The sequence below is a fragment of the Bubalus kerabau genome, chromosome 1 (assembly GCF_029407905.1).
Source record: "Bubalus kerabau isolate K-KA32 ecotype Philippines breed swamp buffalo chromosome 1, PCC_UOA_SB_1v2, whole genome shotgun sequence".
NCBI classification, from domain to species: domain Eukaryota; kingdom Metazoa; phylum Chordata; class Mammalia; order Artiodactyla; family Bovidae; genus Bubalus; species Bubalus kerabau.
Window position 1 is genome coordinate 94,931,292 of NC_073624.1, and position 139,459 is coordinate 95,070,750.

At 48.0% G+C, this 139,459-nt stretch overlaps 9 protein-coding genes across 9 annotated transcripts in view; 1 reads left to right on the forward strand and 8 right to left on the reverse strand.

Annotated features, from left to right (window-relative positions):
* LOC129641720 (keratin, type II cuticular Hb5-like) overlaps positions 1-4,931 on the forward strand; it is a 17,264-nt gene extending 12,333 nt beyond the window's left edge. The window contains exons 7-9 of the mRNA XM_055566353.1: positions 771-991; positions 4,035-4,066; positions 4,780-4,931. Of these exons, the coding sequence (XP_055422328.1) occupies positions 771-991; positions 4,035-4,066; positions 4,780-4,931 (405 nt within the window). The remainder of the gene's footprint in view (positions 1-770; positions 992-4,034; positions 4,067-4,779) is intronic.
* Positions 4,932-11,344: 6,413 nt separating this feature from the next.
* On the reverse strand, positions 11,345-18,029 carry LOC129641721 (keratin, type II microfibrillar, component 5). The gene is made up of 9 exons (XM_055566354.1): positions 17,610-18,029; positions 15,676-15,884; positions 15,042-15,102; positions 14,803-14,898; positions 13,979-14,143; positions 13,591-13,716; positions 12,979-13,199; positions 12,219-12,250; positions 11,345-11,538 (listed from the first exon to the last, which is right to left on the reverse strand). The coding sequence occupies exons 1-9, from the start codon at positions 18,027-18,029 to the stop codon at positions 11,345-11,347; spliced, it is 1,524 nt and encodes a 507-aa protein (XP_055422329.1).
* Positions 18,030-29,602: 11,573 nt separating this feature from the next.
* On the reverse strand, positions 29,603-36,400 carry KRT84 (keratin 84). Its single transcript, XM_055566355.1, has 9 exons — positions 35,879-36,400; positions 34,460-34,668; positions 33,797-33,857; positions 33,239-33,334; positions 32,164-32,328; positions 31,921-32,046; positions 31,201-31,421; positions 30,741-30,772; positions 29,603-29,952 (listed from the first exon to the last, which is right to left on the reverse strand). The coding sequence occupies exons 1-9, from the start codon at positions 36,398-36,400 to the stop codon at positions 29,603-29,605; spliced, it is 1,782 nt and encodes a 593-aa protein (XP_055422330.1).
* An 8,510-nt stretch (positions 36,401-44,910) lies between these two features.
* KRT82 (keratin 82) lies at positions 44,911-57,028 on the reverse strand. The gene is made up of 9 exons (XM_055566356.1): positions 56,624-57,028; positions 54,778-54,986; positions 52,162-52,222; positions 51,504-51,599; positions 50,974-51,138; positions 48,321-48,446; positions 46,329-46,549; positions 46,089-46,120; positions 44,911-45,140 (listed from the first exon to the last, which is right to left on the reverse strand). Exons 1-9 carry the CDS (start codon positions 57,026-57,028, stop codon positions 44,911-44,913), a joined length of 1,545 nt encoding a protein of 514 aa, XP_055422331.1.
* A 4,586-nt stretch (positions 57,029-61,614) lies between these two features.
* LOC129641724 (keratin, type II cytoskeletal 5-like) lies at positions 61,615-74,469 on the reverse strand. The gene is made up of 9 exons (XM_055566357.1): positions 73,990-74,469; positions 71,204-71,412; positions 68,523-68,583; positions 67,596-67,691; positions 65,208-65,372; positions 64,306-64,431; positions 63,632-63,852; positions 62,997-63,031; positions 61,615-61,817 (listed from the first exon to the last, which is right to left on the reverse strand). The coding sequence occupies exons 1-9, from the start codon at positions 74,467-74,469 to the stop codon at positions 61,615-61,617; spliced, it is 1,596 nt and encodes a 531-aa protein (XP_055422332.1).
* A 5,806-nt stretch (positions 74,470-80,275) lies between these two features.
* On the reverse strand, positions 80,276-86,361 carry LOC129641725 (keratin, type II cytoskeletal 75-like). The gene is made up of 7 exons (XM_055566358.1): positions 85,863-86,361; positions 85,113-85,327; positions 84,130-84,190; positions 83,683-83,778; positions 82,713-82,877; positions 80,642-80,767; positions 80,276-80,500 (listed from the first exon to the last, which is right to left on the reverse strand). Exons 1-7 carry the CDS (start codon positions 86,346-86,348, stop codon positions 80,276-80,278), a joined length of 1,374 nt encoding a protein of 457 aa, XP_055422333.1. The 5' UTR covers positions 86,349-86,361.
* Positions 86,362-102,929: 16,568 nt separating this feature from the next.
* On the reverse strand, positions 102,930-107,091 carry LOC129651914 (keratin, type II cytoskeletal 6C-like). The gene is made up of 4 exons (XM_055580377.1): positions 107,079-107,091; positions 105,743-106,120; positions 104,853-105,045; positions 102,930-103,032 (listed from the first exon to the last, which is right to left on the reverse strand). Exons 1-4 carry the CDS (start codon positions 107,089-107,091, stop codon positions 102,930-102,932), a joined length of 687 nt encoding a protein of 228 aa, XP_055436352.1.
* Positions 107,092-117,953: 10,862 nt separating this feature from the next.
* LOC129641726 (keratin, type II cytoskeletal 6A-like) lies at positions 117,954-123,099 on the reverse strand. The gene is made up of 9 exons (XM_055566359.1): positions 122,560-123,099; positions 121,459-121,673; positions 121,058-121,118; positions 120,823-120,918; positions 120,532-120,696; positions 119,961-120,086; positions 118,923-119,143; positions 118,671-118,705; positions 117,954-118,559 (listed from the first exon to the last, which is right to left on the reverse strand). Exons 1-9 carry the CDS (start codon positions 123,097-123,099, stop codon positions 118,321-118,323), a joined length of 1,698 nt encoding a protein of 565 aa, XP_055422334.1. The 3' UTR covers positions 117,954-118,320.
* Positions 123,100-134,054: 10,955 nt separating this feature from the next.
* LOC129654447 (keratin, type II cytoskeletal 6A-like) overlaps positions 134,055-139,459 on the reverse strand; it is a 5,444-nt gene continuing 39 nt past the window's right edge. The window contains exons 1-9 of the mRNA XM_055583839.1: positions 138,959-139,459; positions 137,848-138,062; positions 137,447-137,507; positions 137,211-137,306; positions 136,652-136,816; positions 136,080-136,205; positions 135,041-135,261; positions 134,791-134,825; positions 134,055-134,679 (exon numbers count right to left, since the gene is read on the reverse strand). The exon at positions 138,959-139,459 is cut by the window's right edge and continues 39 nt beyond it. Coding sequence (XP_055439814.1) covers positions 134,441-134,679; positions 134,791-134,825; positions 135,041-135,261; positions 136,080-136,205; positions 136,652-136,816; positions 137,211-137,306; positions 137,447-137,507; positions 137,848-138,062; positions 138,959-139,459 — 1,659 coding nt within the window. The 3' untranslated portion in view covers positions 134,055-134,440. The remainder of the gene's footprint in view (positions 134,680-134,790; positions 134,826-135,040; positions 135,262-136,079; positions 136,206-136,651; positions 136,817-137,210; positions 137,307-137,446; positions 137,508-137,847; positions 138,063-138,958) is intronic.

Here is a 139,459-nt window from a genome sequence, read left to right on the forward strand (position 1 = left end):
TTGCCATTTCCTTCTCCAATGCATGAAAGTGAAAAGTGAAAGTGAAGTCGCTCAGTTGTCCGACTCCTAGTGACCCCATGGACTGCAGCCTACCAGATTCCAATGTCCATGGGATTTTCCAGGCAAGAGTACCGGAATGGGTTGCCATTGCCTTCTCCGGAAAATCTGGGCTTGGCCCTCACTAGTTGGGTAGCTTGGAGCAAGTCACAGCCTCTCCGACTGAGGTTTAATGTCTTCATCTGAATAATGGAAATAACCACACCTGTTCTGATAAGCTCAGGAGTAACTTCAAGGTCAAATTAGGTACCATCTGTGAAAGTGACTTGTAAACTAACAGCAGTATAAAAATGTGAGATAATTATCTAATATTAGCATTAGTCTGATAAAAAATGAAGGGAGAAAGCTCCAAATGGCTGTGATTTCCCTGCCTAGTTAATTTAAAAATTGACCATTTTGAATTGAGGTAAACAGTCCATGGGGTCTCGGAGAGTCGGACACGACTGAGCAACTTCACTTTCACTTTTAACTTTCACTCATTGGAGAAGGAAATGGCAACCCACTCCAGTGTTCTTGCCTGGAGAATCCCAGGGATGGGGGAGCCTGGTGGGCTGACGTCTATGGGGTCGCACAGAGTCAGACACGACTGAAGCGACTTAGCAGCAGCAGCAGCAGGATGACCAAGGCCATGGGAGACCTTAGTCCCCACAGAGACCCAGAGTCCCCACAGCCTGCACTCTTCTTAAGCTCCTTTTCTCCTTTCTTCCCCACAGCGCTGCAAGCTGGAGACCGCCCTGGCCGAGGCGGAGCAGCAGGGTGAGGCGGCCCTTAACGACGCCAAGTGCAAGCTGGCCGGGCTGGAGGAGGCCCTGCAGAAGGCCAAGCAGGACATGGCCTGCCTGCTCAAGGAGTACCAGGAGGTGATGAACTCCAAGCTGGGCCTGGACGTGGAGATTGCCACTTATCGCAAACTGCTGGAGGGCGAGGAGAGCCGGTGAGGACGGGCCCAGGGCTACTTCATATCACCACATGGGGCTAGAAGAGTGTCTCACTGACTCACCTCCAGGCAGAGAGCGTTCAAACTGGCCAAGTCTCTAGAGACCTAGAGAGACTAGCCATTGTCCTATTCCCAGATAGGGAAGCTGAATCTCAGAGAGGAGAAAAGCTTGTCCAAGACCATAGTTTGTTGTTGTTGAGTCGCTCAGTCGTGTCCGACTCTTTGCGACCCCATGGACTGCAGTATGCCAGGCTTCCCTGTCCTTTACCATCTCCAGGAGTTTGCTCAAACTCATGTCCACTGAGTCGGAGACGTCATCCAACCATCTCATCCTCTGTCATCCCCTTCTTCTCCTGCCTTCAATCTTTCCCAGCATCAGGGTTTTCTCTAATGACTCGGGTTTTTGCATCAAGTGGCCAAAGTGTTGGAGCTTCAGCTTTAGCATCAGATTGCAGCTAGTTAATGGCTAAGCTAGAACTACACCAGCCTCCTGGCTAGCACTCTAGTGATCTCTCTCCCTTCCTGTGCTTCCTCCAGTACAGCTCATTCCCAGGCAACTTTTCACCTGTTGGGTGAAAGTGTGTTTTTGAGGTCATATCTCTGCTGCTGCTTCTGCTAAGTTGCTTCAGTCGTGTCTGACTCTGTGTGGCCCCATAGATGGCAGCCCACCAGGCTCCTCTGTCCCTGGGATTCTCCAGGCAAGAATACTGGAGTGGGTTGCCATTTCATTCTCCAAGTCATATCTCAGTGGGTTGTGAAAGCTGGAATCATTCAGAAGCTTTGTTAAAGGCCATTCCACTCAGTTTGGGATGCACAGAATGCAAGGAATTCTCTCAGCCCAGACAGTCTGGTGTTCAGAACGGCGAATAGAAGCAGCACTGTGTCCTTGCCCAGCAGAGAAGACAGGGGCAGGCATGCATCCACCCATCCTCTAGGTGACTGGGCTTAGTGTCCCAGGAAGACTGTCAGAGGCTTCTCAGGGGAGGAGGCAGAGGAGCCGAGGGGGGGCGGGAAAGGGATAGGTCACCTCAGGCGGTGCTGACAGTTTGAGCCAAGAATTGGGGCCAGGGGGTGTCAGCGTGGGGGGGAGCAATGCAGGTTTACTTCTCAGGTGGTACAAGGGTCTCTAGCCTTGAGATGGCCACGTCACCATTGCCTCTGTGCTGGGTCCCATCGTGGGGAGCAGGGCAGACTGGGGAATAGAGTGTAGAGATTACGATAACAGGCTGTGAGCCAGACCACCCGGGTTTGGATCCCAGCACTACACGTACTAGCTTCAAAATAATGTCCTAACCTGTAAAGCATATAATCATAAAATCCACTGCTTTAGGCTCTCGCAAAGATTCAACAGGTAATGGAACGCAGTAAGTTTGTGCAGGAAGAAGTTATTATCAGAATTAGAATAACTCTATGGTGGGGTGGCCCGACAGGGCTGCACCCACGGAGAGACTCCATATTAACACTGTTAGTGTTAGAAATCTGACAAGAGTGGCACCCAAGGCATCTGGTCATGCCTGACCAAAGCTGGTAAATTTCCTGTCCTTTTCTGAGGCCTTTGGGTGAAGCCAAGTGTGCTATCACCTCCTTTGCAGTCCCTAACCCACTTGCTAGCACTCAGTGTGCAATGTGAAACTTACTTTCATTATGGCAATCATCAACCATCATTAGTGTGTTGATAACTCCGTCATAATAAATGATGCACTGTTCCTTACACATGAGCTTTTAAAAGGTTGTTTAGTGTATTCACGTATGGTGGCCATTGCCCTTTTGATAGACTTTCTTCTCTTACATATGGGGCTTCCTTGATAGCGCAGATGGTAAAGAATCCGCTTGCAATGTGAGAGACCTGGGTTCAATCCCTGGGTTGGAAAGATCCTCTGGAAAAGGGAATGGCAACCCATTCCAGTATTCTTGCCTGGAGAATTCCAAGGACAGAGGGGCCTGGCGGGCTACAGTCCATGGGATTGCAAAGAGTCAGACATGACTGAGCGACTGGCACTTTCACTTTCCTCTTACATATAATGTATGTAATTAGATTATATGCTCATTCATTGCAGAAAACACAGAAAGTAAGAAAATAAATGCAGGCCTAATTACTCAATTTGGAGAGAGTTGCTGAAGGGCATTGGCTAGAATCTTCTGGAAGGGCACAATTCTGAGACTGTAGCAAAGCCAGGTTCATGCAGCAGGAAGGTGAGCTGGAAGCATATATCCCTTGAGAAGACAAGGAGTGGGGAAGGGTTCTGAGTCAGGCAGAGTGAATCAGAATAGAACATTCCTGGAGAAAAAGTTTTGAAGTTGGGAGTTTAAAAAAAGTGAAGGAGACACAGAACAGAAAGTACAGGTGTTTATGAAGCATGCAAGGTCCTGGTATAATGACGCATCGTAACGAGTGTTCAGCAAAGGGTACTGAAAACCCTTACATCAGGTTTACTACGCGCCAGGCTCTGTCTGCAGATGCTTTACACACAGAACTGATAACAGTCTTATTAGAGCTGAGGAAACTGAGGCTTGGAAAGGTGAGGTGACTTGCCCAAGGTCATCCAGCTAGTAACTGGTCCAGCCAGCTCTAGGGTCCAGGCTCTTAACTACATACCCTCCAGCCTTTCTCTGAGTTTATCAAGTCAGGTGTAGTGTCTGGGGTAGCTTTTAAGAGTGTGAGATAAAAATGGATCCATCCGGATGCTAGGCAAGCTTTTTCCCACCCAGAGGTGTCCAGTTAGGCAGTAGCTGCTCCCATCACCTATTTTTTGGCTTTGCCGGAATTTTAGCAGGGGGATAAGAAGGGTCACCCCACCCCTACTTTTCAGTATCCCAAGTTTCCATAGCCTAGAAGCAAACAGGGAATAAAGTGGCCTTTTGGATCCTGCAAACTAACCTCCCCCCGTCCTTTCGGGATCCCAGGGAACAGCGCTAGCATGGCTGCCTCTGCAGAAGGGCCCGCCCCGTGTCTCTCTTCCCTGCCTTCAGGATGGAGAGCAGGCATGCCGCAAGCGCAGAGCAACCAGGTTCTAACTGCCTCCTCTCCTCTCCCCTGCAGGTTGTGCGAAGGTGTGGGCTCCATCAACATCTGTGAGTTTGAGGGTGTGGGTGGGCGTGCTTCTTTGGGTATCTATGGTCTTCATGGACTGCTTCATAGGTTGCTTGTGATAGGGGACTGAGCCTCTGTCCATAGTACACTGAGTGAGAGGGATAGGAGCTGAGCGACCTGGATAGCCCCAAATAGCTGACCACCACCCAAATATGGACCTGTCTGGAGCATTCATGAAGCTTAAGCTTACGCCTGTGGCAAATTCGGACCTGCTAATTGGTTCTTTAAAAGTCACCCAAGTCTTTCAGCCATACAGAATACGCCTCAGGTGGTACAATGTTTTATGAGAAAACAAACAAACAAACCATGAGCTATATATTCGAATCAGCTGGGGCTACTGAAAACATCTCTTAAATCTGTGTCTTAAACAATTCGACGTGTATGCCGCCCCTAGCCTAGATGTCATCCGTTCCCCTCACCTTTCCAGCAGCATTATTTCTAGATGATTCTGTGCTCAATCAGTTTTTGCCTAAAGATTTCAACATTGCAATGTAGACAAGCAGAGTTCGGTGTCCACCTTGCTAACCATATTCCTTCAGGAAGATGGCAATGGGATTAGATTTTCCTGTAGTTTAAAAGGATTCATGTCACTAGTCCCTCAGTGTGTAAAGAGAGTTAATCATTGGTTCTAGAAAAATTCTGGGTCATGCCATGTCTGAAATGGAGAGAATTCTGAGTTGGTATCTCCTTACAGGTGTGAGCCGTTCCCAGGGAGGCGTGATCTGCGGCGACCTTGGTTCCACTGTCCCACGTGGCCTGGGTGGCACGGCCATCAGCAGCAGTGCTCTTTGCTCCCCCTCTGTAGGGGGATTCTGTTCCAGTGTGAGATCTGTGAGGTTTGCATAGTGGGGGTTAGGACTCTGGACAGATGGTGTCTGAGGGGGCCAGGGTGGAAAGTGGGGAACAGGGAAAGCTTTTCTGTCTCAGGCCCAAATATCAGTTTAGTGACTGTCCCTTACTGGGGAGCCAGAACTAACTCTCCAGGTTCCTCCTCACTGGAGTTATGGTTTACTCTTTGAGTCTCAACCCTGGGTTTGGCATTCTTGCTGCCTCCATTGATTCTGCCCCCTCCCTGTGGTCCAAGAAAAGATGTAAAGACTTTTTGATATAAACTGCTTAGTCATTTTCTTCCCTAATTTCAGGTTAGTAGACATTTACTAAGAACTGACCATGTGCCAGGCCCTCTGGGCAGGGGCCCAGGTAGCAGGTGGCAGGGCATGGATGCACCCTTGTGCTTTGCCCTTGGACAAAGGACTGTTCACGGCTCATCAGCACTGAGAGGGCAGCAGAGGGAGTGGGGCTGGGGCTCTGGGAGTCCCCTCACTTGATCTGAGAGATTGTATGTTCCCAGAGCATCCTTTAGCCATGTAGCAGTCAGGATGGAAAGACTGAGGCTAATCCTGACAGCTTTTTATTGTTGGTGGTTTGTAATTTTATTGTAGTGGGGTGATTCCTATATGGCTTCTTCTCTCTTTTGGTGTGCATGATTAAATGTCATGGTAAACGTTTTCTCCTGTAACCAAGTCAATGCCTGTACCCTTCCTTGTTTCCCCAATTGTTTCAGTGGTTCTCCAAGTGTGGACCACGGACCACCATCTACATCAGGGTCCCTGAGGAGTGGGGGATGAGGGGATTGTTAAATATGCAGATGTTGGGCTCCATCCAGAACCACTGAATCAAAAGTTCTGGAGATGAGTCCAGGGATCTGAATTTAAGCAAGCTCCCAGGTGATTCCCATAAGAATTAAAGATCAAGAGTCACTGGTTTGTGTGGGTGGCTCAGATCATTCTGGCCGTGGAGGTGACTTTCCCTCTGATTGTCACAGGATCAGATTCAACTCTTTGCCTTTCTCCTCTGACTTTGTTAAAAGATCAGAGCCAGTCTGGGCCACCCACAGTGGGTGGGGTGGGGGCAAAGGTAAAAAAGAGGAGGAGGGGGAGCCTGTGTTGACTAGCACAGGTTAGATGTCTGGAACATCATATATGTATTTCATTCATTGCTTACAGCAACAGTATTATACTGATATGGAAATTAAGGCCGTGAGAAGTTGAGTAACTTCTCATACAGCTAGTCCAGGATCCAAACTGAGGGCTATGTATGTTAGTCACTCTGCTGTGCCCTACTCTTCACGACCCCATGGTCTGTCCATGGAATTCTTTAAGCAAGAATACCAGAGTTGGTTGCCATTCCCTTCTCCAGGAGATCTTCCAAACCCAGGGATCCAACTGGAGTCTCTGGCATTAAAGGCAGATTCTTTACCATCTGAGCCACAAGAGAAGCCCCAATAGGGAATGTCAATGCTTATATACTTTCTGCTCCCTTGCCTTGGTTTTTCCTGAAGAATAAAATCATGGCCCATGCCGTTCTAACTGATCCTACCTTACTGACACTCCAGAGAAAAGAGAAGGAAGGTGACATTAATGAGCCTCCTGGAAGTGTTTGTAGGAACATCCCCTCACAGCTTCTGTTCTCTAAGAATCTTGGACAGACCTTAGTATGGGGCAATTAACACAGGCCTCTTACGTGGGGATCCAGAATGAAAACTCAGACCTCTGGTCAGAGGACATTTGCCCTGATGGCCTGGACAGGGGCAGTGGGCTCTGTGGGGACCTCTGGTGTTGCTGTTGTTTAGTCACCAAGTCATGTCTGACTGTTTGTGACTTCATAGACTGTAGCCTGCCAGGCTCCTATGTCCATGGGATTCTCCAGGCAAGAACACTGGAGTGAGCTGCCATTTCCTTCTCCAGGGGATCTTCCCAACTCGGGATTGAACCGACGTCTCCTGCATTGGCAAGGTGATTCTTTACTGCTGAGCCACCTGGGACTCTCTCGCCCAACTATTCCTGCACTGAGAACCCCCAAGAAGTGCCCCCAGGGAAGTCGGTTAAGAGTCCCCTCAGATGCGAGGGTGTCCTCCCTGGATGTGATGAGATGGAGAGAGGGGTTTTGGTGGATGACTTTCTTTCACTTGTTTTACAGGAAGAACACATTTCTCACATCTTACATTATTTGGGATTTTTAAAAAAAGATTTAAAAAAAGACCCAATTGGGTGGAAGATACCTTGCCCCAAGAATACATATTTGATCTCAAAATACAAAGACCTTTGAGTAGTTCTCCTTGGCAGTGCCCTCCTAATGCCTTTCAGAATGTGTCCCCACGAGACTCACTGGTCCCTGGGAAACCTGGGAGGACCCAGATCTTTTTTAGTGTGGTGGCCCCCTGGTCTCTCCTCCTGGGCTTAAAGGGTCTTTCAGGGGCTTCATCTTGGGCACTTCCTTGGTCTAGATTCCACCAAGTCTGAGCAGGGGAGAAAATTGGGCTCAGGGAGCCACTAGATCGCCTCTGTGAAGGGAAAGGAGTTGTACCAGGCCCCTTCTGCCCCAGAATGGGGTAGGGGAGTGGGGGAGGGTGGCAGAAATGGGGGAAGCTCTGCCTTTCCTTTCGGAGCGTGTGTATATGCAGATTTGTGCCTCCAGAGTTTCCTTCATTTTCAATGCAGCAGCTCATCCTCTGAGTGCTGCCTTGACCCGCTCCCTTCCCTGGCAACTGACCTCTCACCACTGCTGTCCACTGCCCACTGAGGGACTAAGAGCGGGGCATCCAGTCAAGGGGTGATTCCCAGAAACGGTCATTTCTCATGTCCATGTCCATTCCAAAGAGGGTTAGACTTTGTGATTTCCTTGGTCATGTGGTTAATCTGCTTTTCTCACCATGCTTGGCTTCAGTTTCTGTTTCCCAAGATCCCAAGGACTGAGGCCGAGAGCAGTTGGTGACATTGGGGCTGGGAGGAGTAGCCTGGGTGTGGGTGTTTGTGAGGATGGCCCAGAGCAGAGAGGATTTACGACTCGGTGAGGAGCGCTTGTGGCCTCCAGAAGGGACAGAGAAGACCCCGAAGTCTAAGCAGACCTGATTTTTTTTTTTTTTTTTGACCTGATTTTTTTGAAAGCACTAAAACCTATGCATCCTCATCCTTTGGAGAGCCTTTGTATTTGAAGGAAGGGCATTGAATGTTTGAATAAGAATAGAAAATGGACAGAAGGTCTGATTTTCTCTTGATGGAGCTCTTAGCTTTTGTGGAGTTTAAAAAAAAAGTAGGGGAGGGGAGATTCCAGGAAAGCTCTGGAACCACCCACATGGGCCTGCTTTATTGTCTGGGCCTCTTGCTCTTCTGGCTTTTTCTTAATCAAGAGATTTAGATCACTTGACTTTTCCTTAAACTTTTTTTTGTAATGAAACTTTAATCCTCAGTTACTCTTGGAGTGTATCCTTGACTTTCTGCAAGGAATAGCTCCTTTCCTTTGAAAAGAGGAGAGATGGCTCTGCATTTCTGCTGTTGAATGCAAGGGCGGGGGAGGGGAAGTTTCATCTTCATAAGCTGATGGCACCTTGGGCTGCTCTGCACAGAACATGGAAACTTATTAAATAGCTGCTAACTCCCAGATTCTGGTTGTTTGACTTTTCAATGCATGATGTTATATTTTTGTTTATCAGATTTAACTTTTTAGTTATACTTGGGCCAGACCCATGGTAACATCAAGGCATTTTTCCTAAAGCACAGGCTACTGCAGAGACCCAGAACCACAGGAAGTGGCAAGGCTGGAAAATGCTTATCTCACCCACCCCCAAGCTGATGCCCAGAGCATGGAGGCCACTTCTTGCACAGCATCTTACTGAGACATGGCAGAGCTGATGCTCAAATTTTGATCTCCTGACATTTCAGCCCTGGTGACTTAACCTTTCTTGTAGATGAATGACGTGCCCTAAATTGAATGTTGGCCTGCTGTGACTATGACCATGCCCTTGAGACCCATAGAGGTGGGAGAAAGAAGGGGAGGGGAGGGGGCCAGAAACTTGGAGGAGGTGTCTGGTATCAGCCAGCAAACCATAAACAGCAGCCGCCTCGGCACTCAGGAAGGGCCAGCGGTCTCCCTGGAGTTGCAGCCCTTTGGACCTGAAGTGAGGATTCATCAGAATGCAGGGGACCTTAACTTTCCTTCCAGGGACAGGCTAGGGGATGGGGCAGCAGAGGAGGCCAGCAGGTGGAATAGTGACGGCTAATCTGTTCTCTAGTGGAGAGATGGAGATGAGTCCAAGAGGGCTGATGTCTACACCTCTGCTCCACCAGCCTGAGTTCACCCAAACATCCCAGGCCTGACATGTTCTGGAGTCCCATCTGGAACTTAGTTGGGGGCAAAGCCAGGAAGAGAAATTTCCTGGAACTTCTTCCAGAAACTTCCAGCTTGATCTAGTGTCCAGACACACCCAGTGATAGCCGTGGTCTGAGCCACAAAGAGAGTCAGAAGTCCTCAGGGTTTGAGACACTGTCGGGCAGGAAAAGGAAATGTGTGTGTGTGTGTGTGTGTGTGCGTGTGTGTGTGTGTATGAAGCAGGAGGGCAGGTGGGCAGAGGGAGCACTGAGCAAAGGCAAATAGGAAGAAGGGTGTGGAGTAGCCGATATGTCCAGGTGGGATGGTCCCTGGAGGCCTCAGAGAGCAGACTTTCCACAAAGTAGAGCCTGCATCTGAGAAATTGAGCATCCGGGTGGAGGGGTTGTACAGGACTGAGGAGCAAGTGTGGGAAGACGAACTGGAGGAGACTGTGTCTGGCCTAAGGCGCACGTGCATATGCTGGGAAATTGTTTGAACCAGGTGGTAGGGGATAAGAGCCATGAGTTTGGGATTCTGGCTGCTGGGGGGAGGTGTGTGTGAGGAATGGGGAGAAAGTGGTCATGTGGGAATCTGGAGCTGTGGTCCAGGACTGAGGGGTCTGAGCTGGAATCAGGCTATGGAAGTGGACAGGGAGAGGCAGCACCACTGGGGGGCTGGGGCTGGAAAGGACTGGTCAGCTAGAGATGGAGCAAGTGGGAGCTGAGTGTCAGACATGTTGGAGAGTTGGATGTAGTGGGAATTCCTAATAATGTGCTTTCCCAACCTTGAGAAATTTCACAGAAGTAGCACTTGGAAAAACAGCAAATGTTACGAAACTGTGTTATGATTTTTCTTCACGTTTTTCTTAGAATAATAGCCTTGTTACAAACCCCAAGGCCAGACCCAGAAGGGAGTATGACTGGGATCATGAAAGCATGGACCTTGGAACACCAGGTCAGCATCAGATATGAACACTGCCTATGTACTCGCTGACTGTTCCTGAGACTATCCTAGAAGGGAACAGCCTGGGGTAAAAACAAGGAGATCTGGACTATGTCACGGTAGTGTCTTGGGGAAGAAAGATCAAAGAAAGTTTTGTAGTCTGCCATTAGAAATAAAAGCTGGACTCAGAGTGGACTCTGCACCTCAGTCCAATAGAGGCTGCAGGTCCCCTGACCCATTACACCAGATTTTGTGTTCTGTCTTCATTCTCGTTGCTCACTCCCAGGCCATTAGGGCAACAGTCGGAGACATTGCCATTCACAAGATCACATGTCTTTGCATCGCAGCAGCATTTATTGAAACACAGATTGAGACAACCCAGAAGGCACGGCACCCACAGACAGTCATAATAAGAGGGAGACCCAGAAAGTGGCCTCCCCTTCTCCAGCCCACCTGCTCTGGATTGGACAGATTCCCCCTGCGCCGGCAGGGGGCGATCTGGAGCAACCATGGGGTTTTCTTGGAAATCTGTTGAGGTGTATTGAATAGCAAGACCTGTCCAAAGTCAAAAGAATCCCCCCCCTCTCCCCCCCCCACCCCTCCACACACAATAGGCCTCTCAACTGGGAGGTCACAGGAGGATTTTGGCTGGAACAGGTTAACCCAGAAGAAGGCAATCAGTTAGAGAGACAAGCAAAACACAAACTCAAATGACCAAGGGGCAATTCCTGCCTCTGAGAACTTCCCAGCCAGGACAAGGGATCTGTGGGAGTGGGGGCGGCTTCCTCTCTGATTCTAAGGTTGAGGGAGACCTGACTGGATGGTTAGGCTTATTTCTTGTGCCAGAGGAAGACTGAGTTTTCATGATGCCCAGCTGCCCTGGGTGATTGGTAGGGTCCCAGAGAGCTTGGTGAATAACACAAATTAGCCACGGGAATTTAGCAGTCAAATCGGAGTTGAGTGAAAGGGCTGGGAATGACTCTTTCTAACTGAAGCCTGTTGGAGAACCAGGAAAACAACTCCCTAAAAGGAGAAGGTGGCGCGGAGAGCGGCGGAGGGTCCTTCCCTTGTAGGAACACATGAAAGATTCTGGAAGCAAGCACACAATTTTTTTTTTTTCCATTCACACACCCTTCTGTGCTGGGGGGATGCAGGCGGAGCCTCTGCCTCTACGCAAAACGGACAGACCGGCTGCTCCCGCAGCTGAAGCTGGAGGCGCGGGGCTGACAGGGGACGCAGGAGTCGGGCGCCAGCACTGTGATGCTGCCCCCGGTGGCCACGGGGCCCGAGGCGATCTGGCGGCCTGCGGTGGTGCTATACGTGAGGCCCCCACAGGTGACTCCACCGCGGGAGCTGCTGACACCTGTGGGAAGAGAGGGGACAGGGAGGGCTGAATGGACCGCAGTGATGTCACCAACCCCAGGACAGGCCCCAAAGGGCTTCTGCATGCATGAGCTTCCTCCTCCCCGATGAGTTTAGTGGTTCATAACTCAGACCCTGTTCTCAGCACCTCAGCCTTCTCGGGCACCCAGGCGAGAAGGAAGCAGTACCCCCAGACCCAGTGGCAAAGCTGAAGTGAAGTCGCTCAGTTGTGTCCGACTCTTTGCGACCCCATGGGCTCTAGCCTGCCAGGCTCCTCTGTCCATGGGATTTTCCAGGCAAGGGGTACTGGAATGGGTTGTCATTTCCTTCTTCAGGGGCTCTTCCCAACCCAGGGATTGAACCCAGGTCTCCCGCATTGGAGGCAGACGCTTTGCCATCTGAGCCACCAGGGCAGCCCAGGGGCAAAGAGGCTGCACTCTTATTTCCCGGGGAATGCAGTTCACACATTCACCAGTGGAGGGCGCCCAAAGATGCCTTTGCTTAGTGCCTCCAGGGAGAAGGTAGGGGGTGGTGGCGGGGCGTAGCGGGGGAGGGAGCAGAGGGCATGAAAGGCCCCCTCCCAGGTCTGGAACTGTCCAGGTCCTGTAGGTTAGGCTGTCCAGCTCAAATCTGCCCATCAATAAAGCCAGTTTTCTAGGGGGGTTTCAAGCAGGTACTTACAGACATTCACAGAGCCCACTCCTTCGCACAGCCTACAGGAAAGAAAAGTCTAATTAATTCCAAGCACTGAGCTGGATTCCTTGAGGCAGCTTCCTTGAAGCTTAGGCACAGAGAGGGCCCTGCTGTGTATAGATCCAATTCCCCAGAGGCAGGAAGTGCTCCCTCGAGTTTGCCTTAAATGCTCACGCTCCTTTAACTATTGACTGACCACAGAGACAAGGCCTTCTGCTTTTCAGCAGAAGTGAGTGAAGCTATGAAATCCACGTGCTGCTTCCAATCGGAATGACTTGGCCCACCCTGGATAGTGCTGATCAGGCTTACAGAAAGCATGTGAAAGGGCCTAGTACCAATGAAGAGCTACAGCATAGACTGCATCGACCTTATAATGTACCCGCTTCCAGGGCAGGCCAAGCGGCAGCCTCCTGTAGGAAGCTACTGGAAGAGAGTGGATTTCAGAGCCACAAGTCTTGAATGAGGGTCCTGGCTCTTCTGCTTATTAACTGTGTAGCCCCGAGAAGGTCACTGAACGCTGGGCCTTATTTTCTTATCTTTGGATGGGAAAAACGATACCTGGTTTGTGAGGATTAAAATGAGCACGGAGCACAGGCCTAATAAAGTGTTCATAAATTATTATTACTATTGAAGCCTGAGCTGTACTAGCAGTGGGCAAAGATGCAGTTCCCACTTGGGTTCAGGGAAGTTCACCCCCAGAGGACCAGGGCCGCCTCCTTCTAGACTCCCAAGGTTTCCTCAGCCTCACCTCTGCTCCTCGCCCTCCAGCAGGCGCCTGTAGGTGGCGATCTCGATGTCCAGGCCCAACTTGGAGTTCATCACCTCCTGGTACTCCTTGAGCAGGCAGGCCATGTCCTGCTTGGCCTTCTGCAGGGCCTCCTCCAGCCCGGCCAGCTTGCAGCGGGCATCGTTAAGGGCCGCCTCGCCCTGCTGCTCAGCCTCAGCCACTGCGGCCTCCAGCTTGGTCCGCTGTGGGGAAGGAGATGTGAGGATGGGGAGGTGCAGCTAGGCTCATCTGAGCCAAGGGAGCTGGGGCAAGGATCCCAGAGAAAAGTTAGGTTAACCTCCTATGAGCAGGTAGTTAATGGGACTATGAACACAAAGGAGGTGATGGACACTTTTCATCATTTCTTCTTGATGGTGCTGCAGGGTGGCCAGAAGGGGGACATCAGTGATCTGGCTCATCTCAGCTCCTCTGCTATGTGAAGTGCCAGGGCCCCAGCCCCCTCTCTGGGCCCCTGCTTCCTCACAGGCACACTCTGAGGCTTGATTAGGGCTAGACCTTTGCACTTTTGCAGGCAAAGGGCCTGGTGCTACAGTTTTCCTGTGTTGGGTATTCAAGCCCTCCCAGAACCCATACCTGGCACTTGGCATTTTCAATCTCAGCTGTCAGCCTCTGGATAATGCGGTTCAGCTCGTTGATCTCCTCCTTGGTGCGGCGTAGGGTCTCCCCATGCCGGATCACCGTGGCCTTCATCTCCTCACACTGGGAGGAAGCAGAGAGGCTCCTGAGGCTCAGGATGGGACAGCTCATCCACTCAGGACAACTTGGATAATTGTGCAGGTCGCACAGTGTTCAGCCTGTGCAACTATACATGGCCCCCTTGCTCTGACACCCAAATTGAGATCTGTATCTTTCTCGCCATCCCTGAAGATCAAAGTCCCCAGGCAGAAGAAGCCCTTTCTAATCCACACTTCATATCTTTTCCAGTGCCATGTCTAGGAGGCAAGTGTTTTGGACCACTCACCTTGTTGCGGTACCAGGACTCAGCCTCAGCCCGGCTGCGACTGGCAATGTCATCGTACTGAGCCTTGATCTCGGCGACAACACAGTCCATGTTCAGGTCTCGGCTGTTGTCCATCTTCACGATGACCGAGGTGTCTGAGATGTGGGCATTGAGGATCTGGATCTCCTGGGGGGGGGCCGGCAAAAGCCAATGCATTTGGTTCTGGTGTCTGGTCTGGGTCACATGCTCTACCCCTGGGGGCTGTCCACTCCCTGGGGGACCCACTGGTCATGCATGATTCATGACTCCTACTCGCCTTCATTCACACACAGGTACATCATCAGTGAAGCTGGAAGGGGCTCTAGAGGTCAGCTGGGGACAGACTTAATAAATGGGGAAACTGAATCCCAGTGTATGAAAAAGGCCTGACTCAACATCATTCAGCAGGGAAGCTGGGGTATGAATGCCAGGACTAGTGATCTGTCCAGGAATTAAGACCCCTCTCTCACTGGAAGCCAACCCTACCCACCCCCTGCACTCTCCTCCCCACGTATACACTTTCATATCCATGTAGAGACCTACACTCACTCAGACCAGCCACAGGCACACACACGGCAACACCCAGAGACCACAAGCACAGAGAAGCCCAAGCACGCACGTGCTCCACAGTCCTTGGTGCTCACGTGCACGTGTCTGTGACAGCCTCACAGTACGCCCACTTGCATGTGTGTGCGTGTTCCTTACATGCTGTCATCCCTCAGGGGGTGAATGTGCACACAGTCTCCGCTCTGGGTCCCCTCACCTTCCCTCCCCTCTTCCAGGCTGGTTGGCAGGGGCCCCCTCACCTCGTCATAGAGGCGCTTCAGGAAATTAGACTCCTCCACCAGGGCCTCCACATTGGCCTCCAGGTCTGACTTTCGCAGGTAGGCACAGTCCACATCCTGGTGGTGGGGTGGAGAGGAGGGGGCGAGCGTGTGGGAGGAGGCCCCGGGAAGGTGCTCTGGGTGGGTGTGGCTACCCGTCCCACCGGAGTTTGTGCACACAGAGGTGCCGCTCCCTCCCTCCCGGAGCCCAGCCCCTTTACCTTCTTTAGAACCACGAACTCATTCTCCGCTGTGGCCCTCAAAGCCACCTCCTCTTCATACCTGCGTGTGAGAGAGGCAGAGGCTGGAGCTGAGGAGTCAGGGTTTGGCAGCCATCCTGGGCAAGCTCTTCTGGGAGTCAAATGGGGTGAACTCTGCAAATGTCATCCCGTTCTCTCCCCATTCTATTTGTGCATTGTTTGTGGGCTAGCCCTGTCCCAGCCTGGCTCATTCCACCTGAGTCCTGCTGCCTCTGGGATGAGATCAGAGAATGCACATTCCATGCCCAAGTCTACAATCATCTTTCCATCCATCCTAGATCCAAAGAGAGCTGGTGCCACGGGCAGAGAGGATGTGGAGCCTGGGTCAGGAAGGGGAGCAGGAGGAGCAAGAAAGCCATGGAACCCCATTGGGCTTCCTTACTCCCCTGAAACCATCTCTAAGACCCATGGGCCTCCAAGGAGTTGAGGTGGAGCCAAAGAATCTGAAGAAACCTAGGCTCCTACTGCCCATCCTCTTGGATAGCGGGCAGTCCCTCTTGGCAGACAGGCAGGAACCTTAATGAAGCTGCTTCTAAAGGGTTGTGGGCAGAGCCTTCCCCCTTAACCCTGTTACCCCAGGTGGTGCCACACTCACTTCTTCTTGTAGCCCTCCAGCACCTCCTGCACGTGGTTGAGCTCTGAGGCCAGCCTCCCGCCGTCGGCCTCCACATGCTCAGCCTCCCGCCTCAGCGTCTCGATGTAGCCATTGAACAGGGGCTCCAGGTTGCTCTCGCAGCAGCGCTGGTTCTGGTAGAACTGCCACTTGGTCTCCAGCAGCTTGTTCTGCTGCTCCAGGAAGCGCACCTGCCGCCCAGAGTGGGAGAAAGAGACTCAGGAGGAGCCCCGGGAGGTGTCTGGTTCCCCAGAGTTCTCTCTTCCCCTGCCCTGGTGCCCACTGAACAGCCGGGGCCAGGCGGGGGTTGAGCCCTGGAATCTCTGCGACTCAGGGGGCCTTGCTCCCAGCCCCCCAGGGAGGCACTGTGGGTGGGAGTGACCCAGGCTTGAGGCCAAAGATCAGATTCACATCCCGGGTCTGCCACTGTAGTGGCAGCTGCCTCACCTCTGGGTGCTTGGTTTTCTCATTCCAAAACAGAGGTGATAATAGAACCTTCCTTAAAGTTGTAAAGATTGAACAAGTTGCTACATGTAAAGTGTTTAGAAGAGTTTCTGACACACAGGAAGTGCTCAACCAATTTAACTATGACTTTAACTACAAGTTCTTCATTTATTCATGTAAGCAACAAACATTTATTGAATACTTACTGTGTGGTCCCAGGGCTTGTGCTAATACACACACACACACACACACACACACACACACACATACACACACATCTTTATCTATGACTGCACCTACCAATCAATTTTATTCAATTCTCACAACCCTATGGGGGGAGATCTTATTTCCCCTATAGTACAGGAGGGGAAAAGGAGACCCCAAGGTATGAAATGACTAACTTATCATCTCATAATTAGTCAGGAGTCAGGATCCTATGTTCCTTGAGCCTCCTTCACCTGCCTGTCACCATGATTTATCTAGTTCAGTTCAGTTGCTCAGTCATGAGAACCCTATGAACAGTCTGTCTAAGCAGCTCCCTAAGCGCTCAGCTTCAATTTGTTATTAAAAAAATTAGAGATGGTAATATCTACTCCAGTGAGTCATTTCAAGGATTAACTGAGATCACTAAAGAAAGTGATAATAAGAAGGTCCCCCTTACTGTCCCTTCACCCCGGGTCCCAGACCTGAGTTTGGTCCTATCTCCTCTGCTGGACTAAGGCCCCATGGACAGAGCCCACACGAAGGGAGGTGCAGCGGTGACCTTTCTGGGAGGCAGCCAGAGGGCAGCTGGGGATTTCTCACCCTCTGCACCGGTGGGTCTCTTCTCGCCAGTCTAGTGGCCTCCCCTCCTCCATTCCCAGCTCTGTACCCATGAAGCAGCCTGGCAAGCCTGGTTGGTTGCCTATCACATCTCCTCGCCCACTACTGTCCTTGGAAGAATGCTAACAGCTAACATTTATCACTTTCTATGTGCCGGCACTGATTGCACAGGAGCCCAGTTAATCTTCAAAGCAAACATATGAAGCCGGTTCTATCAAGGGCACAAGCAACAGGCCTGAAGATTTGCGCTGTGAGCAGAGGCGGGGATGTGGGGAGGCGGCAGAGCTCTGAGCAGAGCTCCAACTGCTTCCCAAGCTGCCCCACCACAGGCCTTCTTTTCTCCCCACTGCCCCTCTGCTCGTCCAGCACCCAGTGCCCAATGTTTCCGGCAGCTCGGATATTCCCATGTTGTCTTGTCTCCGGAAGCGCAAACCCTTTACAGCACAGACTCAATTTCTGGACCATGCTGGGCTGCGGGTATAGACACACTTTGCTGGAATTACACGAGAAAAATAAATCCTTCTGTGAAGATCGGCCTGCATTTCCCTCCGGTGGCTGGAAGCCATACTCTGGCTCCCCTGAAGACTGGGACCTTCCCGAGGGGAAGGCAGGGCCGGGGCCATCTCTGGACCATCCCAGGCCTCACTGACCTTGTCGATGAAGGCCGCGAACCTGCTGTTGAGGTTCTTGATCTGCTCCTTCTCCTCGTGCTTCACGCATTGCGCATTGGGGTCGATCTCCAGGTTGAGGGGAGTGAGGAGGCTCTCATTGACTGACACGGTGGTGATGCAGGGAGGGCTGAGGCCGCCCACGCCGCCGGAGCGGTACCCGAAGCTGCGGCTGCAGGAGCCAGCACGGAAGCCGCCCACCGCTATGCGGGGCCCACAGGAGCCCAGGGCCGAGACGCTGCGGCTGCCGAAGCCTGTCAGTCCCCGGTAGCAGGACACGCCTCGGTAAGGGGCGGCGGTGATGCAGCAGCGGCTGCCCGTTTTGGGGGCCACAGCCGAGCAGGAGCTGAAGGTCCTAGTGACCGAATATCCTGGACTGATCCTGTAGGAACGGCACGACATGGTGTGGGTCTGAGTGGATGGAGCTTTGAACAAGGGAGTGTTGAGAGCGGCGGGTGCGCTCCTAGGATGCTTCTGGACCCTCTGATCCTCCTCCGTCCTTTTATTGGTGGAGAGAGCTGGGGTTGGCTACATGAAAGAAGTGAAAAGTCATTTTATGTTGTTTATTGGCTTGGGGAGTTTGCCAACAACTCTCCAAGGACTCGTCTTAAAGGTGAGCTCAGCAGTGACTCCCGGCCTCCGTAAAAGTATTGAAGATGTTATTAGGGACACTGTGCGTTTGCACTTTTCATCTTCAAAGCTCGTTTACATACATTAGGGTAATTAATTTTCCCGCAGTCTCCTTGTGAGATGGCCTCAACCCACACCTGGAGACGGGTTTGAACACAACATTCTTGAGTGGCTGAGTGTGGGGTAGGGACTGGGGCCACCATCTCCAGGAAGAAGTTCTAGGGCCCCAGGTTGGGGGAGACCACCAGAGATCATCACCTCTGTCCTCGGGGCTCCATACAGGATACATTCTCAGGTATATCGTTGTATTTCAGGGGCAGATAGATCAAGAGAGCCCAAATCCACTCAAGCAGCATGGCTTGGAGGTGGTTCAGGTCCAGAGAGGCTGTTTTGATCATGCTTCCTGCAGGGCAGAGGGTTGAGCCCATGGTCTCCTAGAACCTTCTGGATTCCAGCTTGAAAGGTTCTGTTCCAGGGCCTTCATTTCTCACCCACAAAACTACAAACCACTTAACTCTCAGTGGCTACAATAATGGCCTCTTGTGGATAATGGGGAGACTCCCTTTAGATACTTTCTCCCACTTGACTGAAAGGATGGGAGAACCCAGTTCCGGGAAAGCCTTGATGCTTCGAGCTTGCTCTGGACACTATCTCTTGGCTATTTAAGAAGAAACAAATCCTGTGAGTCCCAGTTCCTTCCAAGACCACCAGCCAGGGGAGGGGCTCACCCTGTTTGCCAGCCCTGGAATTGTCTCTCCTGGAAGAACATTCAGAGACTGCTCTGCGCAGAGACGGGGGAGGAAGGTGGCTTTTCTTATTCGAGGACACTGTGATTTCTGGCTCCCACGGGTTCTGAACTCTTGGTTCTTTGCAAGGTCCCCACTTTCCTATGTGTCCTGGGGCCACTTATTAACATAATGATGGCTATTCTTTAACGTTCATTGAGTACAGACCTGGGGATGTCGTCTGTACCCCCAGGCAGGCTCGCCAGGCCCCTGAGGGGTTAGGAACTTCAGGAAGAAGGGCGGAGGAGCTTCCTTTGAGGGTGGCAACTCCTCCAGGGAGCCTGCCAGGACCGAGTGCTGTCCCGTGCGGCCGTTCCTGGGCCCTCCGTGGACGCCCCATGTTCTATCCGGGGTCTGCCCTTGTCTTCACAGCCAGACCCACTGCAGGTCTTTGCCCAGCACCAGGCTAGCTGGTTTCTATCTCCACATCCCACACCTGTCCTTCTGAGTAGGGCAGAGGCCTTGGGGAAGCCAGGAGCAGGTGGCCTCAGCTGGCACCAAATAATCTTCAGATCATAGTCACCCATGGTGAAGCAGCAGCTATTTAGCAACCTGGGCAAGGGAGTCCAAATCGGAAGACCTGGTTTAAGTGCCAGCTTGGGCACTTCCTAGCTGTGTGGCTCTGGGGATGTTCTTAACCTCTCTGAGCTTCTGTTTCCTTGGCTGTAATGTGGAATTCATTCTTATCTTCCAGGGTTGTTGGGGGGATTAAATGGATAATACACAAGAATGTACTTTGGGGACCAAAAGGGTCTGTGTAAGGGAAAGGGACTCTTGCTTCCTATCAGAAATACCCCCGCTGCCCCGCCCCACACCCTCTTACTCAGCAGAGAGTGGGCCTGCTGCTTGCCCCACCCACCGGCTTCACTTCTTCTGCACGTTTATGATTTCATAATCCTTTCAAGTCTGCTTTTAATGTTTTCTTTAACCTGATTTCACTAGTGTAAAAATTTGAGGTGGAGTCTGGGGTGGATAGAGGAGGCCATACTGGGGATCAAAGAGGGGATGGTTTCCCAGCCACCACCCCTTAAGCGGGGGTCCTGCTGGCCTGGACCCAGGGATGTATTCTTGTGCCTTGGCCAGATGGTGGTGTAGACCTGGAGTGGCGGGGTGGGGCCAAGAGCATTTTGGGTCCTTTGAAGGGGAGGAGGGTTGGAGCCGAGCATGGGAGATGGAGGATGGGTGGGTCCTCTGCTCTGTCAGCCTGGACAACCCATTAAACCTCACCTGCTGTAAGCTGAGCTCTCCTCAGCTTATTGAAGAGGATGGAAGACCCATTTCTGCCTCTTGGCAGCAGGATGGAGTGGTGGCTTTGGTCCAGAGGGAGATGCCTGTGTCAGTGGTACCCCATGCCCCCAGCACACACACACACACACACACACGCCTCCACCTCAAATTGGGCCTGGGCACTGAGGATGGGAAAAGGGAACCAGGGACTCAGGAGACCTGGGAATGCCACACTGCCTTCAGAAATAAGAGACCCATCCAGGACCAGCAGGACCACTCAGAACAAGGGTGAGAGTCCCTGGGCGGGTGTGCTGGGAGTGAGGGCAGGCCCTGCCAGGTACAGGGATGTGCCTGTGGCTGCTGGGTGAAGTTTGCATTACTGCAGGCAGCAGAGCCCAGGGCTGGTGGGGTCTGCTCAGGAAGTCCATCCACATGGTGCTTTAGACTGAAGGGACTGGGCTGGAGGGGGAGGCTGAGTCCTTATGGGACTGTTTCAGGGTCATCCCAGGCAAGTGAGAAACTCACAGATCAGGTCAGTCTGGCACAACACCCTGGGGAGTTTGTGGAGACCCATGGGGAAACAATGGAAACAGTGGCAGACTTTATTGTTTTGGGCTCCAAAATCACTGCAGATGGTGATTGCAGCCATGAAATTAAAAGACGCTTGCTCCTTGGAAGAAAAGCTATGACCAACCTAGACAGCATATTAAAAAGCAGAGACATTACTTTGCCAACAAAGGTCCGTCTAGTCAAGGCTATGGTTTTTCCAGTAGTCATGTATGGATGTGAGAGTTGGACTATAAAGAAACCTGAGTGCCGAAGAACTGATGCTTTTGAATTGTGGTATTGGAGAAGACTCTTGAGAGTCCCTTGGACTGCAAGGAAATCCAACAAATCCATCCTAAAGGAGATCAGTCCTGGGTGTTCATTGGAAGGACTGATGTTGAAGCTGAAACTCCAATACTTTGGCCACCTAATGCGAGGAGCTGACTCACTGGAAAAGACCCTGATGCTGGGAAAGATTGAAGGCAGGAGGAGAAGGGGAGGACGGAGGATGAGATGGTTGGATGGTATCACCAACTCATTGGAGATGAGTTTGGGTAACTCTGGGAGCTGGTGATGGACAAGGAGGCCTGGAGTACTACAGTCCACGGGGTTGCAAAGAGTTGGACATGACTGAGCGACTGAACTGAACTGATCGGACCTGGGCCTTTGCCATCTGATTCTATCCCAGGGAGGGCAGAGAATCCATAGAACCACACCCATCTCTACCGTCCCCCGAAGCAGTTGGCTTAGTGAGACCAGATCCTTGTCTGGGTGCTGGGGTGGGAGCCAGACCTCCTTTTACTGGCCTTCTCCTGCCTTACTGCCCACATATGCCCTATAGTTTTCCCACACCCCTTTCCCTATCTCCAAGCTTTCTTCCCTGTCACACCTTTGCCTGAAATGTCCCAGAACAGCTGGCCACTTCCTCCAGGAAGCCGTTGGGGACTCTTCAGAGGGAGGCTGTGATTTCTCCCCCTCTGTCTCCACAGCAGTGCACCAGTACCCTTCCTGGGGCTCCCCAGGTAACTGCAGTTACTCTCTTGCACAGCCTTTTGTCCTGGGTGCTGGCTTTCACTGGCCCTTCAGTTCTGTCCCCTCCTGCACTCACGCCTTGTGAAGGCCACACCCAGTATCAGGAATGTCCATTTGAGAACCCATGGCCCTCCCATAATTTAAAATGCTCCTGAGAGGCCACTTCTTCCAGGAAGTCTTCAAGAGCTAATTGGGTGAGAGGTTTTCTGCTCCACCCTGGAGTCCCTGGCAGCTTCCTCGACTCTTGAAGTCCGTCTCCTGGGCTTTCCACAGAGGCGTCACTGCTCAAACTCACACCCGCCACAGATGCTCCGTCTTCCTCTCACATGTTATCCAAGCTTGGATGCTTGCTGGGGGACACACGTGCTGTTCTCCATACCAGGAGTCATGACCTCCCTTCCCTTCTGCTCTCTTTCCTGTGCTTACAATTCCCTTGCTGCTAGGAGGGCTTCCTGGACTTATCCAAAGATAGAGGAGTGCTGATACCTTCTCATCTTACCCTGTTTGTCCTAGATCTATCTGCCTGTTGACCCTTATAGTTTCATATATGTATCTGCCGGGGTTCTCAGAGACCATCTCACTGTTCTTGGATAGTGGGATTCTCTGGGATTGATCCTGATGGCTGTGATGAGCAAGGCCTTGGTAGTTTCCCACTCAGATAATCCACCTTGGGCATTGCCCATCATCTCTGCTGGTCTTCTCCACACTTTTATTATGTGTCCAGATCTACGCCACCTCCTGGTGCTGGGACACAGTTCTGGGAGGGTCTTTTGGCTCTAGGAAGGTTTCTCTGGCTTTTGCAAGACCTGGGTGTCACTCAGAGACCCTCTGTGAGAGGAGTGAGGCCAGAGCAACAGGAAGGCATTGGATGAATGCCAGACCCTCCCCAGTGCATCTGGGGCTGGGCGCTTCATCCAGCTGGCAAAGCTGCTCTTTGCACCTCCCCGTCTTTCCTCTGATGGGCTTCCCTGCTAGGAACTCTAGACTTTTCTCCCAAACCCTGTCCACATGCCTTCCTGCAGGCAGCTTTCTCTGGTGGCTTTACTGTTTCCCAATGGCTACTTTGGGTCAGAGCAGATGCTCAGTAAACACAGAGCCTCGAATTTCAAAGCTGGACCACATTAATGGTTTTGAAGTTTTCTTCCTCTCCTCCTCCTTGTCCTCTTCTACCTCCTCCCCATCCCTTTCCCCTCTCCTTCTCTTCCTAGTCCTCCTTCTCCTCTCCTTCTTCAGCTGTAGAATCACTTCTCTAAATCTTAGGAGGAAAGCAGCTATATAAATCTCTCTCTCTATTTATCTATTCGGTTATAAACACAGGTAAGATGGACATGCTGATCTCTTTGCTTGCTTTGGCCCCCTCTACTTCAATGATCCCCTTAAGACATTGAGCTGTGTCACTCCTCTGCTCAAATGCCCAGATAATTCTCCATTTCACTCAAAGTAAAAAGAGAAAGAAAAAGTCTAAGGCTGCACTGCTTGTCCTTGTTATTACAGTTCTCAACTCATCCCCTTGTTCTGGGCACCCACTCTGGCCTCCCTCTGCTCCTCAGACACACACATTGCCTACTCCTGACCCAGAGCCTTTGCACTAACTGGCCCTTCTTCCCTGAATGCTCTTCCCTCTGCCACATGGCTTGCCCTGTTGCCACCTGCATTGCGGGTCTTTGCTCAGATACAGCCTCTCAAAGAGGTTTCTCTGGCATTTCTTTTAAAAATGGCAGCCTGCCTTTCCCTCTAGAGCATTCTCCACCCAGCTTATCTGGCTCTAATTTCTTTTTTCTGTAGCACTTAACACCTTGTAACATACTGTAATTGACTTGTTTATTCTATTTCTTGGTTATTGTCAGTTTCCTCTCACTCCAAAATAAACTCTATGGAAGCAGGAATTTTCAGTCTTTTTGTTCATTGATGGTTCCCAAGCACTTAGAACAGTGTTGGGAACATAGTAAGTGCCCAATAAATATTTGTGGGCTGAGTGAATGTGCAAATGAATAGATGTTTTGGATACTTTGAATATTTTGTGCTTGGCAGAAAATGCCGCAGACGGGAAGCGCTGGCCCTTGAGCCCCAAGGAACATAGTTGGTATGAAAAGCATGGAACTCAGAAGCCTCCATGGCTCTCTTCTGCCTCAGGGTTGTGGTTTTCTGAGCATCTGTGAGAACCAAGACCGACAGAGACACAGCATGGTGAAAGAAGCGCTGTGGTGGGCTGGTGAATGGGGGGTGGGTTCCTTTCCTTAAAGTTGCCATTCAGAGTTGCAGTGTTTGTGTTCTAAACACAATTTTGGAAGAAAAAAAATTTTTTTAAAAGACTTCCCTCTGATAACACAGGGAACTACACTCAACATTTAGATGGGGAAACAATGGAAACAGTGGCAGACTTTATTGTTTTGGGCTCCACAATCACTGCAGATGGTGACTGCAGCCATGAAGTTAAAAGACGCTTGCTCCTTGGAAGAAAAGCTACGACCAACCTAGACAGCATATTAAAAAGCAGAGACATTACTTTGCTGATGAAGGTCGGTATAGTCAAAGCTATGGTTTTCCCAGTAATCATGTATGGATGTGAGAGTTGGACCATAAAGAAAGCTAAGCGCTGAAGAATTGATGCTTTTGAACTTTGGTGTTGGAGAAGACAGACTCTTGAGAGTCCCTTGAACTGCAAGGAGATCAAACCAATCAATTCTAAAGGAAATCAATCCTGAATATCCAGTGGAAGGACTGATGCTAAAGCTGAAGCTCCAATACTTTGTCCACCTGATGTGAAAAACTGACTCATTGGAAAAGACCCTGATGCTGGGAAGGATTGAAGGCAGGAGGAGAAGGGGACAACAGAGGATGAGATAGATGGCATCACTGACTTGATGAGCATGAGTTTGAGCAAGCTCTGGGAGTTGGTGATGGACAGGGAAGCCTGATGTGCTTCAGCCCATGGGGTTGCAAAGAGTTAGACATGACCGACTGACTGAACTGAACTGAATTGCTAAGGGAAAAGACTCTGAAAAAGAATCTGTCTATCTGTCTCTCTATATTGTGTGGTGTGTGTGTGTATGTGTGGTGTGTGTGTGTGGTGTGTGAGTGTGTGTGTGCGCACGCTTAGTTTGTCTGACTCTGCAACCCCATAGACTTGTAGCCTACCAGGCTCTTCTGTCCGTGGAATTCTTCAGGCAAGAATACTGGAGTGGGTTTCCATTCCCTTCTCCAGAGGATTTTCCTGACCCAGGAATTGAATCTGGGTCGCCTGTATTGCAGGCAGATTCTTTACCAACTGAGCTACTGGGGAAGCCATATATATGCATATATATATATATATATATATATGTGTGTGTGTGTGTGTGTGTGTGTATACACACACACACACACATAAACAAGTTGCTGTGCTGTATACCTGAAACCATTGGAGAAGGAAATGGCAACCCACTCCAGTATTCTTGCTTGGAGAATCCCAGGAACAGAGGAGCCTCGTGGGCTGCTGCAGTCTCACAGAGTCGGACACGACTGAAGCGACTTAGCAGCAGCATACCTGAAACCAAGACGATATTGCAAACCAACCATACTTTAATTTAAAAAATAAGCGTAAGGAAATTAATAACAAAAGGAGAAAAAAAAGACTTCCTTCTCTCTCTCCATAATACCCTGCCCTGGGAATGCTTTGAAAAGGCCCCAGGGAAGTTGGTGGCCAGCAGAGGGCAGCAACGCCCCACAGGTAGCCAGGCAGAGGCCCAGTCCAGCTTGCAGGAGCAGGAAAGGCTGGGGAGCCGCCTGCCTGCCTGCCTGCAGATCAGGGCTGAGGGCTTTGCGTGCAAACACTGACAACAGTCTGCTGACCCTTGGGCATCCACCCGTGTTTGGTAATGGGGTGACTGAGCTGCTGAACACAGCTCTTCTCCATTAGCAGTAGAACTACACCTGCCACCACCATCACCATCAAAACAATAGCAACCATTTATTGTGCACCACTGTGTACCAGGCTATGTGCTAAGCACTGTAGTTATGCCATTGTGTGTAATTTCCACAACAACTTTTTGATATAGAAGCTATTTTCCTATTTTATAGATGAGGCAAGAGACAGAATAAATGACAGATCGAACAGCGTGGTGGTGATGAGTGTGGGTTCTGCACTCAGAATGCCTTTGCTTTGACCACTGGGCCTTGGTTTTGTCATCTGTCTAAAGTGCAGTTATTAAGGTGCCTACTGCATAGGATTGTTGAAAGAATCAAGTAAGTTAAAACACACAACACACTAGAAACCCTGCTCAATGCAATCTATACTAACTATCATTCTTGCCTGTTATTACTTTTGGCCACACAGCTATTAAGTAGAGAACCTGGGATCTGAACTGGGGTTTGCACAAATCAGAGTTCACAAGTTTGATTGAACCTTGTGTCATCTTTGTGGGAGAATCAATGTCTTAACGATATTGAGTCTTATGATTCAGGAACATAGTATATATCTCCATTTACTTGCTTCTCTGATCTCTTTCATTATTGTTTTATAGTTTTTAGCATATTGATTCTTTTTAAAGCCTTATGCTTAGGTATTTCTATGTTTGGGTGCTATTATAAGTGATACTTAAAATGTTTAATTTCTAACTGTTTTTGCTAGAATATAGAAATGCAATTAGTTTTTGTATATTGACCTCACATCCCTTAATCTTACTAAACTCACTTATTAGTTCTAGCAGGTTTTTTAAAAAGAGAAATTCCTTGGGATTCTCTACGCAGAAAATAATGTCTTCCAAAAATAGAAAGAGTTTTATTTCTTCCTACCCAACCCATTTGACTCCCCTGCCTTTTTTTATATGACTTTTAGTTCTTCTTCTTGCCTTAGTTCATCGGCTAGGCCAGCTTGTGTCATACTGACTAAACATGATGTGAGCAGATACCCTTATCTTTTCCCAGTCTTAGGGAAGACATCATTCAGACTTTCACCATTAAGTAGGTTGTTAGCTATGGGATGTTACTTTGTTGATGAATTTAGTAGATGCTATTTAGATTACTGAAGTTCTCATCTATTCCTAGTTTGCTGTGAGGTTTTTTTTTTTTTAATTGCAATCAGATGTTGAATTTTGTCAACTCCTTTTGTGTGTCTGTTAGGTAGTCATGATTCTTCCTTTTCAGTCTGTGTGGGTTTTTTTTCTTGCTGCACTGGGTCTTTGTTGCCGTGTAGGCTTTCTCTAGTTGTGGCGAGCGTAGGTACTGTCTGGTAGTGGAGTGTGGGCTTCTTGTTTCGGTGGCTTCTCGTTGCGGAGCATGGTTTCTAGTGTGCAGACTTCAGGAGTTGCAGCTCATGAGCTTAGTTGCCCTGTGGCATGTGGGGTCCTGGTTCCTGGGCCAAGGATTGAAGCCACGTCCCCTGCACTGGCAGATGGATCCCTAATTACTAGAGCACCAGGGAAGTCCCCCTTTTCAGTCTGTTGATATCATAAATTACATTAATTACATTAGGTTTTTGAAAGTTGAACCAGCCTTGCATTCTTAGGATAAACTCTACTTGTCATGATGCGTTATCCTTTTCTTTGTTGCTGTATTCAATTTACTGATATTTTATTTTTTACATTAAGTTTCATAACATGTATTGATTTGTAGGGTTTTTTTTTCTTATTATGTCTTTGGCTGGTTTTGGTATTAGGGTAATGCTGGTCTCATGAAAGGAGTTGGGAAAATTTCCCTCCTCTTATGTTTTCTGGAAGACTCTGAATTTTTCCTTAAATGTTTGGTAAAATGCACCAGTGAAGGTATTTGGGCCTGAAGTTTTCTTTGTAGGAAGATTTTAAACTGCACATTCAATTCCCTTAGTAGAAATATAGCTATTCAGGTAGGATTGGCTCTACAGTTTATGGGGCTTAATGTAAAATAAAAATGCAGAACCCCTTGTTAAAACTATTAAGAATTTAATGATGATGAGAATAGTCATTAAACCTAGTGTGGGGACTTACTATGGTGTGGGATCCTCTGCTGTTGCACAAGACACACACTAAGAGTTCTGGTCACGGTTCCAATGTGTGTGCATGTGTGTGTGCACACACACACACAGGCACATGGGGTTTCTTGTACCAGTAAGCAGCTGGGTGTCCAACAATTCAACTCAATTCTGACACTGTCGACCTGGAGACAGCATCAGATTCCACAGGTCAAGGGTTCAGTCCTGCAAGACTGCCCACCCCAACTCTGCTTTAGATGCTAGTTGCAAACCCAGGTTATCACCCAGACTTCTGATCAACTGGTTATAGATTGAAAGTTTCAAAACCTCTCGTTGGGTTTGATTACTTTGCTAGAGTGGCTCACAGAGCTCAGAGAAACATTTTACGTAATAGATTGCCAGTTTATTATGGAAAGATAAAACTCAAGGTCAGATGGGAGAGATGTATAGGGCAAGGTGTGGGGAAAGGGCCTGGGGGCTTCCATGGTCTCACCAGGCACACACCCCCGCCCCATATCTCCACATATTCACCAACCTGGAAACTCTTGGAACCCCTAGTCCTTTTGGAGTTTTTATGGAGGCTTCATTACATAAATCATGATTGATTGATTCAACCTCCAACCCCGCTCCCCTTCCTGGAGATCAGGGAGGGTGGATTGAAAGTTTCAACCCTCTAACCACATGGCTGGGTCTCTTGGCCCCTACAATGATCCCAGAGGAACTGGGGGTGGGGTGGGACCTGGGAAACAAATGGAAGGGTTTGCCTTGGTGGGAGGAGGGTGGAGGGCAACACACGGAGAGAAGTGGGCTGCTTGGCATTCTTTTTCAGAGCTTTTGCTGTATGTCTCATCTCCCTTGCTGAACTATGTGCCCCTCCAGGGAGGGGCCTGAGGGCTCTTTTCTTAGTACGTCCTCTGTCCCAGGACACCAGCCTCTGCCCTTAGCAAGTCCCCGGGGGAGTGAGCTAGTGGAATCTAGGAGGCAAGATCCCCCACCCCCAGCATGACTGGTAAAGAGAGGCCAGAGTCCTAGACATGTTAGCTTGCAAGTTTATTGAAATTCCAGCAACACAAACAGCAGTACAAACAGGCACCCACCCCAGCCCAGGCCTCCTTGGAGCTTGCAGACATAAACCCTCTTGCAGTGGAAGGCTGGATTTCCCTCACAACACCAGCAGGGGCATGGAGTGTTGCAGGGACTGCCTCTCCACCAGTACCCATCCACCTCGTGGACTCGCATGCCAGAGTTAAACCAACACCCCAGGAAGAGCAGCAGCCAGGACCGATGCCACTTGGAGAAGAACCATCTCTGGGGACTCAGGGATCCCTTGGGCCACTGAAGATCGTGGCTCCTTCTGGATCAGGAAGAGGAGGAAAGAACCTTCTGCCAAGGAAAGTTAGGAGAGGGAAGCAGAGGCTGGTGGGCTGAGGACCCCTGCTCTGTGGACAGCCAGCTCTCCATTCTTAAAGTTAATCCAAAGTTAGGATGGTGATGGCGCCCAGGCACATTCTTTCTGGCATTGAACTGGTCCATTTCTCCCCCAACATACTGGTTTTTGTACTTTCTTTAGGCTGTTGGGCTGGGTGGTGAGGAGTGACCCAAAGTTAGGAAACTGGGAGTTAGGGGGAAAGCCAGTCTGGGGCCTGTGGATGGAGCATCTAAGGGGTGTAAAAAATCCCCCCAAAGGACAGAGACCAGGCAGAGCAGCCCGTGGCTTCCCAGCAGGAGGGGTACCTAGAGCACCCTCCAGCCTGACTCAGGGCACCCTGGGGACAGAAGCAGAAGGCGTGGAGATGGTTCTTCTGAGAGCGGTGGCTGGCCAGCGCTTGCTCTCAGTGCTTGGTCCGGTGGGAGGTGGTGGTGGACACGAAGCGGACGGTGGAACTGCGGCTGCTACGGCCGCCACTGCAGCTGCTGAAGCCGCCCTCGGTGGGCAGTGGGCAGGGGACGCTGGGAGCGCAGACTTCGCCCACCAGCACCGAGCCCCCTCGGGAGCCAGCGCCCAGCAGGTCCCCACCGCCCACGACCCGGGCCCCGCCCACGCTGGAGCTGCAGAAGCCGCCGGACCGGATGTTGCTGCTGCTGCCGCTTCCGGAGATGATGACCCCGCCACGGCAGAGGCTGGAGCTGCTGTACAGGGACTCGGGCCCGCACACCAGGCCGCCCCGGGAGCTACTCACCGCTGCAGGAGGAAGAAACCCTCAGAGAGGCTGCCTCACCCTCCACGCTCCCTTTGTGGGAGGGGAGAGGACAGGCAGAAGTGGCCTGGGCCCCAGGGGTTCCTACTATCTACGTAGTCAATACCCACTTTTCTGTCCTTTTGCCTGGGTGACTCAAAGGTTGTGACTTCACTAAAGTCCAAATGGACTTTGACTTTAGTGGAGTCACTCAAGTGACTAAAATGGAACATTTGGACTAAAATGGAAGAGTTCAGCCAGTTCCCCAGGTGTTGGCATACAGCGGTAAGTCCACTGTTATTTATATATGGCCAAAGTCTGGTTGGGTTGTGTGAGGGTGCTGGTGAGCTGAATTATCCAGTAGCCTCCATAATAAAGCCACAGGGCTTCTTCCAGTTACATCTTGCCCCTTGGAAATACCCACATTGCCCACCCCTAAAGAGGGCCCGTTTTCAGTTCCTCCCAACTCACTAAATGGCTGTGCTCTCTAGCCCTCTAGTCTCCACTGGACACACCTCCATGACCCAGGTCTCTAGTCTGATTAAGCTTTACTTAGCTCAACCCCAATTGGTGATTGATTGCTTAGCTCTGGGGAGGCAGGCTCTGGGGATGTCTTAATACCTAAGTCAGCTAAGGATATTCTCAGTCCAAGGGCCAGATGATCCCTGCTCCCCTGGCTGTCATGGCCAGTCCAGCCATGGGCTCCTGACCACAATGTGGGCTTGAGTTTAAAGGAAATTTGAAGGGTTCTAGGAGAGACATGTGTGAAGAAGAAGAGACTGAAGGGTCTTACCTATGTCTACTGGTCCAACACCTTCACAGATCCTGAAAAGAGAAAGAAGCAAGTCAGTTCACAACCATGTTGTTCTCTGAAAACCTCCCTGCTATGAGAGGGCTTTTTTGGCTGTGTGGACAGTGGTTCTCACCCATGTCTGCATAAGCATCTGGGGAGTTTTTAAAACTTACATGTCCCTAAACCCTCCAAAACTATTGAAGCAAAATATCTGAGAGAATGTCTTCTTTTTCTTTTTTTAAACAAGCTAACCAATCAAGCAGAGCTCTCTATGATTTGATGCAGTCTGTCTACAAGCTTGCACTTAGAGGCACAAGAACTAGAGGCATCTTCTAAACCCCTGCCAAGGGCAATCCATTGAGGTTTGTAGGAAAAATTGTTCCTGGTTCCTTCCCCCACCTAGACTTTCTAGAAGCTAGAAGTCTGACCTCACTCCAATTGCTGCACCGAGAGCACTCACCGGATCTCCTCGCCTTCCAGCAGGCGCCTGTAGGTAGCGATCTCGATGTCCAGGGCCAGCTTGACATTCATGAGCTCCTGGTACTCCTTCAGCTGCCGTGCCATATCCTGCTTGGCTTGCTGCAGCGCACCCTCCAGTTCTGCCAGCTTGCATTTGGCATCATTGAGGGCAGCTTCTCCCTGCTGCTCAGCCTCAGCCACGGCGGCCTCCAGCTTGCAGCGCTGTGGGGAGGGCAGTTTGCAGATGGGCTCTGGCAGGAACTAGGGGATCCTCAGGTTGGGCTAGAAACACTGCCCCTGTCTGTGGGGACACAGCCTGGTGCCAAGCCAGGAACGGAGCCCATGGAGGGGCTTGTCATCCTGTAGTTTGAGGTCGCCAGGGAGTGGAACATTGCTTTTCTGCCATTTTCATCCTCACTGATTTTGCACTTATTGATTTCTGTTGCTCTTAAGACCCAGGGGGTCCAGAGAATAAAGCCATTCTTTTTGCCTTGCCTGCCCCTTTAAGTGAGCCCAAGAACTTTCCTTCTACGTTTTCGGAGATTAAGAGTCTCTCCTTTCCTTCTACATTTTCCTCCTCTAGGAAGTCTTCCTGGACTAATTCTTCCCATCCCTCTGTTTCTGGGTCCCAGTTGCCTCCCCTACATCATCCACCTTGGGCTCCCCAAAGCTTGGGGCTCTGCCTGTCTTCCTTATGGGGCTTTCTTTTTCCTTTGCCCACCTGAGCCTTGGCATGCTCGATCTCTGCCTTCAGCCTCTGGATCAGCCGGTTCAGCTCATTGATCTCATCCCGAGTGTTGCGCAGGTTGTCACAGTGCTGGCCAGCTGTCACTCGCATCTCCTCGTACTACGGGTTGGTGGGAGAAAGGGATGATTCGAAGATTGGGTCAAGATCACAACCCACTTTGTCATCTTTGTCATCCCAGGGCTGCCTGCACCCCTTCCCCAGCACCCTCCTGCCCACCTTGGTCTGGTACCAGGCCTCCGCATCAGCTCGACTGCGTCTGGCGATCTCTTCATACTGGGCTTTGATATCGGCGATGATTCCGTCAACATTCAGGTCCCGGCTGTTGTCCATCTTCACAATGACTGATGTCTCTGAGATGTGTGACTGTAGTAACTGGATTTCCTGGGTTGGAAGATAAGTGAGACAGATGGACTGACTCCCATCAATGGGTCCCAGCAATGCTGGGGCTTTGTCACAGGGTCCCTAGAACTTGGAGTCAGGAGACAGAGCATTGCTTTATTTCTTCAGGGCAAAGCAACAGAGCAGATCATGCAAACTGAGGGCAAAGAAGAGGAGGTGACCCCAAACCGTTTCAGCTTGACTTTAAACCCTTGTTGTATACTAGGAGACATCCCTTCAACACCCTAACTTGTTTAGGTGACTAGTAAAACTGGTGGGGGGGGGGGCGCTAAGGATTTGTGGAAGGGAGTAAGAACCATGATAAAGCTTAAACATTTCTTTGGCTTAGCCACACAGTGACTGTGCCAGTCGTGGATCATTGAGAGCTGACAACATTTTAGAACATGATGATCTAGGAGTTCCTATATCCCAAGTCCTTCAGAGACTTGGCAGTGGGGATGGGAGAGGGCTGAGAACTGGTCTGCAAGGCAATGGCCTCAAAGGGAGATTTCTTCAGCCTTTCTACTCAGAGCCAGACATTCAGTTCTAAAATTAGGTCTATCCCAGACCAAAAAGACCTTATGAAGCAAAAGATAGCTAGTTCATTTGACTAATTAGCTAACACATCTTACATGTCCCAGCAAGTCAGTTTTCCAGAGTCTTCTCATCAGAAGATAGAAGTGACATTCCTAGACCCAAACCTTTCCTGGCCATCGGTAGATTGACCAAGGAGTTGATTCATAGACCTGAGTCAGGCTCCCCTTACCTTCTCCACTTGTATATTTATCAGCATTTAGAGAATATATTTTTGATGGGAAGAAAGATGTATGATACCAATAGTCCAATGAATCCCCCAGGAAATCCAGGCCACACAATGATCTCCTTGGATGGCTCAGAGGGGATGAGCCCTTACCGCCTCATACAGGGTTTTCAGGAAGTCGATTTCCTGAATTAGGGTATCCACATTGGCCTCTAGATCAGCCTTGCTTAAGAACGCTGTATCCACATCCTGCATCAAAGAGAGAAGAATAAAATGCTCATTATCTGTGTACTGTTTAACCTCCCCACCTTGGCAGGGTCTGGAGATGGGTGGGAAGATGAGACTAATCTCCACAGGGGCAGGCCAAGTGGGACAGGTGGGAGAGTCATGGGGTGGAAATACAGCTTAATGACTCTTGTTCTCCCTTGGACAACGTAAAACCCCCAGGGATGCTGGACCTTTCTCAATGCTTATTTAGAGGCAAGAAGAATCTGGATAATCCAAGACTCCTAAAATGTCATCTCTTCAAACCTCTCTTTTCATGAAGACCTTAAGTCATTGGAGACCAAATCAGAACTTTGAAGGGAAGCAGTTGTGACCTTCGGGGGTCCACTGTGTGTGAGTAGTCAAAGGGCTGCCTGGGCAGCATCCTGGGATGTGGAAAACATTTGTCTGGAGGGAAAGTCTGCCTGTACCTGTTATTCTCCTTACCTTCTTCAGAGCCACGAACTCATTCTCAGCACTGGCCCGAAGACCCACTTCCTCTTCATACCTGAGTGATAAAGATGAAGAGGGTGCGTTCTACCCCTGAACCCAGAGCTGATTACTCCCAGCTGCCCAGTTATCACCTTTTATGACCTCTCTTGCCCCAGCCAGGAGCCTGGCTCCCTGTTTCCATCCTCATGTTCTCCACTCTGCCCCATCTTTAAGACCTTTTAGACTTTCGTTTCTCCAAATCCCTTTTACTTTCTCAAATTGGGTGTGGGGTCTGAAAATCTGAACCTTGGCTGTGGTTCTTTGCTGGAAATGCTTTAGGGTCACTGCACTTGACCTTAGAGGAAGTAGCATCCTGCTTGTGGCTGGACCTGGGCACTGTTTACAGAACCAGGGGTTTCCTTTTTTGGGGTCAACTCACCCATGTTCACAGGCAGGATTAGGAACAGGCTGTGCCCAATCCCAGGTCTCTTTATTCCTCAGGACCTGCAGGGGCTTCACCCTCCCGTACATATCACTGCCCTGCCCCTGTCTCCAGGCTGGGAATTGAAACCAGCATTCAACTCTGATCCTCGCAGGGGCTCCCATCTGAGCTTGGCTGCTGCACTGGGAACCAGCCCTATGCCCATCCTTGGTCCATATGGTCCAGATGCCACTCACTTCTTCTTGAAACCCTCAAGGACATCCTGCATGTGGTTCCTCTCAGCCTCCAACCGGGCCTGATCACTGTTCGCTACATCCAGCTGCCTGCGTAGGTTGGTGATGTAGTTCTCGAAGAGGGGCTCCAGGTTGCTCTTGGCACATTTCTGCTCTTGGAGGAAGTTCCACTTTGTCTCTAGGAGCTTATTCTGCTGTTCCAGGAACCGCACCTAAATCCACAGAGGCAAGGACATGGCAATTGAGTGCTCAATATGATCACCTATGTATGGACTAGTTGCTCAGATGGTCAGAGGTGACAACCTCGTGGTGACCATTGTTCCCTTTTTTGTTTGACTTTAAGTCCTTCTAACTCAGAAGAATCTGGCAGAGCAGGTCTGGGACTCCTCCTCACACTCAGCCAGGCTGAGCTACAAACAGAAGCTTTGAAACCAAAATCTTCAACCATTTCCCCTTTAACACTCAGAGGGGAGGGCCAGCTCACTGGGAATTCAGAAATCGATTCTACCTGAGCCGAGTTGGCCTACATCTGAAAACCAATTTCAGTTATCTCTGGCAGGGAATGAAGAACAGAGTAAAGTACATTTGGGCTGGGATGTGGCTTTAGGAGGTGGGAACTCTCAGGTCGTAGGTCATACCCATCACCCCAGATATTCCATCAGCTGAGACTTACAGAGCTGGAGGAGAATGCAGAGACCATTTACTCCAACCCCTCATTTCACATGAAATGAAGCTCACAGAGGTAAGTTTACAATCTCAGGCACAATCAGAGAATCCCCACTTCATGGAGACATAAATCCCCGCTTCTGGGATGTCAGTTCCACCTCTTTGTTCCTCTCATCAACCTGAAGATCAGTGACCACCAGTGATCATTCCCTACTCAATCTAGGCTACTTGGCTGAATCTGGCTATCCCTCTTGGGGGGAGGAGTATGAATTCCTTGTTTTGTATAAATTTTGTACAAATTACTCAACTCCATTCTCCTTTTCTTTAAGCCTGAACAGGTGTGGCCACTCATCCTCAGAAACCATTGAAAACTTCAAAGAGAGCATGAGGATATCAAAGGACAAAATCTTTTAAACCTGTCCCAGCCAACACCTGGCGGAGGTGTTCATGTTTCTAACCTGTTTGGAAGATATTTCTAAATGACTAGGTTGTTCAGATCCCTTTAGGCATCCAGTCAGTGGCTGGATGTTCCACCACCACCGTCAATCTCTCCCTCCATGTAGTGCTTCCTCAGGCTCATCCTTGCTCTGCAGCAGAGCGACCCAGAAATCGTACTGCATGCCTTTGGTTGATCCCAAAGGATGTGGGGTCAAGATCTGTGTCCTGGGTCTAGATCAGTTCCTCCTGAGGGAAAGTACACCTCAGTGCATTTAGCTCTCATCATCCCAGACCCAGAGGCTGAGCTGTCTCAAGTACCTTGTCGATGAAGGAGGCAAATTTGTTGTTGAGGGTCTTGATTTGCTCCTTCTCATCCCTCTTCACTCTCTGGGCATTGGGGTCAATCTCCAGGTTGAGCGGGGTCAGGAGGCTCTGGTTAACAGTCACTGCTGTGATGGATGGGGCTGCTGGCCCTCCAATTCCTCCAACTCGGTAGCCAAAGCCGGGGGTGCAGAAGCCATAGCCAAGACCACTTCTGGCTCCAAACCCCAGGCCAACACAACTGCCGGCCCCAAACCCTAGACCAGCACCACTCCCATCACCAAAGCCAACTCCATAGCAGGTGGGTCGAGGGCACACAGCTGCTATCCGGGGTGAGCACGATCCAAAGCTGATGACGCTCCGACTGCCAAAGCCGCTAAGACCCCTGAAGCTGGGCCCACTCCTGCAGGAGACAGAGCTGGCCCGGAAGCGGTTCAGGTTCTGAGGTGTCACTGCTGAGCAAGAGCTGAAGTTGCCCACACAGCGACCAGAGCTGACTCTGTAGGAGCGGCAAGACATGATGGTGTCCTGGGCAAGAGCAGAGCAGCAACTGCAGAGCGGGGAGAGCTGGAGCTGAGAGTCCTCTGGGGCTAGTGGATCCCTCTCATCCCTTTTATGTGTGTGGGGATCTGAGGATTGGTCCCATAAAAGTGAAAAAAGCCATTTGGAAGCATTTATGAGCTTGGGTAGTTAGCAGAAACTCTCTATGCCTGTAACCTCCTTCACAGTGAACTAATCTCAGACACACCTATTCCCCTCAGAATCAGAGCCATAACATCAAACCTATAAACATTAAAAACACATAAACACATAAACATTATTGTCCTATTTTCCCCGCAGGTCCACCATAATTGCCATTATGGGGACATTAATTTTCTTTGGTCTTAAATCCAATAGACTTTCCATTGCAAGTGCGGCTAACCACCAGAAAGTTAGAATGGTAACAACTCCAGCAAGAGGCTTGCAAGGAATGCAGCTACACAGATAACCCCTAAATAGATGAGGAATGTATAGAAGAGAGGCAAGGTCTTCATAGCTCTGAGTAAGAAATGATATGGTGAGAATACAGTTTACTGCACCCCTGCAGATGGACTAAGCAGTCCAAAACCCTTTTGCAGTGTTTCATATATCCTCTGTAATCTGATTTGACTGTTCACATAAGAATTGAATCATCAGTGAAGCTCATCTGGGTTAATGTAATACATGTCTGATTTAAGACTCTCAAAGGACATTGATTCATTCATTCATTCAGCAATTACCAAATACTGTATCTCAGGTAATGTGCTTGGTGCCGAGGGTATAGAGATAAAAAAGATGGTCTCTGTATTCCTGCTGGTGTGGGGAGATTATCTTGAAGACTTCCACCAACCAATAGTTTTGTGACATAATTTGAGGCCAAAACATGCCAATGATTTGGCCATGTATCTGTGTGGAAAGTTAACCACATGATTTTGAACCCCTAAAATACACATTAGGGATATCTGTAGTAGTACCTATGCGGATTCCTTACATTATAGATGGAGAGACAAATGTTGACCTTTTCTGTTCTAGAAAGTGGCATGATTTGTCCTGCTTGTCTGGGTCTGGGGGAACTTGTGCTTGCTTGGATGCTTACTTGGGATTCTATCCATACTTTGGAAGGGAATATGAGCTTTTGACTAGAGCCATCCATCTCAGGTCTTCACTATTTCCTTTCTTCTGGTCTCTATACCTTTTATTTCTTTTTCTTGTCTTACTGTATTAGCTAGGATACCCAGTATGATGTTGAAAAGCAGTGGTGAGAGAGGGCATCTTTGCCTTATTCCTGATTTTTGGTGGAAAAGCTTCAAGTTCTCACAGTTAAGTACAATGTTAGTTGTAGGTTTTCTGCATATATAAATTTTTTATCAAGTTGAAGACGTTTCCATCTGTTTCTAGTTTACCACTGTGCTCCATAGATCCAGGTATCAGGTGCATGTCTCAAAGGGAGAAGTAGAAAATAATAATAACACAGTAGTTCTTGTGAAGATTGCCAGCAACCTCCATGTTGCTAAATTCAGTGGTCCATTCTCAGCTATTATTTAATTTAGCAGAATTTGACATAGTTGATCATTCTCTTTTCCTTATAATAATTTCCTTTTTTGGTTTCCAGACACCCATTCTCTTGACTTTCTTTACATATTATTTACTGCTTCTTTTCATTTTTCTCAACCAGTTTATCCTCATATCCTTGATCTGCACGCATCACAGCATCCTTGGGCTCAGCTCTTGTACCTGTTCATGTCTTTACACTTGTCCCCTTTGTGACATCATACAGCCTCATGACTTTAAATACTATCTGTCTGTTGATGGCTACCAAGGTGTATCTCTATCCTGAACATCCCTTTGAATGTCCCTTCTGTGCCCCCATGCATGTATTTTGATCAACATCTCTATTTGGATATCAACTATGTATCTCAAATTTAATCTGTCCAAAACTGTTCTCCCGATTGCTTGTTCCTGTGAAATACATTCTACTTGCCAGGCTTACTATCTCTGTACTGGCTCAGGCCAAAAACCTGGGAGCCATCCTTTGTTCATCAACTTTTTCCATATCCCACATTCAGCCCATTGACAAGTCCTACCTTCAAAATATACCTGGAGCCTTATTACTGCTCACCACACCATTGCTCCCATATTGGTCCAAGTTCACCACTCCTCACAGGGTCTATTGAAGTATCCTTCCAGCTAGTCATCCTGCTTCCTCCTCTGCCCCCTCTGTCTTTCCTTAACACCATGCTCAGAGTGGTCCTTTAAAAACAAAACATGTCAGATCATGCCATTTCTAAGTTCAAACATCCAGAGTAAATGCCATACAGGACTCTGCATAGTCTGCCCTCCTCTTTCATTGACCTCCCTTCCGTCTGTCTGTCCTTTGCTCACTCTGCTCCAGCCACTCTGTCTGCCTGTATGTCAATCAGACAGGTAGGAGAGCTCCTGCTCAGACACTTTTCGCATTTACTGTTTTTCATTTGTGCTGGGAAATCTTTTTTCCTCAAATGGCCGCATGGCCGGGTCCCTCAACTCTTCCAGGTCTTTGCTCATAGGTCCCTTCTCTTTAAATTCCCCTCCTCTATGTACTCTCCATCTCCTCTCCCTGCTTTCTCCTCTCCCTAGGAATTCTCACCATCTGAGGTCCTTGCCTGCAAGGATTTGCTGTTTAACATCATCATCCCAGGCTGTAATGTAAGCTCCAGGAGGCAGGCACTGGTGTGTGTGTGTGTGTGTGTGTGTGTGTGTGTGTATGTGTGTTTCTCCTCTTCATCCCTCCTTAGGAGAGTGGAGGCATGTGGTAGGCAGGCTGTGTGTTTTTGCTGAATGAATGGAGACACTGGAAAGATTAAAAGCAGGAGGAAAAGGGAGAGAGGACAGGGGGTAAGATTTTATTATCACTGTGCAAACACTCGCCCTCCTTGGTACATAAATGACCTGGGGAAATTGTCTAACCTCTCTAGCCTCAGTTTCCTCATCTGTAACATGGAATTATACCTACTGCATAGTATGTGAAGGACACATGTGGAAATGTTTGGGTGGGGTGTACGTTGTGTGGAGCCTCGTGTGGTTATCCATTTCTCTCCTCTCTTCATCCCCTTCTTTTCATCTCTGCCTCTTTCCCCCTTTTTTGCCTCCCTTCACCTGTAAGCTGTCATTCCTGGTGTGGTCCAGAACCCCACCTCATTCCTGCTCCAGTGGTTATGGCATCATTACCCCATCAGTCATTACTGGGGCTGACCCGTGTCTCAGCTTCCTTCAACCCTAACAGCCGGGGCGGGATGGGGGTAATTGAGACCAGTCATGCATGACCTCTGTTGTGAGATGAGCTGTCACCATTAGCAGTTTATAGTTCTGAGGCATTATTTCACCAGACGATGCAAAATACAGTCCTCAGCCATTTTTAAAGGGTAGCAGGTGGGGAGAGGGGAGGAGTAGCCCTGGAAACTCTGGGCTGGGGCTTTTGCTGCTCTGACAGTTTCTTCTTCCTGTTGAGAGTTGGTCTGGATGTAATCCTGAGATCTGCTGGCTGAGCTAGTGTAGATGGATTGCTGGCTCATCTTGATGCTAATTGCCCTGGGAGGAGGGGGAACTGCTGATGAGGGAGGGGGCCATGCTGGTTGGCTGTGCAGAGCCTGGGAACCCTGGCTGCTCTGTGTGTGTGTGCATGCCTGTGGGTGGGGAGGAGGGTGACAGGGAAATCCCAGAGGATGAGACGACTTTCTAAAGCCACCGCCTCCTTCAGAGTGTTTCCATTCTGCCTGGGGACAAGTCTGCACTGGAGAGAGGCACTCACTGGGATGTGTTCATGCTGAGACCTGCCCCAGTGGAAAGGGAGACTCAGGAATCTCCCTGCAGAAGGAGGGGGCGATGGGAAGGAGCCGAGGCCCTCTAGCCCTCTGTCCTGTCAGGTTAATGATGCTGAGATAGAATCTAAACACCTCTCAGGAGAGACAAAGCACCCCTCTTACTTGAGCCCATCCTCACCCTTTCAAGCAGCATGGCTTTTCTTTTTTTTTCAGGTTTAGCCCCAATTCCTCACTTGCCCACACAGTTTCAGGGCGAAATGATGCTCTTCACAGGCATGCAAGTCAGTTCATGTCAAAAAAAACATCACTGGGTGCTGATGTGAGCCTGGCATCGAGCTAGGTGTGGGGATGCCAGCCAGCCGGGTGCAACCCTCTTCCTTCTACCAGTGATCCAAGTCTCCTCTTCCACTTACAGCTCCATTTCTGTGGCCATTTCCCCCAATTCAAGCCCCAGGAGGAGAGTGGCAGTAGTGAGTCTCCCTGGAACCCCTGATGGGACCAGGATGAGGAAGGGGTCCCAGGGGACCCAGAGTGTGGGGCAGAGCACAACTGAGGGAGAGGGCAGTGGGGCAAGGAAGGGTCTCCCGCAGGTAAGAGGAACAAGAAAATGGGAGACATTCTGGGGAGACAGAAACAAAAACAAGGAACCTCATTCCAGAACCTCCACCCAGGCCTCTTTGGGCTGTTCGCCACCTGTCCTTGCGGGGGCGCTCTGGGAAGGGCTGCGATTTGAACTCCGGAGACGGAGTGGAATGCAGGGAGGCTCTGGCTTCAGCAGACGTCTCTCCCTTCCTCCGGGGGGCAGGGCGGGGGCCTAATCCTCCCTGTATCCCTGCACCTGGCGCAGGGCGGGTCCTGGGAGAAGCTCGGGAGGTGTTTGCCCAGCTGATGGAGTGAAATTCTGGAGCACCAGCAGGAGGCACTTTCAACCCGCCTGCCTGGCGTCACCTCCTCTCTGGGGAGGAGCGTAGAGTGAGGGCGCGACTGCGCAGCGCTGAGGGGGCTTTCCTGGGGGATGCTCTGAAGGGGAATGCTGGCGCCTCTAGCTTACGTCCAGGACAGGGCCACCCTGGGATGGGAATTCCCGCAGGGATGGTAACCGGGCCGGAGCCCACCTCTCTGTGAAGGTGGAGGGAATCTTCCTTTCTCCTCCTTTACCCCACTAGGGTGTTTCCTGGGCCCTGGATAGTCATCTACGGGACAGAGGTGGCCTGTTGTTATCTCTGTTTTTGCTGACTCCAGGCTGGAGTGTCTCTGTATTTTTCAGAGATTTGGGTTTTTAATCAGCAAAGCTTACTGGCTCTAGGGCAGGTCCAGAGTGACAGGGCTTCAAGCGGGAATGGAAGCCGTAAGGCCCTTGTTGTCCCATCTTCTCTTTCCCTGGGTGTGGATGTGCGTCCCTGAAGTCCCCGGCTCTCGCCTGTCTGACTCTGCGTGTGCCCTGACTCAGGGTTGCTGATCCTTCAGCCTTGAACCTCACCCCCCGACCCTGCTGCCACGGGCTTCCTTGCCTCCTCTCAGTCTTGCTGGCTTTTGGGGTCCAGCTTAGCTGCCCCTCCTCAGGCGACCTACCCGAGGCCTGTGACTAGGGTGGGAGCCTCAGTTCTGTCCTCTTTCACAACAAGCCTGACATCTATAATTTCATGTCTAAGTCTGTATCCTCAGGTAGGCTGTAAGCCCCAGAGGCCTGGATTGGAGCCAGGGCCCCATTTTTGAAAGACAGTTTTTTAAAGATATAATTCATGGATCATATAATTCACTCATTTAAAATGTACACGTCAAAGGTTTTAATATATTCCCAGATAAGTGCAACCAACACTATAGTCCATTTTAGAATATTTTCATCACCTCCAAAGAAACCTTTAGAATATTTTCATCACCCTTACCCCATCCTCTCCTTCCTCCAGGCCTAGGCAACCACTAATCTGCCTTCTGTCTCTATAGGTTTTCCTAATCTGGAATTTCGTATGAACGGAATCAGACTATCTGGTTTCTGTGTCTGATTTCTTTATCTACCTTATGTTTCCAAGGTTCATCCATGTTGTAGCACACATTAGTACTTCACTCCTTTTTATGGCCAAATAATATTCCGTTGTATGGATAGATCAAATTTTGATCACCCTTTAGTCCATTGCTGGGCATTCAGTTTGTTTCACCTCTTGGGGATTGTGAATAGGGCTGCTGTGGAACATTCATGGATGAGTTTTTATGTGGACATTTTTTTTGTTTTTAAATTTTTATTGGCATATAGTTGCTTTGCAGTGTCGTGTTAGTTCCTACTGTACAACAAAGAAATCAGCTAATGTGTACGTATATCTCCTCTTTTTAAAATTTTGTTCTCATTTAGGTGACCACAGAGCATTGACTAGAGTTCCTTGTATACAGCAGGTTCTCCTTAGTTATCTGTTTTATACATAGTATCAGTAGTGTGTGATGTCAGTCCCAGTCTCCCAGTTCGTCCTGCCTCCCCTCCCCTCCCTTGGTGTCCATACGTTTGTCCTGTATGTGTTTTCATTTCTCTTGGGTATCTACCTAGGCATGGAATTGCTGGGTCACGTGGTTACTCTAATGTTTAACATTTTGAGGAATCGCCAGACTGTTTTCCATAGTTTAGAGTCCCTACTGTGGGCTCTAGGTGCCACGTCTTCTGTCCCTACAGGTAGGTGCCACGTCTTCTGTCCCTAATGGGGCTGCCTGGTTCACCACCGTGACACCAGTTGCTGGGTGGCCTGACCCACAGCAGGTGCTTGATAAATACATTGAGTGAATGAAAACTGAGTGGATGGGTCCTTTGGAATAAGATGCCCATAAATCAGTAACCCTTGTCTCTTCAAACCCTGTCCTTGCAGTCTTCTCTGTGAACCTCTCTCTGACCTCCCTGCCCAGCATAATCATCAGTTGCTTTTTCTTGTCACTTCCATCCTCTCTGGCTGTCACTACTTATGACTCCTCTCTGAGGCCGAGTCCCTCCAGGGTTCCAAGGGTGTATAGTCACCTCTCTATCACCAGCTCCTAATGCAGGGCTCGGCACAGAAGAGCTGCCCTGTGAGGCAGGGCTGTGCGGTAAGGGAGTGCTCAGGACAAGGGAGCACAGGGGGACATCTATGGTGGGGGGATTGTTACAGGGGTCCGTGAAACAACATGGAGGGTATCAGGGCCCCTCTGAGGGAGGACCTGCTGCCACCAAGCTCAGCTCCAGGCCTTGGGGCTGTGGAGAGGGAGAGGCGCCTCGAGGATGCCCCTCCCTGGCCAGGCTGCTACCCAGCTTCCCTGTCAGCCCCAGGCCTGACTCTGTCCTGCATCAAAGGTGGATGTGGTACACGTAGTCCAGGCTGCGGAGGCAGAGTCCAGCCCTGGAGGCTGCTGAGTACAGACATGATATAAGGGGCCCCATGGGCTTTCTCTAGGACGTATGCAGGGGACCATGTGGTGAGGAGGCCTGTGGGGAATCAGACCATGCTTTTTAACATGGAAAGTGACTTCTAAACTCTTGTGGTATGATGCACAGGCTTTAAGTGTAATTTGTATGGCTCCACACTTACTCCACAGGCCACTTGCCAATCATTCACATGTAGTTTTCCCATTTGTATAATAACCTCTGTTTCCACTCCCAATGCTCCCAACTGGCCCCCAGGCCCCCAAAGCTGTTCATTGGTTTCACTTCAACCTCATTGTCCTCGGAGCAGGGCGAACAGTCCTGATTCCTGTAGCCTGGGAACAGTTTATTGGGAATAGACAAGCCCAGAGGCTCATGGAAGAAACGTGGATCCCTGGGTGGGCAGGAGGCAGCACTATTGGGAGGGGGTGTGCTCTGGGGAGGTGAGGCCAGTTCAGCACCTTCTCCTCCCTCACAGCCCCTGAGGCAGAGCCTCCAAGCCTGCTGAGGCAGCGCCTTAGCACTGTAGCCAGGAAAACATGCTCACATCAGACCCAAAGCAAGAGGAACTCAAGGGAGAGGGAGCTGGCAGGGGGTGGCTATGTACAAAAGGTGTGGGCATGACTGATTCCCTGGAACGAATAATGTCAGCTCTTGATTGTCCCTCTGTTTTAGGCATTTCTTTGCCATCAGCTGCCAATATCAGCTCAGGAAAGAGATGTATTTTTATAGTGCCAGTTCAACACAGCTGAGCAGGTAAATCTATTGCCCAAAGACCATCTCCTGATTCTGTGTGCTGAGAGCAGCGTTGACAGATTCCAAGTGATCCTGAAATCCTGGCATTTGGCTTGGGAATTTGGGATGGGATTTTGGGGTGTCTCCTTTTGATATTTGTAATAATGCATGTATTAGGTGGGAGCTAGAAGGAGTTAACTTTTCTCATGCGGCAAGTTCCATGGGATGATCCACAAAGCAGAACTGTGATGTGCCCCTTTGACCTCCTGGGGAAGAGAAATGTTAGGGGGCCATTGCCATTTTCCTGGTCACACTAGAGCCTGACTGTCAGCAGTCCAGGGAGATGGGAGATGTGTTTTCTTCCTTTGTACCTTACCCTCACCCGAGGGCCTCGCTCAGGGTCTGTACACAGCTAAGTGAAAAGAGACTCTTGAAGATACCTGAGGGGCAGCTCCCAGTGAAAACCCAAGGGGAATCTTCGATCAGTAGAGAAAGGTGGGATCGTGGAACAGCCTTGTCTTGAACCCTGGTTGTGGGGGACAACATCCCAGCCTGGAGCGTGTGCCCTGTCCCCTGGGCTACTAGCCTCTGGGGCTGTACTAACACTTGTGGCAGGAGGCGCTGCCCCCAGCCCCGGGCTTCACACCGGAGCCCCGCCTGCTCCCACAGACGAACAGCCCCTGGGGCTCACAGGGGATGTAGATTTCACGAGTGCCCATGATGCCGCAGCCCCCACTGCTCTTGAGGACACTGGCGCTCCCTGGACAGTACACAGGTGTGCTGACCACACATGGCTCGTAGAGGATGGCACCTTTGGAGCTGCTCACAGCTGTGGAAACAGGAAGGGATGTTGAGGGCCCTGCCAGGCCAAGCCCCGCGCCCCCACTGGCCCCGCACCTGCTGTCGTCATGTCTAAGGACACCCCCATCCCAGTTACCAACTTCCAAGTCTCCTATTGTTGTTTAGTTGCTCAGTTGTGTCCAACTCTTCTGTGACCCCATGACTATAGCCTGCTAGGCTCCCCTGTCCATGGGGTTTTCCACACAAGAGTACTGGAGTGGGTTGCCATTTCCTTCTCCAGGGATCTTCCTGACCCAGTGATCGAGCCTTGTATGAGGAGTCCCTTGTGTCTCCTGCATTGGCAGGCAGATACTTTAGCACTGAGCCACCGGGGAGGCCCAAGTCTCCCATTCCAGTTACATGAAATGCGTAGCAGTCCCCACGTGTCCTTCTTCTTGCCCCAGAGCCCTGTCTTCTGCTTTACCCTCTCTTTCTATTTGTCCGCATGTGTGCATGCGTGCTAAGCTGCTTCAGTCGTGTCTGACTCTTAGTGCCCCGGTGGACTGTAGCCCGCCAGGCTCCTCTGCCGGTGGAATTCTCCAGGCAAGAATACTGGAGTAGGTTGCCATGCCCTCCCCCAGGGGATCTTCCTGACCCAGGGATTGAAACTTTGTCTCAGGTGTCTCCTGCCCTGGCAGGCGGGTTCTTTATCCCTATCACCACCTGGGAAGCTCCCTATTTGTCTGCTTCAAGTCTTGTTTCTCCAGGAAAACATCCTCTTGTCTAGATGGTGCCTGGCAGACCATGCTGGGTGTCTGCTCCTGCTTCTGACTCCCATAGACCTGGGCAGCCCTGAGGGAGAAACTCTCCATCCACCAGGAGCTCTTTCCTTTAGGGTGAGGGAGGCAGGCTAAGGTTTGGGCAGGGCAGTGTGGTCTATGTTTGGGTGGATCCGTTCCCAAGATCCCAGAGCCTCTGCAGAGTCCTCAATACTCACAGATATTCACGGGTCCAACACCTTCACATAGCCTGGAGGTGAGAGGGAAAGGAGACACAAGAGACCTGCATCAGAGAACGAGAAGAACACAGCACCCCCTGCCCCTGCCTGCACCGTGGACCTGCCAGTGAGGAGGGGCTGCAGACTGCATGCTGTCTCAGATTTCCCGTGGATGGGCTGAGAGGCGGCAGTGGCTGTAGCAGCAATCAGAGGGCAGGAGAACAGACATCCCTGACCCACCTCTGCTCCTCGCCCTCCAGCAGGCGCCTGTAGGTGGCGATCTCGATGTCCAGGCCCAGCTTGGAGTTCATCACCTCCTGGTACTCCTTGAGCAGGCAGGCCATGTCCTGCTTGGCCTTCTGCAGGGCCTCCTCCAGCCCGGCCAGCTTGCACTTGGCATCATTGAGGGCTGCCTCGCCCTGCTGCTCCGCCTGGGTCACTGCAGCCTCCAGCTTGCAGCGCTGGGGGAGAAGCACAGAAAAGTATTACAGGGGCCCCGGGACCCTGGGCTGACTCTCAGAAGAACAGAGAGCATGGTCATTGTGGGATAATTGAAAATAACATATATTGGTCTCTTCCCCCAGTTCCTGGCACAGAACTCCTCGAAACCTTGTAGTTTAAGTGATGAGCACAACAGAGCATCCTTTGTCCTAACCTTTGGTCTTTGACCCTGTGTCTGATACAGAGTCCCAAAACCTCTTAGAATTTCCTGAGTATTGACAATGTCTTTTGTTTAAATAAGGTGACTCTAGGTGGGCTCCTGGGTGGGGGCTGGTCACCAGAAAAACTAAGCCTTGATTAGAAGCTGGGTATTTTCAGCCCACCCTACCATTCTCCTAAGAGGGGAGAGCAGCTGGGAATGGAGGTGATAAATGATGATGCCGATGTGAGGAAGCCTCCATAAAATCTCAATAGTAGAGGCTTCAGAGAGCCTTCAGGTTGTTGAACACGTGGAGGTATGGGGAGAATGGCATACCTGGAGTGGGCATGAGAGCTTCGTGCCCCTCCCACACACTCTACTTTATGCAACCCTTCCACCTGGGTATTCATTTATATTCCTTATCATATTCTTTTATAATAAACCAGTGTGTGCATGGGTGCTCAGTCATATCTGACTCTTTGTGACCCCATGGACTGTATCCTGCCAGGCTCCTCTATCCATGGGGATTTTCTAGGCAAGAATACTGGAGTGGGTTGCTGTTTCCTCCTTCAAGGTATCTTCAAGACTCAGGGATTGAACCCACATCTCCTGCATCTCCTGCTTTGGCAGATAGATTCTTTACTACTGTGCCAGCTGGGAAGCCCATAATAAACCAAAAAAGTAAACTATTTTCCTGAGTTTTGTGAGCCACTCCAGCAAATTAATTGAATCCAAGGAGGATGGTCATGGAGCCCTCCAATGTACAACCACCTTGTCAGGAGCACAGCCTGGACGTGTGATTGGCATCTGAACTGGGGGCTGTCTTGTGGGACTTGGGGGGCAGCCCCTAACCTATGGGATCTGATGCTATCTCCAGGTAGGTAGTGTCAGAAGTGAGTTCAGTTGTGGAACACCCAGCTGGTGTTGCAGAGCTGGTTGGTGTGGGAACACTCTTCCCCACTATCTGGTGTCAGAAGTGTTGTGAGTGTGACTGTGTGAGAGTGAAGGAGGGACACAGAAGCAAGAGTGAGTTCTTCCTACAGTCATGGTTATGTGCCAGGTTCATGTCTGCTGTGGGTTTCAGCCTAGAATTGTGACATCTGGTTCCCCCAGGGGATGGAGGCCAGTGCTCCTGTCTGTGACACTTCAAGGAGATCTGAGAGTTTCCTCTTATGCCAAGCAATTACTTTGTGGTTAATACATTTTAAGCATCTGCCTGGTCTTCACTAGCCTAGGAGGAAAGGGTGGGTCTGATTTTATGGACTCTACAGTGTCACCTTGAATTTCAGGATCATAGAATTAGAGTCTTTGGTTGGAAGGGGGCATGGAGGACATCTTTTCTATACCCCCATCTCGTGAAGTATTCTTGCTATTTCATCTTGATGAATATAGGCTGCCTAGTCTCTGTTGGGGGCCTCACTATTGCCTGACCTTGCTTATCCTGCTGTGGATCAGCTTTTCTGAACAAAGGGCTCACTCCCTCTTGTGGGAAACAGTGCAAGTTTATTCCCTCCTCCTCAGGTCCCCCAGGGAGGATGAACCTGCCCTGTACAACCAGGACCAGATGGTGGGTCAGCCTGTGATGGGCTCACCTGGGCTTTGACATTCTCAATGTCTTGCTGCAGCCGCTGGATCAACTTGTTTATTTCCAGGATCTCATTCTTGCGGTCGCGGAGGTTGTCACAGTGATTCCCGGCCGTCAACTGAAGCTCTTCATACTGCCAGACAGGGAGGTCAGAACCTGGGCACCCGCACCGTGGTGCCTCTCAGCCCTCATTCCCACTGTCCCCAGGCTCTGCTCTCCTGACTTCCTGCACTGGGTACTCTGGATTCTTATACTTGTTATGTTTCCCTAGCCCTTTTCCACTTCTGGTCCTTTTCTGGGCTGCTTCTCATTCCCTTTTCACCTCCCAGCCCCGAACCTTCAAGCTTATTAAATTCTCCCCTAAGCTCCAAGCTCCCTTCCTCTCTTTCATGGGTTCTGTGTCTCATCCTTTTCTCTCTGCCCTGGAATTCCCCTCCCTTTTGCTCCATCTGTGCTCTGGAACTTGGAGGGGATTTCTGCCCTCACGCTAGGGTACCTAACAGACCAAGAACTGAGAACGCAGAACATCTGCCCCCTCAGGGTAGATATATTTGCATGTTCTCCCTCAAAACAATTGAAAACAAAATTCAATGTTACTTACTATCTTGGCTTAACACTTTTTTTTAACCTCTGCACATAAAATCTAATTTCTTAATAGTGAATTATAGATTACATCAATAGATTTTTTAAAATTAGCCAACTATATGTTTTCTGCATATAAAAATTAGCCAACTGCATGTTTTCTGCATATAATGCATTTTCTATGTAAAACAAGATAAGCATAAGTCACTCTCTTTGGTTATTGTGAGATAAACCGGTAGTTGCCTAATCGCTATCCATACTTCTTTTTCTCAGACAGAACCCCAGATAAAAGAATATTTCTCAGCTTTCTCTACAGTGAGGTGTAGACTGTTGCAGGATAGGACTTCTAGGAAAGCTGTTTCAAGTCAGGGATGATTCACCTGGCATGTTCCTTTTGCCCTCTCTTCCTTCTGCTTGGAGTGGACATGGGAGACTGGTGGTATTGCAGCTGTCTTAGGGCATGAGGGTACCATGAGGATTAACGTTCTTAATAGAATGGCAGAATAGCAAGCTCGAAGGAGCCTGTGTTTCTGATGGTAACTTGGGGTCATCTATGGCAGTCTATTTCTGTACTTCAAGTTATTTGAGAAAAAAATAAAAAATAAAATTTGTTTTAACCATTATTATTTAAAATTTCTGATCGTCACAGCCAAGTACAATTGATAAATAATAGAGTTATGATTCTGGTTCTAACTTAGAAGGATGGGTAATTAAGATTGTTTTCCTTAAGGCCTGATGGGTGGCCCAGGAGAGCAATCAGAGGAGGAGCCCGCCGGAACGAGACCTGGCCATGGATGGGCCACAGACTGACTTACAGGGAGCTGACCCCAGGCTAGGGTTTGATACCTTGATCACCATGGATCTGCAGAAAAAAGACAGAACATTTCTTGGGACACTTCCTGAAAATTGGTATCCACGGCCTTCAGAAAAATGTCTAGAGCCTTCAGGGAAGCTCTGCCGATTGCTGTGATCTAGCTGTGTCTCCAGCCCCATATCCTTCATGGTGCTTCACACTGGGGACACCTCCCCTTCATGCTTCTTGGACTGCTCCTGCTGGCTCTCAGCCAGACACCCTTACCCCATGCTCTGCTTATGGAAATCATACTTGGCTTCCAAGATTCAGATCAAATGCCAGTGCTCCTGTCTTTGCATACACAATTTGTCACTTCCGGCATCATCATGCTGTACCCTGGGCCTATGGCTCAACCTTGGTGGCCACGTCATGCTACCTCGTATCCTTCTGGCTGTTTATACCTCTCTCTCCCATGGACTGTGACTTCCTCGAGGATGGGGATGGTCTAATTCTTAGTATCCTCATGGTTCCATACAACCCAGTAAGGCCCTCCTTCCCTGGCCAACCATTTAAAAACCGAATTCCTGCCGGACTCCCTGTGCTTCACCCTGATTTATTTTTTTCCATAGCACATGTCCATCAAACGTACATCCGCTGTACTTGTATGTCCTGTTTGGCTGTCCTGCCCCTGCCTCTGGAAAATGAAAGTGACATAGAGTCAGCTATTATTGTTCTGATTCCTGTTGGATCTCCAGCATCTAGAAAGCTGCTTGGCACAAGATGAATGTGCAATAAATGAATGAATAAATGAGTGAGTGAATGAATGAATGAATGGTACCTTTCATAGATGGGGTAGGTGAGACTGAGATGATAGTATCTGTTAAGTCAGATTGCCCTTGGGGGACAACTGCCCTCCCAGCAAGCCCCTAATTACCTAAGTCTGGGGCCACCTTAATCACAGCTTCTGCTCCACCATTAGTAGCCATTCCATGCCATTAGCCTCCTCCCACACCCGGAAACTCTGAGCCCTCTTTGCCATCACTGCCAATTAGTATTCCTTGAATGCTACTTAGGGAAGCACTTCCTGTGAGTCTATGAGTGTATAAAGCTGGGGAGCTCTGATGAGCAGGTCTGGGCTGTCTGTGGGGTCTCTCCCACGCTCATGGGGACCTGGCCTGAGGCTTGGTCAAAACAATAGAGGCTGGAGTGGCATGGATCACATTTTCTCTCCTGATTCCTGGAGGAGAGTGGTTCTGGGGTCTCCCAGGCCCTGCCCAAGGCTTACTCGGCTCTGGTGCCAGGCCTCTGCTTCGGCTTTGCTGCGGTTGGCAATTTCGTCGTACTGGGCCTTGATCTGGGCAATGATGCCATCAGTGTCCAGCTCCCGGCTATTGTCCATCTTCACAGTGACTGAGGTCTCTGAGATCTGAGACTGGAGCAGGTTCGTCTCCTGGGGGTGGGGGCCCCGGGTGAGAATGGGTGAGCTCTTTGAGGATAAAGTTGGTGAGGGAGAGGGGAAGAAATGAGGAGACCCAGCCCTGACATTCCTATGGCAGATTTGCCTGGCCGTCCCAGTCTTCAGTCACCAGCCTGCTCCAGTCCCCACCCTCCAGTTGCACCGAGACCTGAGCCAAGGCGTGGGCCCTCTGACTTCTGGGAGTCTCTCTTCCTGAGACCCAGCTGTTCCACAATGACTTCTTCACTTGCCCACTTTTAAGCCACAAATGTACCCACAGGGCAGGAGCTTTCCCTGCCCACCATCCCTCCAGAACTGGCCCCTGGCCGACCACCTCTGGGGAGCATGGCTGCAGGTACCTCAGTATACAGAGTTTTCAGGAAGTTGATCTCGTGGATCAGAGCTTCTGCATTGATCTCCAGGTCAGAATTTATCAGGAAGGCTGTGTCCACATCCTGCAGCCAGGAAAGTGACAGTCATAACCTGGGGCCACCCCTCTGCCAGCTGGGCCACCTCCCAGGCAAGCTGGTAGCAGGTGACAGGTGTGGGACCCACGTGGAAGTGAAGGGGGTGACAAAGCCAAGGACCTCATGCCTGGGCTTGGCATCCCACTGGGGAAGGATCTGAAGGGAATGGGATTAAAGGAGATGGGAGTCCATTCCTCAGAGCTGCTATGGACCCTGGGCAACAAAACACGTAGCTGTCTATGTGAGGGGTTGTCAGCATGGTTTTTATCTCTGGGGATTTGAGTCAGAGCTTTTGTCTTTTGATTTGGCATTTGCCACATCTCCAGCTTCTTGGACAGATGTAAATACAACACTTAACACGAGTTGGGCAGTGGAGGCTCAGTCACTGCCCTTCTGGGGCGGGAGGCTGGCCTTTCTCTCCCTTGGGGTCAGTGGTGCTGGTACCGGGGTCAGCAAGGTGGGCTGGCTGTGGGCCCGGTCCAGGTTGTGTCCCCAGGCCCACTAGGCCAGCTCAGAGTGCCTTCTCCCTCCATGGGCCACCCTCCCTCACCTTCTTCAAGGCAACAAACTCATTCTCAGCATTGGGCCGCAGGGAGAGCTCCTCTTCATATCTGGTGGAAGGGGCAGGGGGAAAATGTTTTAGTCACACTGGTGAGATCTGGAAGGGTGTGGGCATGGGGTCTGAGAGTAGGAGCCTCTGGGGACAAGTCACAGATTGAATGCCCTATGGAGGCTCCAGGTCTGGCCATGTCTCTGGTCACCTCTGGTCCCTTCAGCCACTCAACACAGATTATTTTTTTTTTATCATAGCCTCAGCCACTTTGTAAGTTTATGTTCCACCCCAATGCCTGGTAGCCTTTTCCTGTAATGAATCATTCTCTGGGAAGTCCTTCTTTTTTTTTAATTAAAAAAATTATTTACTGGCTGTGCTGGGTCTTAATTGCAATATGTGGGTCCTTAGTTACATCATATGGGGATTTAGTTCCCTGACCAGGGGTTGAACCCAAGCCCCCTGCATTGGGACATGGAGTCTTAGCCACTGGATCACCAGGGAAGTCCCTGGGAAGTCCTTCTTAAAGCTACCTTTATTCTATCTTGCTGCTGAGGAAGCTTACTTCATCCAGTCATTTCCTCTGGCAAAATGGTGAAGAGTTGGCTGCCTGTTGCTGGAACACCTGTCTTTTCTTTTTGAAAAAATATTTGTTTATTTTTTGGCTGTGCCAGGTCTTAGTGGCAGCATGCGGTATCTTTCAGTCGCAGCATGCGGAATCTAGTTTTCCGACCAGGGATTGAACCTAGGTCCCCTGCACTGGGAGCATGGAGTCCTAGCCACTGGGCCACCAGGGAAGTCCCACAGCTGTCTTTTCTGAGTTGTTCTGAGAGTTGGCTGCGGTCACTGCAAGCCCAGCTGACCCCGTGCCCCTCCTTGCCAGGAGAGCGCTGAGCCTGGCCCCTACCTGCAGCTCACTTGCAGAGGTAGCAATTACCCACTTTACCAGATCCTCAGAGAGAGCCGGCCTATTTCCTCTAGGCTCCAGGGAGCTCTTCGCCCACTCACTGCACCCCAAGGCAACGGAATCAGGATCAAGGGTTTAGTCTGGCCAGAATGACTCAGTTTGATGAGTGACATCAATCCATTAAAAGCTTCTCTGTGCTTCCTGACGCCCGAGCTTCCGTTTTCCTGCAGAACTCAGCGGCTGCACAGGCGCTGGATGCTGAGCCTGCTGCCTGGGTTTCAATCCCACTCTCCTGCACTTGTCATGTGACTTTGGGTGGGTGGCTTGGCCTTTCTTGGCCTCAGTTTCATCATCTGTAGAATGGGAATATCACTGGTCCTGTCTCACAATTACAAACATCACACAAGTTAACGTCTACAGGACACCAGGTCAGTACCTGGAACAGGGTGCTGTGTGTTTGCTATTGGTGTTAAAATACCACTTGGCCTCATCCTTCTCCAACAGCCCCACTTTTAAAATTCAAAGTCCTAATCTTGAGCTGTGAAATATGTCTCCTGACCACCTTGTATCCATGAAGAAAGGCATCGCTCCTGCTGAGAGGGCTGATCTCGCCACACCCACAACCTTGCCACATCTCGCCTACCAGTCTGCTCGAGTCGTCCCCTCTCACTTGCACACTCTGGTCCTTCCTTGTCACCTGCTCCTGTCTCATCTCCTTTTCTGTGGTCTAACTCTGAACTTTTCTTTTAGAAGAAGCAACTGGAATGAAACATATCCTTCAAGGCCTTGAGCAAACTGACACCTCCCCTGGGAAGCCTTCCTGGGCTACTTCTGCTCTCTCACTCTCTTGTGCTTCCTCTTCCCTCCTGCTTTGTACCATGCTGTAGCTGTTGGTGTGCATACCGGGGTATCTTGCTGACTCTACCAGGACATCTAGAGGGAAAGAGCCAGATTTTCCCAACTTTATCAAACCCAAACTGCCCAGCACAGCATCTGACTTGGACTAGACACATGCGTGAGACCTGCAGCGTGTGTCCCCAACATGGCTCCAGTATAATGAACCCTCGTTCTTAGTGTATTCACACTGTCCTTGGAGACGTGTTTCTCTCAGCCCTCTTCCACCAACATAAGAGGCTCACCCAGGACCACGAGGCAGTTTATCTGGGCCTCAGCTTCTTGAAAGAATCACTGAATCTGTGAATTCTTGCAGGTGATGATTTTGAGTTGGACCAGGAAGATGCAGGGTAGAATATATTAGCCCGGATGTTACAAAGAAATGCCGAGGTGGGACTTATCAGGAAGAAGGAACAGCAGGAGTCCAAGCTGGGAGGAAGGAGGCCTTGGGAATCTGTTTGGAGGCTAAAAAGCGTTCCAGATCTGTCAAGGGACTTATGGAAGATGACGCACAACAGGTATGAGGGCAGAGCCCTGGAGCACTGGGAACAGCAGGAGAAAACTTGTTTTACGTGAAGAGAGGTCGAGCGTGGTGGGAAGGGGGATTAACACACATCTAAAATCTCAGAGCCTGTATGATGTGCCTAATGGGTAGTAAGGATGCTCTGCCTACATTACCCACGTGACTGTGGGACCCCCCCCCCCAAAGGTCTACATTTTCAACTTCCCGTTTTATAGATGGGGAAACCCAGTGCCCAGATTGTTTATGTCACTTGCCCCAGGTGCCCGGCTGGGTAGCAGTGGGGCAGACTCACTTTTTCTTGTAGCCCTCCAGCGTGTCATGGAGGCAGTGGAACTCTGACTCCAGCCGGTCTCGGTCCCCGGTCAAGAAGTCCAGCTGCCTCCGAAGGGTGGAGATGTAGCCCTCGAAAAGGGGCTCGATGTTGCTCGAGCAGCACCTCTGCTGCTGCATGAAGTTCCACTTGGTCTCCAGCAGCTTGTTTTTCTGTTCCAGGAACCGGACCTGCAGCCAAGAATAGGCTGTCATGGGGCGGCAGGGACCCCGGGGACACAGCTTGCGAGAGTAAGTGCTGCTGCAGGCAGTGGAATCCGTCTGTGCTTTGACCCGCATCACACTGCTGCTGTGTCTCTGTCTCTCCTGCCAGAGGCGGCTTAGGGGACCCCCAGCTTTCACCAGGGGTTGTGTTATAGTGGAAACAGGGCTGCCCCAAGAGGCCTGGGGTGGTTCCTCCTTCCAGCCCTGCCTGCCTGCCACCAGCCTTGTAACCTGGGCCAAGCCACTCAGCCCCTCAAGCTTGTTTTGCTGCCTCAAACTCATACTTAGGATTGCATAGGGAGAGCTTTGTACATCTCCATGTTAATGGAAGCTGATGAGGCTACTGGAAATCGGGGTTTCTTTAATTACAGCCCAGGGGTGCTCAGGGAATAAAGCTCAAAGTTCGGTCCTGGCACTCATTGCTACTCTGCCCCATCTCCATCCTACATGGCCAAGTCCAAACCATGTCCCTGCCACAGTAATGCGGAGAGCTGCTGGCCTACCCTTCATTTCCATGGCTTGGAGATGGAGGTTAAGAGACACTGAGTGAGTTGGCCGTGGTCACCCAGCTAAGCTAGTCACTGGCCGGCACACACTGTCTCCAGTCCTCACCCTGGGATTTTGCGCCTTGTGCACCGTCTCTCAAGAAAACGATAGAGGAAGTCACATCATCTTCCTTCTGGTCAAAGGCTTGGTCAGCAGAAGGCCCCCAGCCTCCCAGATGGAAATGTGATGCAGCTGATATCAGGGCTCACAGTGTTGGAATGAGTTTACAAGCAGTGCTTAATGAGCTTTCAAAATAAAACTGTAAGTTTAACATTTTCCATTTACTAAAACAAGTTCCTTTTGGGAGCACTTTTGTGAGTATTACCTTCTTTAATTCTCCTTCCATCTCTGCCCGATTTCCTGGGGCTGGGAGTCAGGGTCCAGGTCTCATGACTGCCAGCCCAGGACTCTGACCTAAACTTGGGATCACCAGGAACACCAGCTTAGTCCTCAGTGTGTATCCTGATCCCAAGAGCTTCCCTGGGATATAGGGACAGGCCCAGAAGCAGCCGAGGTGACAGGCCAGTTCAGCATCTTCCAAAGGCAGCACGTCACCTTTCTCTCAAGGCTTTCAGAGCCGTGACTTGGGGGTTGAAAGATGTGAGACTTGGTCATGGCCACTTTGTGTCCCTAGCTTTGACTGCTCCACCTTCTCTTCATCACAGACCTAAGTTGATGGCAAATTCCAGGGTCACAGTGCCAAGGGTCTCACCCCAGTTCATGTCATTGGAAGGAAGGTCTTTCATTAAAGCCTCATCAGAAAGGGCAGGTCTCTGCCTGATTGCCCTGTTCAGTATCTATCATGGCTTTGGGAGTTCCTCTTATAGCCTGACCTCAGGCCCTCTTGGTGACTTTATCAGATAATACCCAGAGAGAAAGATAACATATAAAAAAAGACAGAGAAGTAGAAATGTCCACTGCTGAGCCTGATCTAACCAGCTTTCAGCGACCAGGGGTCATGGAGTAGCCACACCAGCAGCTCCAGGTTGTGGCTCCTGGGACAGCCACAAGGTGCTGTCTGTCTCCCATGGCCCTGCACCCCGGCACCCACGTCCTACCTTGTTGATGAAGGATGCAAAGCGGTTATTGAGGCACTTGATCTGCTCCTTCTCGTCCCTCTTCACCCTCTGGACAGTCGGATCGACCTCCAGCTCGAGTGGGACCAGCAGGCTCTCATTGATGGTTACAGGGGCGATACAGGCTGAAGACCCACAAGTGGTGCCTGCTCGATACCCAAAGCCAGGCAGGCCACACCTGGAGGCCACCCGGGGCAGCCCGAAGCCCACGTTGCACAGGCTCCGGGAGCCGAGGCAGCCCAGGGCACGGAAGCTCCCACTGCCCCCAGTCCGGCATGGCCCCTGGCTCACTGCATAGTGAGTGACCACCCGGGGGAGGACAGCTGAGCAGGAGCTGAAGCTCCGGTCGCCACATCTGAAGCCCTTCTGGAAGGAGCTGCACGACATAGTGGGTGTGAGAGGCGGAGAGACTGCGCCCTGGCGGGAGGACAGAGGTGAGAGTTATCGGGTGAGCTCAGCCTCCACCCTTTTATCTGATCAAGGATGGAGGGCCGAGCTGGGCCGAACCCCAAATCACCATGAAATCAGGTTTATGAGCTTGGCATATTGGCAGCTGCTAAGTACCGAGGTGGATAATTAGGGTAGCAGAGAGCAAAGGGTAGGAGCCAATTGTCCATGCAGGTTGGACCCATAAAAATCCTACTTGTCCTCTTCCTTGGTGATGAAAGGGGCCAGCCAGACAGATGTTGGGTCGGCTAAAAAGTTTGCTTGGTTTTTTCCTATAAGATGGCTCTGGTAGCACTTAGTTGTCTTTAACTTCATTTGAAACCATTTTGTTCAATTGTATTGTGACAGCTGACATATCAGCATGCGTTAAAAAACTTACCAAAATGAGTGAATTTTTGTGTAGCTGTTTTAATATTGAAGATGGAAGGAAAAAGCAGCATTTTTGGCAAATTACCCTTTATTATTTCAAGAAAGGTAAATTCGCAACTGAAATGCCCGAAAAGACTTGTGTAGTTTATGGAGAAGGGGCTGTGACTGACTGAACATGTCAAAAGTGGTCAAAAGTGGTTTGTGAAGTTTCGTTCTGGAGACCTCTCACTGAATGGTGCTCCATGGCCAGGTAGACCAGTTGAAGTTGATAGTGATCAAATTGAGACATTAATTGAGAAAAATCAACATTACATCATGCAGGAGATAGTTCACATACTCAAAATAACAGATCAAGTGTTGAAAATCATTTGTACTGGCTTGGTTATGTTCGTTGCTTTGATGTTTGGGTTCCATATAAGTTAAGTGAAAAAACTTTTTTGACCATATTTCTGCATGTGATTCTCTACTGAAATGTAATGAAAATGTTCCTTTTTAAAACAAATTGTGATGGGTGATGAAAAGTGGACACTGCACGGTAATGTAAAATGGAAGAGATTGTGGGCCAAGAGAAACGACCCACCACCAACCACGCCGAAGGCTAGTCTTCATCAAAGAAGACAATGATGTATATATGGTGGGATTGGATGGGAGTCCTCTGTTATGAGCTCCCTCTGGAAAACCAAGTGATTAATTCTGACACATACTGCTCCCAGTTAGACCAGCTGAAGGCAGCACTCAGTGAAGAGCGTCTAGGGTCAGTCCAGAGAAAACACAAAATCTTTCATTGGGGTAGTGCAAGACTATATGTTTCTTGATGACCAGGCAAAGACTGTTACAGCTTGGACAGGAAGTTCTGATTCACCTGTTGTATTCACTAGCCATTACACCTTCAGATTTCCATTTATGTCAATCTTTACAGAATTCTCTTAATGGAAAAAAATGTCAATTCCCTGGAAGAATGAAAAAGACATCTGGAACAGTTCTTTGCTTAAAAAGATAAAAAATTTTGGGAAGAAGGAATTATGATGTTGCCTGAAAAATTGGAGAAGGTAATGAAACAAAACGGTAAATATGCTGTTCAGTAAAGTTCTTGGTGAAAACAGAAAATGTGTTCTTTATTAATATTTTTACTTAAAAACCAAAGGAACTTTTTGGCCAGCCCTATATGTTGGTTTATTCAGTTGCTTGGCCTCAAGGAAAGTTAGAGTTGGGACTTTAGGCCCTTTTGTGGGGGTGGGGCAAAGGGTATGAATTATCTACCTGGCTGCTCTGGGATGCGGAGAAGGCAATGGCACCCCACTCCAGTACTCTTGCCTGGAAAATCCCATGGATGGAGGAGCCTGGTAGGCTGCAGTCCATGGGGTCGCGAAGAGTCAGACATGACTGAGCAACTTCATTTTCACGTTTCACTTTCATGCATTGGAGAAGGAAATGGCAACTCACTTCAGTGTTATTGCCTGGAGAATCCCAGGGATGGGGGAGCCTGGTGGGCTGCCATCTATGGGGTCGCACAGAGTGGGACATGACTGAAGTGACTTAGAAACAGCAGCAGCAGCTCTGGAATGGGCTTTCCTGATAGCTCAGTTGGTAAAGAATCTGCCTGCAACGCAGGAGGCTTCGATTTGATTCCTGGGTCGGGAAAATCTGCTGGAGAAGGGATAGGCTACCCACTCCAGTATTCTTGGGCATCCCTGGTGGCTCAGCTGCTTTCAATGTGGGAGACCTGGGTTCAATCCCTGGGTTGGGAAGATATCCTGAAGAAGGGAAAGGCTACCCACTTCAGTATTCTGGCCTGGGTCACAAAGAGTCCGACGTGACTGAGCCACTTTCACTTTCACTGCTCTGGGATTAGAGGCCAAATTAGATGTACTTGAGGATCCTCTATTTCCCCAAAGTGGTTTCCATGTTTTTCTGCAGATGCTTCAGACCCAAGTACCCCCATGGGCTCCCAAGTGGCCCTAGAAGCTCCCTAGAAGAGGGAGGGAGGCTTTGGGCATGAGAGAAGCCTCCCTAAGCAGGCTGGGCCCTGGCCTTCTCAGGCCGGGTGGGGTCCTGACTCTGAATCAGCTACCCACCCCTCATCCCTCTAGGGCTCCTGAGATAGAAGGCTCCAGACACAGACTCTTGTCTCCAGGGGCCTGGTTAGTCCATAGGAGCCTTCAGAGGACTCAAGAGGGGGTGCTTGTGCTTGAGGAGGGGAGAGGAATGGCCTCCCTAGGACTCTTTGAGCCCCAGAAGGCTGTTAGCATAACTGACAGCATCTTGACCCTTACAGTTCCTCCTGTCCTTTCCCTGACCTGACCTAGGACAGTACTGTATGATAAATCACTTCTTTGCCATCAGGGGCTTTGTGGTTAATAGATATTGCTTAATAATCATTAAGGCCAGGTGGCCCTATGCTCTGTTGATCCTCAAGCAGTGATGACAACCTTCCCTGAAATATTCTGGGGCCCACAAGACTAGTTACCCATTCATAAACCTTAGTATTGCATGTCCTGTTTCAAGCACCTACCCCTGAACCCCACGTTAAATCTAACAGTATCCCTGTGGCCACTTGGGGGTGTAGAGTGCAGTTGTGAAAGCTTCCGTGTCGTTGTTGGCCAGATCTTACCGTGTGAGTAAGTTACCCTGTAATAAACGGATCCATTGATGATGTGGAGCTGCTTGCCTTGTTTTTTTGGCTTCAAGATACCTTCTCAGTTAGGTGGGCATGTTTTGTTCCCTCCATCCCCCAACAGGCCCCCCAAGTATGTACTGATGTCAGTCATTAGGTCAGAGCTCCTTTCCCTGTCTCTGCCCTCCCCATCCTGAGCCTCCCAAGGATGGATGCTCTGACCTGAGGACATTTCTGGGAAGGGTCGTTGCCCTCAGGAATTGTTCAGGTGGAAGCAGGTTACAGGCTTTCTCCCCAGCACCTAGGACACAGCTCTTTGCTGATGCCTGAAATGCCTTCTTTCCATCAGTCCCATCAGTGAAGCCTCTGTAGCCACCTTGTCTTTCCCTTCCACACTGCGACCTTTTTCTAGGTTAAAATCAAGTCAACAACAATAATAGTAACATTTACTGGGTGTCTACTATGTGTTGGAACCAAACTGAGCTCTACATCCATTATCCCATTGAATTCTTATGATAACCATGATATAGTTTCTATTTTATGGACAAGGAAAGTGAGGAGCAGAGTGGTGGAGTAAAACTCCCGAGACACACAGACAGGCTGGGATGGGCGGGGATCCAGTCCCAGCATTTCTGATGTCACTGCGCTCTACTGCTCTGGTGGGGAGGAGCCTGGGTTAGGACTCAGGGATCTACTGTTAATATGCATTCTATCCTCTCTGTTTCTTGGCTTCCTCACCTCTGGATTAGGAGACTGAACTCAAACATTCTTGTGCTTGGCAATTCTTAGTCTAACTCTGACACTTCACACTGGCGCCTTTTGCATTGTCTTGGCTTGGGTCCTGGAGCGCTGGTGAGGGAAGACTGGGGCTTGGGGAGGTAAGGGGTGTAATGAGAGACTCTGGGAAATGGCAAGAGGCAGAGGTGGGTGGAGGTCCTGTTGAAGGATGTCCGGGGGAGGGGATTCTCATTCTGCCCTGGAGTAAGCCCTGCAGGTGGATAGAACCTGCTCCCAGAGAACTCCATTTCCGAGGTCGTCCTCTGAGTGTGGGATAGGACACAGACTCAGTCAAGACCTAGAGAGCTCGGTGACATTTTTATTGAAGCAATTTGAGGGGATAGGCAGGCACCGGAAGCAGGAGAAGTGTTCTGTCTATGGTGGGAAACGCAGGCCTGGACTGCACTCAGCGTCTCTGGGGGCACCAAGATCAGCTCTAAGCAACCCCAAAAAGGACTGTGGCTGCCGGGGATCTGGGTCAGACAGGAGGAAGCTCCTGAAGGAATGCCCCAGCCCAGATCTTGGCATATGGCAGCTGGAATGGATGCCTGTGGGCCCTGGAGGGCTCTGGGATGAGAAGCAAGTGGGGTACCTTTGCGGGAACCTGTTTGGAGGCAGAGGGATGAACAGGCGAGCTGGGGACTCACAGGCTACTTCCCTGCTCCCGGTGCCTCTTGTGATTCAGTGCATGGGGGTCAGCAAAGCGGTGGGTCTTAGGCCTGGGGGCCGGGGGCCTTAGAGGGGAGGCAGAGGAGTGGGGGGCCCTTTAGCTCCTGTAACTCTTGCTGGACGAGGTCTTGGAGATGATGCGCATGCTGGAGCTGGTGCCGCTCATGCCGCGGCCGCTGGTGGAGCTGAAGCTACCGCCGCTGCTGCTGAAGCCGCTGCTGCCAAAGCCATAGCCGCCCCCAGTCATGCAGAGGCCGCCGCCCCCACTGTAGCCTGAGCCCCCGGAGGAGGAGACCACGGCTGTGGAGAGAAGGCACAGGGCACACTGGCAGCCTTGTCCCTGGGTCTTGTGCCCAGGCACCTCCCTCCCACAGGCTCCCCAGGGGGCCTCACGGTCCCCATCACCTGCTGCCTCAACGAACACAGGACATGGCAATTTTTATAGCTTGGCCAGCTGTGACCACAGATGTCTCTTCAACAGCCTGGGAGGATGCCCTTACTATGATACCCCTATTTTTCAGGGGAAGAAACAGGTGCAAAGACACCAAGTGGCAGGCCCAAGGTCACACCTGCCGGAAAGCAAGGCTTGGGCCCCTGAGCTGTGTTGGTCCTTCCTCTCTACCCGGGGCTTTCCCACTGGGTGAGACAAGAGGCTCCAGATATTGTGCAGGCATCAAGGTTCCCAGATGGGCGGGCCCGAAGGCTATCCAGGTGAACCTCCTCCAGACTGGAATCCCCTCTGCTGCCTCCCTGAGAGGCGATTCTTTTGTTTCTGCTCAAATCCCTTCTGCAACGGGAAGCTCACTGTCTTGGAGTGCAGCTCCCCACAGCCTGTTGAATGTCTGAAGATGCCTCTTCAACCTCCCTTCTCAGTGTCTGATTCTCCAGGAGAGGCATCTCTGTTCCTTTAACTCACTAGTTTCCAGCTCTCTCTCATCCTGGTTTTCCAGCCTCCCTCCCAGGGACGCACCCACGGGGGCCCCAGGGAACTCTACATCCCATGCCCAAGACTCCACACTCCATGCATGCCGCTGGAGCCTGCTGAGTCCTTCTGCAGAATGAATCCCCCTGGCTTCCTTCCTGGAACCTGAGGGCAAACCTCTCTGCTTTCTTGTTCAGTTAATTTGCTTCAATTTTCAACACAGGTCTTTAGCTTTTTAATAGCCTCTTGTTTGAATTTCTGCCAGAACTAGCTGAGAAATCAGGTGTTTGGATGAGGGACCCGTTGCTTTGTGAGTAGTCCTGTCCCATAACTGAGGTCCTCAGGGATTTGGGTGGAGTGGATTTATGACTCCACCATGAACCTCTCTTGACCTCACTGGGACGAAGGGCCAAAGAAGAAAGGGGTCTCCACAGAGCCTCTCAGAGAATCTTAATGCTATCTCTGCCCCTGCTCATTCACTATCTGTTCACCAAAAATGATGCTGTTAGCTTCTGTCTTGTCTCCCACTTTTCTGTCGTCCCAAGACGTTTACTCACAGATATTCACGGGCCCGACACCTTCTCCAGTGAGTCTGTTGCAGGAGGGGAGAGAAAGACATATTTCATTTGCTGAGAAGTTAGAGAACCCTGAGTTCTATGTATTTAAAGCTATCAGCACAGAGGGCTGGCTGTGCTCTTGGCATTGTGCTGAACAAGCCTTTGAATCATCCTATTAGCTGTAGGAAGCTGATGCGACTCTAGGAGGGGACATTAGAAGAGAGATCAAATCCAAATATATGGTGAAATGGGGAGACAGACTCATGCTCACTATGTTGGGAGGGACAGTCAGATGGTAGGCCTCTCTGGGCAAACAGAGCCCCTGAGCCTCGCCTTGTCCTGCGTGTGGCCTCCTTGATCACAGGGCCTGGGGAGAAAAGACCCTGCCGATGGCCTTCCAGGTAGTCATGGACCACCTCCTCCTGACACCTTCTATCCTGGCCCCTGCTCTGGGTCCCATCGGAGCTCTGGGAATGACTTCAGGATGCCTCAGGAGATCTTCTGATTTTAAGTCTGTTTCTGTTCTGAGCATTTCTATTCGGGGCCTGACACTGTGGGGATCTTGGCCACTGTACCATTGCTACAGTGCTCTGGTGGCATCTATCTGAACCACGGCGGAGGAGGAGCTTGCCCACCTGCACTCCTCGCCCTCCAGCAGCTTCCTGTAGGTGGCAATCTCGATGTCCAGGGCCAGCTTGACGTTCATCAGCTCCTGGTATTCACGCAACTGCCGCGCCATGTCCTGCTTGGCCTTCTGCAGGGCGTCCTCCAGCTCGGCCAGCTTGTGCTTGGCATCCTTGAGGGCCAGCTCCCCACGCTGCTCAGCATCGGCGATGGCAGCCTGAAGCGTGGCACACTGCCAGGAGGACACAGGACTTTATGAAATTGTCCACAAGGAAGGATGGAAGATATGGGCTTTAGGTTAAAAATGTGGAAGAATTTCCTGAAATGGATTTCATGCAAAGGAGGTTGGAGTATCATCTTTAAAAATAAGATGAATCTATGTTCTCCTTGGATACTTTGTGACTTAGGATGGAGAAATGGTTTTCAGGGTCCTGTTCAATATGAACTTCTCTGAATTGTGGGTAAGTAAAAAGTAAATCAGTTTTGCCATGTATGCCTCCAGAGGACAGCATCTTTCCAAGAGGAACTGATGTTGGACAGATCTCAGAAAGAAGGTCCTGGCCTCCCTGGTAGGGGCAGAAGACTACAAGTTTATATTACTGGACGATCATTCATCTGGGGAGAACTCTCTGCATGGGCTGAGGCAGGGGAATGGATGATATGGCCAATGGTTGCTCAGCCCTACCTGCTTCTTCACGTTTTCAATCTCAGAGCGCAGCCTCTGTATCACTCGGTTCAACTCAGAGATCTCCATCCTGGTGGAGCGGAGGTCTTCCCCGTGCTGGCCGGCAGACCGCTGCAGCTCCTCGTACTGAGGGTCAGGAGAAGGAGGAGAAGGGGTGGTGAGGCCAGAAGGTGGTGGCTTCCCAGGGCCCAACAGGGCTTCTGAGGCAACGCTTAGAGGCACCTCCCTTTGCACGAGCTGTCTCCATCAAATCCATTGCACTGTCTCTTGGCCCTGCCCCTCACTCTCCATATCCAAAGTCTCCACTCCAGAGGTGGACCTTCCTATACCCCAGCTTTGGTCCTTCATCTTCATATTCAGGTGTCTCACCCCCACAAACTCAGCATCATTCGGGGGTGCTTGTCACTTTCTAATTTTAAAGCTCATTCATATTTGTTTTTCCTGGCACCAGGTCTTGTATTCCCAGGGACTCCTCAGCTCTAATCTGGAAAATGTCATTGGGTAACCCCTAACCAGCCTTTTCTCAGCCTCTCAGCCCCAGCTATTTCTACCTCTCATCTCTGGATGCAGGAAGCTAAACCTACCTCTTGCTCCACCCTCCCTCTCTTGTGCCTACTGGGACTAGTGGCGGGTACTATCCAGCTGTCCCTTGCCTCTCCTCTGCAAGACATCAGAGGGGTGTTCATCCTCCTCGGGGCAGGACTGACCACCTTTTGCCTTTGTCTGGCTGTTCCCGCAGGTCCTGACGATGCATCCTGAGGAGTGCTCTGACAGAGTGAGCCCCAAGGTGAATTCAGATCTCTCCAAGCCCATCAGACTGGTAGGACAAGGCTTTTATCAAATCTGCCTTTGAAATCTCAGTTCTCTGAGACTGTTTCATGAAATTGACCTTGACACCTCACCTTGATCTGGTACCAGGACTCAGCCTCGGCCCGGCTGCGGTTGGCGATGTCCTCGTATTGGGCCTTGACCTCAGAGATGATGCTGTCCAGGTCTAGCTTGCGGTTGTTGTCCATGGACAAGACCACGGAAGTCTCAGAGATCTGGGCATGAAGCTGAGCCAGCTCCTGCAAGGAGGCCCACATGGGAAAGCTGAAGTTGGGTGTGTTTGCCTGCTTGTGTGTGTGTACCTGCATGTGCGTTGTGTGTGCATGTGTGCACTTGTGTGTGTGTGTTGTGAAACTGTGCCCAGCACCCCAGAACAGACCCTGGCACTGAGGGCCTCCCTTGCACCACAGGTCAGAACAGTCTATTGAAGCCTGAAAGGGCTGGGGGGACAGTAGGCCGGTCACCGGGATAACACCTGTTCTCTGTCTGCACAGAAGGAGCAGCAGCTCAGGTAGCTGTAGCCAAGATTCTCCAGAAGTCAGTCCCACGGTCAAGGGCACGCACCTTGTTATGACTTGTCAGTTCTGCGATGTCTCATGTTCTGAGAAAATGCAACCTTTCATTCCAAATAAAGTAATTATCTTGGGAAAGAAACCTGAGTCAGAAAGAGCTGGAAAGCTATGCTGTCCCAGCCCCATTTCCTAACCTTGCTCCTCCCTGCTCCCCGGGGAAGGGAAACGGAAACCACCTGGAAACAGCAGAAAGACCTGAAAAATTCAAGCCTAGGATCTGCCAAGCAGATTAGATGGCACCTCTGAGCCTCAGAGAGACTAGTCCTACTAGCCTCCCATGATTTCTGTGAGCGTTAAATACATTCACGTTTATTTGTGTGGGGCTTCCCTGGTGACTCAGATGGTAAAGAATCCTCCTGAAAGGCAGGAGACCTGGGTTCGATCCCTGGGTCGGGAACATCCTCTGAAGAAGGGAATGGCTACCCACTCCAGTATTCTTGCCTGGAGAATTCCATGGACAGAGGAGCCTGGTGGGCTATGGCTATGGAGTCGCAAAGAGTCAGACACGACAGAACAACTAACACTTGTATAAGATGGGTTTTGAAGCAGAAAATTCACAAGTAATTTGTTAATGATGACTTTACAGAATCATCTAAAACAGCGGGTCCCAAAATGTGATCCTCAGACTAGCAGTATCACCTACTGAATCAGAACTGGTGTTCTCACAAGATCTTTAGGAGATTCTAATGAGCTGTAAAATTTAAGCATCACTGATCCAAAGCCCAAATCTTTAAGCAACAATATCAATTGTTAATTAATTGTTAATTCCTTTCTTTATTAACAATTGGTTCACGCATTTCCTGATTCAAGAAGTTATTCTTTTGTTGCTGTTAGGTTGTAATTTGCGTTTCCAAAATTGTTTTTCCTGATAGCTGACCTAGCTAGGAGAGTCTCAGCCCACAGGATTGCTGTTCAGCATTGGGGGCCAACATCACCCCGGTTTTCAGCATTGAAGTGAAAAAGCAAAGAAAATGATGGGGTCTTTTTTTGCCCCCAAGTGGGTGGTCATTGAAGTCACCTGAAGACCCAGAGCCCATGTTCCTGCTCCTGGAACATGACCAGATTGTGTTGGGCATCACACACATGCAACCCCATGAGCAGATTACCTGTTGTTACCAGGCCTACCTGCGATGCACACTGCACCCTGCATCCCTACCTCCACATTACTAACCTCATCTCAGCTGCTCCCCACTCACTCATTCTACACCACTCACATGGGCCTCCTTCTGGCATTTCTGGATCCTCAGTTCCTTCAGGTTATCACCCACCATCTGCCTGCCCCTGCTCCCTGTTGTCTATTTCTCCATCACCCCTGAAATGGGGTAGTTATTTGCTTCTCTCCATGCTACCCATCTCCTGGAAGCTCCAAGAATGTAGGGCCTTGATTGCATTTGCCCAGCGTTGTATCTTGCAGCCTTGAGCTCTGCGTTGGGCTTATAGAAGCACACAGCAAAACGCCTCTTCAGGGGAGCCAGTTCAATATTTTGTGTGCTTCCAGAAGCACCTGAGGGTTCACTAGTTGCCACTTGATCTGCATAATTACATCATCCTGCAGTTGCCATAGGAAAAGTAACAGGTAAATCTGAACTGGGCTGGGTGAGCTGGGTTGCTCAGATCATTCTATGGAAACTGCAAGTAATTTGCTGACAGGCAGCTCTTTTGTCTGACCAACAGAACATTCTCGAATTTCTCACCTTATCTGACCCACCAGCTGCCCTGGGAAAACTCACATTCTCCCTTGGTAGGGGAAGCAACATCTACTCCATCAATTCCAACTCAGGCATGGGGTGAGGAGCAAAGGGGTGACCAGGGAAGGGGCCAGCAGCCTCTGTGCTCAGCCGCCGCCCCCAGCCTCCAGCCCTTCAGAGGGGAGCCCCTGGCCATGCTTACCGCTTCATAGAAAGACCTCAGGAAGTTAATCTCGTCCATTAGGGCTTCCACCTTGGCCTCCAGTTCCACTTTGTTCATGTAGGCAGCATCCACGTCCTGGGCACAGAACATGCAGTCACTCTGAGTCCCACCCTTCTTGCGTTAGCCAGCCCCTCTGTCTGTGAGTTAGGTTGGAGGCCTTCAGCTCCCGGGGACAAGAGCATTTCTCTCTCCCAGGCTATGGATAGAGTGGAACTTACAGGGGGATCCAAACTGCGTGTGGACCAGGTTCCTGGGGATCGCCCATCTGCTCATCAGCTGGTGCTACGTGGAGAAACCTCTCATGTCACCTTCATGCAGTGAGGACAGCCTGAATCATCCTGGGCCCTTGGGCCTCCGCTGCCTGTGGCCTCACCTTCTCCCTGAGGCTTCCCCCCTCTTTGCACTCTGTCCCTGCCTCCCCTTCCCACATTGCTGCTCCTGCTCTTCCTCCCTCTCCGGATTAGCTTCAGGGCTGGATCTACCCCTCCTTCTGCCCATCCACACTGAGCAGAAAGGTTCATAGTTTCTGGAGCTGGTCCCCATCCTATGCCCATTCCTGAGCCTGACTTGAGGTCTCACAGACTCAGCTCAGCACAGGGCCCGTTTTGCTTCTCCTTTCCCTGCATAAGATCCATGTTGGGGAGGGGACTGGTGTTAAGATTTATAGCTCGGACTTGGGTGTCCTGGATCCTGACTTGCTTCTGGTTATCTGGGTAACCTGGGGCAACTTATTTAACCTCCACGCACCTGACTTTTCTCACTTCTAAAGTAAAACGTGCTTCCAGGATTGGTTATGCAAATTAAATAAAGCCTCGTATACAGGGCCGCAGACTTATGTGGCAGCCGTCACTCCTGGGAGGGGCTCCCTGGGCCCGGAGTCAGATCAGAGCACCCCTGTCTCCTCACCTTCTTGAGCACCACAAACTCGTTCTCAGCTGCTGTGCGCCTGTTGATTTCCTCTTCGTACCTGTGGGGAGAGGGAAGTGGGTGGATGTTCAGAGCGGGGCTTCTAGGAGTGAGGTCCAGCATGGGGATGTAGGTGGGAAATCAGAGCAGACTTGGAAAGCACGCTGCTGAAGTGTTGCTCTCCTATTACACATGTTACCCAACCCCCAATCCATCGCACAACCAGCCCTGTCCAAACAAAACCCACACTTGAAACAACACAAAACAGAACTGCCCCTCATTCTTTCTGAGGTCTTTCTCACAGCTGTATTCTCAGAGGTCCCATGAAGGAGCGCGATGCTTCCTTTTACCCCACGGTCTCGCCTAAGCCAAAAGGAGGGACAGAGATCGGTAGAGGCGGGCAGTCTGGGCCAGGCCGGCGCCTGCACCCCATGGCACCCTCCTGTTGCCTCACTGTTCCATTCTCAGCTGCTGACCCGCTGCCTGGGAAGCAGAGTCTTTAGGCTAATAAGAGACCTCCCTTTTGTCCCCTCCACCAAGTTTTCTCATATTCAATTTGCCCCTGAGTAGCAACCCCACTCTCCCTAGCCTCCCCACCCCCACTGATCTCTGGGAAGGAAGTCTCAAGTCTGCTCTAGGTCACGTTCCCCACCCCACCTCTTAAGCATCAGCCAATCCCACCTTCTCGGAGGCGTGGGATGGCTGGGCTGTGGAGGGGGCTTCATCCCTTCTCCCTACTGGCTGAATAACCCAGGGCAGGTCCCTTAACATCTCAGAGGCTCTTTCCCATCCACGAGTCAGCTTGTTGCTAGCTCTATACGAACCCACAGGATGGATACCACCAGACTCTCCCCCACTTTTCTATTGCACCTTTTGTCTACAGAATCTTCAGTCCTGTGCCTTCTTCCAAGTTCTCTGGGAAAACGAATCTGATTTTCCTTATTGTTTCCCAAAACTGTCTTTTCATTAAACACGGTCATCTTTGCTTCACCCAACTCCACGCAATTGTCTTTCTCTGTTTCCCAGCTCACAGTCCCTCTGGCCAGAGGGTAAGCCTCAGGTGGCCCTGCACAGGCCTCTTAGACACCTGCCACAGGGACACTGCTGTCCTCTAACCAGCAGCACACTCTCCAACAGATCCCCCATATCCCTCCAGTGTGCATCTTTTCTTCTCACCCTTGAGTTTTTTGTCTCTTCCTCCTGGATGCCTTCTTGGATTGAAATACTGTTATCCCATATTTGCATGATATTATAAATAATCTGTCAGCACTTGCTTCTCTTGTCTATGTTTGCATCACTACATACATTGTACTTAATTGTCAATATAATAAAAATTGCTAACACGTGTTAACAGCTTGCTATGTACCAGGCACTAGATACCCTATTGAGTTCTTTACAAGCAAGTGTTGCTTTAATATTCTCAGTCTCTCTATGAGGTGGGTACTATTAATATCCCCTTTAACAGACAAAAGAACTAGGACTTAGAGAGTTTCGCTTTCTTTAGATATTGAGTCAGTAAATGATTAAGCCAAGATTGTAAATCTGAGGCTTTCGCTAGTGGTCTAGTGGCTAAGATTCTACACTCCCAGTGTGGAGGGATCCGGGTTCAATCCCTGGCTGGGGAACTAGATCCCACATGCCTCAACTAAGACCTGATGTAGTCAAACAAATAAATAAATATTTTAAAAAATCTTAAGGAAAACTGATTGTCAACCTGACTAGTTCTCTAGCACTGTTTAGCAGAACTTTTGCCTCGATAGAAATGCTCTATACCTGCCTGTATTATTATGGGACCTATTAGTCATATGCGGTGACTGAGCATTTGAAATGTGGCTAGTGTCCTCGAGGGCCTGAATTTTAAATTGAATTTAATTTTAATTTAAATTGTCTCATGTGGCTTGTGGTTAACATAGTGCAACTCAAAAATCTGGGCTCTCATGAGCTTATACAAATGGTAACAAAAACTGATTTGTTTGGCCCAAGAACAAACATTAAAACTAAATTAAAACCGTAGAAATAAGAAATTATTTGTATCTTTAGATGTGAGCATACCATTATGTTTAGCAGAGTGTGTGTGGTTCCAGGGAAAAGGCAGTATTTACACCCCCTTGTTCCTCATACCCCAGCCTTGGCCAGGGCCGGGGTGGATACTTGAACGTTGTCAGCAATCAGATTGAGGTGAACAAATGTGAGCATGAGGTTCTATGGGTTCAGCTCCTCACTAATGCGTTGCTACTTCTGTAACCTTGGATGGGTCAGTTGCTATCTCAGAGCCTCACTTTCCTCATCTTCAGAGTTTGCAGGATTGTATGTATCATGCTTTGTGTGCCCATATGAGTTATCATTTCTAAGCCCAGCCCCTCCCCCAAACCTCAACATTCTTTTTTTTTTTTTTTGGCTGCACAGCACATGTGTGGCATGCAAGATCTTAGTTTCCCAGTCAGGGATTGAACCCCTGCCCCCTGCATTGGGAGTATGTACACAGAGTGGGACATGACTGAAGCGACTTAGCAGCAGCAGCAGTCTTAACCACTGGACCCCTAGGGAAGTCCCTAAGAGTCCCAGTTCTTTTCCTGGGTCCACCTCTGTGTCCTGAATGTGTGCCCTATTCCCCATTGTCTTGGGCACTTCAGGAGAGCCCAGGGCCTCCCCTGGAGCCTCAGGGCTGAGCTACCACTCACTTGTTCTTGAAGTCCTCCACCACGTCCTGCATGCTCTTCAGCTCCACCTCCAGCCTGGAGCGCTCTCCCCCTAGGCTGTCCAGCTGCCGCCTCAGGTTGTTGATGTAGCCTTCAAACATGGGCTCGAGGTTGGCTCTGGTCGCTTTATGCTCCTGCAGGAGGCTCCATTTGGTCTCCAGGACCTTGTTCTGCTGCTCCAGGAACCGTACCTGCCGCCACCAGAGGTGAGAACCCATGAGCATGTCTTTACTGCCATTGCCTCGCAGAGGGCTCTGGGATACAGGAAACCGACAGTGCGGGGGGAGCCCTGCAAGATCTCAGGGTCCAGGTGGCAGGCTCCTCCTCCTTGTTCTCAGGCTGGCAGGAGCCTGGGATGTAAATAGCCAAGCCCATGTTGGTGCGATGGGGCTGGGAGACTGGCTAGTGGCTGGGTTTGCAGGTGAGAGTAGGCAGGAGGGCCAGAGGGCCAGGAAACCATCTGAATACATCACACCATGCTGATGTGTGGTAGCTGAAGAAAAGAACACTCTACCATGTTACTGAGTGAGATCTTTGGTTCCCAATAAATGGGCAAGAGGTTCTTGGCAGAAAATTCACCCATTTGCTTTCAACATGATTTCTCTAGATCTAGAATCTGGACTCAGTTGCCACCACAATCCAGGAATGCTGGAGTAGATCACTCTGGAGTCACCTTAGGGGGACCTGGATACAATTTCAGCCATGTCCCTCATGAGCTGTGTGGCCTTGCATAAGCCTCTTCTTGTCTCTATTCTCTCAGACCTCAGGTTCCTGTGGTCTTGTGCTACTAATCTGGTTTTCCTGAATTGCACTCAACTGCTCCTCAGGCTGGGAGACAGCCTCGGGAACACGTAAAACCTTTTTCTGTAAACCAGTCCTTCTGTTGGGAGCAGCTGGAGTGACACACGGCCTCAGAGAATGAAGGAACAGAGCTTCCGAGGCTTTGGAATTGGCAGTGTGCCTACAGAGGGTCTTTAACAAATGTGTCCCACTCCCGCTTTCTCTTCCCTCGTCCTGGCTCCAAGTCCTCCCCAGCCACATGCCCTCATTCCCCAAGACCCCTGCAGATGAACTGTGGAAAAGCAGGGCCCACATCCTTCCCCTCAGAACCGGGCTCCTGGAAATCTCACGTCTGTTGGAACAAACATCACATCAAGTGGAGGACATGGGTGATAAAGGCTTCAGCAGTCCCTGTGGTTAGGTTTATACATTCAAAGGTCTGAGACCATATGATGAGGCATTTCATAGCCTGTTAGACCTGCAAGAGGACCTTGGAGTCCATCTGTTCAACCCAACTGAGACCTAAGAAGTTGGGAATTCTCCCAGCAGGAGAGCTGATGATAGGAGCTGGTTGCCCCTCAGTTTGGAGAAGGCAATGGCACCCTACTCCAGTACTCTTGCCTGGAAAATCCCATGGATGGAGGAGCCTGGTGGGCTACAGTCCACGGGGTCACTAAGAGTCAGACACGACTGAGCGACTTCACTTTCATTTTTCCCTTTCATGCATTGGAGAAGGAAATGGCAACCCACTCCAGTGTTCTTGCCTGGAGAATCCCAGGGACGGGGGAGCCTGGTGGGCTGCCGTCTATGGGGTCGCACAGAGTCGGACACGGCTGAAGTGACTTAGCAGCAGCAGCAGCAGCCCCTCAGTTTAGCACACTTTCTTTCAGACTCCAGGATTGGAGCCTGAATGATTTAGATTCTTGAGCTGGTTCTTCCCGGATGAAAGCAATTAGCTCCAGTGTGAACTGGAAGTAGTGCACACTGGAACTGGGGGAATCCCTAGGGTTCAGGCCAACAGCAGGGGAGACTCAGGGCTGAAGTCACAGCTTTCCTCTCACCAAAAGGAAAGTCTGAAACCCTGAGTGCCTCCCTTGCCGATCAAATCAATAGTGAAGCTGCCACAGGACTTGCTGCTGTTGACTGGCAGGGAAAAGTGACCTCAGCCTGTGAGCTGAACTTGTAACCTTCCATTTCTTGATCCTCTGCTCTCTGAACCAATCCCTTTTGCTGTCTAATTTTAAGCCATGTTCATGGCTATCCATCAAGAGAGCAATACAATACACTGTTGGTGGGAATGCAAACTAGTACAGACACTATGGAGAACAGTGTGGAGAGTCCTTAAAAAACTGGAAATAGAACTGCCATATGACCCAGCAATCCCACTGCTGGGCATACACACCAAGGAAACCAGAATTGAAAGAGACACGTGTACCCCAATGTTCATCGCAGCACTGTTTGTAATAGCCAGGACATGGAAGCAACCTAGATGTCCATCAGCAGATGAATGGATAAGAAAGCTGTGGTACGTACACACAATGGAGTATTACTCAGCCATTAAAAAGAATACATTTGAATCAATTCTAATGAGGTGGATAAAACTGGAGCCTATAATACAGAGTGAAGTAAGCCAGAAAGAAAAACACCAATACAGTATACTAATGCATATATATGGAATTTAGAAAGATGGTAACGATAACCCTGTATGTGAAACAGCAAAAGAGACACAGATGTATAGAACAGTCTTTTGGACTCTGTGGGAGAGGGAGTGGGGGGTATGAGTGTAAAAAAAAAAGAGAGAGAGAGCGATATTCTCGCAGTGGGTCAGACAGCTCTGGTGCCCAAAGATGGACATTTTTCTCATCTCAACAAGGTAGGAAACCACTTCCTCCACACCCCTGGCCCCCAGGACCTCAGAGAAGAACAGAAAGCTGAGATACTCCTGAGTGCCACATGCTTTCCTGGCGGGAACCCCATCGCCCTCTCACCTTGTCAATGAAGGAGGCGAACTTGTTGTTAAGGGTCTTGATCTGCTCCTTTTCCTCCTTCCGTACCCGTTGGAGGGACGGATCGATCTCCAGGTGAAGGGGGGTCAGGAGGCTCTGGTTGACGGTGACCTCTTGGATACCTCCAGCGCCAGCCATCATCCCACCTCCAAATCCACAGCCACCGCCAACTCCTCCCACTCTGTATCCTATGCCCCCAAGACCCAACCCATAGCCAGCACCCCCGAAGCCGGTCCGGTTGGAGCGGTAGCCACTGCTGATGGAGATTCTCTTGTTACCCCCAAAGCTGTGGAGGCTCCTGGTTCCAAAGCCACCTCCAAAGCCACCCCCGAAGCTCTTCCCACTCTGGATCATGGAGATGGAACTGAAGCTGGGCCTGCAGCCTGGGAGGAGGTTGGCTGAGGAAGCACTGAAGTTCCGAGAGCCCCCTGACTTGATGGTGATAGAGGATCGTTGGGTCATGGTGGGAGCCGGTGTCAGCGGGTCAGAGGAGTAAAACTGTCACAGGGATGAGCAGCCTTCCAAGTCTAGCTCTCCACAACTCTCCTTGACTTTTATCCCTTTCGAGAACTGGGCTTGGCCAGAGAAGATCAAAGACCACTCTGTTGAGTTCATCTCAATGGTATGTCTGGCCACGACCCATCTTCCTGCACTGCTCATCATCACAGGGAACACCCCACCCAGGGCAGGACCAGGCCTGGGAATTGGGACCTGGGGCAGGCCTGGTCCCAAGCCCCCCCACCCCCAATCATCCCATGTTCTCAGCCATATGCTGCAGATATTCCCATGGCTTTTCTTCTCCTCCCCTTTTCTTGAGTCTTGGACTCTGAAACCATACTTGATTACGGTCTTCCCATCATGGTCACTTATGAGGGAAAAATTTTTTTATTGAGGATTTCATCTGTGCCAGACCATATGCAGGTCAGTTATAAGCATTGTTATTTGATTCTCATTGTGAGGTTGGACAACAAGAATAATAATTGCCAATATTTATGGAGCAGCAATTATAAGTAGTGCTTTACACCTGTTTCTCATTTGAACTTCACACAGCAGGAAGGGGTAACTCATATTATTCTTGTTTTGCACATGAAGCAATTGAGGTGTAGAGTAGTTCAGAGACTTAGGACCCAGCAGTCTGACTGCAGGTCACCAGCTCTGATTCACTATTCCTCATACCGATGGCGAGGTGGCTTGTTTGAGGGAAGGAGCAAATTCAGGATTTCACTCCGAATTCCTGTGCCCTCTACCCCTCATCCCAGCATCTCATCCCGTGGTCACCCCGAGGACCAGGGACATATTCTCAGTGTCATTTCTCTCCTTCCTTCCATCCTCTCCCTCCAAACCTTCCAAATTTTAGCCCCTGGTTTTACATTCATCTTTTCTCATCCTAGTTCATGGCCCCTTCCTTCCCTTCCATTTAACTTCTTGCTCTTTCACCCTGGACAGCTGTGTTTGAGATCCCTGGTTCCCAGAGCCCACCAATGTGGTCCTGAGCACTGACCCCATCCCTCCAAGCCCACTCAGGCTGCCTCAACTCTGAGTGATGCCAGGGGCTGAGGTCTGATGGGAGGTGTCCAGAGGCTGTACACTCAGGAATGTGGGAGCTGCCTGCAATTATGGGCCTAAATGGCCCTTCTGTTGGGTGAAAGCATTGCCCCCAGGGCTGACTTCTAACTCCTCTCCTGGCCTGTTATTTTCCTGCTCACATCTGCAAGTTGGAAGCTGTCAGGAAACAATCAGCCCTTTGCTGGCAGAGGGCTGGGCTGCCCACCCTACGTCAGTGTCCTCGGAACTCAGTCTGGTTTGGGGAGGGGAGGGCATTGCCCTGCATGACATACAGAGTGGGGAGTCTGAGCAGAGCTTCCGCCCAGGGGCTTGAGCTTCTCAAAGAAGGCATCCTGACGGGAGGAGGGGGTAGGTGGGCAGAAGGAGGGAGGGAGGGAATCTGGCCAGTGCTTGGCCCTTCTGCCCCTCCCATCTTCTCAGCCCAGTCTTCTTAGCTCTGCGGGAAAGGGAAGGAGGTCAGATGCGCTGAGCCCTCCCTGTGCCAGGACCCCATGCTGAGAGGAGGTTTGGATGGGGAGAAGGATCACTCTGTGCTCTATCACCATTCCAAATAGAGGGCTGGACACCAGACACATTATACATGCATTTAATAGACACGATCCTGGGAGGAAAGAGAGAGAGGCTTCACTCTCATCCAGCAGGCAGCTCATAAGCGTCGTGAGACAGGTGGGCTGACACTGAGATGGCCTGAGAGATACAGACTGCATCTGGAGGAAGGGAGGAGGGAGGCAGAGCTGATGGGGAGTCTCTGAAAGACAATCTGACAGTGAATTTTGAAAGAGAGCGGGTTTGGCACAGAGTGGGTTCTAGGAACAGTCTGGGGACTGAGGGAGGGCAGAGGCTGGCTTAGGCTGGGGAATGGGATTTAGACAGGATGCCAGGCTTCCTGGCAGCACAGGTGGACCTCGAGGAGGGGAGACAAGGAAAAGCACCTAGGTGAGCAGGGACAAGTGCAGACAGGCCAGGTGAGCAGGCGGAGCTGGCTTCAGGGTAGGGGTGAGGGAGCAGGGTGACTGCGTTTAGTGCTTATAGCTCTTCCGGCTGGAGGACGTGGTGGAGACAAACTTGATGCTGGAGCCACTGCCCCCGAGGCCCCGGGGGCTGCAGTTGCTGAAGCTGGAGCCGCCCAGGCTGTGCCCACCGCTGGTCGTGAAGGAGCAGCCGCTGCCCCCACTGAGGCCCAGGCTTCCACTGCCAATACTGCTGCCACCTCCGTAGCCACTGGAGACGGTGGAGGTGACCACAGCTGCCGGAAGAGAGGAGATGTGGTCAGAACCAAGGGCAGGAGAGAAGACACCTGGGGCATCATGGACAGCTCCCCGAAATCCACGGGGTGGGGACGGGTGGTTTGCCTCTTTCCAGTTTCCTGCCCGCTTCGTGAGCTCACTGTCCTGTGTCCCAGTCTAGTTTCATCTGCACCACAGCACCAGGTGTCCTCCCAGTCTGAATGGCTTCCTGCCTCTCCCCTGCTACTTGGTGCCTCTCTTCTCCTTCCAGAACTTATCGGGATGCCCGTCCTCTGGGAAGCTCTTGTACCCGCCTGCCTTCCCTTTGATTCCCCTGCTGTTCTGTTGCCACCTCCCCCTGGCCTTGGTGTCTCCCTTCCTTCTGGAAGCTCACAGCTGGTTGTGGGTACATTTCCCTTTGAGTCCTCCAGTCCACGCTCTCTGAATCCCAAGGCAGGGCTGGAATATTCTCAATAGACCAAGTGACAGATGACCCCCTGGCTGGCTAACTCTGTCCCTTTTCTCCTCCCGAACTGCTCTCACCCTAACTTTCAAACCACCCATCATCTTAAACATCTAGTACCTTACTTCGGGCCCTTCTGAAGGAAAGCTGAAATAAAATATAGACTCTGTTATTGGATGAACTGTATGCTCCCCAAAATGTGTTGAATACCTGTAAAGTGTCTTTACTTGGAAATAGGACCTTGTAGTTGTAATCAGGTTAAGATAAAATCATTAAGGTGGGCCCTGGTCCATTATGATTAGTGTTCTTTTAAGACGAGGCAAGATGTCCAAGTGAAGACAGACACACAGGGAAATGGCCACATGATCATAGAGACAGAGGCTGGAGTGAGGCAAGGAACACCAAGGCTGGACAGCTACCATCAGAAGCCAGGAAGAGGCAAGGAGGGTCCTCCCTATAGATTTAGGGACACATGGCCCTGCTGACACCTCTGTTTATAATCTCTAGCCTCCAGAACCACGAGACAGCATATTTCTATTGTTTCTCACCACCCAGTCTGTGGTACTATGTTATGGCAACCTTAGGAAATAAGCACAGACTTTAGGTGCTTTCAAGAAAGGAAACTTTAGAGGTCATGCCAGCCAGTCCCCAAATTAGCTTTGAGGGTCTCTGGAGCCGCTGGACAAGGACCTTAGGGAAGGAGGACCTCTGGGTGGTTCAGAGGGATCTGCCTTATTGAGTCATTGGTTAATATCATCAATCGCTAAGGTGACTCTCACGTCAAGAAAACTGAACTCACTTGCAGAGTGTAAGTTGTAAGAATCGTCTCTTGGCCACTCGATGCCAGCACTGAGCTCTGTAAACGGTGACTTCTGTGCTTACCAGTGCGGGCTGTGCAAGCTTGCTAATGAATGCCTCTCCTGCTTCTGGGAAGTGGCACCCAACTGCCAGGCCTCTTAGAACTCTCACTGCCTTGAAACCCCTTGGTAGCTTTCTGTGTTACACTCCATAGTGTTAAGCCGAGCAGTGGGGCTTCTCCCAGACTGTTCTGGAAGAGGCTGCCTAACTGGCAATGCCCTAGTGCCCAGCACGAAGGCTCTCTCTAATGCTTGAGAGCAGACAGTATCTCTCTAGTGTGATCCAGTCTGGGCAGGGGAAGGTGTGGCCTGAGGATCCTGCAACCCATGTAGAAGGATGAGCGCAAACTTCCCGTTACTCCCCTCGTGGTGCCCTCTCACTTGCAAAGAGGTAAAGTCGGTGACTGTAAGGTCTCTCCTAATAGAAACTCAGAATCTCAAACCTTCTCAAAATGAGCCTCCCATAGGTGGGATCCCCTCCAATGCCCCATACATCCCTGGCACCCTCTGGCATGCCCACCATCTCCCCAGTCCCCAGCTACATACATTCCAGATGACACGAAAGGATGTCATACTCACAGATATTAACTGGAGAAACGCCCTCTCCACTCAGCCTGAGGGGAGGAAGGGGGAGAAGGAAGGTTACTGTGGTGTCCAGCGGCTTGTGGTCATTTGAAATGACATTTGTGCAATTGTTTTAAATTCACTGAGAAAGCCTTCAATTATTTTTATTGCAGAAGTAATGGAGGTTGAAATTATTTAAATACCAGTAGTATTAAAAATAATAATAATAATCTAATGAATGAAATAATGCAGAGTTGGGGTTCATAGTAGTCAAATCTGTAATCTCAGAATTTTTGGTGTAAATGAGATAAACACCTTAAGAAAGTTAAAATTAAAGCGAATCATATGTTAGAGTCAGCTGGAAAGGCAGGGCTGTCATAGAACAAGAAGATCGCTCTTTCAACAATGGCCTATTGTCAGGTACCGAGGTTATTACAGGTGTGGAGAGGAGTCTGAGTCATAAATGTAACAATAGCAATCATCGGCCTAGCCTTGTTGTAACAACTAGAGTAGTTTTGCTTTAGCATTTTGAGGACAGAAGTGGCATTCATTATAAATGCAGACCTAGCCCTTGAAAAGGGCTACCTACCTATTACCCACATTATGCCACTTAATTCTCTCAACAACCCCTAAGTAGGTATTACAATCTTGGTTTTACAGATGGGGAAATTGAAGATCAGAGAGGTTAACTAACTTGCTCATGATCACAAAGCTGGATTTGAGGTCAAATTAATTTGACTCCAAAGCCCACATCTTTGGCCATTAAAATCAGGGGGAGCTAATCATTTGCCGTGTCCCATCCATTGTTCTGAGAACTTCACTGGTAGTCTCTCACTTTAGCCCTCTTAATAACATAGAAGATAGAAACTCTGGTTGTCCCATTTTACAGATGAGGACTGGAGAAATCACACAGCTGGTCACACAAGTGGTACTGGAGCACAAAGCCCCCACTGGGCTTTGGGGATCATGTGACCTGGCCTCTTTATTCCATCACTAAAGACATAGAAAGCAGGGGTGGGGAGCATTGGTGGGAGGAAGATGCTGAATTTCCTAAGCTTATGTAGCTAGTTCGGAGAAGGCAATGGCAAGCCACTCCAGTACTCTTGCCTGGAGAATCCCAGGGACTGCAGAGCCTGGTGGGCTGCTGTCTATGGGGTCACACAGAGTTGGACACGACTGAAGCAACTTAGCAGCAGCAGCAGCATGTAGCTAGTTAGTGGTAGACCTGTTGGCCCAAATCCTAGGACAATTTATTCTCAATTCAGAGTCATTCATACTACATATCCAGATCCATTGTGTGACCAAATTTCTCCTTTGATTTGATTTTACCTAGATCCAATCAGCTTCTAGATTTCTATAGGGTGCTAAAAGCAGTTGCACCTCAAATTTGGGATTGCTGATTATGATTTCCCTGGAAAGAAACTGCACCTGTATTCTTTGTCAGAGTCCAGTTCTACCAACATTTTGCTCCCTTTTCCAGGCAAGGAAGGGCCTGTATCAACCTGCGTGCATGCATGCATGCTAAGTCCCTTCAGTCATGTCCAACCTGAGCCCCTAGGAATGCCCAGGCTGCTGGGATGGGTGATCTGCCCTCACCTGCACTCCTCGCCCTCTAGCAGCTTCCTGTAGGTGGCAATCTCCACATCCAGGGCCAGTTTGATGTTCATGAGCTCTTGGTACTTGCGCAGCAGCCAAGCCATGTCCTGCTTGGACTTTTGCAGGGCCTCCTCCAGGTCCACCAGCTTGGCCCGTGCATCCTTGAGGGCCAACTCCCCGCGCTGTTCTGCATCGGCGATGGCTGTTTGCAGGCTGGCACACTGTAAGGAAAGGAGGAAGCCATGAACCTTACTGATAACCCCTGGAAATCTGGTGCTTCTTGGGTAGGAGTCCTGTAAGTGAGGCAGAATGACCCGGAAGACATAAGTGTGTGGGGAGCTCTGGGTCCTGCCAGAATGTACCTGCTTCTTGACGTTGTCTATCTCGGCTCTCAGCCTCTGGATCATCCGATTCGTCTCGGAGATCTCTTGTTTGGTGTTGCGGAGATCATCACCGTGCCGGCCGGCTGTGACCTGCAGCTCCTCATACTGACAGAACCAGAGCAGAGTCAGTCACCCCATCAAACCCTGGCCTGGGCACTACCTGCATGCCCAGCCTGGCCCTCGGTGCTCTGAGCAAGCCCATCCGTGCACTCATCATTCACCCATCCCCTTGCTTGTTACTTGACCACATCTACTCACCAGGCATGTCCTGGGCTCTGGGAATATCATGAAGAGAACAATCAGACTCCTGTCTACAGTTTTTTTGTTTTTTGTTTTGAAATGGAAAATAATTGAACCAGGCTGGCATTTGATACCAGCAGTTATCAGTAAGGCTCATGGTTTACTCCTTTCCTTACCAGCCTGCATATTATTGAATTTATAGCTTCACATTGAGATGAGTCCCTTAGGAAGTAAACTGAATCCTATGGGGCTGTGATAAAGGAATCTGACTTAGATATGGAAGTGAGGGATGGGGTAGGGAATGGACAGGGATGTCCCTCTAGAGATGGAGTTATTGACACCGGGCACTGAAGGCTGGGAAGGATTGACCGGCTCAGGGGAGAATATTCCAGACAAGGGAAACAACCTGTACATGAAGTCCCCAGAGCATGCAGAGCATAAGGAGTAAGAGATGATTTGGCACTGTCCTTGGGGAGTTCTTGGTTATGGGGCATACGTCAAAGACCAACTGTGACCATGAAGTTTGGTGGCCCTCCTGATGCCAGTGCTGGGGAAATGAAGGCACTGCAGAGAAACACCATTGGAAGGAGCTCAGGCTATAGAGGACCCCGTTCTGAAGACTTTGTAACAGAATCCTCCATCTCAGGTGGCTCTCTGTCTAATGGTGCGGGTCTAGGACACCATCATTTAGGAGAAATAAACGTACCCTGTGTCCTCCAGCAGACTGGAGGAAACTCACACCTTGCCCAATGGAAGAAGAGCCCCTGCCTGAGTGAAGATCTGTCCAATTTAGAAAGTGCTGAATAGTTCGGCTTCTTCATTTCTAGACACACATGGTTAAAGGCAACAACAGTCTTCGCCAACTCTACACATTGCAACCACCCGACTTGGAGTTAAGTGCATCCCACCTCCACTCACTACCAAGGAGCTACCTCCACTCTTGTACCCCTGGCGCCTGACACCTGCTTCTTTTCTACCACTTGCAGTGGCAGCGACTAAGGCAGCGCAAAGACCAAGGCAAGGGATGAGAGCCAGCTTGTAGGTGAGCAGCTGCCCTGGAAAAGCATCTGCATTTGGCCGATAACTGATCTCATGGGTTGGACCATTCAGGCTGCTACACCCCTCCAAACCCAAACCTTCTGTCCATCTGCACCTTTGGACAATAGTTCTCTGCAGTCATGCCAACCTCCCTCTTCCCAGGGCAAGCTCTCTTGTTCGGCAAAGTGCTCATTTCTGCCCCCCAGCCCCCCAGGACTGCTTGCTCAGCCTTTCAGGCCCTCCCTGCTCCTTGGCAATCTTTTGTTCCCCACCACTTCCAAAACAGACTAAAGCCCACCTCTTCTTGGAAGTCTTTTATTAATGCTTTTCCCCTTCTATGACTGTTCACTCATCTCATGCCCTCCCCAGACCTTGGATTCCTTTTGTATTTTGTTCATTTACAACTTTGTAATCCTGCTTGGCATACAGTAGGAGTTCTGTAAATAAACAAGCCCTTTGGAAACAGTTTTATGAGCATTTCTTGGTTGTTTGAGTCTCATCCAGCTCCCTGTCAGTTGGTAAGTGGTGGGGGTACTGTGGCTGTCCTTCTGAGCATCCAGCATTGCCTGACCGCTTATCAGCATATGTGTGTATTGGGATTTCCACATCCATTTCAAGCTAAGTTTTCATAGCCTCCAAGACACTTCTGCCAAGTTGAAAGAAATGGGAATGCTCACATGACTCCTGAGGCTTGTGGCTAGTAGTTAAACAATGATCTAAGGCTTCAGAGAACGCTAGACCCGCAGCCTATCACGGAGGTGCCCATGCTCACCTTGGTCTGGTACCAGGACTCAGCCTCTGCCCGGCTGCGGTTGGCGATCTCCTCGTACTGAGCTTTGACCTCAGCAATGATGCTATCCAGGTCCAGGCTGCGGTTGTTGTCCATGGACAGGACCACGGACGTGTCACTGACCTGCGTCTGCATCTGACACAATTCCTGCAGAGCCAGTTAACTCAGCGTCACCGCCGCAAAAAAAGAAGGAGTCTCGAAATTATGCAATTGACCACCCATCTAAGTCGGGAATCCTTCTTTGGCATCCCCAGCAGGGAGTGCCCAGCTCTTGCTATGCCAGCCGACCCCTGAGGAGTTTCTGGGTCATAGATCAGTGGAATGGGAGTGCATCCCCAGTATCCATTCTCAAAGCTCCCCTCTGTGCTTTTTCTCTGAATATGAAGGATGAGCAAGTGTTCTCTGAATCCAAATTAGATCACGTTGAATATGACATATGTGATTCATATGCCAGCATTAAAGGTTTCTTCAGGATGGGGTGATTTTTAGGACCCCTCCCTGCCACACAGTGTGACTTCATTGCTCTCTACCTCTCTGTCCCCTTCCACAGGCCCAGGTGTCTGCCATCAGAGTGGAGATGCCCAGAAAGAGGCATCTTCAGGGGCCAGGAAGCACCCTGACCAATGGGCTGAGGGGCAGCTTGCTTTCTGAACTTCTCTGAGACGGGGAAGAGAGAGATGGGTCTTGATTCCTTGGGAATGTTACCCAGTGACATGCGAGTTTAGGAATCAACACTTGCTCCTTGCTCAGCCATGGGATTGCCGGGAGAAGACTCAGAGCTGGGGTGGGGTTAAGTGTGGCAGGGTTTCAAGCAATTCTTCCCAATCTCCATGACCTCTCCAACCCTCCATCCCAGGGAGAGACACTATATGGATAACACTCTGCAACATCCTTCTCTGTCAGGCTTTAGACATGGGGGGGGGGGGGGACAAACACACATGCATGATCTTACTGCCTCAAAGAGCATCTGGAGGAAGTTGATCTCATCGGTCAGAGAGTTGGCCTTGGCCTCCAGGTCCACCTTATTCAAGTAGGCAGCATCCACATCCTGAAAAGACAGTACAAGATGCTCCTCTGAGGCCCTGGCCACAGGCAACAAGCCCAGAAGAAGCTGGGTAGACTCCCTGACCCTTCTAGTTTGGATTTTAGCAAACTCTGTATCTGGGGTTTGGGGCTGGGGATGGATAATTGCTGGGAACTGTGGCTTGAGTCTCCTGGGCTAACAGAAAACCAGCAAGGTCATTGGAGCCATAAACATGGAGGGAGAATTTTGGCAGGTTTGAGCTCTCTAGATATTCCAAGGGCTGAAGTCACTTTTCTTGGGTGGCCCAAGGGTCTGTCACCCTACACTCCCAGATTCGGTTTTGAATCTTCTCCTTTGAGAGACATTTCCACTCACCTTCTTTAGGGCCACAAACTCATTCTCAGCAGCTGTGCGCTTGTTAATTTCATCCTCATACCTGTAAGTACAGAGGAGAGGGGGCGAGTGGTGAGTGAGGGTTTGATTGAACTCTTCTCAGGCTGGGGTGGACTACTTGTGTAGCAAGAGACCTCTGTGTGACTTCAGGTGATTCACTTAACCTCTATTTCTCCCCCTATAAAAGGAGAATAATTTCTTCTGCCAGTTTCTTTTTCCTTTTTTTGCTTTTGTAAGACTGGAAAGTGGGCATGGAGCTGACAGGGATAGTAAAACATATTTATGCAACTCCATCCTCGTAGAGATGCACAATTTCAATCTTGAAAAACTTTTTGCTGTTTTAAGTGCCTGCTGGAACTGTGGGATAAACTTTGTTCAGGACACTGCTTCGGTCGATTTCGATGTATTTCCACTGAACCTCAGGGCAGCCATTTAAATAGTGTGTTTTTTTTAGTAAGTAGGTGTTGCTTTAAAATAGAAGCCAAGGGTGAGCCACCTAAGGGGTTGGCGAGGACCATCTTTTCTGTTGGATACCTCACCTATTGCAGCCCGGGTGATGGCAAGTCAAAATTGACTCCCTCAGGAGGATCAGATTGCCTGGTTCATACTCTAGGGTACACCTTGGCAATGCAGGCATCTCAATAATAGAGCCCATGTCCAGTGTAGTTAAATAATAAACTGACTGTAAAATAGTATATTGCTTTCAGAGCCATAATGTTTTGTTAGATGACACAGATGTCCCTTTGCAGCCATGGACACATATAAGAGTCGACTTCTTGTTGGTAGTGATGCATGAGATGAGAGTCCCTTTGTTACTCCATACCTTGCTCTCTTCTTCTCATGAGATGATGACCACAGGTCCAAACCTCTCTGACATGGGCATCTGCTCCTTTGCTCTCCTCTGGCCCCCATCAAGAGGAGTTTTGGGATGACTGCATGTGATCAGAAGGGTCTCTCACTCTCACCTGACTTTGAAATCCTCCACGACATCCTGCATGGTTCTCAGTTCAGCATCCAGCCTGCCTCGCTCGGTGGTGATGCTGTCCAACTGCCGCCGGAGGTCGGTGATGTAGGCTTCGAAGAAGGGCTCCAGGCTCTGCCTCACAGTCCTGGTACCCTGCTCCTGCAGGAGGCTCCATTTGGTCTCCAGGACCTTGTTCTGCTGCTCCAAGAACCGCACCTGGATGGGAGAAGAAGAGAAGAAATTCTGGAGAAACTGGGGAGGCAGAGCCAGACACCACCCCAATGAATATAGAAGAGAGGAAAAGTACTTTCCACCTGATACCCATCTGCCAATGATGTAACTGACAACCCCTGTCGAAATGGAAAAGCCTATCAAGTTACCCTGACATTCTCTGGGGCTCCAGAGAACTAGTGTAGTGGCTCCTTGATGGGGAGCCGCCATTCTTAGAGTGTCTCTACCAGCCCTGCTCTGGGTTAGGTTGGTTTTCTCAGGGAACTTAAGAACTTCACATTTCCCTCTGTGTTGACTGAACCAGCCAGCATGGCTCCCAAGGAGAATGAAGGGAAATACCCACAAGTCCTGTGGGGCAAGCTGGCCCCACCTGCAAATACTTCTGCCCCTGAGGGATGCTTGCTGAGTGAATGTGCTTTCCCACAGGGAAGCTGTTGGGCCATGGCTGCTCTCTGGACTGGGGCCTCCCCAAGAGCTCCTGGCACCCAACCCCATGGACGAGATGCAGCTACCAACTCACCTTGTCAATGAAGGAGGCGAACTTGTTGTTGAGGGTCTTGATCTGCTCTCGCTCCTCTTTCCGCACCCGTTGGATGTTGGGGTCGATTTGCAGGTTGAGGGGAGTCAGGAGACTCTGGTTGACGGTGACCTCTTGGATGCCTCCAGGGGGACAGCTGGAGAAGCCGCAGCCCCCGTGGCCCCCTCCAATTCCACCCCCATAGCCGAATCCACTGCTTACCCCAAACCCGCTGCTCGCCCTGCCACCAAAGCCACTTCGGAAGTTGCTGCCACACCCACTGATGGAGACCCGCTTGGTTCCCCCCAGGTTGTAGAGGCTACGGCTGCCGAAGCCGCTGATCCTTCCCAGTCCTCCACTGCCCACGGGGGAGTGGGTCACGGACACGGAGCTGAAGCGAGAGCGGCCGGTGGCTGGGGTGGTGGCTGAGGCTGTGCTGAAACCCCTGCGGCTGCTGGTCTGGAAGGTGATAGTGGACTGTCTGGACATGGTGTCTGGGAGAGGCTGATGAGGAGCGCTCCTGCTGTGGGTACGTGTGGAGGGGGATGGAGAAGACAGGGCGTCTGGGGTGCCCCGGCCCCCTGGGCTTTTATGGGCTCTGGGAGGGGGGCGGGGCACGCTCCTGCAGGCCTCTGATGGCATTTTCTCGGCATCCACCAACCCTGAGCCCACACTCGGCTCCCCTCCGAAAAAGGCGTAAAAGCCACGCGCTTGTTCCCTGGCATCCCTCCCCCACATGGAAACTCCTTTCCAGTTGCAACTTGATCAGCAGACGAATGAGAAGCACATTAATTGCCTTCAGTCATGTCCTAATCATGCGTTTTAAAATGGACTCAGAAAACACTGCCTCATTTCCAAACCGCTCTCTTGGGCCTGGGACCAACTCCCTCCTGTGCAAACATCTTGTGTCAGCCCCAGTGACGGTGGTTCACTGTTCCCTGTTCCTTCTTACCCCTTAGGTGTGCGTCTTACTCCTGAACTCTTTCTCGGCTATTAACTCTCAGAACCCTGACTCCCAACCCCAACCCTGGCCCAAGCTGTCCCTCCAGATCTTGAAAATCCTGCTCTCCACCCATCTTTCTCAGGAATCCACCCCATTTTGAGGGCCCCTTTGCTTTACTCTGGAGCTGCCATCTGTATTGTGCGGGTCACACTGACATTCTGGGGCGTGAGTGTGTGTTCGTGTGAGCACGTATGTCCTGTCCACTCCAGTGTAACGTGACCCTTAAGGTCAGGTCCTCTGCCTATGTGGAGAGAAGCTGCAAGAATAGTAAGATGGGTTTGAATCCCAGCCCTGCCACTTCCTAAAGGTGAGACATGGGCCCAGTCATGAAACATCTCCGGGCCTCAATTTGAGTGTCTGTAAAGTGGGGTTTGTGATGACTATTCATGGGAAAATGGATTTTGCAATGCCAAGGACATGCAGATGCTAAGCCAACTCAACAGTCTTCTCTCCTGATATAATCACATGTTTGCGAAGGAAATGCCAGCAAGGTGCCCATCCTGAGACAAGTACTCAGTATTTGAAAGCAGCACAATACACATTCTTTTTTCTTTATTAACAGGCTTATGGTCCTGTTGGGAAGACTAAATTGAGACACATTGAGGAACTTATGAAACGGTGATGCTCCATAAAACACTGACTCTTGTCTCTGTTTGAAGCCGCCTCATCCCTGAAGTGGAGAAGGCAATGGCTACCCACTCCAGTACTTTTGCCTGGAAAATCCCATGGACGGAGGAGCCTGGGAGGCTGCAGTCCAGGGGGTAGCGAAGAGTTGGACACGACTGAGCGACTTCACTTTCACTTTTCACTTTCATGCGTTGGAGAAGGAAATGGCCACCCACTCCAGTATTCTTGCCTGGAGAATCCCAGGGACAGGGGAGCCTGGTGGGCTGCCATCTATGGGGTCGCACAGAGTCGGACACGACTGAAGCGACTTAGCAGCAGCAGCAGCAGCATCCCAGAAGTCTTCTTGACCAGCCACTCCTCCTGTTGATAGCCAAGGATCCTGATCCTTTAATCCTTCATCAGAAAGTCCCATGGCTACACTGAATAGAGGGCTTGTTTATTTTCCCCCGTTAGTCTTAACATTTTTTTAAATTGAAAACTTTTATACAATTTTAAAAGGTTGCTTTGCATTTGCACTTACGACAAAATATTGGCTATATTCCTCACATTGTACAACACATCCTTGCAGCCTATCTTACACTCAATAGTTTGTACCTCCCACTTCCCAACAGCTGTATTGCCCCTTCCCACTGGTGATCACTGGTTTGTTTTCTGTATGTGTGAGTCTGTTTCTTTCTTTTTTTTTTATAGCCACTAGTTTGTTGAGTTTTTTATATTCCACATATAAGTGGTATCGTATGGTATTTGTCTTTCTCTTTCTGACTTATTTCACTTTAGCATAGTGTCCTCCAAGTCCATAAATACTGCTGCAAATGGCAGAATTTTGTTCTTATTTATGGCTGAGTAGTATTCCATTGTATATATATTCTTTATCTTCCACATCTTCTTTATTCATTAATCTGTTGATGTACACTTAGATTGCTTTCATATCTTGGCATTTGGAAATAGTGCTATGAGCATAAACATGTGGAGGCTAAACAATATGTTACTAAACAAAAAGCAATCAATGGATCATGGGAAAAATTAAAGAGGAAATAAAAAGATTCCTAGAGTTGAATGAAAATGAAAATAAGCTGATTCAAACCCTTTGGGATGCAGTAAAAGTAGTTTTTTTACATGCTTTAAAAATTGCAGTAGAGTTGATTTACAGTGTTTCAGATGTATAGCAAAGTGATTCAGCTTTGTAACTGCAAAAGCAGTTATAAGGGGGCAGTTTATAGCATCCCCGCTGGTCTTGTTGACTGTGTCTCCAACCTCCATAAATTTCAATTGATAAGAAAGCTCCTGGTTCCCTTTCTTCTGCATCTCATCTCCCCATGGAGGGTGGAGGTGAAGTCAGACAGAAATTGTTAGATCTTCTTTTGTCTGGCTGACTTCTTGCCTCTTGCAGTGGCTTTAAAGGATGGGAGAGGGAGAGAGGAGCTGAAATGTATTCTGTTTGTGTTTTGTGCATGAGAAGCCAAGTCCCCATGTGGTAAATGAAAGAGATCAGCATTGTCTAGCTAGAGAGAAGCAGAGCCACATTCTGTGGTTTCTCCACGCAGGGGTCCTTTCAGAGGTGCAGCCTGTGGCTTGGCAGATTCTCCCCAGCCTGAAACGGCAACTTGGCACTCGGAGCAGTGGTTCTCTGTTCTCTGTACTATTTCCTTATTGGGGCTGAGGCCAGGGAGTGGGCCTCTCCTCTATCGAGAGAGTGTTTGAGAGTCTCAGTTTCCATGGGGAACCTGTGAATCATAGCTTTTGTTGATACAGGCCAGGAGGAGTGCAGGAGTTTTCTCGCTTGGTTGCCAAAGTGTCCAGGTCCCAGCTGGGGTGGTGCATGTGTCTGTGGAAGAAAGAAAAAAATGTCTTTGTTTTCTGTACTCATGGCATGATAATCTTTCTCCCAAAAGAAAGGATACTTGTTTTCTGAGCCATTCTGAGTAAGTCCTTCAGAGCTTTCCATGGAATAAAAGCTGGTAAAGGGTCAAGGCTGGAAGGGCTTTCACTGACCCATCCATGAGAATGGGGTCCCCACAGCCCTTGCCCATTGAGCTTTCCATCTGGAAGCTGCTCCAGGCTGCCTGCCTCCTGGGTCATGCCTTTACTGGCCAAACCCTCTCCTGGGAGCCTATTCCAGGTGTTGCTATTCATCCCATTTCCGATCTTGTTTCCCTCGGCCATCACCTCTTGTCTGGGGTTGCCCACTTCCTTCCTTCCCTCCTTTCTCTCTCTAATTCTCCCACCTGGACCATTGTTTCCAAAGCTAGTTTGTCTTAGGTGCTGACTTTGGTGAAGTAAATGGAAATAGATGAGTCTTACCCCTCTTCCTCCTCATTCCCTCTCCTGTAACCATTGACCTTCACTGTGACCTTTACTCTGATGGACAATGTCTATATGAATGCCTAGGACACCCCGGCCCCACGAGAGCCTGTGCAAACTTCAGAACTTAGAGACTACTAACACCTCTGCTTTCCTTCCTGCCAACGAGTTTTTTTTGTTTTGGTTTTTAACCTCCTTTATAATTCTGCTTTGAACCTTCCCCCGAGAAGACTTCCTAGTAAACTGTGCCCAAGGACTGCCCCTTCACACCTGTTCCCAGAGCAGGCCTGTGCTTGTGCTTGGCTTGCACGTTGGCATGTTTTTCGCTTGCTTTGGCTTCCTGGTGGTCTCTGGAGGGGTGGGGTGTGTCCCCTTCCCCTGCCCTGTCTCCTAGCCCCCTACAGGGAATTGTGACTGCAGTTCACTGGATGTAGGTTATCTAGTTTTAAAAAAGAGCTTTAAGGAACACATTCCTTTCTGTTCCCTGAAACTCCTGAATCTCTCCAACCCTGTGTTGTTGGGTTTGTCTGGGAGGAGTTCTCTTGAGGTTTGGGGAGGGGTGGATTCAAAAGATATGGTATGGGCTCTGGTGCCTGAGACTGGGAGCGACAAACTCCTCTACTCCCTGGTTCCTGCACCTCTGCTCAGGGTGGTCTCTCCTATCCTCAGAGGGATGCCGTCACTCTTGGCTGTGGTAGATTTCAAGGAGACTGACCTGTAGTGGCAACAGGGCTTGAGGCTGGTGGAGCAGGGGAGGAAGGCATGGAGGCATGCCTCCCAATGCTATGGGAGTAGAGAACACAGCAAGGAGCTTGGGCTTCCAGCCAGGCCAGAGCCAGAGGAGGGCAGGCTGGAGGGGGCAGAGGGGACTGGGACATTCTCTAGAGCAGGCTGCCTGGTGCTTAGAGCCCAGGGTCCTTGGGCACAGTGTCTCCTGGGACTGAGAGTAGGGAAGATAATTCTGTTGGATGATACCTGAGATATCCCAACGGAAACACTCTTCAACCTTGACTGTTCTTGCCTGTGCAGCTGACTTCCTCCGCCTTTGACATCTCCAAGAGGCACCACCCAGCTTCCCTTTACAGGTGTCAAACCCTCCAGTGCATGGCACCTTTGCTCTCACATTCTGTGGAAACAATGCAAGGATTAAACTTGCCAGTTGACTTCAAGAAACTACCAAGATTCAGGGCTTGAAACATGTACTTGTGCACAGCCAGACCTCACCTGATCTGTTCCCCTCCACTGCCCACATAACCAGGCTTTCACTTGGGCCCAGATTTGATGGGCAGGTAGAGTCTAGTGTAAGTAAGCAGGTGGCCCTCAGGGTCCCTTCACCAATTTTAGCAGCAAATTAAGGTGTTTTCCCATGCAAACTTGTGCTTAACAGAGGCAAGATGGAGCAGTCCCTTCCCTCTATGATCAAGCGCTTCAGACACACCCAACAGATGTGCCTGTACAAGACACAGATGGACACAAAGATACTCACGTCCTAAGAACATCCACAAAACAATGATCTACATGTGATGTAGTGTATATTGAGTGTGTCAGGATCAAGAGGTGAAGCAAAGGAACAGAGGCAATGTTTAGAGCTGCAGAAGACTTAGAAAGGAGGAAACCAAGGACAGGAACCATCAAAGGCCACGCAGCCATCTGGTAGACCAGCCAGAGCTCCTGCTCCCTTCTGATGCCACATTTGGCCTGAGCCTCCTTCATATCACAGTGCCTGTGAGAAAAGCTCCCTGTTGCCTGGGCCACAGAGCGGGGGTTCTTCCTGGAGGAAGGGGGTGGTATGACACCAGTGTCTCAAGGGCTCTTGCAGTGCAAGCCTATAGGAAGCCTCTGGAAGCATTCCCATGTGTCTTGGCCATCTGCCCCAACCACACTAATGGCCGCCCTTGTCCCCAGGAGGGGGCCTTCACCAAGTCTCTCTGGTTGGTGCTGAGGAGGAGCTGCCAAACAAGGACCCTGTTATGAGAGGAAAGTCGGGGAGGAGAGCCCCTGTGGCTTTTCCTGGGCTGTCTGTGAAGAGAGGAACATACTACATAGGAACGTACTTTGGCGAGGGAATCATGGCTCGTTGCCATGGCCTGTGGGCACAAGCTGGGTGGGCTGGGTGATACTTGAGCACCAAGGGAGACTCTTTACACCATCCCTTTGCCTCATTACGGGGCTTGGGGCTTGCTGTCGAGGGTGGGTGTGTGTGTCACCAGCTGGGAAGTGATAGCCAAAAGTGTCAGCCTTACCCCCGCACTGAGTTTGCTACCACCTCAGTGTCTTGTGAACTTGAACATCACAGAAACTCTCTCCTCCTTCCTGCTTTCTAGCCTCATCCTCTCAGCCCCAGTTATTCTGAAGTGAGCCATCAGACAAGATGTAGTTGTTCATTTATTTATTCATTCACAAATATTTGTGGAACTTACAATGTACTCAGCACTGGGATATGAGAGTGAAGAGGGTCCCATCACTCACACTGCATCCAGGGGACAGACCACTATGATAGTGTCACCATATGGGCAGGAGAAGGCACAGGACATGTCTGGGGAGCTCTGACAGACCTGCCAGCTGTCTAGGAGGCCAAGTCAGGTCCCTGGGATATAGACCCCAGGCCCCTGATGTTTGCCTGGGACCCAGAAAACTTCACAAGGTATGGTTACAGAGGTCCCTATTTTATGGATGAGGAGAGTGGGGCCAACATCCCATTGGAAACTGAGAGTAAATCTGGAGCTGGCACTCTTGTCCCCTGTCCCTTAGCATAGGGTTTGTGCCCCTGCCACCCTAATCCAAGCTGGATAAGAAGTTCCGCATGATTCCTACCCCCAGATGATTACTGGGCTGTAAGGAAGATAAAATTGGTGTATGTATATGAAACAATAAAAGTCATACAAAGTGGCACATAGAATTTAAAAAGATGCAATTCTGAGCAGCATGGCTGAAGGCAGGATGGATGCTGAGGGATGCAGAGGAGCCTCCTGAGCATGCAAGGGGAGGCTGGGGGAGCTGCCTTCACTTAACATTTCTCACTAAGAAATTGTAGAGTGAATCCATCTATGGATCCTCGAGATGGGATTGCAACGACCTGCTGAATGCATACCCACCTGGTCTGTAAAGCTGTGTTCCTGTCTGAGACATCTCGGTGTCACATTATTTACCTGGATATTGCCACGGGCAGGAGTTTCTGGATGTGGGGCTGTGTATTCCACCATCCCCTGGAGGGCTGGGTACGTGGACATCCAGACTGAGCCTTGGAGTCTCTGCCTCATTCTGAACTCTCTGATACCCAACTGACTTGCTGGCACTGAGTGAGTACACCCTGATGATGAAGATGGCATTGGGAAACCCAGAGCCATTAAGCTAGGAGCGACTGCCTCCAGGTAACAGAGGAACAGGTAGCTCTCCGATCTCTGCCTAAAGTAAATTTCCGAAAACCCAGACACAAAGGGATGAAATATAGGACCTGTGATTTGTTACTGCAAAACAAGTTTTCTTTTCGAAGGACTCAGCAGAAGACACTTCCAGCTGGTCGGCTGTCCCCGTGTACACCCAAAGTGTGATTGGTTGATACGCAACCACACAGGAGGGCTTCTAGGAAAAAGCCCACTGCAAAACCCCATGTTTTTCTGGAATATGATGGGATGAAATAGTTTCCACAGAACATACCAGCACCATATTCGTGATACAAGTTTCACTGAGTGGCCAGAACATCGCTCTCACCTCCCTCCCTGGAAAAGGGCTAAAATGGTCTGTGACCCCACTGGCAGATGCCCCAGCACCCTCTGTGATTCTCCCCAGGGGATATTCTGAATATGCTCCCATCAGGCCAATGAGAGACACTCATTCCTTTTAAAGGAAGGCTTCCAAGTGCTTTCCATTTGCCCCAAGCACTGGTTTGTTAAGCAAGAGTTGGCCAACCTGGAATGAGCCTAGAGACCAACGCACATGACGAAAGTGTTGGGAAATAGGAGTTGTGAGGAGAGGGAAAAGGCAGGATGTGAGGAGGCTGTCTGCTTCTGGGACTCTGTTAGAGCCACCAGGGAATACACTTCAACTCAACAGGACGAATTCAACTCAGAATCAAAGGGCTTCTATGATCTAATGGTAAACACAGACATCCTCTCTCCAGAGAAATCGTGAGATTTCCAGAGATTGTTTCAAGAATGATTGAGAGGGTGTGCTTCTATAATAAACGGAGTTCTTTTTGTTTGCTTGTTTTGTTTTTCTGGACATTAGTCTCTTTGACATTAGTACCTATATGCTTCACCTTGATAAGGTTGTTTAGATATTGTGGCATTTTATGGATTCTGAAAAGTAGCCTATCTGTATTTTTAAAAACTGGCCCTTCACTCGAAGGAATTGACACTCATGCAGCCTCTCAGAAGCTGGACCCGCCATTGTTCATGTACATTCATATTTTGCATTCACCACTTTTGCCTTTTAGTTCTCATGTTGTATAGTGTATGTGTGTGTTTACGGGTATAGTTCTGGCTCTGCCAGATGAGAGGGTTTTTTTCAAGAGTAGGCACATAATTCAGTTGAATCCAACATATGCTTAATAATGAACTTGCATGTGTGTGCTAAGTCACTTCAGTTGTGTCCAACTCTTCACGACCCCATGAACTGTAGCTCACCAGGCTTCTCTGTCCATGGGATTCTCCAGGCAAGAATACAGGAGGGGCTTGCCATGCCCTCCTTTAGGGGATCTTCCCAACCCAGGGATCAAGCCCACGTCTCCTGGGGCTCTTGCATTGCAGGTGAATTCTTTACCACTGAGCTACTAGGGAAGTCTAACAATGCGCTTCCCTGCCTTTAAATTATCTATAGCGTCCAGAAGCTAGCTCAACCACAGGTAACCTTACACTGTACTGCTGAGTGACTTTGCTGGGTTGCTGGGTGACACAGAGCATTTATGAGCAAATAATGGGGTTTCAAAAACATGTTTTGAGATAAGGGTAATACAGGCTAAAGAGAGTCACACTGCAGTCATCACTGCCTCATCACTGAGGAATAAGTGAGAAGTCAAAGTGGAGAAAATAGGCTGCAGAAACTGCTAAGGCTCTCAGGAGGAGGAAAGACAAAATAAAGCTTGGATGGAGTTCAGATCCAGGGGAGGAGCGAGCAGGGCATTGTGCCAGCTTGGGCAAAAGCAGTCATTCCTCATCTTGCCAGTGTGGGCTGGCAGTCTCAGGCTCAAGGGCAATCCAGCTTGGTTTTTGCTGTCGGGGTGGGGTATGTCACCAGCTGATGTCATGAGCCAGCAGACATCCCACTGAGGTGAGGAGCCCACTCCTGGGTCTGCTCTTAGCACCCCAACTAAGCAATGGCATCTCTACCAGACAGCAAGCAAAGTCAGGAGGGGCTGGAGCCGTGGGAAGGACCGGTTGGTCCCTCCTGGTCCACACCTGCACCTCTCCCCACAGCCAGAGGGGGCACTGATGGAGCCAGAGTTGGTGGGCAAGACTGCACCACCCTAGCACTGGGGAAGAGCACAGATTATGCCAAGGGGCAGGTCAGTTCTTGGATCCTGGCTCCGTCTCTTTCTTGCACGTCATCATTAGAACTGGGGAAAAGTTTAGCAAGGTGGTTGGGTACAGGAATTAGTAACTCTCATTCACTACCTTCCAGTGATTAGAAAACACGACGGAAAAGAAGAGGTTCTAATTCACAACTGTGAAAGGAACTGGCGCTCGCGCAGCCTCTCTGAAGCTGGACCTGCCATTGTTCATGTACATTCATACTTTGTATGCACAACCTTTGCCTTTTAATTCCTATGTTGTGTGAGTGTGTGTGTGTGTGTGTTTATGGGTGTAGTTCTGGCTCTGCCATGTGAAAAGGTTTTTTTTTTCCAAGACAAGGCACATAATTCAGTTGAATCCAATATGTGCTTGGACTCAAGCACGCACGCACATAAGTGTGTTGTTAGAAACTGTAAAATCCCTAGGGAAACTTACTAGCAACAGCAACCACGAAACAAAACACACAATAATTACAAAAAGAACAGTGAAAGCAAGCAATGAGTAGAAATCAGTGTATCAAAAGCCATCGTGGAATAGAAAGCCTTAGTAACGGCAATGGTGTGATTGCACAAAGAGGTAAATGGGACACTACAGAAAAAGTATGAATTCAACCTGTAATAAAAGTAGTATTTCAATGTGGTAAAGGAGAATATATATATATACATATATATATGATAATATAGCAAGAAAGTACAAAAAGGAAAAGAACATTTACTCAAATTTCCACTCATTGGAATCTATCACTATTAATATTTTGACTTACGTTTGCTTTCACCCTTTATCCTCATTAACATCATTTACTAAATCACATACATAGTAAATAAGCACAACATCCTTTAGAAAAATCTATGGCTACAGTTCTGGCTAAAATGGCCAAACAGCTGTACTGCTGTTTCCCTCCTCCAGGACCAAGTCTGAGCAATTACAGAAACAAATGGAAGTCCTGATACTAGGGATCACCAATGGTGACACATAACTGTGAGAAACCCAGGAAAGCCCAAGGCTGTTTGAACTGATCTGTGTGGGAGTTTGGTCTTTACCTATTGTCTGTCTCTTCCCAGTGGGAATTTGGAGCAGCAGCTCAACCACCTGTGCCCTTATCTGTGGCTCAATATGTCTGTAGTTCACAGGTAGGATTGCCCTATTTAATAAATAAAAATATAAGATATGCAGTTCAATTTTAAGTTCAGAGAAACAGCAAATCATTTTTTTAGTATAGGTAAGTTCTGTACAATATTGGGGACATGTGTGCATGTGTGCTAAGCTGCTTCAGTCATGTATGACTCTGCGACCCCATGGACCGTAGCCCGCCAGTCGCCTCTGTCTATGGGATTCTCCAGGCAAGAATACTGGAGTGGATTGCCATACTCTCCTCCAGGGGATCTCCCTGACTTAGGGATTGAACCTGTCTCTTACGTCTCCTGCATTGGCAGGCAGGTTCTTTACCACTAGAGCCATCTGGGAAGCCCCACTGGGGACAAACTTTTGCTAAAATGTTTTTGTTGTTTGTATGAAATTCAGGTTTCACCAGGCAGCCTCTGTTTTGTCTGGTGGCCCTATTCACAGCTGATGGGGATAGTGATGCCTACCCCCAGTGGCAAGCTGCTGGTATGTAGTTGGCTTCCCCAGAACTGGGGACATACCTGACCCTCATTCCAGGGTGATGAGGAAGGCCTGTAAGTTAACTGCTGTCACGGAGAGCTTCACGTGGGGAGGGGAAGCAGAGTCTGTGCCTGGCTCATTAGTAAGTTTCCCCACCAGCTTTTGGGATTTTATGCTGCTTGGCAGTTCCTAACCTCTACTTCCATCCCTTGACTCAAACCCTACAGCTGCATTATGGCAGGGTAAAGAGGTCACTAATCCTCAGAAGTGTCAATTTAAAAAAATTCCACACACACACAAAAATAAATAAAAAATTAAATTGCACAATGTGAGCTGTGAGTTAAGTTTTATTTGGGGGCAAAATGAGGACTACAGCCCAGGAGACAGCACCTCAGCTGAGAAACTGTTCCAAAGAAGCAGGGTGGAAGGTCAGTATATATGTGATTTTGGTCAAGGGGAATTAATACGTGCAATCAAACACATATTTTTCCAGAAGGTTTCTACTAGTCTCATGAAGCTTTCTGCTCATCATGAGAAACAGTCATCACTGTGAAGGATTTTAGTGCTTTTCTAGATATGAGGAGATACAATAATTGGGCACATAAAATCAGCTCCTGAAAATATCTAACGCTCTGAAGACCTGCCCTGCCAATTTCTCCCCAAGCATAGGGTGCCTTGTTTCTGCTCTCCACCCTAAACTCCTCTCAGGGAGTGTTGAAGATCAGCAGCACACGACTTAATCCTTGTAGAGGTAGATGTCAAGGGCCCATGGCAAGTGCCAATTTGCAGTTGACAAGAAGTCTCCCCTAACTCCAAAGTTTCTGCCTAGTGACCTGCTCAGCTGAAAGACCCTTGCCAACTGTAGACAACCACAGAACAAGGCTAGATTGCCACCTGATCCATGACCCAGGGCAGAGGGTTTCTGCCATGGCTTCAAAATAGCAAATTATTATAACAGAATTGGCTCTTGTTGTTCTTAGGGAATTTTCCTTTACTTTTTATTCTTTTGCATATAGATAGGACTGGAAAAGGTCAGTTTTCATTCCAATCCCAAAGAAAGGCAATGCCAAAGAATGCTCAAACTACCATACAATTACACTCATCTCACACGCTAGTAAAGTAATGCTCAAAATTCTCCAAGCCAGGCTTCAGCAATACGTGAACTATGAACTTCCTGATGTTCAAGCTGGTTTTAGAAAAGGCAGAGGAACCAGAGATCAAATTGCCAACATCTGCTGGATCATCAAAAAAGCAAGAGAGTTCCAGAAAAACATCTATTTCTGCTTTATTGACTATGCCAAAGCCTTTGACTGTGTGGATCACAATAAACTGTGGAAAATTCTGAAAGAGATGGGAATACCAGACCACCTGACCTGCCTCTTGAGAAATCTGAATGCAGGTCAGGAAGCAACAGTTAGAACTGGACATGAAACAACAGACTGGTTCCAAATAGGAAAAGGAGTACGTCAAGGCTGTATATTGTCACCCTGCTTATTTAACTCATATGCAGAGTACATCATGAGAAACGCTGGACTAGAAGAAACACAAGCTGGAATCAAGATTGCCGGGAGAAATATCAATAACCTCAGATATGCAGATGACACCACCCTTATGGCAGAAAGTGAAGAGGAACTAAAAAGCCTCTTGATGAAAGTGAAAGTGGAGAGTGAAAAAGTTGGCTTAAAGCTCAACATTCAGAAGATGAAGATAATGGCATCTGGTCCCATCACTTCATGGGAAATAGATGGGGAAACAGTGTCAGACTTTATTTTTTTGGGCTCCAAAATCACTGCAGATGGTGACTGCAGCCATGAAATTAAAAGACACTTACTCCTTGGAAGGAAAGTTATGACCAACCTAGATAGCATATTCAAAAGCAGAGACATTACTTTGCCAACAAAGGTTCGTCTAGTCAAGACTATGGTTTTTCCTGTGGTCATGTATGGATGTGAGAGTTGGACTGTGAAGAAGGCTGAGCGCTGAAGAATTGATGCTTTTGAACTGTGGTGTTGGAGAAGACTCTTGAGAGTCCCTTGGACTGCAAGGAGATCCAACCAGTCCATTCTGAAGGAGATCAGCCCTGGGATTTCTTTGGAGGGAATGATGCTGAAGCTGAAACTCCAGTACTTTGGCCACCTCATGCGAAGAGTTGACTTATTGGAAAAGACTCTGATGCTGGGATGGATTGGGGCAGGAGGAGAAGGGGATGCCAGAGGATGAGATGGCTGGGTGGCATCACTGACTCGATGGACTTGAGTCTGAGTGAACTCCGGGAGTTGGTGTTGGACAGGGAGGCCTGGCGTGCTGCGATTTATGGGGTCGAAAAGAGTCGGACACGACTGAGCGACTGAACTGAACTGAACTGACTGAACTATTAGTGATGCTGATCTTTTCATTTGCCTATTGGCCATCTCTATTTCTTCTTTGGAGAAATGTTTCTTTGGGTCTTCTCTCATTTTCCGATTGGACTGTTTTTGTTGTTTTTTTGTATGAGCTGTTTGTATATTTTGAAAACTAAGCCCTTGTCAGACACAGCATTTGCAAATATTTTCTCCCATTTGGTAGATTTTCTTTATATTTTGTTTTTGGTTTCCTTTGCTGTACAAAAGCTTGTAAGTCTGATTAGGTTCCTTTTGTTTTTCTTTCTATTGCCTTGGGAGACTGACCCAAGAAAATATTAGTACTATTTATGTCAGAGGATGTTCTGTCTGTGTTCTCTTTTAGGGGCTTTATGGTGTCATGTCTTAGGTTTCAGTCTTCAAGCTATTTTGAGTTTATTTTTGTGTATGGTGAGAGGGTATGTTCTAAATTCATTGATTTACACATAGGTGTCCAACTTTCCCAACACCACTTGCTGAAGAGACTGCTTCAAAGACTCTGTTTTGAGAAAAAGCCGAGTGGCAGAGAGCCAAATGGCAGTTGATAGTCATCCACCCACAGGACTGAGTATCACATGATGTTAACCAACAGAGCTGGGTATGAGACAGGTTAAGTCATCAGTGGGGCTGAGGTGGTTCTACAAAGATGAGGATCTCTGTGTGGGATAAGAAAATTTCAGGACCAGTACATGATCAATAATACAATCTAACGCAGAATCTTTTTATTAGAAATCTGCTTTCTTCAACACAGCAAAAGAAAGCAAAGAGAGCAAAGCATCGCAGGGATATCTGAGAGGGTGGCATCAATACCATGTAGGGACACTGCAGAAGAAAATAACTTATTTGTTCTGTGAGGAACTCTTGAGTCTTGTTAGAATGGATAGGATGATTAAAATTAAAGGGAAGAATCCCTGCTCTGATAGCATGATGTGGATTGAGTTTCAGTTTTCAAGGCGGGCATAAGTCATTTTCTTCCCAGAATCATGGTAGACTGATGAAAATGATGATAAGATGGGAACATCAATAGGATGTCTACATATCTCCACAACACTGAGTGTTGACCATCTGATGGTGAATAAGGGAAGCTCAGTTGAAGTTGGTATAGACAGAGGAAATGAGAACTTTGCAATTTCAGCTCTAACTCATAGGCCAAGAGAAGTCGGAGGCAGGAGAGAGGCAGCATCCTAAGGAATGGGCAATGCAGCTGCACAGGGGACCTGAGACAATGTGGGACCAAATACCAATAGGATGACTTCGGTGCTTTTAGATCTTCCTGCTGGAGGAGACGGAGGTGGTGGTATATTTGATGGTGGAACTGCTGCCCCCAGAGGAGCTGAAACCAGCCCCCTATGGCTCTGCCACTGCCAGAACTGAAGCCACCTCCAAGGCTGTGAGTGCTGCTGTGAGGTTCGCCACTGCCACTGTGCAGGCCTCAGCCGCTGCGGACACCACTGACACGGCCATCGCCACTGGAGACGGTGAAGAGCACGTGGCCATTGTCTGTCTCAGATCGGTCTCCAGATCATGTGTGTTGAGCTCAGCAGTCTCCCGCTTGATTTTGTGCAGTTCATCCCTTTGTGTGTCTATCTTGACCTGCAGCTACTTATACTGTAGTCCAGAAGGACAGAGGAGCCGTGTGCATGGGGGGAGATGCAGCGTTTCTGGCCTTTCATGTGCCAACAGTAGCTTTGGATTCCCAGCCCTCTAATAAACTCATACCAAATGATGTGACTTCTTCTCTAGAAAAAAATAGGTGGCACAAGATTATTTGCTGCTTCACAATTGAATAGTTCTGTTTGATCACCGAGCATCTAGTTTTTCAGTTACCTGTGATGTTCTTTGTGATACCTAAGGGATTTCATAATCAGAAAGAGGTTGAAGGCAAAACTCAGTAGGGCAATGTCATTAAACTTTTTTCTTTTTGTTCAATAGGCCTGATTGCAAATTCTTTAATTGTCTACGTGAATGGAGCAATGACAGACATCCTATGAGATCACCCAGTGTCTTTGTATTTCAGACTCCACACAAAAAACTGCAGTTAAGCTGGTGCAGCTGAGTGTAACCAACTGTGAGCAGGGATGGGGGGAGGGGCACAGAATTCCTCTCCCATTGCTGGAAACTGCTCACTCTTTTTGGTACAAGGATTTGGCCTCATTTGAGCAATCTTCCCTATAGGCCTTCGCCCTCAGAGATGATGCTATCCGGGTCCAGATTATGGTGGTTGTCCATGAAGAGGAGTATGAAAATGTCTAAGCTCTGAGATTGCATCTGAGGGCACTCCTACGAGATATGGATTGTCAGTACCTCTGCTTCCAGTGATACATCTGTGAGATCCACCCCCCCCCCCGCATTCCATGCACTCAGACCCTTATGCAGAAAAACAAACAGGGTGAGGAGCTCACCATCTCAAAGTAGGAATGTAAGAGAACAACTTGATCGCTAAACGTACTTATCTTAGTGTGCACTTCAGCCTCATTCATGCAGCATGTACCTCCTGGGAGAGGAGGAACAACTCAGACGCAGCTGACCCCCACTCCCAGCCCACCCAACATCTTCTCTTCCCAGATGTGGGCTCTTCTAGCCTTCAACAAAAGGATGGGGACACCTAACCTTGCTAAGCTCACTTTCTTCAGTGTTACAAATGGATTCAGTGCTTATTTATTTCTTCATTTCCAGAAAGAGAGGATGAGGAGACATGCTTGAGCCAATTCATAAAGGATTTTGAAAGAACCTGTCCTGACCCAACATTTTTCATTAAATGGATAATTATTGAATGGAACTATCAGTCCAAGGAGCCTAAGAAGTGACTATTCTCTCATCTTTTCCCCTAGTATTGGGGATATGTACTTGATAATGAAGTCTATTGCCCATTTTGTTCATTCGTATTTTTCTTAGGCAATGTATTTATTTTTAATTAATTTTTATTGGAATAAAGTTGCTTTACAATGTTGTGTTAGTTTCTACTACTGCCAAGTGAATCAGTTATATGTATACATATATCCCCTCTTTTCTGGATTTCTTTCCCATTTAGGTCACCACAGAGCACTGAGTAGAGTTCCCTGTGCTGCACTGTAGGCTCTCATTAGTTATCTATTTTTTAAAAAACTTTTTATTTTGTATTGGAGTATAGCTGATTGGCAATGCTGTGATAATTTCAGGTGAGCAGTGAAGGGACTTAGCCATACACATACATATATCCATTTTCCCCCCAAACTCCCCTCCCATCCAGGTTGCCACATAACATTGAGCAGAGTTACATGTGCTATGCAGTAGGTCCTTGTCAGTTATCCATTTTAAATATAGCAGTATTACAATATGACCTTCCCAAACTTTCTTGCTGTCCCTTCCCCCATCTTCCCCCCCAACCCTGGGAACCATAATTTCCTTCTCTAAGTCTGTTAGTCTGTTCCTGTTTAGACAACAATTTACAATTTTCATCTCCACTGGATATTTTTCTTAAGCAATCATGTCCACAACTGAACCTAGTCACTCAGTAGACTCAAGTGTGGGTTTCAGGAAGCTTAACTATTTCTCTCCTGTAATCTACTTGTTCTTGAAGTTCTCCACCAGATCCTGCATGAGCTCTGAATCTGGGCAGTCACTAAAAAAAGAGAAGATAATCCTTCCACTCCCTGAGGTTGTTGATGTACTACTCAAACATAGTCACTAGGGTCAGCCTCATGGGCTTGGGTCCCTGCTCCTGAGGCAGGGTCCTCTTGGTGTCCAGGCGCTTGTTTCTCCAGGAACTACATCTGGAGGAAGGCAAGAGAATCATTTCTTGGAGATAGAGAGCAACAAGCATCCTTATTACTAGGTTTCCAAGAAGGCTGGAGCGGTGTCCATGGTGCTGGGCTACTAAGAGAATACATAGAGACTCAGAGTGGGAGGTATGCTCCCCTAATCTTCTTCCTTCTAAACTGACAGATCTCATTGATGAAATTCCCCCAAGGATTTTTGAGCTGTTCCTGCCCTATAAGTAAGTGTGCCTATATCAGTGAATTTTCATCACTTCCTCTCTTTATTTTGGCAAGCAGAATCAAAATTTCAGTTTAAAATGGTTCTTAACCAATATAATATACAAAGATTTTATTTTCTAGTGGATTTCAGTAATGCTGGGAGGGATTGGGGGCAGGAGGAGAAGGGGACGACAGAGGATGAGATGGCTGGATGGCATCACTGACTTGATGCATGTGAGTCTGAGCGAACTCTGGGAGTTGGTGATGGACAGAGAGGCCTGGCGTGCTGCGATTCATGGGGTCGCAAAGAGTCGGACACAACTGAGCAATTGAACTGAACTGAACTGAATGATTAAATACTAATCTAAACTCACATTTAGTGCTTGTATCTCTTCTAAAGCATTGTTATAGGTGGCCATGCTCTGTTTCTAGAATAACTTCTTTTTAAAAGCAAATTATAAATATTTACACATCTCAAACATTTCTTTTTCTCATCTGTATGGAATTTTTTTTTTTTACTTTACAATATTGTATTGGTTTTGCCATACATCAACATGCACCCACCACGGGTGTACACGTGTTCCCATCCTGAACCCCGCTCCCACCTCCCTCCCCATACCATCCCTCCGGGTCATCCCAGTGCACCAGCCCCAAGCATCCTGTATCCTGCATCGAACCTGGACTGTGATTCGTTTCTTATATGATATTATGCATGTTTTAATGTCATTCTCCCAAATCATCCCCCATCCCTCTCTCACAGAGTCCAAAAGACTGTTCTATGCATCTGTGTCTCTTTTGCTGTCTCGCATACAGGGTTGTCGTTACCATCTTTCTAAATTCCATATATATGCGTTAGTATACTGTATTGGTGTTTTTCTTTCTGGCTTACTTCACTCTGTATTATAGGCTTCAGTTTCATCCACCTCATTAGAACTGATTCAAATGTATTCTTTTTAGTGGCTGAGTAATACTCCATTGTGTATATGTATGTACCACAGCTTTCTTATCCATTCATCTGCTGATGGACATCTAGGTTGCTTCAATGTCCTGGCTATTATAAGCAGTGCTGCAATGAACATTGGGGTACACGTGTCTCTTTCAATTCTGGTTTCCTTGGTGTGTATGCCCAGCAGTGGGATTGCCGGGTCGTATGGCAGTTCTATTTCCAGTTTTTTAAGGAATCTCCACACTGTTCTCCGTAGTGGCTGTACTAGTTTGCATTCCCACCAACAGTGTAAGAGGGTTCCCTTTTCTTTTACTTTTCTTCTTTTTTTCCCTTCCTACTAGAAAAATGGGCCAGAACCTCAGAGTAGGTAGTGACTGGCCTTTTCTTTGCATCCCATTGTAGACCTATTAGTGGTAAGTGTTAATATATTTCATTCTTTCCTTTTTTTTTTCTCTGCTTCAGGGTTATCAAGAGTTGACAATGTTTGCTAAGCAGGAATGAGAGAAATTTGCAGGATCTAAATGATTTCCATCATCTCCTGCCTGTGATACACATGGAACCTGTCCTGCATGCCAGTAGAGAGCTCCTCTGAGTCCCCTCCTCTCTTTCCCCCAAGTCTCCCCCAATAGGACATTGGTTGGGTCTCTCTTGGGCACTCTGCAATCCCCACTGGGGCAGATGCTCCCAGCTCACCTTGTCAATGAAGGAGGCAAACTTGTTGTTGAGGGTCTTGATCTGCTCCCGCTCCTCAGTCCTCACCCGCTGGATGGTGGGGTCGATTTGCAGGTTGAGGGGAGTCAGAAGACTCTGGTTGACGGTGACCTCTTGGATGCCTCCAGGGGGAAACACAGGGAAGCCAGAGCCTCCATCAGATCAGATCAGATCAGATCAGTCGCTCAGTTGTGTCCGACTCTTTGCGGCCCCATGAATTGCAGCACACCAGGCCTCCCTGTCCATCACCAACTCCCGGAGTTCACTCAGACTCACGTCTATCAAGTCAGTGATGCCATCCAGCCATCTCATCCTCTGTCGTCCCCTTCTCCTCCTGCCCCCAATCCATCCCAGCATCAGAGTCTTTTCCAATGAGTCAACTTTGCATGAGGTGGCCAAAGTACTGGAGTTTCAGCTTTAGCATCATTCCTTCCAAAGAAATCCCAGGGCTGATCTCCTTCAGAATGGACTGGTTGGATCTCCTTGCAGTCCAAGGGACTCTCAAGAGTCTTCTCCAACACCACAGTTCAAAAGCATCAATTCTTCGGCACTCAGCCTTCTTCACAGCCCAACTCTCACATCCATACATGACCACAGGAAAAACCATAGCCTTGACTAGACGAACCTTTGTTGGCAAAGTAATTTCTCTGCTTTTGAATATGCTATCTAGGTTGGTCATAACTTTCCTCCCAAGGAGTAAGCGTCTTTTAATTTCATGGCTGCAGTCACCATCTGTAGTGATTTTGGAGCCCAGAAAAATAAAGTCTGACACTGTTTCCCCATCTATTTCCCATGAAGTGATGGGACTAGATGCCATGATCTTCATTTTCTGAATGTTGAGCTTTAAGCCAACTCCATAGCCACCTCCAAAGTCAGCGTCCCCATGGAGCCCAAAGCCACTACCAGCCCCAGCACCAAAACCAAATCCACTCCCGGCTCCACCCCCGAAACCATAGCCAGCTCCAATTCTGCCGCCATAGCCACCACCGATGACACAGCTGCCCCCTGCGATGGAGATCCTCTTGGAGCCCCCCAGGCCATAGAGGCTGCGGCTGCCAAAGCCAGCTCCTCCACACACTCCAGTGAGACCACCACTCCCCCTGGAGCGGGACAGGGACAAGCTGCTGAAGCCAGAGCGGCACACCCCAGGGACTCTGGCTGAGCTGGCACTGAAGCCCCTGCGGCTGATGCTTTGGGTCTTCACGGTGGATTTGTAAGACGTGGTTCCTGAAGAAGAAGAGGTTAAGAAGGGCATGAGAGGAAAAGTATGAGATGGGCTTCCAGTAGCTAGTGTAAAAGGAAGGATGGGCTGGGCTCAGCCCTGGAAGGTGAGCCTGAGATTGGGAAGGGCTGGGCTTTATAAACAATGAGATGATACTTTGGTTATTAGAAAGGATAAGAAATAAGAAGGCTGAACTGGTGATTCATTGCAGGATACAGGAAGCTTGGGGCTGGTGCACTGGGATAACCCAGAGGGACGGTATGGGGAGGGAGGTGGGAGGGGGGTTCAGGATTGGGAACACGTGTACACCCATGGCGAATTCATGTTGATGTATGGCAAAACCAATACAATATTGTAAAGTAATTAGCCTCTAATTAAAATCAATAAATTTAAATTAAAAAAATAAAAAATAAAACAAACAAACAAAAAAAGAAATAAGGCTGCTTTTTGGCTTCCTTTAACAAAGGAAAAAATTCTCCTGCCTTTGATCTTTGATATCAGTACGAGACTATTCTCAGTTAACTGAGGCTAAGAGTCAGACTTTGTCTCAAACAAAGGTTCAATATGCATTGAACTATGGGTTTTATGAATTTTATGAATTTATGCATTCAATATGCTTGTGTATCAGAATGTACATGCCCATTACCTTGATTTTGCAATTATTATGTCAAGGCTAGCTTTGCTTCATCCGTAATTCCAATTTGATCTTTTGTAATAGCTGAGAATTTGGAAATCTAAGAGCAGTCTATTGTTTATGCTCTCACAGAAAGATTACCATTTTCCCAGTGTTTATAAAAACATTAAATTTGACTTACTCTTCCCATTATGTAAAAATTAACAGATAGAAAAGTATAAGAAAAACATAATAGGTCCTTATTGATCTATTATGGATGGGTGCCCATTACCCAGATTTTGTGATTATTATCTTAAGGTCAACATTATTTCATCCATAACTCCACCCACTTTCTTCATCCATCTTAAATTATTTGAAAGGAAATTCCAGAAGGAAGGTCACAGAGTTTCATATTCAATTCAGTGTTTATGTCTAAATGATATCTTTAGAAAATGACCAAAATGCTGTTTTTATACCTTAAAAATTTAACAATAATTCTTTAACATCAAGTAGTTTAGTGAACATTCAAATTTCCCTTTATTCTTATTTATTTTTATAATTTGTTCAATTCAGGGTCTAAATAATGTCCATGCATGTTTATTTGGGTGATATATCTTTTAAATAATACATCCTTTATATCATTTAGATCTTAATTTTTTGGCCATTTATTTGTTAAATAAACTAGGTTGCCTGTTTACAAAGGTCCATAGTCAAATCTATGGTTTTTCCAATAGTCACATATGGATGTGAGAGTTGGACCATAAAGAAAGCTGAGCACCAAAGAACTGATGCCTTCGAATTGTGGTGCTGGAGAAGACTCTTGAGAGTCCCTTGGACAACAAGGCGATCAAACCAGTCAATCCTAAAGGAAATCAACCCTGAATATTCATTGGAAGGACTGATGCTGAAGCTGAAACTCCAATACTTTGGCCACCTGATGTGACGAGCTGACTCATTAGAAAAGACCCTGATGCTGGGAAAGATTGAAGGCAGAAGGAGAAGAGCACAACAGATGATGAAGTGGTCAGATAGCATCACCCAGTCAATAGACATGATTGAGAAAACTCTAGGAGAGAGTGAAGGACAGGATAGCCTTGAATGCTTTAATCCATGGGGTTACAAAGAATCAGATATAACTTAGTGACCAAGCAACAACAACATCCTATCCTATAGAGTTTTCCACTCTTTGGCTTTTGTTATTGCCTTCTCTGATATCATTCCGTATGAACCTGGGTCTCCTGCATTGCAGGCAGATTCTTTTTTTTTTAATTAATTTTTTTATTGAAGGATAATTGCTTTACAGAATTTTGTTGTTCTTTGTCAAACCTCAACATGAATTAGCCATAGGTATACATATATCCCCTCCCTTTTGAACCTCCCTCCCATCTCCCTCCCCATCCCATTCCTCTAGGTTGATACAGAGCCCCTGTTTGAGTTTCCTGAGCCATACACCAAATTCCCATTGGCTATCTAATTTACACATGGCAATGTAAGTTTCCATGTTACTCTTTCCATACATCTCACCCTCTCCTCCCTTCTCCCCATGTCCATATACCTATTCTCTATGTCTGTTTCTCTACTGCTTCCCTGTAAATAAACTCTTCAGTGCCATTTTTCTAATTTATGTATATGTGCATTAGAATGATATTTATCTTTCTCTTTCTGACTCACTTCACTCTGCATAACAGATTCTAGATTCATCCACTTCATCAGAATTGACTCAAATGCCTTCCTTTTTATGGCTGAGTAATATTCCATTGTGTATATGTACCACAACTTCTTTATCCATTCATCTGTTGATGGACATCTAGGTTGCTTCCATGTTCTAGCTATTGTAAATGCAATGAATGATGGGACATGTGACTTTTTCAATTTTGGTTTCCTTGTGGTATATGCCTAGGAGTGGGATTGCTACGCCATATGGTGGTTTTATTACTAGTTTTTTAAGGAATCTGCATACCGTCTTCCATAGTGGCTGTATCAATTTACATTCCCACAAACAGTGCAAGAGCATACCCTTTTCTCCACACCCTCTCTAGCATGTATTGTTTGTAGACTTTTTGGTGATGGCCATTCTGACCGGTGTGAGGTGATATCTCATTGTGGTTTTGATTTGCATTTCTCTAATACTGAGTGATGTTGAGCATCTTTTCAGGTGTTTGTTAGCCATCTGTATGTCTTCTTTGGAGAAATGCCTGTTTACATCTTTTCCCCACTTTTTGACTGGGTTGTTTGCTTTTCTGGTATTGAGTTGTATGAGATGCTTGTATATTTTGGAAATTAATCCTTTGTCAGTTGTTTCATTTGCTATTATTTTCTCCCATTCTGAGGGTTGTCTTTTCACCTTGCTTATAGTTTCCTTTGCTGTGCAAAAGCTTTTAAGTTTAATCAGGTCCCACTTGTATACTTTTGTTTTTATTTCCCTTACTCTAAGAGGTGGGTCATAGAGGATCTTGTTTTGATTTATGTCATTGAGTGTTCTGCCTATGTTATCCTCTAAGAGTTTTATACTTTCTGGTCTTACATTTAGATCTTTAATACATTTTGAGTTTATCTGTGTATGGTGTTAGGAAGTGTTCTAATTTCATTCTTTTACACGTAGTTGTCCAGTTTTCCCAGCACCATTTATTGAAGAGGCTATCTTTGCCCCATTGTATATTCTTGCCTCCTTTGTCAAAAATAAGGTACCCAGAGGTGCAAGGGTTTATTTCTGGGCTTTCTATCTGTTCCATTGGCCTATATTTCTGTGTTTTTTTTGTTTTTGTTTTTGTTTTTGTTTTTTTTTGTGCCAGTAGCATACTGTCTTGATGACTGTAGCTTTGTAGCATAATCTGAAGTCAGGAAGGTTTATTTCTCCAGCTCCAGTATTCTTTCTCAAGACTGCTTTGGCTATTTGGGGTCTTTTGTATTTCCAAATGAATTGTGAAATTTTTTATTCTAGTTCTGTGAAAAACTAGGACCAACCCCACATCCAAGGAGTGGTGGCTGCGTGGGCGCAGGAGGGCCTAGAGGAGCTATCCCACGTTGAAGGTCAGGAAGGGCAGCAGTGAGGAGATACTCCTCGTCCAAGGTAAGGAGCAGTGGCTGCGCTTTGCTGGAGCAGCCGTGAAGAGATACCCCACGCCCAAGGTAAGAGAAACCCAAGTAAGACGGTAGGTGTTGCAAGAGGGCATCAGACGGCAGACACACTGAAACCATACTCACAGAAAACTAGTCAATCTAATCACACTAGGACCACAGCCTTGTCTAACTCAATGAAACTAAGCCATGCCCGTGGGGCAACCCAAGACGGGCAGGTCATGGTGGAGAGATCTGACAGAATGTGGTCCACTGGAGAAGGGAATGGTAAACCACTTCAGTATTCTTGCCTTGAGAACCCCATGAACAGTATGAAAAGGCAAAATGATAGGATACTGAAAGAGGAACTCCCCATGTCAGTAGGTGCCCAATACGCTACTGGAGATCAGTGGAGAAATAACTCCAGAAAGAATGAAGGGATGGAGCCAAAGCAAAAACAATACCCAGCTGTGCATGTGACTGGTGATAGAAGCAAGGTCTGATGCTGTAAAGAGCAATATTGCATAGGAACCTGGAATGTCTGGTCCATGAATCAAGGCAAATTGGAAGTAGTCAAACAAGAGGTGGCAAGAGTGAATGTTGACATTCTAGGAATTAGCGAACTAAAATGGACTGGAATGGGTGACTTTAACTCAGATGACCATTATATCTACTACTGCAGGCAGGAATCCCTTAGAAGAAATGGAGTAGCCATCATGGTCAACAAAAGAGTCCAAAATGCAGTACTTGGATGCAATCTCAAACGACAGAATGATCTCTGTTCGTTTCCAAGGCAAACCATTCAGTATCACAGTAATCCAAGTCTATGCCCCAACCAGAAATGCTGAAGAAGCTGAAGTTGAATGGTTTTATGAAGACCTACAAGACCTTTTAAAACTAACACCCAAAAAAGATGTCCTTTTCATTATAGGGGACTGGAATGCAAAAGTAGGAAGTCAAGAAACACCTGGAGTAACAGGCAAATTTGGCCTTGGAGTACGGAATGAAGCAGGGCAAAGACTAATAGAGTTTTGCCAAGAAAATGCACTGGTCATCCAACAACCAAGAGAAGACTCTACACATGGACATCACCAGATGGTCAATACTGAAATCAGATTGATTACATTCTTTGCAGCCAAAGATGGAGAAGCTCTATACAGTCAACCAAAACAAGATGGGGAGCTGACTGTGGCTCAGATCATGAACTCCTTATTACCAAATTCAGACTTAAATTGAAGAAAGTGGGGAAAACCACTAGACCATTCAGGTTTGACCTAAATCAAATCCCTTATGATTATACAGTGGAAGTGAGAAATAGATTTAAGGGCCTAGATCTGATAGATGGAGTGCCTGATGAACTGTAGACGGAGGTTTGTGACATTATACAGGAGACAGGGATCAAGATCATCCCCATGGGAAAGAAATGCAAAAAAGCAAAATGGCTGTCTGGGGAGGCCTTACAAATAGCTGTGAAAAGAAGAGAAGTGAAAAGCAAAGGAGAAAAGGAAAGATATAAGCATATGAATGCAGAATTACAAAGAATAGCAAGGAGAGATAAGAAAGCCTTCCTCAGCGATCAATGCAAAGAAATAGAGGAAAACAACAGAATGGGAAAGACTAGAGATCTCTTCAAGAAAATTAGAGATACCAAGGGAACATTTCATGCAAAGATGGGTTCGATAAAGGACAGGAATGGTATGGACCTAACAGAAGCTGAAGATATTAAGAAGAGGTGGCAAGAATACACAGAACTGTACAAAAAAGATCTTCATGACCCAGATAATCACGATGGTGTGATCATTCATCTAGAGCCAGACATCCTGGAATGTGAAGTCAAGTGGGCCTTAGAAAGCCTCACTATGAACAAAGCTAGTGGAGGTGATGGAATTCCAGTTGAGCTATTCCAAATCCTGAAAGATGATGCTGTGAAAGTGCTGTACTCAATATGCCAGCAAACTTGGAAAACTCAGCAGTGGCCACAGGACTGGAAAAGGTCCGTTTTCATTCCAATCCAAAGAAAGGCAATGCCAAAGAATGCTTAAACTACTGCATAATTGCACTCATCTCACATGCTAGTAAAGTAATGCTCAAAATTCTCCAAGCCAGGCTTCAGCAATACATGAACCGTGAACTTCCTGATGTTCAAGCTGGTTTTAGAAAAGGCAGAGGAACCAGAGATCAAATTGCCAACATCTGCTGGATCATCAAAAAAGCAAGAGAGTTCCAGAAAAAACATCTATTTCTGCTTTATTGACTATGCCAAAGCCTTTAACTGTGTGGATCACAATAAACTGTGGAAAATTCTGAAAGAGATGGGAATACCAGACCACCTGACCTGCCTCTTGAGAAACCTGTATGCAGGTAAGGAAGCAACAGTTAGAACTGGACATGGAACAACAGACTGGTTCCAAATAGGAAAAGGAGTAGGTCAAGGCTGTATATTGTCACCCTGCTTATTTAACTTCTATGCAGAGTACATCATGAGAAACGCTGGACTGGAAGAAATACAAGCTGGAATCAAGATTGCCAGGAGAAAGATCAATAACCTCAGATATGCAGATGACACCACTCTTATGGCAGAAAGTGAAGAGGAACTCAAAAGCCTCTTGATGAAAGTGAAAGAGGAGAGTGAAAAAGTTGGCTTAAAGCTCAACATTCAGAAAATGAAGATCATGGCATCTGGTCCCATCACTTCATGGGAAATAGATGGGGAAACAGTGGAAACAGTGTCAGACTTTATTTTTTTGGGCTCCAAAATCACTGCAGATGGTGACTGCAGGCATGAAATTAAAAGATGCTTACTCCTTGGAAGGAAAGTTATGACCAACCTAGGTAGCATATTCAAAAGCAGAGACATTACCTTGCCAACAAAGGTTCATCTAGTCAAGGCTATGGTTTTTCCTGTGGTCATGTATGGATGTGAGAGTTGGACTGTGAAGAAGGCTGAGCGCCAAAGAATTGATGCTTTTGAACTGTGGTGTTGGAGAAGACTCTTGAGAGTCGCTTGGACTGCAAGGAGATCCAACCAGTCCATTCTGAAGGAGATCAGCCCTGGGATTTCTTTGGAAGGAATGATGTTAAAGCTGAAACTCCAGTACTTTGGCCACCTCATGTGAAGAGTAGACTCATTTGAGAAGACTCTGATGCTGGGAGGGATTGGGGGCAGGAGGAGAAGGGGACGCCAGAGGATGAGATGGCTGGATGGCATCACTGACTCGATGCACGTGAGTCTGAGTGAACTCTGGGAGTTGGTGATGGACAGGGAGGCCTGGCGTGCTGCAGTTCATGGGGCTGCAAAGAGTCGGACACAACTGAGTGACTGAATGAACTGAACTCCTTCTCCATGCAGGCAGATTCTCTATCACCTGAGCCACCAAGAAAGCCCTATATAGATATATAGGTATAGGCAAATGTATAAATATATATGTATATATATTTGCAGAATGCTTGCATCATTTTGTGTTTCCACAGCAGTGTATGAGTGTTCCAGTTGCCCCATATTGTTGCTTTGGTATCCTCAATTATTGTGATGTTAGCCATCACATTCCAAGAATATATGATTGTATCTCTGTGGGGTTTTTTAAAAATTTTAATTTATTTAAACTTAAAACCTGCAAAATCATTTCACCCATTTCTCTCACCTCTCCTGCCTCTCCCCACCTCTGATAACCACCAATCTGGTCTCTGCATGTATGAGTTTAGTTTTTAAATTTTTGAAAATGCATTTGCTTTTTGGATTTCACATATGAGAGATTTGCAATACTTGTACTTTCTCTGTCTGACTTATGTCACTTAACGTAAAGCCCTAGAGATCCATCCATGTTGTCACAAGCTGCAAGACTTCATTCTTTATACCCACATATAATATTTGTTGTTCTTGTTCATTTACTAAGTCATGTCCAACTCTTTGCAACTCCATGGACTGCAGCACGCCAGGCTTGCCTGTCCTTCACTCTCACCCAAAGTTTGCTCAAGCTCATGTCCATTGAGTCAGTGATGCCATCCAACCATCTCATCCTCTGTCTTCCCCTTCTCCTCCTGCCCTCAATCTTTCCCAGCATCAGGGTCTTTTCCAATGAGTTGGCTTTTTGCATCAGCTAGTCAAAATGTTGGAGTTTCAGCATCAGTCTTTCCAATGAACATTCAGGATCAATTTCCTTTAGGATTGACTGGTTTGATCTCCTTGCAGTCCAAGGGACTCTCAAGAGTCTTCTCCAACACCACAGTTTGAAAACATCAGTTCTTCAGTGCTCAGCTTTCCTTATGGTCCAACTCTCACATCTGTACATGACTACTGGAAAAACCATTTGACTAGATGGATCTTTGTTAGCAAAATGATGTCTTTGCTTTTTAATATACTGTCTAGGTTTTACATATTTTAAAACGACTAAATTACACACATTTGCCTATATTTATTTGTCAAATGAATCTCAGCACAAATCTCCAATCACCTAATTGAAGATGTTTCTGTGCTTTGGGAGGGACCATTTGTATGTGTGAGGTTGCGTGTGTGTGTGTACATTCTTTTCCATTAGTTGTTCAAATTATGCTTGTGTTGAATCTCCTTTGTATTCTTTGTCTATCCTATAGCCTCTTGACCTTTCTTTAACCTCTTATTAACTCCCACTAAGACCCCTGCAAAATCACTGCAGATGGTGACTGCAGCCATGAAATTAAAAGACGCTTACTCCTTGGAAGGAAAGTTATGACCAATCTAGATAGCATATTCAAAAGCAGAGACATTACTTTGCCAACAAAGGTTCGTCTAGTCAAGGCTATGGTTTTTCCTGTGGTCATGTATGGATGTGAGAGTTGGGCTGTGAAGAAGGCTGAGCGCCAAAGAATTGATGCTTTAGAACTGTGGTGCTGGAGAAGACTCTTGAGAGTCCCTTGGACTGCAAGGAGATCCAACCAGTCCATTCTGAAGGAGATCAGCCCTGGGATTTCTTTGGAAGGAATGACGCTAAAGCTGAAACTCCAGTACTTTGGCCACCTCATGCGAAGAGTTGACTCATTGGAAAAGACTCTGATGCTGGGAGGGATTGGGGGCAGGAGGAGAAGGGGACAACAGAGGATGAGATGGCTGGATGGCATCACTGACTCGATGGACATGAGTCTGGGTGAACTCTGGGAGTTGGTGATGGACAGGGAGGTCTGGAGTGCTGCGATTCATGGGGTCGCAAAGAGTCAGACACGACTGAGCGACTGAACTGAACTGAAGATCCCTGATTCTCTTTCCTCAGTATTATCCCATATGCTCTTTGCTGTGCATTCAGCATGTGTATTGCCCTTTGTACTGACATCAGCTTGACCTTCATCTTCCTGCTAGTTTTATTTTTCTCTCTGCCTCATATGTGACTTCTCTAAGTAATGTTTTCTATCTTACTCTCTCATTATATGCTTTTTTCCCTTGAATTTTATAGAGGATTTATTTTATTTTGGCAATATTTTATGGTGACTTTGTTCTGATGAGTGCTCATTATCTGCCTTTTTATTTTCCTATTCATTTCATTTTTGAATGTGTATCTCTTGTTGGTCCTGGAATGGTTCCCTTCTGACTAGTGCTCATCTTTGAAAGACTGAACTCCTTTTAGATGAGTTGTTGGCAGAAAATATTATGGGGAGTGAGCTGGGGGCATATTCAGGCTAACATGTTAGTGAATAATTCTATTATTCCTTAAAAACCTTACCCAATGAATCATTGCAGAATAACTTACAATTCACAGTCTCTGCTTTTTTTCCCTCTTGTTTAACAAAATGCTGCCAATAGGCAATCAAATGTCTCTGATTTTTTTATCCAATTCTACTTCCCAGTTTCTAGAAAGTTCATGACTAACAGGGTCCTGCCTCAGGTCATCCATGCACGCCATGACTTTTGCAAACAAGAGATTCTTGGGTTTGTGCCTGAGGACCTATGCTTCACATTGACTAGTAGTGTTAAATGAGTCAACCGCACCTGGCATGCTGAACACCTCAACATCAGGCTGCTCCTATAGCTTGTGCTCAGCTACTGTTTTTGATGAAGATGTTTTTGTATACCAGGAGCTGAAAAACAACAACAATAAAAAAGCCAAAACAGCAGACTGAGAACAACCACCTCTCCCTGTGATGGGACGCTCCTTCACCACATAACAGGGCTTGCTCTGAACCTAGAGAGCAGTCCCAGATGAATGCTTAAGACTGCTCAAGACATTTCTGTACGTGTGTTTTGCCTGGACCTAGGCACAGTTTTCTAAATGTTCTCCTATGCACAGCTGCCTTTGAATGTCCTCATTTCCCAAAGAGTCTCACTGCAGCTTAGCCTCTGGACCTTGGATGGGCAGAGGGTCTATTGTGTGTCTTCTCCCGTAGTCTTTTGCCCCAGGTGTCGATGTAGTTGTAGTTTGCCCTGTAGTTTTTACTGAGTGTTCCTGCTACTTCTCTTGCCTGCATCTGAATTTATGGGAAACAAAGATGAGACCCTTGCAACATTTCTTCAGGAATGCCCCCCAGATGTGTTTGAAGAGACTTGCATGATAATTTGCAAATAGTCTGCATCTGCATCTTCGATTCAAGATGCATGTGCTGGTGGGTGAAGGGTGACCAAGAGGAGCAAATGGGTTTGAGGGGTGACTGGAGTGTGGGAGGGAGATTGGAAAAAAAGTTTACGAACAAGGTTGCTGTCTGCTCAAGGCCACAACTGCACCGCATATAGGGGAGGGAAAGCGCTAGGAACATTGTCATGACATTTTGCTGTAATATGGAAGATGGATTTTCTTGAGAGGGCATTTGCTTGGCTATTGCAAATTTTGAGTGTTTTCCAGAGCTCCTACAATGTTCAGACAGCTTCTGGTTGTTTTTTCAATGTTTCTTTAGCAAAAGGAGAGTTTGGTGCTTTCCAGTCTGCTATTTTGCTATCAACATCTGCACCTTAAGATTTTCATTAGAAAAATCTATGTCTACATATTATTTTGCAATCTGCTTATTATTAATTATTGTATTCTATGTATTTTTCCTAGTCAGTATTTTCTTTCCATTACTTCTCATAGGTACATAATAATACAGACACTAAGTGGGCATGGATTTTGGAACCCAGTCATCACATACCTGCTGTTGGGGAATTCTAGGGAGAATGAGAAGATACCAGTGTGAGAGGCTGCCCACCTCTCTGGGGGAATGGTTATAGGTGAACACAGCAGTATACTGATAAGGGGATCCTGAGGCACCCTCTCCATGCTATTGAAACCAAGGAACTTTCTCTCGTGATGTAAGAGCCTGGGGGCAAAGGAGATAATGGTCACTCATGAGGAAATAGGGACTGGCATGGCCAAAAGACAGCACCAATGAGTGAGGAGCCTTGCACCATATCCTGAGTTTAAATTATCCCCATTCAGAGAAGTCACAGCAGCCAGATCACACCGGAGAGAGGAAAGACTCAGCTTTGTCCATCTCCTAAAGAGTGTTAAGGTGTGAGAAGGTGGAAATTACCATTCTTATTTTGCCTTCACACTTTGAGAAACCAGCATCTGAGTTTTCTGCTGAATGTGACCAACTCTCCCACTGTCAGTTTTTCCATGCTGGGAAGATGGTTGGAATTCACATCCATGTATATACTTCTTCCTGTGTTTGTTCTATTTCTTCAGGATACATATACAGAAATAGAATTTTGGTTCAAAAGTACATACACTTTAATTATCCTTGATATACTTTCTCAGGTAAGTTTGTTGGTCAGGAAGTTAACTCTAAGTAAAGATCAAATATCCTATTTAATTGCTAAATATTGTTCTGCTCTGATGGGCCATAAACATGATTCCTGTAATGAACATTAAGACTTGACCCCCTGAGTGTGGGTTGAGTGGTCTTAGGAGGAGAGACTAATTGATTACACTTGGCCCCAACAATAAAAAGCAGAGTATACATGATGCTGGACCAGAGTCCTCCCATTACATTTGCCAAACATTTGGATTAAATTGTATCTGTGAGAGAAAGCTGATTATCAGTATCCCAAGCTGCTGTTTGTTGAAGTTCTCTACAGGAAGTGAGTGAGGCACATAGAGGTGGGGAGTGTGCTTCATGCCTGAGAAGTATGCTTCATCTGTCACATGGAAACCTCAGGAACCATTGGTGACAAAGAAAGGCTATATGAAACCACACATTATATGATAAATCTGCTTTATTTAGCAATACAAGTGAGCAAAGAGCAGAGGAAGCAACACAGGGATACAAATCCTGTACATCATAGAACTAGTCACATGGGCTTTTACAATCACTGCAAGGGAGGAACACAACATCTCTGAGATGGGATCTCCTGGGCCAGTAGAAAGTAAGTGGGATTACCCTGTCTGGACTAGGACCCAAGTAACGACCTTCCAATGGTGAACAATGGAAGCTCAGTTGCAACACGTTTTGGGAGAGAGGAGATGAGGACACTCAGCAACTTCAGTTTTAATTCAAGAAGTAAGAAAAGGAAGCAGGAAAGATAAAGCAACTGGAGGAGAGTGCAAAGCAACAGAGGGAGCCCGAGACATTGTGGGAGCTTGAGCCCATGACAGGACTTCAGTGCTTGTAGCCCTTCCTGCTGGAGGAGGAGGTGGTGGTGGTGTATTTGATGGTGGAACTGCTGCCCCCAGAGGAGCCGAAGCCACACCCTATGGCTCTGCCACTGCCAGAACTGAAGCCACCTCCAAGGCTGTGACCGCTGCCGTAGGAGTAGCCACTTCCTCCGCTCACGCCTAAGCCACTGCCGAGACCGCTGGCACCACCATAGCCACCAGAGACAGTGGACTGCACCACGGCTGTGGAGGCAAAGGGACGAGGTCAGGACAGGATGGTGAGCTCCCTCTGCCACACAGAGTCCAGTCAGAGGGACACAAGGGCACGGGATGGGGGCAGGTGAAGGTACTTACAGATGTTGACTTGTCCAACGCCTTCCCCACTCAGCCTAGGAGACAGAAGACACAGCCACGATGAGACCCAGAGCCACAGCTGGCCCCGCATGGGAAGCCTCCGTGTGAGGAGAGTCCCCAGGAGCCTGCCTTCTCAGTGCTCTCCTGGCAGTAGCACTATGACCACCGCTAGAGCGCCTTCCACTTGGGCTCATTGGCAGGACTTCTTGGAGATGGAGCCAGATGGTTGCGGAGGCTGTGTGAGTTACTCACCTGCACTCCTCGCCTTCCAGCAGCTTCCTGTAGGTGGCAATCTCCACGTCCAGGGCCAGCTTGACATTCATGAGCTCCTGGTACTCCTTCAGCAGCCGGGCCATGTCCTGCTTGGCCTTCTGCAGGGCGTCCTCCAGGTCAGCCAGCTTGATCCTGGCGTCCTTGAGGGCCAGCTCCCCACGCTGCTCGGCGTCGGCGATGGCGGATTGCAGGCTGGTGCACTAGAGGGGAGGAAGGCAGAGGAAACTGAATCTGGACTCCAGGGGACAGGAAACACAGTTGTACTTTCCCAGTGAGGAAGAGCTCTAGAGCCCAGGTCTCGTGGAAAAGGAGGTTTGATTCATTTTGTCCAGTTTTTCTCCATTCTACAAACCTTAACTAGTCTTGAAGTCCTTTAAGAAAATTTATTCCCTTCTCTGTTAACCACCCTAATGATGATGGGGCTGGAAGATACCACAGAAGACTGAAGACCAGGGGACATGGGAAGAAATAGACCTACTGCCTAGTTTTGAATGTTGAACTTTGGATAAGTTCACATGGATGTACAATAGCTTATACAAACCACGAACATCCTCCCTGAAAGACGATTTTATCTCAAACTCTTGAGACCTCACCTTCCTTTCACTTCACAGATTTTTTTGAACAACCCTCATTTGTCCTGTGTCTTTTCTCAGATTCTTTTTCACATTGAGTATGAGTATATTTGCAGCATTCTTCCCCCGCACTTTCTAGCCTGAGCTTTTCTTTGCCAACATGTGTCTTGCATCCCCAACTCAATCATTCTCCTTATGGAATCTCATTTTGATGCCTCTAGACTGTGTGTATGAAACACTGACCGGCTGAGATTCGTCCTATCCTGAGTTTGCTTCCTGCTCTTGAGTTGGGCTCCATCTCTCCAACCTGGGGAAACTCAACCATGACATGTCCTCCTCTCTCTGCTTTTTCCTCAGTGCCCAAGAATTTCCCACATGATGGTTGATGATACCTGATGGTCTAGGAAGGAAAGGATGCTTTTCTCTTCCATGGTCCCCACTGTACCTGCTTCTTGACGTGGTCAATCTCAGATCTCAGCCTCTGGATCACGCGGTTGATCTCAGAGATCTCCTGCTTGGTGTTGCGCAGGTCATCCCCGTGTCTGCCCGCTGTCACCCGCAGCTCCTCGTACTGTGAACCAGAGGGAGACAAGGGGGCTGTCCATGGGCTTCACAGGACACTAATCAAGGTTTTCAAAATAGAATCTAATGGTTTTCCATAAGACATTTAAAGAAAACTGGTGTTACTAGGTCATTGACGCTCTTCACCCATCACACACCATCCTTGGTAAGACCACTGACTGACTGGTTCTCTTCAGGACAAGCAATGTTCTGTACTATTGCTGAGAGTCAACATTGAAATAAAGCTAAAACAAAGGTCACTCACCTTGATCTACATTAGCTTTCATCCTAACTTGGGTTCTTTGACCTATGAGACTCGGGCATAATTACCCAAAAGGTCTACCCTGAGAGGCCCGCACTTCTTAGTTGTAGTTTCCCCACTGAAGTTTACAGCCTCACTGATGTTCACAGAAGAGGCACAAGGATTCTTCCTCAGCTGCCGCCTCACCACTCACCTTGGACTGGTACCAGGACTCAGCCTCAGCCCGGCTCCTCTGAGCGATCTCCTCATATTGGGCTTTGACTTCAGCGATGATGCTGTCCAGGTCCAGGTTGCGGTTGTTGTCCATGGAGAGGACCACAGAAGTGTCTGAGATGTGGGTTTGCATCTGAGCCAGTTCCTGCAGAACAAGAGATCATCCAATCATCTTTGGTCATGATGTTTAGAGAGGTACCTAGACCAAAGATATTCAACTCTTAACAAATCTCTTTAAAGGAAATAAAACAGAATGTGGAGAGATACTTACAGCATCATAGAAGGTTCTCAGGAAGTTGATCTCATCTGTGAGAGCGTCTACCTTGGCTTGTAGTTCAACCTTGTTCATGTAGGCAATATCCACATCCTGGGGAAGAAGCAAACAGCCTGGGATCAGATGAACCCTCCTACCCAGTCTGCTCCTGTTTAGTCTCCTCAGTGATTCTTTTCTCGGACTCCTCTCCTTCAGGAAAGGGCCATGAACCCCTGATCTGACTCAATCTCACCTTCTTCAACTTCACAAACTCATTCTCGGCTGCTGTGCGTTTGTTGATTTCATCTTCGTATCTGGAATTAAAAGGAATAAAATCCAATTGAGTCAGGGGTGAAGATGATACAAGAAAAAGCAGCCTGAGATCTCTGCTTCCCAGAATGGATATATACAAATGAGACTTCTGTCAATAAGCCTAAAGGTTGTAATTTGTGGTTTCTAATTTCTTTACTCGTTACTCTTCCCATTCAACTTTTATGGCCCTTTTGTTCTTCAGGGTTTGTGTTTAGTAACAACTGTAATGTCATGTCTATTGACATGTTTTATTAAGAATCATGCCCTCATTTGGACCTGGTCATCTAACAGACCGAAGTGTGGGCTTCAGGAATCTAAGGTGTTTTCTCCCCTGTCACTCACTTGTTCTTGAAGTCCTCCACTGTGTCCTGCATCCCCCTGAGCTCCGAGTCCAGGCGGCCTCTCTCCCCAAGGATACTATCCAGCTGTCTCCTGAGGTTGTTGATGTACTGCTCAAACAAAGGCTCCAGGTTCTGCCTCACGGTCCTGGTGCCCTGCTCCTGCAGCAGGGTCCACTTGGTGTCCAGGACCTTGTTCTGCTGCTCCAGGAATCGGACCTGCAGGGAAACAAGATGGTTATCTGTGAGTTGACAAGTCCCCAGGCCGATCTGGTGGTCTGGTGGTGCTGGGCTGCTCCACATCCTGTACAGAGGCTGACAGTTCTGCTCCTCTGACTCTTTAGCTTCACACCACACAGGTCTCATGGCCAAGTTTCCCCAGGGAGCTGTCAGATGTTCCCTCCCTCTCACTTACGGAGACTGTCAGTCAGTGACTTTCAACCCTTCCTGTCTTCCTCGTGACAAGAACAAGCACAAATGTACTTTATCATAGCATTTTTCTCATATTGCACAGAGCTTTCACAAAGCACATGCCTCAGTTAAAGGGATATCAGATGTTTATAGTCTAATGATTAGATTCCAATTCTATTAATGGTTGGATTTAATCTTGTTTCCCATATAGTGCATGAATCCGGCTGATACAAAGTCCCTTATGGCTCATTTTCTGGTTCTACAGGTGAGTATTTCTATGGATATAAACTTGAGTTGTTTTTCCTCAAATTCCCTTTTTGTTTTTTGCTTTCTTTTCTCCATCCAGCATCCATCTATGACTCAAATGCAGTTTCCACTTCAATACCCTTTTAACTTCTTAGACCATCCAGAAGATCAAGCCATCTCATTGCATTCTCTTATTTTCTGTTCTTTCCTTCAGGATTATCAAGTACTGTGACTATTTCCTTGGCAGGAATGGGGCCATGAGTAATTATAAATGATTTCCATCACCTTCTGCCTGGGGTCCACATGTAGGCTGTCCTGCATCCCAGTGGAGAGCTCATCTGAGTCCCACCCACTTCTTCCCCGAGTCTCCCCTCCGGTAGAACAGGTCTCTTAGTTGGCTCTCTTGGGCACTCTGCAACCCTCACTGGGGCAGATGCTCCCAGCTCACCTTGTCGATGAAGGAGGCAAACTTGTTGTTGAGGGTCTTGATCTGCTCCCGCTCCTCAGTCCTCACCCGCTGGATGGTGGGGTCGATTTGCAGGTTGAGGGGAGTCAGGAGACTCTGGTTGACAGTGACCTCTTGGATGCCTCCAGGGGGGCACACAGGGAAGCCAGGACCACCGAAGCCACCTCCGAAGCCAGCTCCACCACCGAGCCCAAAGCCACTACCAGCCCCAGCACCGAAACCAAATCCACTCCCGGCTCCACCCCCGAAGCCATAGCCAGCTCCAATTCTGCCGCCATAGCCACCACCGATGACACAGCTGCCCCCTGCGATGGAGATCCTCTTGGAGCCCCCTAGGCCATAGAGGCTGCGGCTGCCAAAGCCAGCTCCTCCACACACTCCAGCGAGGCCGCCACTGCCCCTGGAGCGGGACAGGGACACGCTGCTGAAGCCAGAGCGGCACACCCCAGGGACTCTGGCTGAGCCGGCACTGAAGCCCTTGTGGCTGATTCTTTGGGTCTTCACAATGGATTTGCAAGACATGGTTCCTGAAGAAGCAGAGACTGAGGAAAGAGCAAGGGGTGCAGTGCAGAGCTGAGAGAAGCAGGTCTGTAAGAGGAGCTTCCCAGCAGCAGCTTATATACAGAGAAAATGGGCTGGGCTCAGTCCTGGAAGGTGAGCCTGCAGGTTGGGAAGGGCCAGGCTTTACAAAGAGTGAGATCATATCTGGTTTATTAGAAAAGTTATGAAATGTGAAGATTGCATATTTGGTTTCCTTTAGTCAGGGAAAATTTCTCCTGCCTTCCAGCTTTGACAGCTCTGAGTACAGTAAGACTAGTCTCAACTCACTGAGCTGGGAGTTAGTCAGCAACTCACACAAAGGTTGTCCATGTAATCCTCGTGTGTGAAATGTACTGAGGCTCATCTGCCCTGATGTTTCACCCACCAGCCAGAAATCCTGGAGAGCAAAATAGCCTAGATTTTCTTATAATAATAATTATTATGTTTGTCATTAATTACAGAAGTTAAACATGACTTTTTTTGCTTTCCTCAAAATTTCCCACAGGTAGGTATGTAGATTTGCAATATAAATGGGTCTCTGTATGCCTATCACTGGATTTTATAAAAATTAATTTCTCATGGTCAGAGTTATATCCTCTACACTCTCATGCAATTCCCTATCAAGTCTAATATACTGAAAAGCAGTTCCCAAATATCTTCTTTCATCTTTAGAATACAATTCAATATTTATCTGTAAATGAGTTGCTCTTTTACACAAACCCTTTATATATCCTTAATACTTAGATGTTCATTAACATGCAGAAGTATTTATTCAATCTTGGAAAAGCCTGTTTTTGTTATTTATATTTTGTGTCTTGCTTTTCCAAATCAGGATTCTAATAAGTTCCATAAATCTTGTATTTGGGTGATATATTTAATGTATTATATTTTTATAATATTGAAGGTCATTAAATCAGCCTCCATCTTTCCACTTACAGTTTATTTGTGAAGAAAAAAAAAGAGAGAAATGATTTTATTTATGTTTTCCTGTTGTCCAATGTGGGAGTGTTAATTTGCATCATCGTGTCATCTTCTTTAAGGTGGTCTCAAGTCTTTCTTGTATCTTATAACTGACAGTTCAAACTAGAAGCTTAATATGCTATCTCTTTAAACATTACAGATATAAATGTCAGAATGCCTATTTATATACATAATATTGATATTTACACATCGACTTATTCATTTTAAAATATCAAATATGTAATAACATGAATTACATGCTCAAGGCCATTCCCAGTCCTATATAGTAAGACAGGTAAAGGTGTTACCATTCCCTGTGTATCCTTGTAGTCACCTCACTTAAATATTTCTGTGCTTCTCCTAGGGCATGTGTGAAGCACCTGAAAACATATATTGAATATACACATATATATGAGATATATATATATATATACTCTTTTACAATTATGCTTATGGTATATGTACTTCGTCTCCCATATCTCTGCTCTCTCTCAGTTCTCATGAGTGCTATTTCCTATGGGTTGTTTTCTTCGCCTTTACCTGTGATCCACTGTTGTGCATCAGCAAGGTCTTGTGCTGTTTTCAGCCTGGCCTTCATTTCCACAATGGCTTTTTTTTTTCTCTACTACTTATCTGCAGTTTGCCAGCTAATATTTTAATCTTCTATTTCTCACTCTATTGCCCCTTGGCTTTATTATTTCATTATGTTTGTTTCATTGCCTCTTAGGAAATAGTTTACTGTGACTTCTTGCTATGGAATGTTTTCTAAGTGCCTCTTGCTTTTCCTTTTCCTTGTGTTTTTTGTTTGCTTGTTTATTTGTTTGCTTTCATGTGAAGTGTCCTTTGTGGGTCCTGGAATGGTTCCTTCCTAATGAGGGCTCATCTCTGAATGATTTGAGATCCTTCTGGACTTGCCTTTACAGACAGTCTTCTGGGAGGAGAGGCCAGGCCACAACCAGAATAACAGGAATTCTCAGTAGGACACAGGCTGTGTAAATAGTTCTTTTAATTTTAATTCATCCAAGCCAAGGAAGATGTCTGCAGAGTGGCTCACAGTTCAATCTCAGTTTTCTTTGCTTCTCCAATGACAAGCTGCCAATAGGCATTGCCTCTGATTCCTTACCCAACCCTGCCTTCCCTGTGTCTTGAAACTTCAGCGCAAATAGGCTCTGCCTATAGCCCACACACCCACTTCTGACTGTTGCAAAGACTGATTCTTCGATTCTTGGATATGCACCTGAGGACGTGTTCTTCACATTCATGCAGTAAGAGTTGCATGAGTCAGAGGTGCCTGGCAATGGGAGACCTCAGGGTTAGCTTTGTGTACTGTTCTTCTTTGTTTCCCACATTGTTTAGTTTTGATCCATCTGTTTTTGAGAGTGTTCTTCACCAGATTTTCTGAGACGTGCATTGAAGACATCTTCTCTCTGAGTTTTCCCAACATCTGTGATTGTTTTCTCTCTTTCTGTAGGAAGGATTTTGTATTCTTTTTTTTTTTTTTTAATTGAAGGAATTTAAGATGTTTTCCTTTTGGTGGCTGAGGGTGGAGATTACTTTTATGATTCTTGTTCTTGTTTGGTTTAAGGCAATTTCTAAGAAAGAAAGATGCCTCCATTTCAGCTACATTCAGAAGTTTCCCATTCATATATTTATATTTAAAACACATAGCATTTAAAATATTAAGTAATAATTGCTGCTAGAAATATTACTTTTCCTTTCTTGCACTGCATGGAAACTATTGGGTTCAATGAAGACATCATTGCTCAGGGCCCCCCTCCTGAGCCTGATGGGGTCACCTGAAAGCTGTCTATGATACATCAGATTTGCCATCATCAGAAATTTCATTCCCAAATATATTAGTGTTCTTCTCAGTGGAACAACCTCCTTTACTCCTTAATCAAAATTTGTATCATTGGAAGTCCAGTGGATACAATGAGAGAGAATAGTATGTAAACAGCCATGTACCAATCTCCCAGGTTAAACACTTATCCATATTTCTCAGTATTGTCTCATCTAATTCCCCTACTTCTCTTATTGAAATCTTCTACTTTTTTTGTTGATGTATTGTCAAGAAAATTAAGACATTAAGTCATTTCAATTGTCAGTATTTGCAAGTGTGCCTAAGAAAGGATGACTTTTTAATCTAACTGTATAACAGTTTTGTATCTGTAGCAACAGCTGCTTCATAATGAAACCAAATGTCCATTTATGTCCACACTTCTCTGATTATTTCAAAGATGTCTTTTTATGCTGGTTTACTAGAAGCAACATCCTAACTAGATTCTTGGGTCTGTTCAGATTCTTTCATACTGTAATAGATCCCTTTTTAACACCATTGATTTGTAGAAAAATTGTTTTTTTCTCTAGTATGTCTACACTTGATTTGGTTTGTTGTTTCCTATTGGTGCCACGTAACTTCTAACCCCAGTTTTTCCTATATAGTAGTTACATGAGTTAATTAGACTTTTCCCATTGTTTCAGGTAAGATTATGTCCCAGTTGGTCCTGTGTGCCCATATGGCCTCAGCTTGTGAGGCACATAACACTAGCTGTCCAGTTTAGTGATGTTAAGACTGATCTGTAGTGTAGAGCTGTAGTTCCAGCCTTATCCCTCCATTAAAAAGTGCCAAATAAATTTGTCATCCAATATTTTACCATTCATTGGTCAAGTCCCACATTGATTATTCATTAGAGGTTGCAAATTTGTAATTTTGAATTTAACATCTCTCCTCCTCACTTATCAATTGGGAGTCATCTATAAAGAAGAAATCTTTATTGTTTACTTTTTAGATAGTAATATGTATTGTATTCAGACAGGAAAGGCAGAATAAGTGCTTCTTTCTTATAATTTTGTAATTTTCATAACGGTGAATTGGGACCACCATAATTTCCAAATATAATTGAAAAAGTTTTGTTTGTTTGTTATTTTGGTTTTGTATGGTTGTAAATCCATAGTTCAAAAAATATATTCAATATGTTTCTGTCCAATGCAGGCATTAAATATTTGGGGTACTTAAACTGTCCCATTTTATGCCACTTGAGTTCAGATTTTCTTCTGGGTCCTTTTGACAGGGCCCCATTGGGTTCTGACAGCTTCTTTGTTGACAAGGAAGAGAAGTCTCAAGTTACCTTGTACTTACCTTGCAGCAGACATGGAATCAGTCATTTCTGTGAGTAGCTAAGGTGCCTTTTTTGGGAAATGATATTTATAAGCTAGAATTTGTATGCTATGGATGTTCATTGTTACTGGGTTCTTCTAGGTTTGAAGTCTTTTCAAAATACAGATCTAGAAATATGTGAAAACATATTAGAAAATACTTAAATCAGAAGTTTGTAGATATATTTCAAATTCAAATGGGAGAATATAGGATGATTTTATAACTATATTTCTTTTTACTATATCTGAAAAGCTTAGCTGTGAATGGTGTATTCCTTATTCGCTCTGTCCTACAACAAACCTGATATCCAGGCTTCCCTGATAGCTCAGTTGGTAAAGAATTGGCCTGCAATGCAGGAGACCCATTTTGATTCTTGGGTCAGGAAGATCCACTGGGAAAAGGATAGGGTACCCACTCCAGTATTCTTGGGCTTCCCTTGTGGCTCAACTGATAAAGAATCTGCCTGCAACGTAGGAGACCTGGGTTCTATCCCTGGGTTGGGAAGATTCCCCTGGAGAAGGGAAAGGCTAGCCACTCCAGTATTCCAGAATGGAGAATTCCATGGCCTGTGTAGTCCATGGGGTTGCAAAGAGTTGGACACAGCTGAGTGTCTTTCCCTTTCACAACAATATGAGACTCCAGATTAACTCTAGCCTTGTGGTTGCAAATAGAAGCAGGAAAAAAGATTTTCCATTATTACATTGGTTGGAGGGAAGTTTCTTAAGTGAGGAAGTACAGATATGGATGGCAATGCACTTCAAAAAGGAGCTGCTACAGTTGCATGAGAAGAATGGGGACAATAAGAGTATTGGAGAAAATGGCACATTTGAGTGGACCTGCTCTAAGACGAAAGAGGATGATTTCCCACCGCTACTCCCTTTCTGCTGCATCTGCACAGGAGGGGCTGAGAGGAGCTACGCCAGGTCCAAGGTCAGGGGCAGCGGCCGAGAGGAGCTACCCCGCGTCCGAGGTCAGGGGCGGTGGCCAAGAGGAGCTACTCCACGTCCGATGTCAGGGGCAGCGGTCGAGAGGAACAACCCCACGTCCAAGGTCAGGAAGGGCGGCAGTGAGGAGATACCTCTTGTCCAAGGTAAAGAGCAGTGGCTGCACTTTGCTGGAGCAGCCGTGAAGAGATACCCCATGTCCAAGGTGAGAAAAACCCAAGAAAGACGGTAGGTGTTGCGAGAGGGCATCAGATGGCAGACACACTGAAACCATAATCACAGAAAACTAGCCAATCTGATCACACAGACCACAGCCTTGTCTAACTCAATGAAACTAGGCCATGCCGTGTGGGGCCACCCAAGACGGGAGGGTCATGGTGGAGAGGTCTGACGGAATATGGTCCACTGGAGAAAGGAATGGCAAGCCACTTCAGTATTCTTGCCTTGAGAACCCCATGAACAGTGTGAAAAGGCAAAATGATAGGATACTGAAAGGGGAACTGCCCGGGTCGGTAGGTGCCCAATATGTTACTGGAGATCAGTGGAGAAATAACTCCAGAAAGAATGAAGGGATGGAGCCAAAGCAAAAACAATACCCAGCTGTGGATGGGACTGGTGATAGAAGCAAGTTCCGATGCTGTAAAGAGCAGTATCGCATAGGAACCTGGAATGTCAGGTCCATGAATCAAGACAAATTGGAAGTGGTCAAACAGGAGATGTCAAGAGTGAACGTCGACATTCTAGGAATCAGCGAATGGACTAAAATGGACTGGAATGGGTGAATTTAACTCAGATGACCATTATATCTACTATATAGATATAGTGGGCTGGAATCCCTTAGAAGAAATGGAAGAAATGGAGTAGCCATCATGGTCAACAAAAGAGTCTGAAATGCAGTACTTGGATGCAATCTCAAAAACAACAGAATAATCTCTGTTCGTTGTCAAGGCAAACCATTCAATATCACAGTAATCCAAGCCTATGCCCCGACCAGTAACGCTGAAGAAGCTAAAGTTGAACAGTTCTATGAAGACCTACAAGACATTTTAGAACTAACACCCAAAAAAGATGTCCTTTTCATTATAGGGAACTGAAATGCAAAAGTAGGAAGTCAAGAAACACCTGGAGTAACAGGCAAATTTGGCCTTGGAGTACGGAATGAAGCAGGGCAAAGGCTAATAGAGTTTTGCCAAGAGAACGCACTGGTCATAGCAAACACCCTCTTCTAACAACACAAGAGAAGACTCTACACATGGACACCACCAGGTCAACACCAAAATCAGATTGATTACATTCTTTGCAACCAAAGATGGAGAAGCTCTATACAGTCAGCAAAAACAAGACCAGGAGCTGACTATGGCTCAGATCATGAACTCCTTATTGCCAAATTCAGACTTAAATTGAAGAAAGTGGGGAAAACCACTAGACCATTCAGGTTTGACCTAAATCAAATCCCTTATGATTATACAGTGGAAGTGAGAAGTAGATTTAAGGGACTAGATCTGATAGAGTGCCTGATGAACTATGGATGGAGGTTCATGACATTGTACAGGAGACAGGGATCAAGACCATCCCCATGGAAAAGAAATGCAAAAACGCAAAATGGCTGTCTGAGGAGGCCTTACAAATAGCTGTGAAAAGAAGAGAAGCAAAAAGCAAAGGAGAAAAGGAAAGATATAAACATCTGAATGCAGAGTTCCAAAGAATAGCTAGGAGAGATAAGAAAGCCTTCCTCAGCAATCAATGCAAAGAAATAGAGGGAAACAACAGAATGGGAAAGACTAGAGATCTCTTCAAGAAAATTAGAGATACCAAGGGAACATTTCATGCAAAGATGGGTTCGATAAAGGACAGGAATGGTATGGACCTAACAGAAGCAGAAAATATTAAGAAGAGGTGGCAAGAATACACAGAAGAACTGTATAGAAGAGCTTCATGACCCAGATAATGACGATGGTGTGATCACTGACCTAGAGCCAGACATCCTGGAATGTGAAGTCAAGTGGGCCTTAGAAAGCATCACTACGAACAAAGCTAGTGGAGGTGATGGAATTCCAGTTGAGCTATTCCAAATCCTGAAAGATGATGCTGTGAAAGTGCTGCACTCAATATGCCAGCAAATTTGGAAAACTCAGCAGTGGTCACAGGACTGGAAAAGGTCAGCTTTCATTCCAGTCCCAAAGAAAGGCAATGCCAAAGAATGCTCAAACTACCGCACAATTGCACTCATCTCACACGCTAGTAAAGTAATGCTCAAAATTCTCCAAGCCAGGCTTCAACAGTATGTGAACCGTGAACTTCCAGATGTTCAAGCTGGTTTTAGAAAAGGCAGAGGAACCAGAGATCAAATTGCCAACATCTGCTGGATCATCAAAAAAGCAAGAGAGTTCCAGAAAAACATCTATTTCTGCTTTATTGACTATGCCAAAGCCTTTGACTGTGTGGATCACAAGAAACTGTGGAAAATTCTGAAAGAGATGGGAATACCAGACCACCTGACCTGCCTCTTGAGAAACCTATATGCAGGTCAGGAAGCAACAGTTAGAACTGGACATGGAACAACAGACTGGTTCCAAATAGAAAAAGGAGTATGTCAAGGCTGTATATTGTCTCCCTGCTTATTTAACTTATATGCAGAGTACATCATGAGAAACACAGGGCTGGAAGAAGCACAAGCTGGAATGGAGATTGCAGGGAGAGATATCAATAACCTCAGATATGCAGATGACACCACCCTTATGGCAGAAAGTGAAGAGGAACTCAAAAGCCTCTTGATGAAAGTGAAAGAGGAGAGTGAAAAAGTTGGCTTAAATCTCAACATTCAGAAAACGAAGATCATGGCATCTGGTCCCATCACTTCATGGCAGATAGATGGGGAAACAGTGGAAACAGTATCAGACTTTATTTTTCTGAGCTCCAAAATCACTGCATATGGTGATTGCAGCCATGAAATTAAAAGACGCTTTCTCCTTGGAAGGAAAGTTATGAGCAACCTAGATAGCACATTCAAAAGCTGAGACATTACTTTGCCAACAAAGGTCTGTCTAGTCAAGGCTATAGTTTTTCCTGTGGTCATGTATGGATGTGAGTTGGACTGTGAAGAAAGCTGAGCGCCAAAGAATTGATGCTTTTGAACTGTGGTGTTGGAGAAGACTCTTGAGAGTCTCTTGGACTGCAAGGAGATCCAACCAGTCCGTCCTAAAGGAGATCAGTCCTGGGTGTTCATTGGAAGGACTGATGCTGAAGCCGAAACTCCAATACTTTGGCCACCTCATGGGAAGAATTGACTCATTGGAAAAGACTCTGATGCTGGGAGGGATTGGGGGCAGGAAAAGAAGGGGACAACAGAGGATGAGATTGCTGGATGGCATCACCGACTCGATGGACATGAGTTCGATGAACTACGGGAGTTGGTGATGGACAGAGAGGCCTGGCATGCTGCGATTCATGGGATCCCAAAGAGTCGGACACGACTGAGCGACTGAACTGAACTGAACTGAACTCTCTTTCTAGTGTTGAAGGGACATCCCTGGAGTCTTCAAGGTGACAGCCTTGAAGAGAAGAGATGGCCTAGAGAAAGTCATTGTCCAAGATATCCAGTTGCTCTCAAAGATGGACTCCTCAACACCTTTTCCTCCCATCCTGAGGTCTACTGTTAGCTATTCTCAAGGACAAGTATGATGAAGAGTTAGTTATCAGGGAGTCTGTAGGGAATGCCTCCTGGGGCATGCAGCGGGCAGAGAAGACCAATTTGCTCTCAGGACCTTTGGAAATGTTCCCTCTTCTGCTTGTGCCACAGCCTGTGCCGCCACCAACTGTGATGTCATTCATTAGTCTGTGCTGGGGATTCTAGCCAACATAGCTAGAATCTACCTTGTATAGCTCACAAGTGATCATCCTGGATCACAGAAGATTCAGGTAAGGTGAACTTTGGATATAGCTTCTAAGCAGGAAAAGTTCTTCTACTTGAGACTGTTATGAAAAAGATGTATTTTCTGTATTTTCCAGGTACCTTGACCCCATACTGGAGGAAGCAATTGACTAGCCTCCTTAGGAGTCAAATCTAGTATCTAACAACCTTTGGTACTGCCGAGTCCTTCCTTACTTCAAAAGCAAGACTTTACTGTTTCAATAGAAAAAATGTTTCTTCCTATTTAGCCCTCAAAGAGCAAAAGAAATCAATCTGAAAGTTTTAATCTCATGGACATTAATCAAGAGATTGATCCTTTTCTTCCTTAATACCAAAATAGTAACCACATTTAATTTCAGATGTCATACAGTGAGGACATCATGGGGAACACACTTTCTCTTTTGAAATAACAAGGTTCAACATCAAAAGATTTAGGAAGTGCACAGATTAAAAAAATACAGTTTACTGGAGTTAAAACCAACATGAGATTGTCAATATTATTGTTTTATCATTAGCCATTCAATGATTTCTCTGTATTTCTGTCCCTCCAACTGTCTTTCTGTTTCTTTGTGACTCTGTCTCTTTCTTTACCTTGTTTGTTTTATAATTTTGTATTAAAATTAGTAAAAAATACAGATGATACTTGAACCCCTTGCCTTAATGTTTTCCATAATAACTATGTTTCATTTAGTCATTGTGTCTCCTTAGACCCTTCCTGGTTTAACAGAGTTTGTCAGATTTTCCTTGTCTTCATGACTTAGAAAGTTTTGAGGAACCCTGCCAGTCTGTTTTGTCGATGTAGATATCGTGAATAATTATTTCATAATTGGGTTTTAATCCAAATATTATTTATTTATCTATTTATGTATGGCTCAAGAAGTTTCAGTTTGTCTACTAATAGCTCTTTCAGTGTCTTCTGTGACTATTTCTTCACTTTTTGCCACTGAAAGATGCTCCAGAATCACCTTTGCATACACTCCTCCCCATTTGTGGAATCAGACATATCTCCTCGATTCTTCAGAAGAGAACTTGCATGGTATTAGGTGGACATCATCTGAGACATATCTGAGATTAGGGCTGCAGACAAAACAGACTGGAAACAATTACTAAATCTCAGGAACATTGCCTGACTCTCAGACCAACCTTGCACTGTATCTGAGAGTTTTCTTACCCATTCAGAAAGTCAGAGGAAGCCAAGACACAGCTGAGAGAGAATGCAAGGCCATGTCTTTGGAGTGGCAAAGACTCAACCTCTTTGAGTCTCTCTGAGAGGCTTTTGGGGTGAGGAAAAAGGCCTTCCCATTCCTATTTTGTCTCCATACTTTAAAAAATCAGCACCTGCATTTTGTTTCTGAGTCTGTAGATCCTGGAAATTAACCAATGTTTCCATTATTTCCCAGGTGAAACTTTATTGGGATTCATTTCCCAGAAGTACAAGTCCTTGCATTTGTACTGTTTCCTCGGGATACATTGCTAAAAGCATACTTTCAGTTCAGAAGTATATACTTTTAAATTACACCTGATACATGTTGTCAGGCTTATGATCATAAGGCAATTTAAAATATAAATCAGACATCTTACACTCTGGTCAGTGTTCTTCTGATCTAATTAGAGTGTAATATGATTCTCTGAGGAATATGGATAACTACTGTGGCAGAAGGAGGTAGAATCATAGAGACAAGTCAGAGAAACTAAACTGCTGAGACCTAATCTGAGCAGTAAAACCAGACTTTACTATGATGGACCCAGATCCCTCCCATTCCACATGCCAAGCTGTTCTCGGAGGACTCCTGGCATCAGGATGTTAAATTGCTGTCTGTTGAAGTTCTCTAAAGGAGGAGAGTGAAGCACAATGGGGACTGGGAGTATGCTTCACTCCTGAGAAGGCATTTATCAGATTAAAACCTCAAGATCCATTGGCAACAAAGAAAAACTATGTGAAACCACACATTATATGATAAATCTGCTTTATTTAGCAATACAAGTGAGCAAGGAGCAGAGGAAGCAACACAGAAATACAGACCCTGTACATCAAAGAACCAGTCACTCCTGCTTTCACAATCACTGAAATGGAGAAACACAACACCTCTGAGACGGGACTTCCTGGGCCAGTGGAAAGCAAGGAGGATTCCCTGTCTGGACTAGGACCAAGTAGTCAATTTCTGATGGTGAACAATGGAAGCTCAGGTAGAGCAGGTATTGGCAGAGGGAGATGAAGGCACTCAATAACTTCAGTTCTAAATTAAAGTAAGAGATGAAGAGAGTAGAAAACAGGAAGCAACTAGAGGAGAGGGTGGTGAAACTGGAGAGGGAGCCTGAGACATTGTGGGAGCTTGAGCCCAAGACAGGACTTCAGTGCTTGTAGCCCTTCCTGCTGGAGGAGGAGGTGGTGGTAGTGTATTTGATGGTGGAACTGCTGCCCCCAGAGGAGCCGAAGCCACACCCTATGGCTCTGCCACTGCCAGAACTGAAGCCACCTCCAAGGCTGTGACCGCTGCCGTAGGAGTAGCCACTTCCTCCACTCACGCCTAAGCCACTGCCGAGACCGCTGGCACCACCATAGCCACCAGAGACAGTGGACTGCACCACGGCTGTGGAGGCAAAGGGACGAGGTCAGGACAGGATGGTGAGCTCACTCTGCCACACAGAGTCCAGTCAGAGGGACACAAGGGCACGGGATGGGGGCAGGTGAAGGCACTTACAGATGTTGACTTGTCCAACGCCTTCCCCACTCAGCCTAGGAGACAGAAGACACAGCCACGATGAGACCCAGAGCCACAGCTGGCCCCGCATGGGAAGCCTCCGTGTGAGGAGAGTCCCCAGGAGCCTGCCTTCTCAGTGCTCTCCTGGCAGTAGCACTATGACCACCGCTAGAGCGCCTTCCACTTGGGCTCATTGGCAGGACTTCTTGGAGATGGAGCCAGATGGTTGCGGAGGCTGTGAGTTACTCACCTGCACTCCTCGCCTTCCAGCAGCTTCCTGTAGGTGGCAATCTCCACGTCCAGGGCCAGCTTGACATTCATGAGCTCCTGGTACTCCTTCAGCAGCCGGGCCATGTCCTGCTTGGCCTTCTGCAGGGCGTCCTCCAGGTCAGCCAGCTTGATCCTGGCGTCCTTGAGGGCCAGCTCCCCACGCTGCTCGGCGTCGGCGATGGCGGATTGCAGGCTGGTGCACTAGAGGGGAGGAGGGCAGAACCTGAATCTGGACTCCAGGGCAGAGGAAACATAGCTGTACTTTCCCAGTGAGGAAGAGCTCTAGAGCCCAGGTCTCGTGGAAAAGGAGGTTTGATTCGTTTTGTCCAGTTTTTCTCAGTGCTGCAAACCTTAACTATTCTAGGAGCAACTTAAGAAATTCTATTCCCTTCTGTGTTAACCACCCAAATGATGATGGGCTAGACAATACCACAGCAGACCAAAGACCAGGGAACAAAGGAAGAAACGGACCCACTGAATTGTGTTGAATGTTGACAGTTTCGGTAAGTTCATGTGGATGTACAATAATTTATAGAAAGCCACAAACATCCTCAGTGAGGAGATGATTTCATCTTAAGCTGTCGAGACATTGCCTTCCTTCCTCTTCACAGTTTTGGACAACCCTCATTTTTCCTGTGTCTTTTCTCAGATTCTTTTTATAATGAATCTGAGCATATATGCAGCATTCTCCTCCACACTTTCTGTCCTAAACTCTTCTTTGTCAACTTGCAGCTTGAATTATCAACTCAATCACTCCACTTGTGGAATCTCATTTTAATGCCTGTAGAGTGTATCTTTGTCCCAGTGACCAGTAGAGATTTGGCCTATCTTGAGTTTGTTTCCTGCTCTTGAGTTGGGCTCCATCTCTCCAACCTGGGGAAACTCTCCCAGAGAGGAAATACACGGCCTTCTCTCCCTGCTTTTCCCTCAGTTCCCAGAAATTTCCCACATGATGGTTGATGATACCTGATGGTCTAGGAAGGAAAGGATGCTTTTCTCTTCCATGGTCCCCACTGTACCTGCTTCTTGACGTGGTCAATCTCAGATCTCAGCCTCTGGATCACGCGGTTGATCTCAGAGATCTCCTGCTTGGTGTTGCGCAGGTCATCCCCGTGTCTGCCCGCCGTCACCCGCAGCTCCTCGTACTGTGAACCAGAGGGAGACAAGGGGGCTGTCCATGGGCTTCACAGGACACTAATCAAGGTTTTCAAAATAGAATCTAATGGTTTTCCATAAGACATTTAAAGAAAACTGGTGTTACTAGGTCATTGACGCTCTTCACTAATCACACATCATTCTTGGTAAGACCACTGACTGACTGGTTCTCTTCAGGACAAGCAATGTTCTGTACTCTTGCTGAGAGTCAACATTGAAATAAAGCTAAAACAAAGGTCACTCACCTTGATCTACATTAGCTTTCATCCTAACTTGGGTTCTTTGACCTACGAGACTCTGGTATAATTACCCAAAAGGTCTACCCTGAGAGGTCCCCCACTGCTTAGTTGTAGTTTCCCCACTGAAGTCTACAGCCTCATTGATGTTCACAGAGGAGGCACAGGGATTCTTCATCAGCTGCTGCCTCACCACTCACCTTGGACTGGTACCAGGACTCAGCCTCAGCCCGGCTCCTCTGAGCGATCTCCTCATATTGGGCTTTGACTTCAGCGATGATGCTGTCCAGGTCCAGGTTGCGGTTGTTGTCCATGGAGAGGACCACAGAAGTGTCTGAGATGTGGGTTTGCATCTGAGCCAGTTCCTGCAGAACAAGAGATCATCCAATCATCTTTGGTCATGATGTTTAGAGGTACCTAGGCAAAGGCAACCCACTCCAGTACTCTGGCCTGGAAAATCCCATGGACAGAGGAGCCTGGTAGGCTGCAATCCATGGGGTCGCTAGGAGTCAGACATGACTGAGTGACTTCACTTTCACTTTTCACTTTCATGCACTGGAGAAGGAAATGACAACCCACTCCAGTGTTCTTGCCTGGAGAATCCCAGGGACGGGGGAGCCTGGTGGGCTGCCGTCTATGGGGTCACACAGAGTCGGACACGACTGAGGCGACTTAACAGCATCAGCAGCAGACCAAAGATATTCCACTCTTAACAAATCTCTTTAAAGGCAATAAAACAGAATGTAGAGAGATACTTACAGCATCATAGAAGGTTCTCAGGAAGTTGATCTCATCTGTGAGAGCGTCTACCTTGGCTTGTAGTTCAACCTTGTTCATGTAGGCAATATCCACATCCTGGGGAAGAAGCAAACAGCCTGGGATCAGATGAACCCTCCTACCCAGTCTGCTCCTGTTTTAGTCTCCTCAGTGATTCTTTTCTCAGACTCCTCTCCTTCAGGAAAGGGCCATGAACCCCTGATCTGACTCAATCTCACCTTCTTCAACTTCACAAACTCATTCTCGGCTGCTGTGCGTTTGTTGATTTCATCTTCGTATCTGGAATTAAAAGGAATAAAATCCAATTGAGTCAGGGGTGAAGATGATACAAGAAAAAGCAGCCTGAGATCTCTGCTTCCCAGAACGGATATATACAAATGAGACTTCTGTCAATAAGCCTAAAGGTTGTAATTTGTGGTTTCTAATTTCTTTACTCGTTACTCTTCCCATTCAACTTTTATGGCCCTTTTGTTCTTCAGGGTTTGTGTTTAGTAACAACTGTAATGTCATGTCTATTGACATGTTTTATTAAGAATCATGCCCTCATTTGGACCTGGTCATCTAACAGACCGAAGTGTGGGCTTCAGGAATCTAAGGTGTTTTCTCCCCTGTCACTCACTTGTTCTTGAAGTCCTCCACTGTGTCCTGCATCCCCCTGAGCTCCGAGTCCAGGCGGCCTCTCTCCCCAAGGATACTATCCAGCTGTCTCCTGAGGTTGTTGATGTACTGCTCAAACAAAGGCTCCAGGTTCTGCCTCACGGTCCTGGTGCCCTGCTCCTGCAGCAGGGTCCACTTGGTGTCCAGGACCTTGTTCTGCTGCTCCAGGAATCGGACCTGCAGGGAAACAAGATGGTTATCTGTGAGTTGACAAGTCCCCAGGCCGATCTGGTGGTCTGGTGGTGCTGGGCTGCTCCAGAGCCTGTACAGAGGATGACAGTTCTGCTCCCCTGACTCTTTAGCTTCACACCACACAGGTCTCATGGCCAAGTTTCCCCAGGGAGCTGTCAGATGTTCCCTCCCTCTCACTTATGGAGACTGTCAGTCAGTGACTTTCAACCCTTCCTGTCTTCCTCGTGACAAGAACAAGCACAAATGTACTTTATCATAGCATTTTTCTCATATTGCACAGAGCTTTCACAAAGCACATGCCTCAGTTAAAGGGATATCAGATGTTTATAGTCTAATGATTAGATTCCAATTCTATTAATGGTTGGATTTAATCTTGTTTCCCATATAGTGCATGAATCCGGCTGATACAAAGTCCCTTATGGCTCATTTTCTGGTTCTACAGGTGAGTATTTCTATGGATATAAACTTGAGTTGTTTTTCCTCAAATTCCCTTTTGTTTTTTTGCTTTCTTTCCTCCATCCAGCATCCATCTATGACTCAAATGCAGTTTCCACTTCAATACCCTTTTAACTTTCTTAGACCATCCAGAAGATCAAGCCATCTCATTGCATTCTCTTATTTTCTGTTCTTTCCTTCAGGATTATCAAGAACTGTGACTATTTCCTTGGCAGGAATGGGGCCATGTGAGGGATGAGTAGTTATAAATTATTTCCATCACCTTCTGCCTGGGGTCCACATGTAGGCTGTCCTGCATCCCAGTGGAGAGCTCGCCTGAGTCCCACCCACTTCTTCCCCGAGTCTCCCCTCCGGTAGAACAGGTCTCTTAGTTGGCTCTCTTGGGCACTCTGCAACCCTCACTGGGGCAGATGCTCCCAGCTCACCTTGTCGATGAAGGAGGCAAACTTGTTGTTGAGGGTCTTGATCTGCTCCCGCTCCTCAGTCCTCACCCGCTGGATGGTGGGGTCGATTTGCAGGTTGAGGGGAGTCAGGAGACTCTGGTTGACAGTGACCTCTTGGATGCCTCCAGGGGGGCACACAGGGAAGCCAGGACCACCGAAGCCACCTCCGAAGCCAGCTCCACCACCGAGCCCAAAGCCACTACCAGCCCCAGCACCGAAACCAAATCCACTCCCGGCTCCACCCCCGAAGCCATAGCCAGCTCCAATTCTGCCGCCATAGCCACCACCGATGACACAGCTGCCCCCTGCGATGGAGATCCTCTTGGAGCCCCCCAGGACATAGAGGCTGCGGCTGCCAAAGCCAGCTCCTCCACACACTCCAGCGAGGCCGCCACTGCCCCTGGAGCGGGACAGGGACACGCTGCTGAAGCCAGAGCGGCACACCCCAGGGACTCTGGCTGAGCCGGCACTGAAGCCCTTGTG

Bases quoted from the DNA above. Each gene is read 5' to 3' on its own strand.
- KRT82 (XM_055566356.1), bottom strand. From the start codon at position 57,028: ATGTCGTGCAGCTCCTTCCAGAAGGGCTTCAGATGTGGCGACCGGAGC. The intron at 54,987-56,623 runs GTAGGACGTGGG...TCTTGGCTGCAG, and splicing joins TTGCATCCTTCATCAACAAG to GTCCGGTTCCTGGAACAGAA. The intron at 45,141-46,088 runs GTGAGTATTGAG...CTGTTTCCACAG, and splicing joins TGTTGGACCCGTGAATATCT to CTGTGAGCAGCTCCAAAGGT.
- LOC129641724 (XM_055566357.1), bottom strand. From the start codon at position 74,469: ATGACCCAACGATCCTCTATCACCATCAAGTCAGGGGGCTCTCGGAAC. The intron at 68,584-71,203 runs GTGAGTGGTAGC...CTCTCCCCACAG, and splicing joins GTGGAGGACTTCAAGAACAA to GTACGAAGAGGAAATCAACA. The intron at 64,432-65,207 runs GTGAGGTGTCAA...CCTGACCCTCAG, and splicing joins AGTCCTGGTACCAGATCAAG to TACGAGGAGCTGCAGCGGTC.
- LOC129641721 (XM_055566354.1), bottom strand. From the start codon at position 18,029: ATGTCGTGCCGTTCCTACAGGATCAGTCCAGGATATTCGGTCACTAGG. The intron at 15,885-17,609 runs GTCAGTGAGGCC...TCTGGGCGGCAG, and splicing joins TCGCGGCCTTCATCGACAAG to GTGCGCTTCCTGGAGCAGCA. The intron at 12,251-12,978 runs GTGAGGCTGAGG...TCTTTCCTGTAG, and splicing joins CTGGAGGGCGAGGAGCAGAG to GCTGTGCGAAGGAGTGGGCT.
- LOC129641726 (XM_055566359.1), bottom strand. From the start codon at position 123,099: ATGTCTTGCAAATCCATTGTGAAGACCCAAAGAATCAGCCACAAGGGC. The intron at 121,674-122,559 runs GTGAGCTGGGAG...GTTTCCCTGCAG, and splicing joins TTGCCTCCTTCATCGACAAG to GTCCGATTCCTGGAGCAGCA. The intron at 118,706-118,922 runs GTGAGTAACTCA...TCTGTCTCCTAG, and splicing joins CTGGAAGGCGAGGAGTGCAG to GCTGAGTGGGGAAGGCGTTG.
- LOC129641725 (XM_055566358.1), bottom strand. From the start codon at position 86,348: ATGTCCAGACAGTCCACTATCACCTTCCAGACCAGCAGCCGCAGGGGT. The intron at 84,191-85,112 runs GTGAGAGTGAGA...CTGTACTTACAG, and splicing joins GTGGAGGATTTCAAAGTCAG to GTATGAGGATGAAATTAACA. The intron at 80,768-82,712 runs GTGAGCATGGGC...TGGTTCTGTCAG, and splicing joins AGTCCTGGTACCAGACCAAG to TATGAGGAGCTGCAGGTCAC.
- KRT84 (XM_055566355.1), bottom strand. From the start codon at position 36,400: ATGTCTTGCCGCTCCTACAGAGTCAGCTCTGGTCGCTGTGTGGGCAAC. The intron at 34,669-35,878 runs GTACTTGAGACA...CTGTGGATTTAG, and splicing joins TTGCCTCCTTCATCGACAAG to GTGCGGTTCCTGGAACAGCA. The intron at 32,329-33,238 runs GTAAGGGCTCAT...CTTCCAACCCAG, and splicing joins TGAAAACCCTGTATGAGGCG to GAAATCCAGTTACTACAGTC.
- LOC129651914 (XM_055580377.1), bottom strand. The intron at 105,046-105,742 runs GCTTAAAGCTCA...GATCTGATGGAG, and splicing joins TGGAGGTGGCTATGGAGTTG to GCTCTGGCTTCCCTGTGTTT. The intron at 103,033-104,852 runs GTGGGGATTGCA...GCCTTCCTCCAG, and splicing joins AGCTGGGAGCATCTGCCCCA to ATGTAGTTCCTGGAGAAACA.